Source organism: Eptatretus burgeri, chromosome 1, assembly GCF_056783735.1.
Source record: "Eptatretus burgeri isolate ZD-2024b chromosome 1, Ebu_testis_v1, whole genome shotgun sequence".
Lineage (NCBI taxonomy): Eukaryota > Metazoa > Chordata > Myxini > Myxiniformes > Myxinidae > Eptatretus > Eptatretus burgeri.
Genome location: NC_140961.1, coordinates 91,940,377 through 92,057,876, shown reverse-complemented (window position 1 = coordinate 92,057,876; position 117,500 = coordinate 91,940,377). Strand labels below are relative to the sequence as shown.

Sequence of the window (117,500 nt, the reverse complement as noted above, 5' to 3'; positions counted from 1 at the left end):
TCAAAGTTTGAAAATAGGAAAATAAAAATCTTACCTCAACAGATAAGAGGTTTGAATCCAGTTCATCAACTTGAAGGTTTAGTTCCATACAAGTCTGAGAGTTCCAGGCAAGCACACAGCACACCATTGCCAGCAAAAAAAATGTTTAAAATGGAGCCTGGGCATGAGGCTTTTATAGGGAAAGACTGTTGGGTGTGGTTTCCTGTGGAAATTCCCTGGGCAAGCTCACGCAGGCCTTCGTTGGGAAATTTTTCAAAACCATAACATGCTGGAATTTTCTAGTGATTGCTTTGTGAGTCAGAGATGAACTGGAAATGATGTAAGAGTAGGCGGGGCTTAGGAAAAGTGGGCGTGGCTTATAAAAACCTCATGAAAAGTGGGCGGGGCTTAACAAAAGTGGTCGGGGCTTAAAGTGGGCGGGGCCTATAAAATCCACAGAAAGTGGGCGGGGCTTAGAGGAAAGTGGGCGTGGCTTATTGAATACCTCGTGAAAAGTGGGCGGGGCTTAAAGAAAAGTGAGCAGGGGTTTAACAAAAATAACCTGTGGCTCAGGAGGTGGTCAAACAAGAGCATTAAGAGAAGTTTATCATTTCGTAATAGCACAAAAGGGGTATCTTAAAAAATATAAAGATTCAAATGTTTTGTTTGTCAATATTTTAGATGGGGATTATTGTGCAAAGAAAATTAAACTATTGAAGGAATTTGAGAATGAACAAATCTTTATAGGTTCAATGAGTGAGCTAAACAATATGCATCGGTTATTTGATAAAGAGTGTCCCGAGGCTTAGACGTTTCAGATATTTCTTTAGAATCACCTTTAACAAATCTTTATCTTGTTGTATGGGTTATTTGAATAGAGAGCCCCTAGGTTAAAAGGGGAGACAAATAAATATACCTTGGGATAAAAAGGGGGTTTATTTTTAGGGAAAAAAAAGGGAATCGCTGAAAATCCTCCATTCATTTACATAGGGAAAAGTGAGCCAGAATCAGTATTCTTACCCTACTTACAGTATATGGGGTCTTTTCAGAAGATTTCTGAAAAAGCGGAAATATATCATTTACTACATTGCTCATATTGACCCAAAAAGATATTTCATCAAAATAGTCTAAATTAGTTATACTCAATATGCCTTCGAGGTAGTCCCATCCACAGGTCGTGTTCAGAGGTAGTCCTAACAGCTGACTACTCCCCCCACAAAAACAGCTGACTACTCTGCAGATCAGAAGTACATAAATGTAAAACACACACACACAAATATACACACATACACGGCTTTTAGACCAATGGCTCACGGTACTGTGCATCTGCTCACATTTCCAACGGACTGCTTGAGAACCTGTACGATTTTTGTGCCGAGATGCTCAGAGTGGTTGCCACTGGTTTTGTGGACCATGGAGGGAAGAACAGGGTAAGCCTGGATCAATACGAGTTGCTGAATGTGTCATTGTTTGTATAGGCTGCAGTTTTGCTTCATTCACAGAACTTCATGCAGAGGTTTCAAGGAATATTTCAAGGAATTTTAAAATTGGTGATGAAGCGATTTAACTCAATTGCCTTGCATCACACAAAATAATGCACAAGATATTGGTAACATAAGCAGCTCACTTCGGCATCTTTCTTACCACTTCCCCTGTTTGAGCCCGTCAAAAACAGTCCCTGTACCTTGGTCTTACCGGAGGATAGGATGGAGGGATAAGCGGAAAGTGCTCTGGGAGTGAGGTGAGTGATGAGGAAGCAGGGGGGAGGCTCGCAGGGGGATGGAGACATGGATTTCCGTAAGGCGCTTGTGGATCTCAGTTTGACGCTTTATTGAGATGGCGTCCCACGGCTGATCATGCCTCCAGTGGAGAGCCTGGAGCCCGGGATGTCAGGGGAGTTGTAAAAGTGGTGGGGCTGGAGAGAGAAGACTCAGTGAGACGTGGGGAGGTGAATCATTAAGGGGTGCAAACAGGTTTAAGGCCTTCGGCTCACAGCACTGCATGGCTGCTCTTGTCTGCAAAGAACTGCCTGATGACCTGAATGAATCATAACCTTTTGTTTCATCCAACTCTGTTCATAATCTTTTGAGATATCATGTCATACAGATTCTGGCCCCATTTCTCAATGGTGAAGAATCACTTAAAGAATTTAAGATTCTCTGATCCGGATACCGGATCACATATTTACTACATTGCTCTTCACCAAAATCCGATCTTCACCAAAATCCAATCAATTCATCCTCATCACACAGCCAGCCTGTCTACCAAGTTTTATTTGAGTTTGTCCTTAACTTTTTGAGATATCCTGCTCACAGAAAGGCAAAAAGCCAGACAGAGAGACAGACAGACAGACAGACAAACGAGTGAAAGCATAACCTCTATCCACCTCCATTGGTGGAGATAATTATGTAACCCTACCCGTTGGGAGAGAACAAGTCCAACCTGCTAACCAAAGCCAGATTATACCTTCACAGCCAGAAGGGAGAGGAGCAGGAATGTCTGTTGTTGTTCATATGCATCTTTTGGCTGCTAGTTGCATCATTTCCTAGGGGCACGGCTGTGCTGATGATGCAATGCCTTCTGTTACCAGTGCACTGGTACTCATTTTGCTGATCTTGGAAGGATGACAGGCTGAGAAAACCCCACCTTGTGTTAAATAAATGACTGCAGGGGCTCAAACTCAAGACCCTTAGATCTTAAGCCAGCCACCTTAACCATGAATCCAGCTTAGCAATAATGGTATATGATGATGGTAGGGATAAAAGGGGAGAACAACTGAGTGGAAAAAAGCAAGAAGATAAGGATGACGATGAGCAGCAGAGACTGGAAGAAGAGTTGGGCAAGAAAATAGAGGAGATGAGATTGGTACCACTCAGGGAAAGACCACAAGTCTATGTTAAATATAAGCTCGGTTCCTATTTGTGTGTTGCAAGCAACACCCATTCTATAAGCCACGCCTTCCCCTTTTCCCCCAGTATCACAAGCACCACCCATTAAGGCGCTGACAAACCTTGACGTTTTAGTCAGCGTATGGCAAGGTATCACAATGTTTGTAAAACGCTGGGGTATGCTGAAATATTGATGTTTTTTTCCCCATTTTGGACGTATTCAGAAAGAGATGGACATATGCATCACGTATTAGTAACGTACAGAGAACGTTTCGATAATATATAGATAAGTATATCAACGAATGCTGAGCGTGTTGTCGGCGTTCACAACCTATGCCCAACAATAGTCTAACTTATGCATAGTGCGGCAGCGTATCGCCGACGATCACGTGGCATAAGCTATTAATATGCTGCGGCTCGACGATTCAAATCATAACCGCACGAGACATCGAAATGTCAAGCCGCTGTCACACCTTGACGTTTTAGCCAGCGTATGCCAACATATGAAAAATTTGCCGAATACTCTGGCACACGTCGAATACGTTATGGGTAAGTTTTGTACATGTTAAGGGCATGCTGAAGCACGCTGGCATACATCATAGTACACCGAGTACGTCGACAAATTTTCAGCATGTTGAAAATTTTTCGACGTACTCGGCATATGACACACATTCCGCATACGCTGGCCATAAGTTGTAGGCACATTACGCGATCGTTGACACACGTCGACACACGTAACTTGTAAGTTACTCATAAGTCGAAACACGTCAAGGTAATGGTTAGCTTCAGTGTTCTAGACTCCCTGGTTTTTTTTTTTCTTCGGTATGACGGTGATGTTGACACTTCGATTTCTCGTGCTATTATGATTTAAATTGTTGAGCGGCAGCCTATTAATTATATTATATTATAACCGCACTAGAAATTGAAGTGTCAACATCACGTCATACCGAAGAAGGAAAAAAAAAAAACCAGGGAGTCTGGAACACTGACGCCAACCATTACCTCGATGTGTTTCGACTTATGACTAACTTACAAGTAACATGTGTCGACGTCTGTCAAGGATCGCGTAACATGTGTCGACGTGTGTCAACGATCACGTAACGTGCCTACATGAAGGTTACTCATAGGTTAGAAATAAGTTTCGGGTATGCTAAATATTACCTCGATGTGTTTCGACTTATGAGTAACTTACAAGAAATGTGTGTCGACGTGTGTCAACGATTCCGTAACGTGCCTACAACTCATTGCCAGCTTATGCGGAACGTGTGAGTCATACGCTGGCATACATCGAAAAATTTCAAGCATGGAAAATTTGTCTAACAGCTCGGCATACTACAACGATTGCCAGCATACTACGACGTATGCCAGCGTACTACGACGTATGCCAGCGTGCTCTTAACACATACAAAACTTACCCATACGTATTCGACGTGTGCCAGCGTTTTAGACAAATTTTTCATACGTCGGCATACGCTGGCTAAATCGTGAAGGTGTGACAGGGCCTTAAACCAGGTTATGCCTTTTCCTCCAGCGGACCAGAAACGTATGCACAAAGTGAAATACACAGTCCGACTGTCTGTGAAGTCATGTGTCTCCTGTATATTATGTCTATTGATTACGTCCTGATTGAACGTCAGTTAATTACACGTACGGACGTGTAATCCTGATTTCACGTACTTCTATTAATTACATACCATTGGAATGTACCTTTTAAACCTTTCTAGCCTTTGGAATGCTGAGACCCCTTTGACCTTTTAAGACCCGTCAAGACCTCTGAGACCCCTAAACCCTATAAGACTCCAAAGACCCTTTAGATTCCAAAGACCTGCAAGTCCCCTGAGTCCCTTTAAACCTCAAAGACCCATAAGACCCTTATGACCCAGAAGACCCCCTTAAGACCCTGAAGGACCCAAAGACTCTTAAGGCCCCCTTGATCTTTAAGACCTTTTCGACAAGTTAGACACCTTTAGATCCCTTTGCCCTTTAAAAATTTTGTACCCTTTAGACCCGATAACCTTTAGACCTTTAAACACCTAAAGTCCCTCTTGACAGGTCAGGTATGGGAGCATGTGCTGGAGCAGCACGTTGCTGCATCCATTTGACTGTGTGTCGACCTTTCGATCGCTTAGACTTGAACATCATTTAGATGCCTTGCACCCTTCAGACAGATTAGACAGCAAGGCTCCTTGATCATTTAGAGCTTTAGACCACTTTGTACACTTTTAGACCCTTTTTACTTGCTTGAGAGATTAAACCTTTTTTTTTACCCTTTGGAGTTTCGACACAAAATACGATTGGAACTTACCCATTAGACCTTGAGACCAGAGAACCTTTTAAGTGCACACCACACAAACATCTATAGTCTTCTTGCAAAACACAAACTACTTTTTTTCAGCAAGTAATGCACAAACTCGATCCACCCAGAGGGTGGGTACTCTGCTATCTGTACTATAAGAGAGTCGTTTAGTGTGTGTGTGTCGCCATTTTCCTCATTAATGGCCAAACGGGTCTTTGTCAAACTTTCAGAGATTCATCAGTGAGGGGTGGGAAATGTATTTGAAAAACCGAAGTTTGAATTTTTTTTTAAATATAGATTTTTAAAAATTATTACTTGCTCTGTAGTACCTAAGCATTTTCTGCTCAATGAAAAGTAATATTAAACGATCCGCAAACTCATTGCTTCATGTGTTTAGGGAAGTGTTATAGGCACCCACAAAATAAAATAGAATTTTTTTTCTTCTTAAAAACAGCAACAGGATTCGAACAGCACCAGGCAACGCCAGGTACCCCTTCTCGTAGAATATAAAACAACAAATGGACAAATATATTCAGAAAGAGAACCAACAGAGGACTCAGAAGAATGATACCAAAATCATCCCCCTTGAAGGAAATCAATACCTTATGCTTTGCACCGACACTGCTCATTCTTCTATCGATAATTCCAGCAATCTCTGTGTGTCTGTCTGTGACTGCTGTTTCTCGACAACCACTGGTCCGATCTAATTGAAACTTGTCAGGTATATTTTGTTGGGGCCCTGTGGATGTGCCATTTCAAGGTTTGATATTAATTGGACAAGTGGTTCCCAAGTTATGGCCATTTATTTACCAAACCAATGACAGGACACGGTGCTATGACATCACAATTCTTCTTTTTTTTTTCTTTTTCTTTTTTCCACTTATGGCCACGCAGGTACGGGCATGCACTACTTCATTAAAATGTAACAGGCAAACAACGCTTTATGAAGAACAAACCAGGCTCTAAAGACAAAGAATAAGCACCACCATATATAAAGAGACTAATGACACAGGGACAACTGAGACCTGAAACGGAACAAATGCGGCCTTTCAGAATGGAAAACTGAAGCCCAAAGATAATTAAGAGAATCCAAACAACAATATATATATATATATATATATATATATATATATATATATATATATATATATATATATATATATTCAATATATATATATATATATATATTGAAGGACAAAGACCCAGAGGTAATGGTTGCCAAAAGCAAACAAAAAGTAGAAAAGCAAGGGGAAAAAAAAAGGACAAAGTCAACAATGGAAGAGTGGCTCACAGAAGGTAACACCTTCCTCATCCCAAAATTGTAAGAAACCCAACTGCCTCACAAATATAGAGTAGGCCAATACCACATCTACCAACAACATAAAAACTTTGAATGGGCATCATCACAGAAATGATGTACCACTACCGAACACAACAAGGAGGCCGAGAGGCAGAACAGAAGGGATGTAAGAGAGGATGCTAGGAACAATAGACCACCTAATATTAAACAATGCCATACTCGAAAATTGTAAAATGAAAAGAATCAAATTATCCAATGCCTGGATCGACTATAAAAAAAGGTTTTTATATTTTCTCACATTCATGGAAGATAAATGCATGCAAATGTTCAAGATCAATCCCCGATAATCAAACTGATTGAGAAAGCAATGGAGATCTGGAATACCGCATTAATATTGCATGGATGATATAAAACTATTTGCACCAAATGACAAAAAATTGGAAGAACAACTGAAATTAGTGAAACGTTGCTCCAAAACATTCAAATAGAATTTGGCTTGAAAGAAAATATTGAAATACCAAGAGTGAATATACATCACAGGATCTTAGAGGAGATAGCCTTTCACCCCTCCTGTTTTACCTGGCTGTGGACTCACTGAGCAACTTCATTAATGAGCAAGGACACAGATACACCCTAACATCCAAGAGAAGAATGTCCAAAGAAACAGGAAAGGTGAGACAATACTGTACAGGGATGATTTAAATCTTTGCACATAATGATGAAAAAATTGCCAGAGCAAAATAAGTTTATGAAACAGTACTCCGAAGCAGAGATGTTATGAAATTATTTGGGCCAGGTCCAAGTCAAGTCTCAAGAAATTGTGAGCAAGTCAAGTCTCAAGTCACCATAGTATTACTTCAACTTGTGTCAAGTCCAACATTTACTTATAAATCAGCTTGGAGTGCAAGCTATCATGGAATTAAGACACAGGCTTCATTTATTGCAACATATGTTATAAAAAGGTGATTAGCTCAAGTTTTTATTTGTCAATTTCATGCAGTGCATTTTTTTTTTCTTTTCTCTGAACAAAATATGTTAATGTTAAATTTTCATCTCATACAGATAGCGTACCTTCTTGAACATGTGTACATGAGACTAGTCAATAACCTCAGCTTATGTTTAAATGGTTTACATTTTGAACCAAAGCATACGATGTGGAACAAGTAAGGAGATTTTAATAACTTACTTGTGTATTTATTATGTATGTTAAAATGAAACATTCAACTTATTTACTTCAATTATTGTCTTATAAGATAGTGTACTGTTTTATGTTTTCCTTTTAAAAAGATAAGTCGTGATACAATTTACAAATATTGATGAAGTTGAAATAATCCAAGTCAACTGACATATTTGAATTGTCATAAAATAATTTTTATCAGGTTAGGACATGCATGGGGTTACAGATCAGAGGTCAAGTTTCCCCTGGCACAAATGTTCATTGTTTGAATAATGTTGCTTCCCACGTTGGTAAGATTGTTGCTTGCCGCTTGGATGTGGTGTGCTGTCTGGAGAATGGACACTTCCTTTTACCTTTGTGGCAAACGGTATACAACCCAGCAGCTGCGAGCGCTGGCGCACTGCACATGTACACGTACAAGTCGTCATTGACCGAACTGTGTATGGCCACAACTGAAAATAATTTCCCATTTATTTTTAGCCCCGCTTTAATATTCTTATCAAACGATTAGTTTTTGAACATTGTCAACAAGTCATTAAAAGCTCCAATCGTAAACGAAGTGGCAAGTCCACAGACACCAAGTTCCAAGTCTGATTCTCAAGTTAACTTCGACAATTCACAAAGTTTTGCGACTCATGTTCGAGTCGCCAACTCAAGTAGCCAACTCTGCTCCGAAGATATTCAAATGGAATTTGGCCTAGATAAGTGTGCCAAGTGCACATTCGTACAAGATTCACCAACCAAAATGGACAACATAAAAATCGACATAAATGAAATAATGCTTGAAAAAGAAGCATCAGACAAATACCTCGGAGTTTAAGAGGGCTACCAAATATGTCTCAAACAAATGGACAAAACAATTACCAAAACCTGCAGAGAACAAGGTAGTTCCTGAAAACATACTTCTCCCCAAGAAACAAAATGAAAGTCATAAACCAACTTGCAGAACGAGTGTTCCAATACAGTTGCAGAATAATAAACTGGCCACAATCGGAAATCAACAAACTATGTTGATCAAAACAAGAAAACTCTTCACCATCCACAAAATGTTCCACAAAAATCAGTGCATTCCAAGACATGAAGGCAGCAAGTCAGAAAAGGTATCTCTCACCCACCTTGCAAAATCAAAAACAGGTGCAAATAGAATATGTCATGCATGAAACAGAAAAAGCAATGAATACAGCCACATCAATTGCAACAAAAGAAAATAGGAGGCAAAATATCAACAGATGTATGGCGACAACTGGGAGAATAACAAACGAGCAGGGAGATATTAAAAAAACGCCTTGAACAGATTGGACATAGACAAAGAAGGCTCAATGGAATGGCGAAGAAGAGGTCAGTTCAACTGGGATACAGAACAAATCATATTAAATGCCCAAGACCAGGCACACTATAACAAATGCTTGAAAATGGTGTTACTGGGCCAGTAGGAAAGCTGTGGGTTCTGCAAGATAGAAACAGAAAGCATGTGTCACCTCTTTTCATTATGTTTAAAAAAAAACGTCAGAACAACTGGAAACAGAAAGATGCAGCAACATATGTAGAGTAATCCACTTGAACATCTACAAAAAATTCCCATATCCCAGTTCCCGAAAACTCATGGAAATGTGATCCAAAAGTGATGATTGAAAACAAGGACATAATGCTCACATACAACCTGATGATCCCATCATGTATGACTACAGAAAACAAAGCAATGCAACCAGATATAGTACTTAGATACAAAACAGAAAAGATGGCATTGGTAAATTTAGGTGTCAGCACCACGGGATTTTGGCCGAAACAACACACAAATCAAAAAAATGACAAATCCCAGGATCTCAAAAATTAATTCAAAATATCCTCGAAACTGAAGAGCACTGAAATTGCACCAGTGATAATTGTAGCTATGGAATAATAAAGAAGAACCATGAGGATATCTCAAAAGCCATCCCAGGGAATATTGCTACAAACAAACTACAGTTGGAAGCTGTCTGGGTCTCAGTGCCGATCCTGAAAAGAGCACTCCGAATAAAACTTTGAGAACAACAAAACTTCACAGCTTGGTGCAAGAATGGAGATATTTTACCCAAATGGAGAAAAATACGTCAGAGGACTCTGTACCACCTTCTGAAACCTGCATATGAAGATAACAACCAAGACCATACCTGGTGTTGGCTTAATGGTTTGGGTGGTCGGCTTGGGATCCAAAGATCCTGAGTTCAAATCATGTTCTTTAATACTAGGTGGGGTTGACTCTGCCTGTCTTGCTTCCAAGGTCAGCAAAATGAGTGCCAGCTTGCTGTTGTCCTGTGTCAGAGTGGCGACCCGTCCAAGATTGTGCCTAATAGCCAAGAAGACTGCTTAGGCAACACCAACGCTCTGCACAGAGTATGGTCCCAATGGATGGATGGATGGAACCAAGACTGACATCAACACCCACACACACACACACACACACACACACACACACACACACACACACACACACACACACACACACACACACACACACACACACACACATACACACACACATACACACACACACACACACACACACTTCCGAAACTGTAGTAAGGTTTCATCTTACTTTGCTATCATCATAGGCAGTGTATTTGTTTTCTCGACTGTTGAATCTAAATGGACTGGCTTATAATTTTCTTCTACTTTCCTTGATCCTTTCTTAAAATGTAATCCTCTAACTGGTCTTTTTTTCTCCAATCAAGAAAGCCAAATTTGCCTTTCGTCCCTTTTTTTTCAGGAAACAAATATTGTTTACCTATAAGCTATGAATGAATATATTTTCTCATCTCTGAACGTGTGATATTAATTAATGAAAACTCGGTTCAAATGCATTTATCAAATGGAGGGGAAGTGAGAAGCTGGAGAGAGAGGACCAATGCATATATGGTGGGTAAATAAAGGTATTAATTGGGAAGGAGCAGTCATTATTCTGACAAATTTGCACATGTAATAAATAGATGATCTCTTAGACAAGTGATGAAAGAAGAGGTTTAAATACATCAGTAGAATGCCATTGAAATTCAAGCATGAGTAAATTTAAGTTTGTGACTATGAAATGGTAATTAAAAACATGGAAAATGTTTAAACCTTGAAAGTTTACATGATAAATTGCATGATTTAGCATTGATGAATATATTGTTCTATTAATGTTTTCACTAATACATCATAAATTGATATTACACCTAGATATAGGCTTTCAACATTTTAATGCAAACTAAACTGCTTAATGATGCTCATAGTCCCATAAAAACTTACCAGGTACATGCGCGTTTTGGAGGAATATCTTTCAATGTTAGATCATTTTGAAACATTGAACTGTGAATAGGAAAAATGCCACCAAATATGATGTTCCCGTCCATTGAGATACTCCTCCTTTCATATTCAGTTGGAGATTTTTTTGTGCCATCACCGATGCAAGGAAGATTTGCAGATATCCACAGAGCAAGCAACATGTTGAGAAGCATTTATTACATAAATACGTTATCACAAAACTGAGCTCATCACTTTGTGCAAAAGAGTGAATGGTCATCAGTTTATTTTATGCAAGCTTCATAGTTGTATCTCTTTCGTGTCTGAAACGTCCTTAAATTTCCAAAAATCTGTAAATGTTGCTTAGATAATTATAATTGATGAGGAACTTGCGTCAATAACATTGGAAAATTTGAACCATATTTTGATTTATTTAATGTTATCATTATTTCAGGAAAATGCAATTAACATAATAAATGGTAATACATACCAGGTGTGGTAATTATTTGCCATTTGGGTATCATGCTGCTGCTTTGGAAACTGTAAGTGATCCTAAAATATAAAATTAAATAAAATGCATTCCTGATGTGAACAATCAATCCTCTTTGTTCTTTATTCCTTTCAAAACTCTTTCGACTTTTTCACATATCTCTTTATTCATTCTAATTCTTGCTTTTTCTTTTCGATTATCTCTTTTACTGCTTATTTCTCTCTTTCTTTATCTCTCAGAAGTGAATTCTTGCAGAAATGTTTCCGGAAGGCTCACTTGGCTGTACTTGGATGGGTTTGAGGGTTGTGGAGTCGCAGCTGAAATCTGAATCCTCTGCAGGATCCTCCTGATGACTCCACCTTTGATCTTTCTTTGTTCTCGTTTCGGCTGATTATTCCAATGCAGTATTTAGTCATCCATTCGATTTTATCTATTAAACTTATTGCTAACTCAAAGATGTTGCAATAATTAGTCTGGGAAGGAGGAGGAGATTGGGACCACACACTGTGCAGAGCGTTGGTGCTGCTTCAGCAGTTTCCTTAGCTATTGGGCACAATCCTGGACAGGTCGCCACTCCAAAACAGTATACCAGCATGCTGGCACTCATTTTGCCGACCTTGGAAGGATGACAGGCCGAGTTAACCCCACCTGGTATTAATTGAACAGCTGAGTGGGATTTGAACTCAGGACTCTCAGATCCAAAGCCCACCACCCTAACCATTAAGCCAACATCAGGCATAGGCTGTGAAGGACAGTAGCTTATGATTAATCCTGAGTTCACAATACACCCTAAAAATACCATGATTTTAACCAAAATCGAGTGAGCTGAGGATAGTGTTCCTCTCTGGTAAGTTTTATAGAGTTTTGTATCAATTGGGATATCCCTCTGTTTTTGAAAATGAAGGCACCGCCAACTAGTACAGCTGCCAAATATGGGTCCAGTCTGCTGTTTGCACTGCCGAGTCGTCTCTATCCTGGACTGCACCAGCATCATGTGTCTTGGGTTAAGTATCTTTGCAAGAGGGAGGAAACATCCATCACATTATTGAAACAAGCAGATGGCGAGACCTAATGTCGTTACACTGCACAATTCTGGGTAAAGACCCACACATTGGTCAAAATATCAGACATAAAACTTTCCCACTTGGCAGTAGTAGAAGTTTGTGGTGTTTTCCTGCTATGAAATATATATATATATATATATATATATATATATATATATATATATATATATATATATATATATATATATATATATATTGTAAACTGTGATGTATTGCTATGTTGCATCTGCGCATGTGTGGACAGGCCTGGTGTGCGATGGTCAGATTAAAAGCTTGTTGGACAATGGCGACATTCTGGTAGCCCGTGTTTCTCTTTGCCTCTTGACACGCCCTTCGGTTCTGGGAGAACTGAACATAAACCTTATTTAGAAAGGTTCAGAAAGCTTGAATTTAAGGCCTTACTACCATTTCTGTTTGTGTAATTTTTAAGACTTTTAACAAGTATTCAGGACACCTGACAATGAAAGAAAGCAGACAAAATGTACTAATGTTGGGTTTTGGAGCGTTGGCAGGTCTCCTTCAGGGCTCTCTGCTGACAATCTGAAAGTTAAGTTTCCGGTCGTTATCTGTCCCATTTTAACTGTTTATTTTCTCACCTGCATGTTACTGTATGTTCCTAGTTCGGTTTTGTTTCAAAAATCGTGGTATTTAATGAGTTTTCGTCGACCTTGCCTTACCGAGTGCTTGAGGCCAACCCATCATTCCCCTCGGTGTATGATCGTGTTTATTTGTATTGTCTCCCCATTACCTTCAATTTATATCTTCCACACTTTTCCAACATCCCCCATCCCTCCCAACTAAACACTCTATTTCTTGTCTTAAATCAAAAAAATAAAAATAACTACCTTTCTTCTTGCATACTCACAAGTCTCAATTCTTCTTCTTCTTCTTGTTCTTCTTCTTCTGAGTCCTCCTCTTCTTCCTCCAGCCGGCACACCATCTTTATTGTGCTGAGTTGACCCTCTCTCGCCATTACCTTCACGATTTCTTCCGATCTACAACCTTCCATTCCAGAATCATACCTGTTCTTTAAAAATACATCAAAAAACATAATCTTCCTTGTATCCTTTCGATCTCGACACCTGTAACCAGGTGTCTCTCTCTCGACTCTTCCTGGTACTTTTCATCGACCCAGCAGCTTCACATTGTGTTTACCGTCCAAATTCGCCACACACTTCCATGATTTCACGTCAACCTTCCCTTTTCCAAATGTTATGCAATCCTTATTTAAAATAAATAATTTCACTTCTGACAATACACCTCCCAGAGCCAAGTGCTTCTCCCATAACCACGTGATCTGTTTAAATCCCCTATGTTTACCATCCAATTTCACCATTCACCTCACAATTTTTTTCAACAACACTTCCATGAGCGAATCTGATGAAAACTCTCTCAAACAATAATAATAATAATAATAATAATAATAATAATAATAATAATAAAAACGATTTCTTATAATGCTTCATTTTCCTCTTTCACACATGTGGTACTCTTTACTGTATCACAATGCCCTACTCTTCTAGTATTTAAACAAACTGCTCTCAGTTCGACCTTTCCTTCATACCTTGCCTAAAAAAATCCAACTGTCACAGCGTTTCGTCTCTCCATTTTCTGAATTTGCCTTTATTGCATCCATCAAGATTTGTGTGAAATCACATCTCTAACCCAAAACTTGAAAAAAAACCCCAGTTTGACATGAATGTTCCCACTTACATCAACCATTCTTTTTTTCCAATTTCAGTGCCAACTCACCCCTCTCACCCCTCTCTCTCAAAGCAACCATCACACTCTTCTCCCTCCAAGCCTCCCTCTCACCTCTCTCAAAAACTCCCCCCTCACCTTTCTCCAACCATTCACCCCCCTCACTCATCCTTCTCAAAGGCCCCCCCCCCACTCTTCCACAAAGCTGCCTCTTTCCACTGCCCGCTCACTTCCATCTCTTTACTCAACCTCCTCAAATCCACAACTGCCTTCCTCCCCCTCAATGGTCCCTCCTCTCCCCCAGCACCACAAGCCTTTTCTCCTCCTCATCCAGCCCCCTCCCCGAGCTATTCTGCAATGCCCCACACTATTTTAACAAACCTCCTTACCTCCCCCCCTCGTCCCTTGTCCTATCCTCCCACTCCCCACCCACCCCCTGCACCCAAAGCCTCCTCCCCTCCCTCTTCATTAACAGTGTGGACCTGAAATATCCGGGGCCTTCGCTCAAACTGTTCAGATCTTTCCATACAGGTTGCCACTGACAAACCAGACATAATATGCCCAACAGAAACTTTCCTCCTCCACGACGTCTGACTCCCAAGTATCTCTCCCTGGTAACTCCATCCTTCGGTATGACAGACCTGAGGCTCATCCTGGTGGAGGAGTTGCTCTCTTCATCAAAGACTCTATTCCTCACTCTCCATGTACTGGCCTCACTCCCCCACACCCTCAGGAATACCTCTGGCTACGGCTTCCCCTCAACTCCCACCTCATGTTTATATGTGTACTGTACCATCCACCTAATAGTGAAGACTCCATCGACACCTCACTATCCGAAACCATGGACCAATTCTATCTTCTCATCCAAACTCTCTCTTCCTCACATGTGACGACTTCAGTTGTCATCATGCCAGTTGGCTAGGTGTGGGTACCTCTCTCACCTGTCATCGCACCTCAGCAAAAGCTTTCTGCGACTCATTGGGACTGACTCAATCGGTCAACTTCCCGACACGGATCTCAACCAATTGTACTCCATCTCTTCTGGATCTGATTTTGACAAATTTCCTTGACAATATCCACTGCTCTTCCTCCACTCCAATTGGTTCTTCTGACCACGTCCTTGTCAAAGTGGACATCTCTCTGGCTATTACCAGAGAACCACCTCACCGCCGTCGAGTCTGGCCTTTCACTCAAGCCGACTGGCAGGGTCTCAAAGCAGCCGTCAAACTTATAGACTGGTCTCCTATCGCTACTTTCTCCAACATCAACTCATCCTGGGAATTCTTTCAAAGAAACTTGCTCTCCCTCATGCACAGATTTATCCCCTCTGGTCTTCCGTTGTCCTACCCTTCCTCACGCCCTTGGTTTACTGAAGCTTGTGGTGAGGCAGGTGTCCTGAAACAACTTGCCTTTGCCTCATGGAAAGCAAACCCAACTTAGGGTAATCTCAGTTCCTTCCAAAAAGCTCGGAACAAGTGTGTATATACCCCCAGGAGAGCCAGAAAACAACATCTTTCGAAGCTCAAGTCTGAACTTTCAAACCTCCCTCCCTCCTCAAATCCTGGTGGCATCTAATCAAATCTGTTTTTGGTGTATGTTCCCCCTTCATCCCCTCCCTTACCTCAAATGGCCACACTGTTGATACTGCACGTGAAAAGGCTGAATGCCTAAACTTGGTGTTTTGCAGCTAAATCTTGTGTCGAAGACCCATTGCTTTTCGACCCACCTTACCCAGGTGCAACCAACTGTCCCTGGACTCTGTGTCCTTTTCTCCTGACAAGGTGGAGAGCTTGCTGTCAAAGGTCGACTCAGATTCTGCGACTGGTCCAGACGTCATCAGCCAACGTGTCCTAACAACCGGCTCTTCTGCCATTGATCACCCTCTCTCCGTTCTATTCACCCTCTCATTTGCTCAAGGTCATCTGCCATCTGCTTGGAAATCAGCAAACATCACTGCCCTGCATAAAAAGGTGCAAAAACAGATCCCTGCAACTACAGACCAATCAGCCTTCTCCCAATCATCAGCAAGGTTATGGAATCCATCATCGCTTCAGACATTAAATTCTTCCTCTTCTCCAATGGCTTGATTTCCGATCATTAATTTCTTTTCAGACCAGGTCACTCTACGCTGGATAAGCTGCTTCTGCTCTCCCAACAATGGATGGAGGTCCTCAATGCCAGACGTCAAATCCGAGCCGTATTGCTGGACATATCACTTGCTTTTGACATGGTCTTGCACCCGGCGCTGCTCACCAAACTCTCTTCCTATGGTATCCAAGGCCATCTCCACTCATGGCTCGCAGATTTTCTCTCCTGTCATAGTCAACGTGTGGCCATAAATGGAGTTCTTGCTCCTCTCTTCCTGTCCAGGCTGGAGTTCCTCAAGGTAACATTCTGAGCCCTGTTCTTTTTCTGGTTTTCATCATTGATCTCTCCGACTCTCTGGAAAATCCTCTATATATCTTTGCTGATGACTCCACCCTCTGCCGTACCATCGGTTATCCCTCAGACAGGCAAGCAGCAGCTTCTTCGCTCACTACAGATCTGAGTACAATCACAAACTGGTCCAACACATGGAACATGTCTTTCAATCCGGACAAATCTCACACCCTTACTTTGTCTCTCCGAAAAGACCGTTTTGAAACCTCCTCATCCACTTTCTCAACAATCCTCTGGAAGAAGTCCTTTCTTTCAAGCTTCTGGGTCTCTCTATCGGCCATGACCTTTCCTGGGAAAGCCACATTTCAAACCTGGCCTCCAAAGCAAGTCGCCGACTGGGAATCCTCCATCGTGCAAAGTCCTTTCTCGGCCCACCTGAGCTCCTGACCACTTACAAATCTTTTCTCCGCAGCCTGATGGATTACTGCTCTCTCCTCTGGGCTCCTGCTCCTGCCTCCCACCTTTCTCGGGTTCACGCTGTGGAAACCAAGGCATTTTGGATCATTGGCATCTCCTGCGATGAGGCTGAGTCTTTTGGCCTCTCACTCTTTCACTGCAGGCAGGTCGGTCTTTCTGTCTTCTGCCATCTCCTCTTCAATCTCGCACCCCTGCTTTGTTTGCGATATGTCCTCCCCCCCATATTTCCCCAGGACCCTCAAGGTCTGCCAGCAACCCCCTTCTGGTAAAACTATGGAAATCATGAATCACTGCTCACCTTCACTCTTTCATTCCTCTATTTCCTCACCTTTGGAATAAACTCCCACACTCTTCAATTCCACTCTTCCCTCCAGGTCTTCAAAACAGCTGTCCACCACGTTCTCTAACCTTCACTCATCCAAAACCACGATCTTTTCTACCACCGTTAATCCACACCGAACTCACTCTCTTCAAATTCCCTGCCTTCCTTCCTGAAAGTTCCCTGTCGTGTAAGGTCCTGAAAGTCCTGTGGTCTCCATCTTGTGTACCCCGTGTTCCACGCCCCATCCTTTTCCCTTCACCAGATCTCCTAATGTCTCTGATCCCCACTGTTTTGTCCTTCCCTCTCCCACTTCTTTTTTATCCTGCCCCCTCCCCCCACCTGTTTTGCGTTGTGTGTTCGTTCTCATACGAGCCTCGACAATGTATACAAAAAAAACAAAAACATATTTGCACTTTTCCACATGTGCAGGTGAAAATTGCATCATCTCCTCACCCTCATTATGGGGAGGGTTGGTGAATTTTTTTTTTGTGCTTTTCACCTGACATTGGGTATCCCTCCGACCACCCACCCCCACACCTCTTCCCTCAATATGTATGCAAATAGTTGGTGATCAGTTGTTTTTGTTTCCATAATGTTCAGACATAAATAAATAAATGTAGAGAATTAAATTGCCAACTTTTCAGTTGATCTTTTGAGAGCTCTAAGAACTGGAAGGGTTACAATCACTGAAAATATCAATACTGAACTGATTGTTCTTGCGACACTCTTTCAAAGTTACACCATGTCATTAATTTTTGTTGTATGCATGAATAAGGCTCATGGAAGAGCGACAGTAGAATGAAAGGGAACAAAATAGAAAGAAGAAAACACCAACAGCAGAAAAGAAATAAGAATGAGAGTAACATGAAGGAGAGGTGGAGATGTAGTGCCGGATTGAGGCATAAGCTAAACAAGCAACAGCTGAGGGCATCACATTCCGCAGGGGCCTCAAAAAATGTTTAGAAGACATGTAAAAATGTGTGAATGAGGCATAAAGAACTGCTAACTTGGTGCGGGAAACCATCATGATGAAAAATCTCCATTAAGCTGTTGTACTTCCCAGAGTTTTCAAAAGTAACCTGGGGGTTGCCTGACCATCTCTTCTTCTTCTTTCGGCTGCTCCCGTTAGGGGTCGCCACAGCGGATCATACATCTCCATTTCGCTCTATCCTCCACATCTTCCATTGACACTCCAACCACCCGCATGTCCACCCTCATCGCATCCATGAACCTCTGATTTGGCCTTCCTCTTCTCCTCCTACCTGGCGGCTCCACCCTCAGAATCCTTCTCCCGATATAATCCGCTTCCCTCCTGTGGACATGTCCAAACCATCTCAATCTCACCTCTCTTACTTTGTCTCCAAAACGTCCTTCCTGCGCTGTCCCTCTAATATACTCATTCCTTATCCTATCCATCCTCATCACTCCCAACGAGAATCGCAGCATCTTTAACTCTGCCACCTCCAGCTCCGCTTCCTGTCTTTTTGTCAGCGCCACCGCCTCCAAACCGTAAAACATAGCTGGTCTCACTACCGTCTTATATACTTTCCCTTTCACTCTTGCAGCTACCCTTCTGTCACAAATCACTCCTGCAACTCTTCTCCACTCACTCCGTCCTGCCTGCACTCTCTTTTTAACTTCTCTCCCACATTCTCCGTTACTTTGGACAGTTGATCCCAAGTATTTAACCCATCCACCTTCCCCACCTCAAGTGCTTGCAACCGCACCATACCACCACCCTCTCTCTCATTTACGCACATGAACTCCGTCTTACTCCTACTGACTATCATTCCCCTTCTCTCCAGTGCGTACCTCCACCTCTCGAGGCTCGCCTCAGCCTGCTCCCTACTCTCCCTACAGATTATGATGTCATTCGCAAACATCATAGTCCATGGTGACTCCACTCTGATCTCGTCTGTCAACCTGTCCATCACCATTGCAAACAGGAAAGGGCTCAGAGTCGATCCTTGGTGCAATCCCACTTTTAAGTTAAACCAGTCCGTCATTCCTACCGCACACCTCACCGCTGTCACACTGTCCTTATACATATCCTGCACCACCCTCACATACTTCTCTGCCACTCCCAAATTCCTCATACAATGCCACAACTCCTCTCTTGGCACCCTATCATAAGCTTTCTCTAAATCCACAAACACACAATGCAACTCCTTCTGGCCTTCCCTATACTTCTCCTTCAACATTCTCAAAGCAAACATTCCATCAGTGGTGCTCCTTCCTGGCATAAACCCATATTGCTGCTCACAGATCGTCACCTCTCCTCTCAACCTTGCTTCCACTACTCTTTCCCACAACTTCATGAGTTCATGGTGTGGCTTAACAACTTTATCCCTCTGTAATTACCACAGCTCTGCACATCACCCTTGTTGTTGAAAATCGGAACCAGTGCACTTAATCTCCACTCCTCCGGCATCCTCTCACTTTCCAAGATTTTATTGAACAATCTGGTTAACAACCCCACTGCCATCTCTCCAAAACACTTCCAAGCCTCCACTGGTATATCATCTGGGCCAACCAGCTTTCCACTTTTCATCCTCTTCATCGCAGTCCTCACTTCATCCTTACTGATCCACCCCACTTCCTGATTCACTATCTCCACCTCTTCCAACCTTCTCTCTCTCTCATTTTCTTCATTCATCAGCTCCTCAAAGTACTCCATCCACCTTCTCAACACACTCTCCTCGCTTCTCAGCACATTCCCATTTGCGTCCTTTATCACCCTGACCTGCAGCACATCCTTCCCAGCTCGGTGCCTCTGTCTGGCCAATCGGGACAAATCCTTTTCCCCTTCCTTTGTATCCAACTTCTCATACAGCTCGTCATATGCCTTTCCTTAGCCTTTGCCACCTCTCTCTTCGCCTTACGCCGCCACCCCTTGTACTCCTGTCAACTTTCTTCATCTCTCTGGCTATCCCACTTCTTTATCGCCAACCTCTTCTTCCTTATACTTTCCTGTGCTTCCTCGTTACACCACCAAGTCTCCTTATCTTCCTTCCTCTGTGAAGAAGTCACACCAAGTACCTTCCTAGCTATCTCCCTCACCACTTCTGCTGTAGTTGCCCAATCATCCCACCCATCTTTACCACCATCCAACGCCTGTCTCACCTCCTCCCTAAATTTCACGCAACTGTCTTCCTCATTCAGCTTCCACCATCTGGTCCTTGGTTCAGACCTCACTCTCTTCTTCAACCTCACCTCCAAAATCATCCTACAGACCACCAATCGATGCTGTCGAACTACACTCTCCCCTGCCACCACCTTACAGTCTCTAATCTCTTTCAGGTTGCATCTCCTGCTTAAGATGTAATCCACCTGTGAGCACTTTCCTCCACTCTTGTACATCACCCTGTGTTCCTCCTTCTTCTTGAAATACGAATTTAGAACTGCCATTTCCAATTTTTTTGAAAAATATACCACCATTTGCCCTTCCACATTCCTCTCATTGACACTATACCTCCCCATCACCTCCTCATCCGCTTTATTCCCTTCCCCAACATGCCCATTGAAATCTGCTCCAATAACAACTCTTTCCTCATTGGATACGCTCTCCACCACTTCATCGAACTCACTCCAGAAATCTTCTTTATACTCCATCTCACACCCCACTAGCGGGTCATATGCACTGATGACATTCATCATCACCCCTTCAATTTCCAACTTCATACTCATCACTCGGTCCAACACTCTCCTCACCTCCAATACCCTCTTGACATAATCCTCCTTCAGGATTACCCCGACACCATTTCTCCTCCCATCCACACCATGGTAGAACAGTTTGAAACCACCTCCAATGCTCCTAGCCTTACTCCCCATCCACTTGGTCTCTTGTACACACAGTATGTCCACCTTTCTTCTCTCCATCATATATTAGGGTTGCCTGACCATCTACCACCTAAAATCAATATATTATTCTATATAAATGAATATATATATATATATATATATATATATATATATATATATATATATATATATATATATATATATATATATATATATATATATACATACACATATATCTTTTAAATGGCTTTTGTAGCAAATTTTTATGTGTAGTTTTGAAATGGCTTTATATGTAATTAATTTAAATAATTTTTTAAGCATAAATTTTCTATGTTTCAGGCTTACAATGAAGAGAACATTTGAGAGTGGATACCAGAAAAGAAAAAGAAAGTAGCAGCTTGAAGAGCAACTCAAAAAAGTTCCAACACTTGACATATTTTTACTCGAGCACATCCAGCAGCAGCTCTGACTCCTCATTCTCCACCCTCCCTCCTCACCCCCCCACCTGTCCTCGCTCCACCCTCCCTTCTCTCTCCTCCTCCTCCCTCTCTCTCCCCCTCTGCCACCCTTTTCCACTCCCACCCCTCACTTTGTACTGCTGTCAGCAAAGCAACAGGTGATATTTGCTTGTCTGAAATAAACGTTGGTTCATGTGAATAATTTTAATTTCAATTGATTTTATTTGTAAAGCATTCAGAGGATATTAAATTATCATCATTCCCGATATAAACTTTGCATCATTATTTTTATTGTTATTATTATTGTTATTCTTATTATTATTTGACAAAACTGCATGGTCCAAAAATTACATATTGACATTTTTATTGGGATTATTATCACAAAAGTAAAACACAGCATCTCTTTATTAACTACACCTGTTGATATTACCATTTTCTTAACAATAATGCATAACATATGGGCAAAAATATGCAGCCAAGAAAGCCGTATGACATCGCAATGATAGCAAACACTTTTGTCGTAATATTATATCTGCCTTGCGTACTATTGTATGCTGGCACAAAAGCGATTACAACCATTACTTTGAAGATGAGAGCAAACTGTATAAACTTTTGCCCTTTATTTGCTGATAAGATTTTTCTGCTTTTACACCTCAGGTAGAAGCAGAAAACTACAAGAAGCACATCATAACTGAGAGCAGTTATCGACCAAATTGATGATTCTCCAGCACATTCCAAAAATATAGTTCCAACACGTACCATCAAATTACTCGTTACTCGAGGCTTTCCCACAAATGCCCATGCTGTGCAGAAAAGTGTTTGTGGAAGTGTAAAAATTATGACCAATGAAAGTTGTTTTATGGATTGAATAATGGCATGAAGGGGTCTCAGATCATCTGAAATGCAATAGTTTAATGTATTTCAGGAATTTGGTTGATAGACACATTCAAGGATAATTCACAATGAGAACTACCTTTTCTCAAAATATATTCAGAAATAGACATCTATCTATAATTCCAGCAATGTGTGTGTGTGTGTGTGTGTGTGTGTGTGTGTGTGTGTGTGTGTGTGTGTGTGTGTGTGTGTGTGTGTGTGTGTGTGTGTGTGTGTGTGTGTGTGTGTGTGTGTGTGTGTGTGTGTCTGTGACTGCTGTTTCTCGACAACCACTGGTCCGATCTAATTGAAACTTGCCAGGTATATTGTTGGGGACCTGAGTATGTGCCTTTTCAAGCTATGATATTAATTGGACAAGTGGTTCCCAAGTTATGGCCATTTGTTTACCAAATCAATGACAGGATACATTGCTGCGTAGGCGTGGCCGATGGGGAAAGGGTGCCATTTCGTTACCAATGACAGGACATGTTGCTGCGTAGGCGTGGCCGTTGGGGAAGAGATCCTCAGCCGCATTCCCCATTACGGGTTACAATGTACGGACTTCCGGATAGTGATGACTTACTGCATTCTAATATTTTCTCAATTTCTTATGCGCATTTATAGATAAACACAATGCCCCAATCCAGTTGTCGTTTACGAGAGCGAAGGAACGGCCTGTGTAGTTGTTTGAATTTTTTTTTTTTTGCACGTATGTCCACACACGTACAGGCACACAAGAGCGAAGGAACGGCCTGTGTGTTTGTTGTTTCTGGCACGCGGTTTGAAAGTTTTTTTTTTTTGCATGTACGGCCACGCACGTACGGCCACGCATGTATGGGCATGCGAGAGCAAAGGAACGGCCTGGGTGGTTGTTGTTTCTGGCACGCGGTTTGAAAGTTTTTTTTTTGCATGTACGGCCACGCACGTACGGCCACGCATGTATGGGTACGTGAGAGTGAAGGAACGGCCTGTGTGGTTGTTGTTTCTGGCACGCGGTTTGAAAGTTTTTTTTCCCCCACGTACAGCCACGCACATACGGCCACTCACGTATGGGCACGCACTAGTAGTTTAAAATAATGGTTAAAGTTTTTAAAGTTATACAGTACAAGATATAAAAAGCTGTAAAATAAAACTTGAAAAAATACAGTACAATACAATAAAATAGTATATAGGAGGTACACCTCATCCATAATAAATGGAGGAGAAGGAGGAGAAGAAGAAGAACATGGAAACTCAATGGTTTTTGCTTACTTTGTAAAAGTGTTTGCTTTTCAATGCTCATAACAAGAATGGATGAAACAGATGTTGTTCCAAGCAAAAATGTCAATGGTTCTTGTATTTGGCAAGCTAAATTTGTGGGCTTTCCAAAATAATAAAAGCATATCAAAAAGCTTCCTTTCAGTGTCATGAGCAAAATTACATTTAAGTCAAGTTTAATTGACTTTTTCATAAGAACATCGCGTTGTTGAATAAGTAATAGCATTGCAGCAAGTGTTATCACCAAGCCAGTCGATGCAAATACCAACATAGTAACTGCTAATGGATCTGAGAAGGCCAGAAACTCTTTTGACATCGTTACACAATCACTGTTGTGTGCATTTGACCACATATGTGTCGGACATCGATGACAGTGTTCAGAACCTTTGGGTAAGGTTTTGTATAAGAGAAACCTGTTTTTGTAATACTTGATTCATTGAATGGTAGTCTTTAGACATTAAAGTGTCATTATAGAAAACATACATTAATGATCTTGAAAATGTATTTTCAAAATTCTCTTAACAACACCACTGCACAGTACGACAAATATGTTGTCGCATCAGACGGGGTCTATTAACATTGACCATCTCGGCCGAAGTCCAAGACAATCCATGGATGCCAATGCCAAAATTATATTTTAAATGCACATCATTTGACATTAAAATATATTACAATTCCCCAAGGATTACCTGATAAAAACCAAAACTGACAGTGAAATGTGTGTGAAAGGCAAAAGATGGAAAAACGTTTCATATAATTAAAATGGATTAATGTGATGAATATGTGGATAAAGGTAGAGAAGACACTATAAATATATAGCATGGACCAAGCAGTCGACAGACACAAATAGGGATGATGGGACACGCAGTCTTATGCACAAAACTGGAACAGCACTTGAATGAGTGCATACCTCCACCACGCTGAACAGTTTACGTTTTGTATCCCACTGCTCAGTCAGATCGGGATCTGAACCTGAACCAATATTTAATTGGCTTGTTCTTGTCACCTAACCAACTCATCCACCTGGTTCTGTCATAACTTGTACACAATTTTTTGAGATACCATGTAATATATCATTGGTGGCCCCATCTGTCATGGTGAAGAATAACTTTTAAAATTCTAGGATCTGGATTTGGATCTACACCAAAATCAAAACAATTTGTCCTTGTCACATTGCCCAATCTGCTCACCAAGTTTTTTCCAAATCCGTCCACTACTTTTTGAGATATGATGCTAGATATTGTTTTTGGCCTGATCTCTCAATGGTCTAGAATCACTTAAAAATTCCATTATCCGGATCCGGATCCAGATCTTCACCAAAATCTAAGCAATTCATCCTTGTCACATGCACAGTCTGCCCACCAAATTTCGTCTGAATCCGTCAAAAATATTTTTGAAATATCCTGCTCACAGACAAACAAACAATCAGACAAGTAGACAGGTGTGAAAACATTCGGTTGCGGAGGAAATAACTACAGAAAATATAACCTCCTAATGCCACATAAGTACCAGACTCAGAGACAAAAAACAAAGAGGCAGGTGAGGACCTGTGCAACCATGAGTCGCTAGCGTGCAGGTTGCTGGTGCACAAGGCTGGCATGGCAGGATAGTGATGAGGAGAGATGAGGATGGCGATGGAAAGAGGTGTCCACATCTCTCAAGAATAGTCCTTCATGCTTCAACGAAGGAGAGAGAAGGAGAGAGAAGGAGAGAGAAGGAGAGAGAAGGAGAGAGAAGGAGAGAGAAGGAGAGAGAAGGAGAGAGAAGGAGAGAGAAGGAGAGAGAAGGAGAGAGAAGGAGAGAGAAGGAGAGAGAAGGAGAGAGAAGGAGAGAGAAGGAGAGAGAGAGAGAGAAAGAGAGAAAGAGAGAGAGAGAGAGAGAGAGAAAGAGAGAGAGAGAGAGAGAGAGAGAGAGAGAGAGAGAGAGAGAGAGAGAGAGAGAGAGAGAGAGAGAGAGAGAGAGAGAGAGAGAGAGAGAGAGAACATGCATAAGCATCCATGTTGCAGTTTTTATTGCCTCATGGGACCATCAACCTCTGGTCCCCATTGGCCATTCCCCAGGATAGGATGGCACTCTGACACAGACTTCAGGCCACCCACAACTGGTCCCCATTGGACATGCCATATGTTGAGGTGGCGCTCTGACACAGGGTCTGGACTGTTCTGTGGGACCACCCCCTTCCCGTTTTACTTCAGGCAAATATCCTGATGCAAGGGGAAATCTGAGTTACACATCACATTGTCCATACTATTCTTACCATAATCCAGATATGAATCCTAACCGCTCTACACCTCCCCCCCCCACTCGACCCTTTCACTACCACCCCCCTTTCTCCACATAACAATATGAATAAGTTAAAACATCCTGATTATATTAAAAATGACGTTTTTATTTATTTTTATTTTTTTTTTACAAACCTGTTATGTTGGAGAATTCTCCGGCAGTGCAGGGGATGCAGTCAAAGCAACAAATGGGTTCTCCCTTTCTGGATAATTTTCGAGTTCCTTTCAAGCAGGGTTCACTACATTTGGAAATTGGAACCTGAAAAACAAAATATGAAGCTTCAAATAATATTTAGTGTAATTGTTTCTTATCAACAGAAAGGTGAGATAGTATTATCATGGACATATTACAGCGAAATACAGGAGAAAGGTCGGACCTGTATAACTTAAACGACTCCCATAACAGTCAAGTTGTCAGGACAATTTCCTCCAGTATATAATGGAGTACGTTGGTACTCCAAATGTCGGGATGACATGGGAAAAATGGCCACTCCATCAAATGTGTACAAAATGAAATGCTGAAATGCTACTAAAGAGTGTCGATAAGCTTTTAAAAGCCATACCGTTTATTCGCTCGTATGTTTTCATAAGTAACAAGAATGAAAGAGATGCTGGAATACATCGATAAAGTAACAAATAGAGAGATCACAAAATGTCATGTCATCCAGCTGAGCATAATAATGGCTGAAGCAACTCCAATGATGCCAAAGGAAGGAAGCGACTATCTATTGGGTATTGTACCCGTACCGTTGCAATTTTTATTGGATAAAAAAAATTACAACCACAATATACTACTGGGATGTGTCACGATGCATGAATAATAAGTTCACCATGATTTGTCTGTGCATATGTGCAATGAAGTGGTTTTGGTAATGGCGGCATTTCTGGTGTATGTGTGTCTTCCTGTCTTTTGTAAGACACACATCTTGTTCTGGGTGAACTGAACATCAATAGTGTGTTCAGTTACCAAGTTTATTGTTCCAGGAGAGATTGGGGGGGGGGCATACAACCCATGTAGGCCCACAATCTGCTCAAGTCAGACCATGTTATCCAAATACAGTGGCCTGCAACAGTATTCACCCCACCTCCAAAGTTTTCACATCTTGTTGCAACCAGAGCTTATTACCTCCGACAACAAAGGTGGATTGAGGATATGCTTTCAACCGTGTCTGTCTGTTTGTTTGTGAACAAGATGTCTCAAAAAGCTGTGGACAAATTCAGACGATATTTGGTGGAGAGCTTTGGCATGTGACAAGGATAAAATAATTTCATTTTAGTGAAGATCCAAATCTGGATCTGGATCCGAGAGTTTTTAAAGTGATTTTACACCATTGATTGATTGGACTAAAACAATATAGCACAATATCTCAAAAAGTTAGGTACGGATTTGGACAAAACTTGGTTATCGAGGTGGTTAGGTGACAAGAACAAGCCGATTAAATTTTAGTTCAGCTCCGAATGCAGATCCGACCTATCAATGGGATACAAAACGTAAACTAATCAGACTGGTGGAGGTATGCACTCTAACGAGTCCCCTTCTAGTATGTAGAATCTTCATAAACTACTCCAAAGTGATAAAGTTTTAAAATGCAGATAAAATGTGAATATGTTAGATTCACAGAGAAAATCACATACTTCCCAGTTGCATAAGTATTCAAACCCTTTGCCTAATGTCATGTATTCGTGTATGAGATCAACCGGAAGCTTGGTCTTCGCGAGGCGGGAACGTATTGGCGCATGATAAAGCTGGGCTCACGGATGGTTCTGAGGTTTCTGTGTGTGGAGCACAATAAAAGATTGATGGTACATTCAAACTGCTTTCCCTGCCTGATACATTACAATTAACAGAGAAAATGTGGATAATTTCTAGTTGCATAAGTATTCAAAACCCTTTGCCTAATTAACCCGAAATATCTGCAGCAGCAAATTAATTGTTTGTAAGGTTACCAAATAAGTGTCAACGATTTACGTGTATGTAAGCGGTGGTTAAACTTAAAATTATGCTCCCCCACTTACATGAGGCATTTTAATCTGCAACTCACTTGGTCAACCAACGAGACAAACATGAAGACCAGGAGCCTTCCAAAGAAGTCAGACATAACATGGTGATGAAGCACCGTGCAGGATCGGGTTATATGAAGATTTGAAAGTTACTCATTGTCCCTCTGAATATGGTGCAATCCATCATTAAGAAGTAGAAGACATATTATACCACCCAGACTCTACCCAGATCAGGTCGCCCATCCAAACTCAGCAGCTGGGCAAGCAGGAAACTGGTTCGGGATGTCACTGTAGATCCATCAATGACATTGAAAGATCTCAAGGCTCAATGTCCGAGATAGGGGTCAGTATTCATTAATTAACAATATCCCTTTCCCTTCACAAAGCTGGCCTCGATGGACAGGATGCAAAAAAGAAGCCAATAATGAAAAAGACGCATCTAAAAGCTCATATGGAGTTTGCAAAAAGCATGCCAATGATATTGCAGGAATTACATGGGGACAAAAGTCTTGTGATCAAACGAGACAAAAATTTAACTTTTTGGTCTAAATACAAAGCATGACATCTGGCGCAAACCTAACACTTCACATCACCCAGCAATCAACATCCCAATTGTCAAGCATGGTGGTGTCAGCATCATGTTATGGGTCTGCTTTTCATCAGCAGGGACTGGCAATCTTGTTTGGATGGAAAGGACAATGGATGGTGCAAATGGTGCAAAATGGATGGTACAGAAGAATCCTTGATGAAAACATGCGTGAATCAGCCATGAATCTGAAACTGGGTCGGAGATTCACATTTCAGCAGGACAATGATCCAAAGCACAAACTAAAGACACACAAGAGTGCTGAATAAGAAGAAAATATATGTTCTTGAGTGGCTCAGTCAAAGTCCTGACTTGAACCCAATGTAATATTTATGGCAAGAATTTAAGATTGCAGTCCATCAGCGATCCCCATCAAACTCGGCAAAACTAGAGCATCAACTCAGCAAAAACAGCACTTTCACAAATGCACAAAGATTTCACTCTTACTGTGCAAAGTTAGTAGAGACCGACCCAAAAATACTCAGAGCAGTCATTGCTGCAAAAGATGTTTCCACCAAGTTCTGACCTAACGGAGCTGAATACTTTTGCAACCAATGAATTTTGATTTGTACATGGTTTTTTTTGCAAGTATTCCTGACGACTTTTCCTGGCATTTTCCTGACAAGTTCAGGTTATCTCCTTCAACGATAACAGTGTTTCGTTTGATGTGTTCAGTTCTGAATGAAAAAGTTCATTTGGAGAAATTGTTTCTACAAAATTTGTAATTCATCTAAATGTGGCATTATTTATAGGGGGATGAATACTTTTGCAGGCCAATGTGGTTTGGTGAATCTGTTGATAATGTGGGAGAATGCAGAGACATTGTAGCATATGGTAAACAAAATGCAGAGTTTAAATTGGCGGGTGAAAGGCTCAGGTCTGAGTCTCCTAGGACAGGATTGGCTCTCGGCAATCTGCTGGATGGGCATGATGTGAACAACCTCAATGCCAACGACCAATCGCAGAGACTCCTTGTGGAATATGGAGACCTCATAAATCATTTTGGGAAGTGGGGGGGGAGCATTGACGGCTGCTTTAAATATATTGTTTGATTGGTTTTGGCGCCATAAGATAAATTATTCTGGATTTTTGCAGATATTGATAAAAGTTGAACTGTCTGCATGTCTGTCTGTTTGTGTGTGTGTGTGTGTGTGTGTGTGTGTGTGTGTGTGTGTGTGTGTGTGTATGTGTGTGTGTGTGTGTGAATGTGTGTGTGTGTGAATGTGTGTGTGTATGTGTGTGTGTGTGTGAATGTGTGTGAATGTGTGTGAATGTGTGTGTGTGTGTGAATGTGTGTGAATGTGTGTGTGTGTGTGTGTGTGTGTGTGTGTGTGTCATTGTAGGGGTGATGCAACCCTCTCACGGGTAGTGTGATTGTTGTCATAAAAGCAGGATTTTTTTTGCTTGTTTTAATTCCACATTTAATTTGAAATGTGATTGCCACAAGAATACTTTGATTGATATGAGTAGTTAATCATGAATGAAATAACTGAAAAAAAATCTGCAGCAAATACTTTTTCTGTTGTTACTGAATTACTAGGTTCAGAGAGATTTATTAAATGTACTTTTACAGTTTTTACAGTTTATTTTACTTTTTACAGTTTATGTACTTTTACAGTTTATTCCTGCATATCAGCATTAACTAAATACAAAACTAGAAGGGCACTCTGTGAAGCGCATACCTCCGCCACGTAATGCGTGATCCACAAGAATATTTTGGGCCCATGACATTTTTGAAATATCATGCAATATATCGATATAAGATAAATTAAATATAAGAGAAATTATCCTTGATTTTTGCAGATATTGATAAAAGTTGAAGTGTGTGTGTGTGTGTGTGTGTGTGTGTGTGTGTGTGTGTGTGTGTGTGTGTGTGTGTGTGTGTGTGTGTGTGTGTGTGTGTGTGTGTGTGCATGTTTGTGTGTGCGTGCGTGCGTGCATGTGTGTTATATCCACTGCTAATGATAAAATATACCAAAAGTAAATAGTACAAACCCATCAACTCTCAATCAAGGATATTTCTCGTGTTCCTTGAGTCCGATTTGCTTTCGGGAACAAAACAATTATGGTTAACCATTTCGAAATATACACTATTTCATCTAAATGCTGAAAATTATGTTAAAAAAAGGATTCGAATTACAGATTTTGGGCAATCAATGGCAGAATAAAAGTGCCCCTTGAGCCGAATGGAATCGTTGTAAAAACACACACACACACACACACACACACACACACACACACACACACACACACACACACACACACACACACACACACACACACACACACACACTGCATGTGCCAAAGGCTTTATTTTTCATTCATATGTCAGTTTGCATATTTGATTATTGAATTCAATCACCAATTATTTTTGAGGTCAACATAGGCCAAAGGTCAACAACTTCGGTGAGATTTATAAAATCCTCAATTTTCATCCAATTGACTTGAATTTGAAGAGGATTTATATTTTAGGTCACTGAAATCAAACAGCTAATTACTTTTGAGGTCAAGATAGACCAAAATGTCAACATAGTCATTCACAAAGCTCAAATTTCATCCATTTGACTTGAAAGTTGAAGAGGATTTGTGTATTTTGTTATTGAAGTCAACGACCAATTTTTTTTTAAGATCAAATTTGATTTATGCATTTCACAAGTATGATGCTATGTATGACATCTTTAACCTCTGCCATCGAATATGGACGGAGGTTACTGTTTTCACCCCTGTCTGTTTGTTTGTTTGTTTGTGAACAGTATTCTGGAAAAACTCCTCGACGGATTTCGACGAAACTTGGTGGGGGGGATTAGGTATGGTCCAAGGATCATGCCATCAGATTTTGGACTTGGGTCAAAGTCCAATATGGCCGCTATGGCGGCCATTTTGAAAAAATATTTGAATTTTTGTTTTTGCATTGCTACATGTTTTAAGTGATTTCCCTCCCACCCCCCCCAAAAAAAAATTGTTTGAGAAAAAAAAACAGAAAATTTTGCAACCTTTTTTTCAACAAAATTTCGATTATTTTTTTTTTTGCATTTCTCCATGTTATAAGTTATTTCCAACAATAAAACATGCCAAAATTATAATTGTCGCTGATTTTGGAACTTCAGGTGGATATACCCACGTAAAATTAATTTTTTTCTCAAGGAATCTAGTTATGACAAATGAATTGAGTATGTAAAAGTTAAAAGTAAAAGGGAAAGTTGCAAACTATAACTCTGTGAGCACTGTTGACGTCAAATTGAATGAATAGCATATCAGGTTCACTTGAGTGACCTAGCAGTATTGGCGGCGGAGGTTTTGCACTCTACCGAGTTCTCCCCTTCTAGTTCTTGTTTGTGTGTTTGTCTACACAGAACATAAGTGTTTTTCTCTTCAACCTCTTGTCAGATTGAGACAAAATTTTCACCATAGGAGTGATGACTCATGTGGAATGTTATAATGATAATTATGATATCAGAGCTCACATGATGTGGCACTCATGTTGGAAAAAAGCAAAAACTTTGGACCTCTGTATCTCTGAAACTGCAGGAAGGAAAAATTTAAACTTGGCACATGGCAAGTTGTCCTCATGGGGAATAAGTGTGATTTTTTTTAACGATCTCAGGTGCCTTCGTTATGATGTCATAATTGCATAAATTGAACGCTACATCCGATCAGTATGAAAATTTGTGAGGGTCATCTCGGGATAAATTGGTCCACAGAAAAAAAAAAGGATGATGTCATTGGTGACATAGTTTGACAGCCATATGATATATAGATATATATATATATATATATATATATATATATATATATATATATATATATATATATATATATATATATATATATGGTAGATATATATATATATATATATATATATATATATATATATATATATATATATATATATGGTAGATATATATATATATATATATATATATATATATATATATATATATATATATATATATAGTAGATATATATATATATATATATATATATATATATATATATATATATATATATATATATATATATATATATATGGTAGATATATATATATATATATGGTAGATATATATATATATATATATATATATATATATATATATATATATATGGTAGATATATATATATATATATATATATATATATATATATATATATATATAAATAGTAGATATATATATATATATATATATATATATATATATATATATATATATATATATATATATATATATATATATATATATATATGGTAGATATATATATATATATATATATATGGTAGATATATATATATATATATATATATATATAGATATATATATATATATATATATATATATATATATATATGGTAGATATATATATATATATATATATATATATATATATATATATATATATATATATATATATATATATATATATATATATAAATAGTAGATATATATATATATATATATATATATATATATATATATATATAAATAGTAGATATATATATATATATATATATATATATATATATATATATATATATATATATATATATATATATATATATATATATATATATATATATATATATATATATAACGGAGTATATCGGGAGAAGGATGTTGAAGATGGAGCCGCCAGGCAGGAGGAGAAGAGGAAGGCCAAAGAAGAGGTTCATGGATGCGGTGAGGGCGGACATGCGGGTGGTTGGAGTGTCAATTGGAAGATGTGGAGGATAGAGCAAAATGGAGACAGTTGGTCCGCTGTGGCGACCCCTAGCGGGAGCAAGCCGAAAGAGGAAGAAGAAGAGATATATATATATATATATATATATATATATATATATATATATATATATATATATATATATATATATATATATATATATATATATATATATATATATATATAAATAGTAGATATATATATATATATATATATATATATACATATACATATATACATATATATATATATATATATATATATATATATATATATATATATATATATATATATATATATATATATACATATACAGTATATATACATATATGCATGGTGTCCCAAAAAATGCACTCACATTTTGGTTCCTCATAACTCATTGAATTTTTCATTTATTTTCAGATTAAATTGACCATAATAATGGCAGAAGTACGACTCGGTTTTGAAGAAAGAAAATTTATCATAAAATGCAACTGGAAGCATGAAAACATCATGGAAGTGCAAAGACAATTTAGAAGACATTTTCACAAAGATCCCCCAACGCGACGCACCATTGCTCACATCCGAGAAAAGTTTGAAACAGATGGAACTGTGCATGACGTCCATAAGGAGCGTTCAGGAAGACCACAGTCATTAACCACCCCCCCCCCCCCCCGCAAAGGAAAATCAATTGCTGGAAACCCTCCACCGATCTCCACGGAAATCTGTACGACAAATGGCTTGTGAGACAGGAATCCCAAAATCAAGCGCCCATTGCATTTTGAAGCGAATTAATTGGAAAAGTTACATTCCAAAATTAATCCACGCTCTAAATGAAGACGATCCTGACAGGAGAGCTGAATTTTGTGAGTGTTACCTGGGAAAATGCGAAGAAGATGCAGCATTTCCATCCAAAATTGTTTGGAGCAATGAGGTTTGTAGCAACCCTTAACCAATGCAATTGCACCGACTGGGCTCCTGAAAATCCGCATGTTACTATGGAACACCATTTAAACTTACCAGGGATTACTGTGTGGTGTGGGATATCAGCATTGGGCATCCTAGGGCCATTATTTTTTGATCAAACTGTCACTGGGGATGTTTACTTAAACTTGTTGCAGGAATCCGTCGGTCCACGTGTCGAAGAGATATTTGGTTATGAAGAGATTTACTTTCAGCAAGATGGAGCACCTCCCCACTACCACCGTTATGTAAGGGCCTATCTCGAAGCAACTTCTCCGAACAGATGGATTGGGCGAAGAGGTATTGTTGAATTCCCTGCGTGTTCCCCAGACCTCACTCCAAATGGACTTCTTTTTATGGGGATATCTCAAAGATAAGGTTTACGTCTCAAAACCAGCAACCGTCGATGAGCTGAAAGAGGAAAGTGAAAGACAATGTCTTGCAGTTCCAAATGAAATGATTCGTAACGCTGTTGAATCCATTGGTCCGCGTTATCGGCTGTGTTTGGAACGTGACGGTCATCAGTTTGAATATTTGTAAACATGCATGTATCTTATACAATTGACCATTAATCTTGTTTGTAAGTCAATAAACAACGCATTATATATATATATATATATATATATATATATATATATATATATATATATATATATATATATATATATATATATGTATAAATATTGTTCTCTGAAATAGCTCAACAGATAGAGGCGAAATTTTACGAGCATGACTGCCTATCCATGTGTAACAAAGTGTTCACACATATGATGTCATAGGTCACATGGTTTGGCAGCCATATTGGATTTACCCGAAAACCTATAAAAAAAATCTTCTCCAGAATGGCAGGACAGTTCAAGTAGAAACTTCACACAAATGTTCCCCAAGCCTTGGTGATAGCATGGTATTCATGAATAATTGATAGGTCACAAGGTCTGGCCATCATATTGGATTGAACAAAAAAATCTTTAAAAAAATAGTTCTCTTGAAAAGCTTCATCAATCGATGTGAAATTTCAAAATTTTCATGGAGTGCTGAAAGGGAATATAGGTTTTAAGTTTCAACCTGATCAGATGCATGATCTGGCTGCCAGAATTGTTTTAATTTTTTTGATCTGGGTTCTTTTTTATTTTTTTTGAACAAGGCTCACTTGGCTGCACGTGGACCTGGGTATAAGGGTAGGGAAGTAGCAGTTGAAACCAGAATCGTATCTGGGTTTTTCCTGATTACTTCATCTTTACTTATTGATTGTTTGGGTTCCTTCTGATGACTCGAATACAGGACTGTACATATTTAGTCTTCCATTTGATTTGAATTTAATTTATTTCAATCCCTTTCTGAATTCCATTGAATAATAATTAACGTCAAGGGTCAGGATCAAGTGTCCGATCAGAATGGGATGCCTTGGTACCCGATCATCACTACCAGTATTTATACAGTGGCAGTTCTAATTGTCTCTTAATAATTACATAACACACCACTACAGAAATACCACACAACATACACTCCAGAAAACTACACAAACACCACACAAAACAAGTCCTGGTGAAGGTCTGCAATCTCTGATTGCTCTTTTTCATTTTTTCCTTTTTTTGTGCAGTGCAGTGACATGCAGGTATGCTTCATATACCACTGTGCTCTATCATTTAAATAAACACATGTTTGGAGTAAACCTTCCTGCTGGTTGGACATTGATTAATTAGCCTGAGCATGCATCAGCAGGGTCCAATGGACCTAGCCGATTTTTTGTTGATGTGCTATAACCTTTTTATTTCACTTTTCTATTTAAATGACCTTTCATGTATCCCTGAAATCAAATTTTTGCAACATTTCTGTGGTATTTGTTTTTTTATTCCGTTCAGTTTTCACAGGAATAATTGATTTACCTTTAATAAAAAGCTACCCCTGGACTGCATGACTCTGGTACAGTAGACCCGTTGTTGCATTTTGCATTGTATACTTGATAATTTTCACATGACACATTCCATTCAAGATTTGTCAACTCCAGTGGAATGTAGTGAGTCATTTGGGAATTATTCAAGTAATTTTCAAAGCTTCTACAGTATGTGTTTTCAACATCTTGTTTACTCATGTACTTCCTGAGTTTTTTTTTTTTCAACTTCGTGTTTATTCTACGATCTTTCAAATCAGATCAGTGATTCGATTTATTGGACAATTATAAGTATTATATTTTTACATCACATGATTTTTTAATTTATGAATTATTTCCTTCCAACAAAATATCACGTGATCTGTGAGGTGCATCTTCTACCTTTTGAGAGCATTGCACAAACCTTTGCTGTATCCTTATTCATTGACATTGTTTTGTGGTTTATTATTGGTATTTTTCCATTTTGAAATTGTTTACCACCGTAATTCTTCCTTTGACAAAGGTGAGTTTCTCCTTAGTCTCATTATTTCCTAACTTATGAGGTTTACAAGGTTTATCTGTGTGTGCTTTTTCCTCTATGTGTTAGGTCCTGCGGGCAGGATAGCCGATTTTCCATTTTGTTTGTTCAATCTAATTTGTATTATTAGCTCACCTGGAACATAGTTCTGGAGAGCTTATTGCAGTTTTGTGTTGAATTAGGTCACAATGTAGTGGGGAGGCTGCACACGTGCACAATAAACCAGTCCTGCTGTGGCGTCCTTCCACGGTGTCTCTGTTCTTAACTCGGGCTGGCTCCTTTACTGAAATACGGATGTGAAGGCATTTGTTCAGCATTTACCAAAATGGTGACGAGGAGAGGATCTCCAAGGTGATCAGATCTGGGAAGGCGTATTCAAGATATGGTTGTGATCGGGAATTTTGGGCCTTTCAACGAAAAAGTGGAGTTGTTTTAGGACTACACGGACAAATGTGACATATTTTTGGAGGCAAACCAGATTGATGAAGAGCTGCAGGCTAGTTTATTTTTGGCTGTTGTGCGAGCAGATGCATTCAAGTTCGTGAAGAACTTGTGTCACCCAGCCACACCAAAATCGAAAACTTACGCTCAGCTGAAGGCATTGTGAACAGAGCATTATATGCCAAAATCAATCATGATTGCAAAATGCTATAAATTTTTGACCTCTTCGTAGGGAGAGAATGAGAATGTGGAGTGAATACATTGTGCGATTGAAGAAGCTTGTATCAATGTGCTCATTCGGGGCCTTTCTGAACGAAGCCCAAGGCGACGAACTGGTATCGGGACTGTACCCGAAAATTCTTGGACTTGTATAAATTTATTGTCCAATGTGGAATTATCGTTTGAGGAGGCCAGGGTGAAATTTCTGTCAGACAAGTTGGCCAGTAAAGCAAAGCAAGAGCACATGGGTCAGACGTCATCAGATGCGAACAGTGACGGTGCAGCAGAGGCAAACCGAGTCCAGCAGGGGAAGAGACACTTCATACAAGATGGGAGGAAAATCGGAGCACACACCAAGCTGGCAGCCGGAGTCTGCTGCAAATGTTGCGGTCGGACAAAACATCGCACACAAAACTGCCAACTCAGGAATGTGAACTGTCATACCTGCTATGAAAAGGTACATATTTCCAAAGTATGTCCAGGGAACAACAACCAACAGGATCAAAGACAGAAGAAAATCGGCTTAAAATCTGTGAATTCCACAAAGTATGTTGATTCAAACAGTGATAATGAATCAGACATGGAACCAGACAATGAAGGATTTGGTTTGAACCAAAATGGTGATGAATTTCACAATAAGTTTAAACATATCAAGATAAAGGTGATTGAAGGACATTGGACATTGTGATATCACCATGGATCTGGATACTGGAGCGTCACGCTCAACGATCTCAGAGACTTTATAGAAGTAATCTCTAAAAGTATCCTTTGATTGATACAAACATCACTTCATAGTTACACAGGACAATTAGTTCCTATATTGTGTCATGTAAAGGTACCAGTCAAATACTGGGTAACCTGGAGGTGTAATTAGAACTTGAGATGGAAAGGCGACACGTCCATGCCGATTGGGTAGAGATTGGTTGATTAAAATCAAACCAGATTGGGAAAATATTTTCTCAGTGAGAAAAATCTCCAAAACCAAGGTCCCAGAATCAAAAGATTACCCCCCAAAGTTCAATAGGTTGCTTGATCAGAACAAAGTACTATTCTCTACTACTGGTGCAGGGATAAAAGGGTACACAGCAACACTCAAATTATAGCCAAGTGCAAGACCAGTATTCCAGAAGGCAAGGCAAATTCCATACTCAATGGCAGACAATGTAGGCAAAGAGTATGATCGACTGATAAAAGCAGAAATACAGCAACCGGTAGTAATCATTGATTGGGCTTCACCAGCAGTACATGTTCCCAAACCAAATAAATCAGTCAGTCAGTGGTGACTATAAAGCTCGAAACGAGGCAACTGAGAATGATAATTACAAACAACCAAGTACTCAGGATTTGTTGGCCAACATAACACAGAATGGCATACAGCCAAAAGTATTTTCTAAGCTTGATTTAACAGGAGAATTCAATCAATTATTCCTTGGTGAAGATTCCTCTAAACCAGTGCGAAACACACAGAAAGGTCTTCTAGCTCCAAAATGGCTCAGTTTTGGTGTGAAAAACGGCACCGTCTCAGTTTCACGCAACCATGGACAAAATTCTGTGAGGAATAGAAAATGTCCATTGCTATATGGATGACATGGTGGTAGCCACTGAAACTGTGGATCAGCATGTGGAAGTGTTAAAAAATGGTGTAACAAACATTGAAGAAGTGCAATGTCCCAATGTCCCATAAAACTAAATGGTGTAAAATGTCAATTTTTCAAGGCAAGACTAGAATACCTAGGCCACTTTTTGAGTGCCAAAGGAATTCTTGCATTACAAACAAGTGGTGTCAGGCAAAACAAATCCCACCCATTTAAGGCATAAAGTTATTTTGGGGATCAAATTGAAATTTGATACATCCTTAACCTGATTGTTGATTATAAGGAATAGAATGAAGAATATTTTAGTCTTAGTTTGAAGTCAATTAAACCATTTTTGACGATGTTATGAGTGAAAAATGATTTTGACCTTTTCGTGACCTGACCTTGACCTTTGACCAAATTGGACCCAAAAGTTAATGGGGTCGTCCGAGGTTCATTACCCGCCTGTGGATACAATTTGACAGTGTTTGAGCCAGCCGTTTTCCCGTAAAGTTGTATTTTCGTAATCATGTTTTAGTTTTAATGGAAAATTGGTAATTCTGACCGATGACCATGACCCCCAAAACTTCGGACCCAATGTATCTTCACAAATATGCATTTTTCACCATAGGAATGGGTGGATTATAAGTGACAAATAGAATAAGGTTCACTATAAGCTTAGTTTGAAGTAAATCAGATCATTTTTGACGAAGTTATGAGCGAAAAACGATTTTGATCTTTTTGTGACCTTGACCTTGACCTTTGATCCAATTGGACCCAAAAGTTAATGGGGTCATCCAAGGTTCATTGCCCACCTGTGGATTAAATTTGATAGTGTTTGCTAAAGCCGTTTTGCCGTAAAGTTGCTAACAGACAGACAGACAAACAAACAAACAGACAAATGAAAAATCGTGCTTAGCACGACACTTGGCAAATTAGTTGACCTTTCCTTGTGGTGGTCCAAGCTGTAATGTCATGGAATGTGTGGTGTTTATTTGTTCGTACATTAATAAAATGACGCGACGTCACAAATAACAATTATCAGGTGCACGTTGTCATGGTAACGGCAGCAGATTGAAAATTTTCACAACTCATTTAAATCCACCATGTGACATTTAACAACTTATCATCAGTGCTTGTTGCGTTCATTCTGATCTTAGAAAATATTTGAACATACCTAGGAACATTGCTTTTCAACCAGCTTTACGATCCCGTTATCAGGTTTAAAATATGTTGTAAAACAAAATATGTCTTTTATATGTGTGTTTTTCATGTTTTGGGTGACCCTGACATTGACCTTGGGTCAATTTCGATCAAACTTTGTACACATGTTAATATTACATGCATAAATAGACAGTATAAGTTTCAATATAAGCGCAAAACTGTTTGAGAAATAGCCATGTGTAATTCACAAAATTCCCCATTGGTTTATAATGGGCGATAATATAAAGTGATGCAGAATCCAGATCCTGATCTTGAACATCACCAAAAGCCACACATCTTTTTGCACTGTGGATTTCTATCAGCTGTTAAAATTTCATCCAAATCGGTTAAGAATTGTGACCCGTAGAATGAATAGAATTTTTTTAAATCATGCCAATAGCTAAAAATTTTGACGTCATATGCTTGCGAAAACTGTACATAATTTGTACTAACATGCATTTTAAAACATTTAGATATTCCATTGAAGTTTGTTTTGGCGTCAACAGTAAGTCACAACGACTTCCGGTTACTGAGTTATGTTCAAAAGCTTGTTTTCACCTTTTTTGATGTAACGTCATGAAGTTAAGTGCGATTATGACCTGATTTGATCCCAGACTATTTTAGCAAGATTGTCTATCACCTGTTAAAATTTGAGAACGACTGCTTTAGTAGTTTCGGCTGCACACGAGCGTAAATATTTTTTCTTAAATGACGTCAATAGGCAAAACTTTGACGTCATATGCTTGCGAAAACTATACGTAATTTGTAATAAGATGCATTTAGTAATTATTCAGATATTTGATTGAAGTTTAATTTGGCATCAACCGGAAGTCGCTACGACTTCCGGTCACTGAGTTATGTCCAAAAATGTGTTTTCACGTTGTGTGACGTCACGTCGTGACGTTTAGTCCGATTAAGACGGGGTTTAGACGTGGACTGTCTCACGTGGATTGCCTATCAGGTATAAAAATTTGAGAACGACTGGTCCAGCCGTTTGGGCTGTAGACGACCGGAAAAACAAACAAACCAACAAATGGAACAGACCAACATACTTGACAAAATCAAAGATTTCGCCAAGTAACAAACTGGACGATTACAATATCCCGCTTCCTCCCTCCAGGGGGCAGGATAAAAAGGCAGAGGCAATTCAATAAGCAGAGAAACCAACAAAAGTGTCCGAATTAAAATCTCTGTTGGGGATGGTAAACTACTATGGAAAATTCATTCCCAATTTGTTCTCAAACATGACACCCCTCTATAATTGAACCATTCCATGCAGTGGATGTGGTCTCAGCAATGTGAGCAAGCGTTGAAGTATGCAAAAAATGGGAGAAAAAGTCTTTGTACATTACGATACTACAAAATCGCAAGTGTTAAGCGTGGAAGCTATATCAAAGGGGTTAGGGTCTTGTCTCAGCCACACATTCGTGGAAGGGACTGAATGCCCGATCACCTTAGCATCGTGTTCCCTATGTGCAGTACAAAAAAAAATTATGCACAAATTGAGGAAGAGTGATTATATCAATAGTGTATGGATTGAAGAGGTTAAATTTGTATTTGTGTGGCCGAAAGTTCAAATTGGTCTCGGATCACAAGCCACTGACCCGAATATTCAGTCCAAAGGTAGGGAGTAGAGGATAAATGGGGTTCTGAGACAGTCATTCAAATGAATGGGGGAAAAGGGAAAAAAAAACTTTCTGACTCAAGCCACAAAAGCCCAAAATAGGAGACTCATTTCCTCCCCCTCCCATACAAGCAAATGTTAAATTGAGACCGACTCAAGCCCCAAAAGTCCAAAATAGGAGATTCATTTGCTCTCCCTCCCATACAAGAAAATGCAGAATTGAGACTGACTCAAGCCTCAAAATCCCAAAATAGGACTCATTTCCTCCCCCTCCCATTCAAGCAAATGTTAAATTGAGACTGACTCAAGCCCCAAAAGCCCAAAATAGGACAGTCATTTCCTCCCCCTCCCATACAAGCAAATGCTAAATTGAGACTTACTGATTAAAGCACTTCTTTCCTTTTATATTTTCATTCCATTCAAAGAACAAACCAATGAATATTTGTCCATGTTTTACTTTAGGGAATAACTAAATTTTTCTATTATATTCACTTTATCTCTTCAAGCATGAAAGAAAGGGCTGTTAGGGTGAGTTTTCTAAAATGGAGAAGTGTTTTTAGAACACAGTCGTGCCGTGAAAATGAGGAAGTATTCTGTGCCCTTGTCTCTCGTGGTTATATTTTAAATCATCAGAACACGAACAGAACAAAGTTTAGCTAAAACAGCTTTTAAATGTAGGTTTTATCGAAATCATTTAAAGCAAGTTGTTTCATTTTTGTGTTAAAATGAGTCATTTTGGAGTCAAACAAGCTGCCTCACCAGATCCAAGTCCAGAAATTCCGAAGTCATTTCCAATGTGGGAACACACCCTGAAAAAACCATTGTTGTGAAATATTCCATTACATCATCAAGTTGCTCATTGAAACCAATTTGTGCCGAACGTGTTTTATTACCAAAATAGAGCGTTCAGATTATTACTACAACCTTGCAGATCAATCGTTTTCACAAGATGAAAGGTGAGATCTCAACCCAATTCATAATTTGTTGTTTAAAACAGAATTAAATCACTATACGACTAATAATTATTGTTTTTTTTTCTAACAGGTTGTCCCCAATAAGAACAATGTTCATAACTGATGTTGAAAATGAGTTATCTGAATTACACGACGAGTGGATAAAAATGAACGACTTTCTTAAAAACATTCAATCATTCAGAAGATATTTGAATGATTTTTTTCTTGAATGGCAAGAAATCCTCTCACGTCCTTTGATCTTGAAAGACCCGAGTCCAAGGTGAGGAATTATCACTCTGTCTCTGTCTCCGTGTGTGTGTGTGTGTATGCGTACATGTGTGCGTGTGTGTGTGTGTGTGTGTGTGTGTGTATGTGTGTGTGTCTCTCTCTCTGTCTCTCTATCTATCTCTCTCTGTTTGTCTCTGTCTCTCTATCTGTCTCTGTCTATCTGTCTCTGTCTATCTCTATCTGTCTCTGTCTTTCTATCTGTCTCTGTCTTTCTATCTGTCTCTTTCTATTCTCCTAATACACAACCTTTTATTTGACATGGTGGCAATTAATATTAAAGCAATACCAGAACTTCGTGGTAATTTATGATTACTTGCTTTTTATTTTCAGCATTAAAACTGAATCATACATGAGCTGTGAAATGAATGAATTTGGCAACCTTGAATGGGAAGATGTTGAAATTCCACGGGGTGATGATTCATTTACAACTTGTTCCAGTTTAAATGCTCATCTGGATGAAATGGACACAAAACTCGATCTCTGGAGGTAAATGTTATATTTATTATTGTATTAATATCATAATATAATCATCTTTATATACCCTAATTGTTCTTCACTCTTTGTTTTGAATAGAATATGTTGATCGAGTTTCAAAATCACAAGACATCTGAAGCAGACTGCTGGGAAAGATCGTCCATTCTCGCAGCTGAATATTTACCCAAAGAAAAATGTTTAATATTTTCAATCTTGATTAATTATATTTGCTTTGCTTTCAATTATTTAATTCTTAATTATAAAAAAGAATAAAGGAAGTGCAAAGGAGTGGGGGGGGGGGTAGGTGCGCTCCTCCAACGACCCACCACCCCCTCATCCCGCCCCCTCATCAAACCCCCTTCCCTCCCCGTGTTTGGGTGGAGCTTGTGTGTATGGCGTTTGTGTGGGTGGAGCATTTTTTTAAATTAAATAAACATGTTGTGTGGGGAACTAATGAACTAGTCACTAATTATGTGGATATGATGAATGTGGATGTGGCTTATGTGGGTTGGGTTTGAGTGGGTGGAGCTTGTGTGGGTGGGGCTTGTGTGGGTGTGTGTGTGTGTGTCTCACCACATCTCCAGCACCGCGAGAATGTGCGAGGTGGTGGGAGGGATGACCTTGGCATGTGCTGTGTTGGCTCTTCACGAACACAACCGATCGGCCAGCAGGAGTGAAGCCGTGCAACAGGTCAGTGGTCACCATGTGCTCAGTGCAAAAACTCATGAGACCATCACTGCCTGTCACCCACTGTACCCAGAACTCCATCGTTCCAAAGCTCCGTATGCTGCTAGATCTCTGAATCACCTACAAGATCACCACCAAATCGCATCTGCTTCTACTTCCTTCGATCTCTCTCATTTCTTTCCTTACCTTCTCCCAATTGCTCCTCACCTCACCTTTTTATGGCAAATGTGCAAGGTCAATCTTGCAGCAAGGCGACACTCTGTCTGAATCCAAAGATTGACTACAGCTGAACCATTGGCTGAGAGCATCGTTTTCACAGAGGGGTATTGCCACAATTTTTCGATTTAATTTCATGTTTTAAAGTGTTTGGTTTTACGTCGGTTTCTATATTTTATCAAGAAAACATCTAATCAATATGTATTTAGTTATTGCATTGACATTACTCCAGCAAATCGAAAGGTTTTGGTGTCCATTTAAAGATGGTTGTTTGGATGTAGGAAAAACATCTCAAAGGTTGATATGATATAATGTTAACATACAAGACGTCTCAAATGATTGAAATGTTAGAAATTCAGCAATGCAGGCTTATATATAGATTATTTTTCCATAGTATTTCACAAAGTTTTTCTCCAGTATTCCCCAGTATTTTACTTTGTTTCATTTCCTGGTCTATTGATGGAAAGCCCACTGACGGCAAGTCAAAAAAAATTGGTGAATCGACATTTTCTGAGCAAAATTTTTTTTGGAGCAAATACTCCAATACTAGCAGCAACTTTGTTTAGGAAAATAAAATTAAAATATAACAAAAAAAAACATGAAAAATATAAATAAACATTACTTTTTTGTTTTTTTTCAAATTATAACATCAAAGGAAATATTTCTTTTTCACAAATATCATCAAAAGGCCTAAACATTGTATATAGAAGTATAACAATAAGAACAAGATGGCTGACGAACCATGTGACCTATGACATCATAAATTTACATTCTGCCTCCAATCCTCCAGTGGAATACGTGTGTGAAGTTTCGTGTTAATCGGATGAGGTGTGTTTTTCTATCCAATATGGCCGCCAAACCATGTGACTTGTGACGTCATAATTTTTACTATGTATGCAGACATGATGGAAGATAATAGTTGCAAATTTTCGCTTCGTTAGGTTATGTGATTCCAGAGAAAACATTATTTAATATTTTCTTGAATCCAACATGGCTGTCAAAGCATGTGACCTATCAATTAGAAAATATCAAAAGGCACCAGCTCACCACTTGCTTGATATGTGTCCCAAATTTCGTAAATATATCTTGAGGGGATTTGTAGTTAAGCTCCGGAAACGAAATGTGACGGACGGACGGACGGACGGACGGACGGACGGAACCCATTTCTATATACCCCGCCAACTTCGTTGGTTGGCGGGAGATAAAAACAGAAATAACAATATATTTTGCGAGTTAACTTGTTTCAGTTCATGGCTCGATTGTCCCCATGTTATGCAGTCATCTCAATTTTTATCCATGAACACTTGGCTTAAAGAACCTTCGGTTTGTGACAAGTGTAGTCTATCCTTTGCAACTATTCAACAAGTTGAATAACCTTGACATATTTTGAAAGCCAAGCAGTATGTCTGATTTTCTTACATCTGTAGAGTTCTGTGATTGTATGATACGATTCAAATATGTATGGGTTTTGTTCAATGTTAACCTTGCCAAATTTCTACACAATTTTCCACTTCAATACATCTTAGCTCTTGTTAAACATTTTCAAATAACAGCAGTATTTTCAAAGAAATAGGCTTTGCGATAAACCATGTGAGTTCCATGTGGTGTACTCACCTCTTGTTTTTCATCATTCCACCAAATAATATTTTCGTTAATCTGTAACCCTCGATGATGTGGGGTATCAAAAGTACCAACAACTCTGAGAGTAATTGTATTACCAGAAGTCAACTGTGTATTCACAAGCTCAAAACTTGAAGGTGGATCTCCATTCTCATCAAACCATACTTCTTCACCCAGGTTATTTACAAATCGGACTCGTCTAAGATAGTAAAGTAACTGAAATACAAATGGATAAAACTAACGCTGAGTACAAAATGCACATCACATCATGCTGCATACACCAAACTAGAAATTGAAAAATGCAAGAAGTAATGATATTCATCTTGAATGGTATATTTAGAATTAAGTTAACATTTACATGGAGTCTAAAATACTTTCACTAATGAAGTAGCTTCTTCACATTTCGAAATAAAGTTAAAAAAAACTGCATGGAACTATTTTGGGTCAGTATGTATATGTATATCTATATCTATATATCTCTCTCTCTCCTTCTCTCTCCTTCTCTCTCCTTCTCTCTCCTTCTCTCTCCTTCTCTCTCCTTCTCTCTCCTTCTCTCTCCTTCTCTCTCCTTCTCTCTCCTTCTCTCTCCTTCTCTCTCCTTCTCTCTCTCTCTCTCTCTCTCTCTCTCTCTCTCTCTCTCTCTCTCTCTCTCTCTCTCTCTCTCTCTCTCTCTCTCTCTCTCTCTCTCTCTCTCTCTCTCTCTCTCTCTCTCTCTCTCTCTCTCTCTCTCACACTCACACTCACACTCACACTCACACACTCTCTCTCTTCCAACATACTCATTATCCTTGTGCTTTATCATTCTTCATGTGATATTTGCTCAACGTACAATGCCTTTAAACTCCCCGCATTCATTTCATATAAATTGGCTTTTCTTTTTTGAAAATTGTAGTGCAACAATTTTAGCTGTTGGATCAGATATCCAGCCAGAAACTGCAGTCGTGAAAACAGAAAAGTAAAACTGGTCTGATGCAGTCCGTCACCTTTTCAACCCACACTTCACTCACAAGGTCTCAATCCTTGCTTGATCAAGTGTTGCAGAAGTTTTTTGTATATGATTTATGAGGCCACGCGAGGAGGAGTGGTGTAAGCAACGTTTTTAATGATATGATGATGATAGGTTCGGATGATAGGGTAAGGGTTAAAATAGTGCTGGATGGCATTAACTCAAAAATGGCCGATGTGTCCCTTACATTACTCCTCCTCGTGGCGCCTCATATACAAAACTCGTATTAGCAAATGTTATCTTGTCTGCTTCCAATATTTTATTCATCATCTAATCAGTTAAAAAAATTGATATTAACTGAATCAAACTTGTCTTTCATATTCTCTACATTCAATATGGATTCCTCTTCAGACTAGGATCATGTGCACCTGTTTTCACTTAACAGAGACAATGTTCAGTTACCTGGGCTTTTTTTCTGTAAAAGGGAACCGAAAGGTAAGAAAATTGGAATGGAGAATATCATGACAAGAAATAACACCTCTTTTTTTCTTTTCTTCTTACCTCTGCCACCAACGGTGGCCGGAGGTTATGTTTTCACCCATGTCTGTTTTTCTCTGAACATGATATCTGAAAAAGTTGTGGAAGGATTTGGATAAAACTTGATGGACAGGTTGGGTGTGTTACACAGATGAAATAAGTCGATTTTGGTGAAGATCCAGATCCTGATTCATCCATGATATTAAAAAATTTTTTAAAGTGATTCTTTGCTGTTGAGAGATGGGAACAAAAACTATGTATAGCATGTTATTTCAAAAAAAATTGTGCACGAGTTTTGACAAATCTAGGTAGATGAGTTGGTTAGGTCACAATAACAAACCGATTTGATTTTGGTTTATGTCTGAATCCAGATTTGGCCTATCAGTGGGATACAAAACGTAAATTGTTCAGCCAAGTTGAGGTATGCACTCCACTGAGTGCCGTTATAGTTTTTTTTATTTTGTGTACAAAGTCGAGGCTCACGGAAGAGCCAGCATGAGTACAGTAAGCGGTTCAGAACACAATAGGACAAAAGGAAGAGCAGAGAGAGGGGGGAAACACTAACAGCAGAGCCAAAGGCTGAGAGGTGGACAAAAAATGGGAAAGTGGAGGAATTTGGGGTTGGGGGGGGGCAGGAGAGTATTTTTTTTTTGTATACCTTGGTCGAGGCTCGTATGAGAGCTAACACACAACTCACAGCAAGGAGGCATGAGACGAGGGGCGGGAGTGGAAGGGACAAAACAGCGGGGAACAGACACATTAGGTGAACTGTGGAAGGGAGAGGGATGGGGATGGGACGGGGAACATGGCGAAGAGAAGATGGACATTTCAGGGACTTTCAGGAAGGAAAGCAGGAGAAATGAAGGAAGTGGGCTTGGGTGGATTATCGGGGGTAGAAAAGATCGAGGATTTGGATGGGGGAAGATAAGAGGTGGTGGTGAACAGCTGTTTTGAAAGCCTGGAGGGAAGAATGGGAAAGAATAGAGTGAGGAAGTTTATTCCAAAGGTGGGAAAAAAGAGGAATGAAAGAGTGAAGATGAGCAGTGATTCGTGATTTTGGTAGTTTTACCAGAAGGGGGTTGTTGGCGGACCTTGAGCGCCCTGTGGAAATGTGGTGGGGACAAATCGCAGAGAGAGCAGGGGGGGGGCAAGGCTGGAGAGGAGTCGGTAGAAGACAGAAAGACCACCGACTAACCTGCGGTGATTGAGTGAGAGGCCCAAAGACTCAGCTTCATTGCGGGAGATGCCGATGATCTTAAATGCCCTGGTTTCGACAGCGTTAAGCCAAGAAAGGTGGGAGGCAGGAGCACCAGCCCAGAGGGGAGAGCAGTACTCCATCAGGCTACGGACAAAAGCTTTGTAAGTGGTCAGGAGCTCAAGAGGGCCGAGGAAGGACTTAGCACGACGGAGGATTCCCAGTCGGCGACTGGCTTTTGAGGCGAGGTTGGAAATGTGACTTTCCCAGGAAAGGTCATGGCAGATAGTGAGACCTAGAAGCTTGAAAGAAAAGACTTCTTCCAGAGGATTGTTGAGAAAGTGGATGGGGGGGGTTTGTAAACGGTCCTTTCGAAGAGACATAGTGAGAGTGTGAGATTTGTCTGGATTGAAAGACATGTTCCACGTGTTGGACCAGTTTGTGATTTTATCCAGATCTGCAGTGAGCGAAGAAGCTGCTGCTTGCCGGTCTGAGGGATGACAGATGGTACGGCAGAGGGTGGAGTCGTCGGCAAAGAGAAATAGAGGATTTTCCAGAGAGTCCGAGATATCATTGATGAAAACCAGAAAAAGAACAGGGCCCAGAACGCTACCTTGAGGAACTCCAGCCTGCACAGGAAGAGGGGATGAAAGAACTCCATTTAGGGCCACACGTTGACTGCGACAGGAGAGGAAGTCTGCGAGCCATGAGTGGAGATGGCCTTGAATACCATGGGAAGAGAGTTTGGTGAGTAGGGCAGGGTGCCAGACTGTGTCAAAAGCACGTGATATGTCCAGGGATACGGCTCGGATTTCCTGTCTGGCATTGAGGACCTCCATCCATTGATGGGAGAGCAGAAGCAGCATATCCAGGGTAGAGTGACCTGGTCTGAAACCAAATTGATGATTGGAAATCAAGCCATTGGAGAAGAGGAAGGATTTCATATCTGAAGCGATGATGGATTCCATCACCTTGCTGATGATTGGGAGAAGGCTGATTGGTCTGTAGTTACAGGGATCTGTTTTTGCACCTTTTTTATGCAGGGCAGTGATGTTAGCAGATTTCCAAGCAGATGGCAGATGACCTTGGGCAAATGAGAGGGTGAATAGAACAGAGAGAGGGTGAGCAAGAGCAGAAGAGCAGGCTTTGAGGACACGTGGGCTGATGCCGTCTGGACCGGTTGCAGAATCTGACTCGAGGTTTGAAAGCAAGCTCTCCACCTTGTCAGGAGAAAAGGACACAGAGTCCAGGGACAGTTGGGTGCGACTGGGTAAAGTTTGTAGAGATAGTGATTGGTTAAGGACACAAGATTTAGCTGCAAACACCGAGTTTAGACATTCAGCTTTATCACGTGTGGAATCAGCAGTGCGGCCATTTGAGGTAAGGGAGGGGATGGAGGGGGAACATACACCAGAAACAGATTTGATTAAACGCCACCAGGATTTTGAGGAGGGAGAGAGGTTTGAGAGTTCAGACTTGAGATGAGAAAGATGTTGTTTTCTGGCTCTCTTGAGGGTAGATACACACTTGTTCCGAGCTTTGTGGAAAGAACTGAGATTGCCCTCAGTTGGGTTTGCTTTCCATGAGGCAAAGGCAAGTTGTTTCAGGACAACTGCCTCGCCACAAGCTTCAGTAAACCAAGGGCGGGAGGAAGGGTAAGACAACTGAACACGAGAGGGGATAAATCTGTGCATGAGCGAGAGCAAGTTTCTTTGAAAGAATTCCCAGGATGAGTTGATGTTTGAGAAAGTAGTGATAGGAGACCAGTCTGTAAGTTTGATGGCTGCTCGGAGACCCTGCCAGTTGGCTTGAGTGAAATGCCAGACTCGACGGCGGTGAGGTGGTTCTCTGATAACACCCAGAGAGATGTCCACTTTGACAAGGACGTGGTCAGAAGAACCAATTGGAGCGAAGGAAGAGCAGCAGATATTGTCAGGGAAATTTGTCAAAACCAGATCCAGAAGAGATGGAGTACCATTGGTTGAGATCCGGGTCGGGAAGTTGACCGATTGAGTCAGTCCCAATGAGTCACAGAAAGCTTTTGCTGAGGTGCCATGGCAGGTGAGAGAGGTACCCACACCTAGCCAACTGGCGTGATGACAATTGAAGTCACCACATAAGAGGAAGAGAGAGTTTGGATGAGAAGATAGAAGATGGTCCATGTTTTCGGATAGTGAGGTGTAGATGGAATCATCACTGTTCGGTGGACGGTACAGTACACATATAAACATGAGGTGGGAGTGGAGGGGAAGCCGAAGCCAGAGGTATTCCTGGGGGTGTGGGGGAGTGAGAGCAGTGCATGGAGAGTGAGGAATAGAGTCTTTGATGAAGAGAGCAACACCTCCACCAGGACGAGGCTCAGGTCTGTCATACCGTAAGAGGGAGTAGCCAGGGAGAGATACTTGGGAGTCAGATACGTCTTGGGAGAGGAAAGTTTCTGTTAGGCAGATAATGTCTGGTTTGTCAGTGGCAACCTGTATGGAAAGATCTGAAAGGTTTGAGCGAAGGCCCCGGATATTTGAGGTCCACACTTTTAATGAAGAGGAAGGGGAGGAGGCTTTGGGTGCAGGAGGTGGAGGGGGAGGGGGAGGGTAGGACAAGGGACGAGCGGGGCAGGTAAGGAGGGTTGCTGAAGGAGTGTGGGGTATTGCAGAATAGCGAGGGGAGGGGGCCGAATGAGGAGGAGAAAAGGCTCTGTGGTGCTGGGGGAGAGGCGGGACAAGAGACAAGGAAGAAGGCAGTTGAGGATTTGAGGAGGTGGAGTGAAGAGATGGAGGTGAGAGGGCAGTGGAGGGAGGCAGGTTGGTGGATGAGAGAGGGGGCAACTTTGAGAAGGAAGAGTGAGGGGGATGAAAGGTGGGAGAAAGGTGAGGGGGGAATTTTTGAGAGAGGTGAGAGGGAGGCTTGGAGGGAGAAGAGTGGGATGCTTGCTTTGAGAGTGAGAGTGAGGGGTGAGGGGGGTGAGTTGGCACGGAAGTTGGAAAAAAAGAATGGTTGATGGAAAGCGAGCATCCATGGCAAACTGTGGTTTTTAAAAGTTTTAGGTCAGAGATGCTATTTAACACAATTCTTGATGGATGCAATGAAGGCGAATTCAGAGCATGGAGAGAAGAAGCGCTGTAATAGTTGGATTTTTTCGGCAAGGAATGAAGGAGAGGTCGAAATGAGAGCAGTCTGTTAAAATAGCAGAAGAGTAGTGCATTGTGAAACATTAAAGAGTACCACATGTGTGAGAGAGGAAGATGAAGCATTATAAGATCGTTTTTGCTGTTAAAAATAATGTATGAGAGAGTTCAACAGATTAGGTCATGGAAGTGAAAAAAAAAAAAAATCGAGGAAGAAGAATCGGGAGGTGAGCGTGTTGTTGTTGTTGGGTATATATATATATATATATATATATATATATATATATATATATATATATATATATATATATATATATATATATATATATATATATTTTTTTTTTTTTTTGTTGTTGTTAATATTAATGTATGAGAGAGTTCAACAGATTAGGTCATGGAAGTGTAAAAAAAAAAAAATCGAGGAAGAAGACGAGGAGGAAGTTAAGAGGAAGAAGAAGAAGCAAAATCGGGAGAAGGTGAGCGTGTTGTTGTTGTTGTAGGGGTTTTTTATTCTTATTTTTTGAGATAAGAAAGAGATTAGTTGGGAGAATGGGGGATGTTTGGAAAGTGGGGAGGATCAAAATTGAAGGTAATGGGGAGGATAGAAATTGAAGGTAATGGGGAGAAAAAACAAAAAAAACAAAAAAACGATCGATCACCGAGTGGAACCAGTAGGCCTCAAGTCTAGGCCTAGGCCTCAAGCACAGGTAAGAACGTCGACAAAAATACTCACAAAATAGCACGATTTTTGAAACAAAACCGAACTAGCAACACACAGTAACATGTAGGTGAGAAAATTAAACAGTTAAAACGGGACAAATAACAACCGGAAACTTAGCTTTGAGAACGTCAGCAGGGAGCCCCGAAGGAGACCTCTTGGTGCTCCAAAACCGGAACCGGAGATGCATGGGGTGGACAAGATATATACAGAAGGAAACTCTCAGGGGGGAAAATTGGAAATTTGGAAGGAGGATTGGGGTGGGTCAGGGAGGTATACAAGGGGAGAGATGATCATGGATTTGGATTGAGGACGATATGAGATGGTGGTGAACATCTGTTTTGAAGACCTGGAGAGATTAATGAGATTGAAGAGGATGTGGAAGTTGGTTCCACAGGTGGGAAAAAGAGGAATAAATGAGTGGAGATGAGAAGTGATCCTGGATTTAGGTAGTTTCACCAAATGGGGTTGATGGTGGATAGTGTGTGTCCTGCAAAAACCTGGAGACATGGGGGGGGGGGGGGGAGACATGGCATGGAAAAAGCAGATGGTGCAAGATCAGAAAGGAGATGGTAGAAGACAGAGAGAACACCGACATGTCTCCGATGGCAAAGTGATAGGCCCATTGACTAGGCATCATTGTGGGGGACTCCAATAATCTTAAAAGCCATATTTGTTATTCTAGAGCATTTCAAGAACCAACAAGACTGATAAAGATCCCAGAATACATCGCTAAAGTATAAAATTGGAAAATCCCAAAATTGCCAAAATTGTACTTCTGTTTTCTCTCATCCTCGAGCCAAATAATGGCTGAACCACTTACAATGATTCTAACTTGAGGAAGCGACATTGCCTTTTTGGTATATTGCTTTGCAGGATATCATTTTGTACACATTTGATGAGGTCGCAATTTTTCTCCTGTGCCATCCTGACATATGGAGTACTAACATATTCTATCATCTATATATTAAAGTAGCGGCAGTTTTCTGTCTGTCTGTCTGCCTGTCACACTACGTCATTATGGTGTAGGACGGCTGACTCCAACGACCACCGTTTATATTTTCATGCAGTTCAGGCCGAACACATCGTCAAACCTATCATATTTGCAATTGCTATGCACTACCTTTGCATTTTCCATTCAGTGTGAAACTCAAACAAAGTGATTGTTAAAATGATCATCAAATATCGACGGGATAGGCATGACAGACCTTCCAACAACAGTACATATCGGTATTAGGCTTTATTCCTCAGGCCCCACATTCAGGCCGCTTCAGGTTATTTATTGTTTTTTCTGGAGCGATTGATGCAGCATTCTGGACTTCCTGCCTATGTCCCCGCCCCCCCTCCCCTTGGAGAATTTAAGGCTTTTACCATGGGTGGAACGAATTCACTTAGGTTTGTTAATACATCCACTAATATCGTTTTCATGAAAATAATTACAACTTAATGTTCGTCATAATAATAGTAACCATAATCATAACACTGCAATCCCTTTGTCATGACTTCAAAGTTACTGGATTTAAGTGGTGCATTATCCATGACTCAATGAGAAGCAGTGTACTGATTGTCAAATTATTCCAGTGGTCCGACGAGGGAGGCCACCAAACATCATCAAAGCCTCCAGATAAACTCTCCATTGTGGCAACCTTGCATGACACTAACTTTAAAAACAAATATGCGCCTGCTCTATCGACTTGACGGTGCAGAGGAAGGCAGTCAAAAACGATTCAAGCATTATGATGATTGGTTGTTGCAACTGTGTGAGGGACACCTGCCTTCTGTGGAGGGTAACCTTAACAATGACGTAATTCCATTAGCACCTGCTCTTTGTGTGAACTCAGAAGATGATGTTATCAGCCATGATAAACTACTCCACATATGTGAATAAGCATTTTCCCTGACTTGAAGAACCGTCCAATCATACAAATTCTGAGTAGTTGGCTTCACCTGCGATTTTAACCACAACAAATAACATGGTTGATCTTCTCAACAGTAAAATCATTCACTGCCTGCCAGGTGACACTTTCTTCATCAAGTGTTGATTTGTTGGCCAATCACAACCTATATGCCTGATAAACACCTGGGTTTCTTAACTCAATAAATCGTTCAGGTGTACCACCACATGAGATGTCACTGAAGGTTAACACTCCCATCATGCTGTTGCGAAACCTCAATTCTTGCAATGGCCACTGTAACAGAACACATTACATCTTCATCAAGGTCACTGATTGTCTTCTTGAGGCACGGATGCTCTGTTTTGAGCGTGCCGGTTCTATTCTCCTTAATCCTTGAATTCTCCTCATTCTATCTGATATGGAGCCTCCTTTATAACTCCACTGCCAACAGTTTACAGTCAGGCTGGCCTTTGCAATGACTATCAACAAAAGCCAGTCAGAGTCTGCAGGTATGTAGAGTCCTGTTTCCCCCAGTGTTTTTACACATGGACATCTGTACGTTGCAATGAGTACAGTGGGAGACCCACTCGATCTGCGCATCTTTGCCAAAGAGAATGAATTCCAGATAAGGAGAGGGAGGGACTAATCATGCTGCAGGCTGACTAACCTGAAATGATGTTTGGAGCAGTGAGATCGTATAACCTCAGGGGCAGATCCAGAGTGACATTTGGAGGGTTAATAGCTCCCAAGAAAATGTTGCTTTTTTCAAACATAAAATGGACTAGTTCATACAACAAACGCAGTCTATATGTAAAAATGGAATTCACAGGGGCCCCATAACCTTGAGCTGCCACTCAAAAAAGAACTTTTTTTTTTTTACTCATTATCACTATTGTTAGACATGAGAAAGCATAACTAATGCCAATGAAAACAAAGGCAATGCTGTTTTCATGAGATGTATAAAACACCTTTTTCCTCATTGCCACTTTCATTCACCATCATAGACACTTTCATTTTGCAATTTATAATTTATTTTCACTTCACCCTCTGATTTCTGGGAGCATAAAACAAATTCATAACATTATTTTTGGAAATAAGTGTGTAGATGACTGAAATTCATGCTGGGTTGTTTGCAGTAAACATAAACTTTCGGGAGCATGTGAGTCAGCACTTCTTTGCCCATATACCGCCCAAATAAAGGGAGGCTTTTCCACAGAACTCTGTTCCATGGGTCCCTGATTGGGTCTCTTAAAACAAACTCAATTTGCTCTGGCACAAGCCTTAAAGCCTTTGTTGAAAATCATATATAAAGTGTAATAAGGATAGAAATAGATGCAATTCTCAAGTCCAATATAAATGCATGTATCCTCAATTTTCTAACAGTGCTATCTCAAAACAATGTTCAAAATGATATATGAATAAAGGAAAACAGTGTATCGGAAAACAACGAACTTACTTGCCAAGACACTAAATCATCTCTCCTTGCACATGTATGATTTTGTAATGGGCCATAGCCATTTTCGCATGCTTTGAGGTCCTTCAGTGCATGTGCAATAGCATAAATTGCTAAGTACACATTATAACCATAACGGTTCTCTGAAACATCTGTAAATTGCTTTTCAATATCACTCATTATTTTGGAAGCTGTGCATTTTTTCCTGTGTTTCTGCATTCCATTCAAAGTGCAGTTCAAAGTTTCTTCCCAAATGTCATTCATGAAGCTGGAGACTGGATTTAACTTTTCATTGGAATTATTTTCAGTTTTGTAATTTTTTTTAAAATGTTGAAGATGATTTAACTTTTGGTGATATTTGTTAGTAGTTTTAATGCATTCATTCAGTTTATTTTGAAGTCTCACTATCAAGTGTGTGTAATTCTTGATTTGAAGAGAATGTATTCCATGCATGTGAGTAATCATTTTTCCAGAATTCATGTTCTGTGTTTTATGGATAGAAAAATTTTCAAGAGGTGAAATATCAGAGTTAACTGTCATTGTGGAAGAGGGCACATGACTCTTCAAAAATGAATGCAGGCTTGGAATAAAACCTGTTCGCATCTCAAACCCAAAGGAACCTTGATATAGTTGTGAATATTTTGGGATTTTGATTAGAGGGGAAGCAATAAATCCCATCCATGTTTTATTTGTTATATTGTGTTTTATTAAATGCTCGCCAAAAATAACAATGTCTTTGTATTGCCAGAGCACAAAAATAATCCTTACTGATGTTGTTTTAAGAATGTCACCTGTTTTAAAATGTCATTAGAAACAAAGTGAGCAACATAATGTATAGTTAAAATCAAGAAATGCTGTGTGTGTGTGTGTGTGTGTGTGTGTGTGTGTGTGTGTGTGTGTGTGTGTGTGTGTGTGTGTGTGTGTGTGTGTGTGTGTGTGTGTGTGTGTGTTTGTTGTTCCTGTTAAGTTGCAACATCATTTGCAAGCACCAAATAATGCAATGTATGGGACCTTTTTTATTTTGTGGCTTTAAATAATTAAAATATATCGAGATAAAAGCAGCTTAGCAACATTTATAACAGAAGATTAGTGTGGAATCACACTTTTTTGATTGAGATTTTTAGCCTTCAATAACCCCATCATTTTCAAAATACAGGACAAGGTACAAACAAGAGATAAAGAATGATATGTGCTGTGGAGTTGGTGTAGTAGCAGCAGAAGTTATTGAAGGAAAGTAAATTGAATCATGAGTTTATGAATGCAGTTACAAATACAATAAATTTTCTTAGACAATAATTGAGAAGGCAGAAATAGATAAAATTTGACCAGACTCGGTGGTGTAATGTAATTGAGCATCTGCATTTATTCTATACGTCAATATTTTGTTGCTAAACATAGTCGAGTCAAATGAAATATTTTTTTAAATATTGCAGGTTGCTTGCTCACTTGATGCTTAGTGTATGAGCACAGACCAAGTATTGTGAAAACAATGGAAAAATATGACAGCTTTCTGGTTCCGTAAAGTCGTAGCAGACGTCTGGTGACATTGATCATCAGATTTCTCCAAACATCCCTATCCTGCACTGTATCCCAAAGCTCTGGCAGAGACAGCTTAGTTGCAGCATTTATTCTGTCCATCCAGCACATACAGGGTCTGCGTTTCCTCGTCTTCACTCAACCATACCCAATATGGTTGATTTCTCCAGACTTCATTTTCTGCATGCATGATGTGTCCAAAGCATGACAGTTTTTTGTTTTAGCGTCAGTGCTTCTAATGTACATGGTGGTCTAATTTGTTTGTTGACCTCGCAGTCAGGTCAGGTCAGGTATGGGAGCATGCACCGGAGAAGCTGCGTCCATTTTCCGTCAGTAATCCAGGGGCCTCCGTTTGGCCATACCCCAGGCAGATTACTGGCTCATCTCCATCTCTTTGAGATGCTGATCAACCTGCTGCAACGATGAGGCACATGGTCAGCCCATTGGCCTCCTCCAGTCATGAGGCTCAATCACTGAGAGAATCTGGTGAGCAGGACCAGCGTCAAGAAAACGAGCCACATGTCCATACAGCCCCAGCTAACGCTCACGGACTATGCAGGAAATAAATCTCATATGAGTCTGTCTAGCAACCAGTCACTGGACACAAAGTCCAACCAGTGATAGTTAAGGATTCTCTGAAGAGACCTGGTACCAAAGAAATTAAGTCTCCATCTCAGATCCCTGGTTAGATTCCAAGTCTCACATCTGTAGAGCAAAACTGGAAGCACCAAGGACGTGAAGACTTGGACTTTAATCATCCTGCACAGTGGGGCTGTCCTTATTTTATTTTTTTAGGAAATTTCAAGGGGCTAATGCAAATTTCGGTTATTTATGAGAAAAAAAAATGAACTCCCATAGAAATATTTTAGGGGTTGCTACCGTCCATCGAAATTTGAAAAAAAAAGAAATTCATTTCATATTTTTCTTTTTTAAAAACTTATGCAAAAATGACATTAACATGTAATGTATGATGTTTTCTGGTGCATTATAATCTCAAATACTGCAGAAAAATATTGTTGAACTTGGCAAGATTTTTCTTGGCAAGAACACCAAGCATTGAGTTCCAGAAGATGTTAAGAACCCACATTCCTGCCAGAGGTCATCAAAGTCATGCACAGCATCATAAGCATAGCGTGACTCAGGGTAGATAGTGGCAATTGTCCCTGGGCAAGACAGTAAGTTCTGGTTAGTGAAAAAATCTCTGCTTGTTGGGCTGAGCAATTTGGAGGAAATTTATTACTTTCAAATACTTCAAAATCAGAGAAAATTGCATATCCCAAAAGCAATGACCTGTCGAGCACCCTGAATGATGATTCGTCCACACAAACGACCAAATCATAATTTGGGAATGGAGTGAAGTCCAGGCCTGGCAAACAAACACTCGACGTGACTTCGTCACGATTGTGAAGCTTTCTGTCATCCGTAGTCGGAAAGAGAGTAGCAGAATTCAATGGTCAGCACTGCTGAATCATAATATATGCTGTGGCTATCAAAACAAATTCATACATAGTAGCCCATGAGGCTAACAATGGTGCATTTTAGCTTTCAGCAAAACAGAGGAGACAGCATGTGGCACAAGGAGCATCAAGGGTTTTCCCAAAACATTGGGGTCAGTAACCTGGACTGCATAAGATGCATCTGCCACGGCTCTGAAACATGGTAGAAACCCTGAAGCAACTGCATCCAACTTTGTGCTGTGATAGGCTATCGGTCGCATTTTCCTTCCATGTTCCTGCATCAGTACTGCCTGTGCACACCCTTGTGTCTCATGTGAACAAAAGTAGAAAGGCTCACTGTAATCTTGTAATCCTAGTGCTCGTGTGATGGAAAGAGCATGTTTGAGGGCGACAAAGGTTTCCTCGGCAAATGGCATCCATTCCAGAGGGTTCGGGCTGTCAGCTAATCAGATGTCCAGCATTGGTTGGGACAAAAGTGGAAAGTCAGCATTCCATTGTCTGCAATATCCTATCAATCCCAAAAAGGACTTCATTTGTTTTTGTTGTCATTGGTTGTTTGCTCATGCCATTAACACTACCAGAGTGTTTCTTTCACATGCCTCATTTGTTTTAGAGCAAATAAGCAAATTGTCTAATACTGTACCAATGCTGATCCGCCCAGGTAGGTGATGTTGCTTCAATCTTCTTGAAGTGCTCGTGAGAACAGGGTAGGGATTTCAGTTTATCCCTGAGGTAGCACAGTCCAGGTATACTGTCTGCCTCAATATGTGAATGCAAAAAAAATTGATAATCTGTGTAGATTGGTACAGAGAAAAATTCCAAACATAAATCAACAACAGAATAATGAGTGGTGTCACTTGGAATGCTTGAGAGGATCATAACAGCCTTAGGAACCATGGGGTATGCAGGTATGACACAATAATTTACTGCTCTCAAATCCTGAACAAAATGCCTAGTGTTCTTTCTTGGTTTCACCCTGAGCACCCTGCGGAAATATGGTGGGGACAAATCACAGACAGAGCAGGAGGGGGGGGGTGAGACCAGATAGGAGATGGTAGAAGACAGAAAGACTTCCAACCTGCCTGTCGTGAGAGTGTGAGAGGCCCAAAGACTCAGCCTCATCGTGGGAGATACCAATGATCGGAAATGCCTTGGTTTCCACAGCATGAAGCCATGAAAGGTGAGAGGCAGGAGCACCAGCCCAGAGGGGAGTGCAGTACTCCATCAGGATGCACATGAAAGCTTTGTATGTGGTCAGGAGCTCAGGTGGGCCGAGGAAGTATTGGTGAAACAGGAAGAAATTTAAAACAACGGCGAGATGAATATGATGGAGCAATTAGGCTTGGAAAGGGGACCCAATCAGCCAAATCACGTCAATGCCTGCAATCTGGCCATAAATTTGACTTTGATGGGACCCGTATCCTCGGCACGACATCTAACAAATGGCACAGGTTGATTTTGGAAACATGGCACTTGAAGAGCTGGGAGGGTGACCTAACTGGGGAGATGGTGGACATACCCACACAATACACACGTCTGATGCAAATGACGAAAACTGGATGGTGCAAACGGCTGTATAAGGTGAGCAACAAACACTCAATCCCAAACACCACCTCCACATGTGCACAACACCCAACGAGAACCCCAACACCTCATCATGTCCAATCCAGACACAAAACTAGCCGTGTTCGTGCCCTGGAAACGCAAAAACAACAACAAGCGCACACACGTGCTCTGGTCTGGTCATGCTACTGGTCAGCATACACGACTCACACACATACAGTAAGAGTGATTCAACTGTAGCTTTAAATAGCCGGATGTTGGTCCTTGGTTGCAGCGGGGCACACCATACCCTCTCCATCTTGTTTGCTGCTGCCCACGCCTCTCCAACGCAGCTGCTGACATCATAGGCAGTGTTCGTATATAGCCAAGGTATGTGAAGTCATGAACTGTCTCGAGCACTTCACTTGCTGCCCGAAAGGTTCGTTGTTCATTTGGTCAACGATGGATGTGCATGTTTTTGAGGCATTAGTAAGAAGACCGATTTTGCTCGCCGTTTCTTCGATTATTGAAAGGATGCCTCTACATCTTGTCGTGAATCAGAAGCTGCAGCAATGTCTTCAGCGTAGTCGAGGTCAGATAGTTTCTGAGCTGTGTGTCTTCTACTCATGCGACATTGCAGTGACACCATCTTCTTCAGTCAAGGCGGTACACATCACATAGTCAAGTATCATGATGAATGAGAAAGGTGCAAGAACGTCACCTTACAGCACTCTCGCAGTGATGTCAAATACCCGCATTGGCCCATCAAGTGTGAGGACAACAACTTAAGTGTGATTGTATATCTACTTGATTATGCTTATTTTCTTTCACAAGGATAACAAGAAAATTATGCGCATGAGGAGGCCATTCGGCCCATCACGCCTGTGGCACACCAATACCAGATTTAATAAATCCGTCAATACCCCTTTTCTTCGTGTGCAGCCTTTTGGTTGCTACACTGGAACTCATTTCGCCGACCTTTGAAGGATGACGGTCAACCCCCTGGTGTTAATTCAGCGGTAAAACGAGGCTTGAACTCAGGATCCTAATATCTCAAGCCACCACCCTAACCGCTAAGCCAACACCAGGTTAAAGCTAACATCTTGGGTGGTATACCATAGTCACAGTGTTTTTAACATAGCGTCTCTGTTTATCGAGTCCAACTCTTTTGTCAAGTCAACAAATAACAGCACGAGCTCCTGATCCAGCTTACTGTTTCTTACATCTTCAACCAGCCTTTGCAGTGCAAGAATCTGACCAGCCATAGATCGGCTTCATCTGAAGCCATTTTGGTTGAAGTGGAGCTTTTGTTTTTGGTTGAAGTGGGTCCATGATTGGTCAATGCGATTGAGCAACATTTTGTTGTAGATTTTGCCTGCGATTTGCGTCAAGCTGATACCATGATATTTTGTAGAAAATGCCAAATTACCTTTCTTGAGAATGGTAACTATTCCAGCTTCACCCCATTGAATAGGGCGTTTTCCATGAAATTTTCTGTTGCGAAGTGTAATAGTATGGGCTTCACATCAGGCATTTTCCAAGTTTGGACCCCGAGGCCATCCGTGTCTGGTAATTTATCGCTCTTCATTTGACCTGAAGCTGCATCCAGTTCTTCCATTGAGAAAGGATCCATCGAGATCTCTTGGTGTGTTTTGAAGACTTCAATTATGTTCAGTGTTTTTTCTGGAGCTGTTTCTTTAGCTGCTGCAGCAAGAAGGTTTAACAAATGCTCGTGTCATGCTGAGTTTTGTGTACATTTATTTGTTTGACGTAAAATAAATGTACAATGTGAATGTGTGAATTAAAGTGTGAATGAGAGGTCAGCACTTCCACCCGTAATTTGCATACACATAGGGGGTATTCAAAAATTCTGTAACTCCCGAGGGGGGAGGCGGCGTGAGGTTGTATGTATTTAGCATTATTTTTGTCCAAAATAATTTTCGAGGATGTTTACACGTATTTTTGGCTAATTTTAAAACTAGAAACACCCCCTACCATATGGGGGAAAGGGGGGGGTTGCTGTTCTGGGGTAATTAATGTGTCACAGGTTGTGACCACTGTGCAGTCATTCTTATTATTATGTGTCAAGTATGACTTCTCCCACCCTGAACACCCAAGACTATTATAAAATAAAATAATACGAGCTCTCTTAAAAAGATCTTCAATGCAGGAGGGGGGCATTAAGCCCATCTAAGCCTGCACAATGGTTACCTACATAAGATTGTTTGGCCGTGCTAAATCATTTTTAGCTCACTTGGCACGTAGTTCCCGGGAGCTTATGGGATGGTGCGTTGTCTGTCCGGCCATCCGGCCCTCCGTCCATAAATACTTGCAACCCCTTCTCTGAAACTACACAAGCAATTCTGATGAAACTTGACCATAACCTTCATTACCTGTGATGTATTAAAGAATGTTCACACATCGGGGTCGAAATGGATCGATGGGAGGAGGGTTGCCCCCCAAAAGAGGTATTTGCTTTCTTCTCCGAAACTACACACACAATTCCGAAGAAACTTGACCACCACCTTCATTACCCGTGATGTACCAAAGTTTGTTCATGACATTAAAAAAAATAAAACAGAGGTATTTGCTTTCTTTTCTGTTACATATTTTGTGGGTCATCCATGCCTCTCAGGGGTTCCCTAGTTTTCTTATCCAGCTGCTACCAGGCAAGCAGCCAGGGGTATAGCCAGGGGTATTGCCCCTATGTTTTAATTTTGTATGATCAGTCAGGTTTTCAACCACCAACCTCCTAGACTCAGAATAGACATGCTAATCATTACACCACTGAGTCTGGCATTACATCGTTAAATGAAAGCAAGAAAAACATTCAAGAGTGAGGCATTTTTATGTCTTTATGAATGTTATTTTACGTTTGTGTTTCCTACCAATCTTTTCGAAATGTTTCTCTTCATAGTGTTGAGGCAAAATTTCCTGGAAGGCAATGCAGATGCCTGCAGGTTCCACATCATTCATGAAATCAGCCATAGCATCCCCAATGTATGAATCTTCCACTGCTAGGATACCCACATACATCCAGCCAAAGTGTTTAACCAAGTGAGCAAATGCAGTTGCCCAATACTTTTCGCTATGATATGTCCGAATAAAAGAAGGAAATGTTTTCTTATCACTCATGCACCTGCAGCCAACTCCATAGCTCACCTGAAACGGAATAATATAATTACTCACCAAAGGCCGACTCCCCAAAATTGGCAGATCGAACTCTCCACAAGGTTGGGAACAATATTTTAGCCTTTGTCATGCTATGTCTTCATAAGCCAACTATTAATTTCCACTTCAGGTCAAGATGGTGAATAATTTATAAAAGAAGAAACACCATCAAGGGAAAACAAATCTTTACAATTCCATTAGACAAGTAATAAATTGCAATGTTTATTTACCTCCATCAATGTAGAACTTCAGATATATTGCTGTTTATTTTTTGTTAAAATATTATGTTCCTTGTTAATGGCTATTTTTTTAAAAAATTTTTTTGGGGGGAGGGGTGGTGGTGTCGAGGTTGGGGTGAGCTGAAAATTGAAATCCAGTTCCTGTTGGGAATACATTCCCAAACTAGAAAGGCACTCGGTGGAGCACATACCTTTCGACCTTTCATTGACTCCTCCTGCTCCAATTTAAAAGAGCTCTTAATTCAAGATGCCAAGAGTAAGTCTGACATTTTCTGCAAAACAGAATCCTTCCTCCTACAGGACGTCCCTGATTCCTAGGTGTCTCTCCCTGGGTATGTTGAAATTTCCTGTTTAACAGAACCACCTTGTTGAATTTGTCTGACATATGCTCCTGCTACATCCCTGCTCTCACTTTAAATGGCATCACAGCCGACTCTGCTCGAAATATGTCCGAATGTCTCATTTGTGTGTTTGCTTCCAAATCGTCTGTACTCAACCCCTCACTCCTGATACCTACACTTCACTGTAGTACCAAACTGCTCCTGAATACTATGTGTCTCTCACCTGAGAAGGTATTGAGGTTTCTTCAAACTTTGATTACAATTATGCGACAGGCCAAGACAGCATCAGTGTATGTGTCCTACAAACCTGCTCTGCTGCTCTTGCTCATCCGGCTTTGTTATGCTAACCCTATCATTCATATCATATATCTAAGTCAGTTAACATTTTTCTGGTAGTTAAGCAACATCACTGCAAGACACAAACGTGGTGCAAGTCTGAGTGTCTTCACTTCAGGCCTATTACCTTGCTTCCAATTATAAGTATGGTCATACAATCAATGATTGTAGTTGATATAATATAAAATCCTTACTTTTCTTCAATGGCCTTATCTCAGGTCATGAGTTTGGTTTCAAACTCGATTATTGGGCTGGGGGGGCGGGGGGAGGGAGTGGTAATCAAACTCGATTACCCCCCAATCCATACCAATGATCTCTTATATCCCGAATGATTCCATGACCAAGTACTCCTATTTTCCAAGTCATTGTGATTTTTTCCCCTCTGTACCTCACCTCTTTTTGTATTTTAGTTTGTTTGTTGATTTGTTGCCTTTTTGTTTCATCCTGGCTTTCCTTTTCTTACTTTGTTTCAGTTTTTGTACCGCTTGTCATTCTCCCACTCATTTTGATCCCAATCTCATCTCTGCTGTACTATTGGTTTTTCCCCCTTTCCATTTTATTCCATTCCATTCTGCTGAAGTGCTTTTATGAGCCTTGACAATGCCTACAAAAAAAAATCTCATTCATGTGTTGTCCACTGGCAAACGATGGCTTGGCAACCTTTGCATAAAAAAATGGATTTTCTTGATCTTGAAGCATTGAGGGAGAAACACGGAATAAAAATTTCTTTTGAAAATGCAAGTTTGTAAATTTACTCTTTGAAGTTAATTTTTTTACTGTCTCTGTCTCTGTCTCTGTCTCTGTCTCTGTCTCTGTCTCTGTCTCTGTCTCTGTCTCTGTCTCTGTCTCTGTCTCTGTCTCTGTCTCTCTCTCTGTCTCTGTCTCTGTCTCTGTCTCTGTCTCTGTCTCTGTCTTTCCCCCTGGTGGGAGTTCATTTTTTGGGTGTGGTGTCATGGTGGCTGTGTGTAGGTGCTTTGTGCTGTGGTGAGTTGTCAGTGTGTTTTTGTTCCTCCTGCCACCTCCCCACCCTCCTCCCTCTGTCTTTTTCTATCCCTGTGTGTTTTTGACGTTTTTCCTTTCACTTCTCTGCACCTTTGTCTTCGAAGAGAGAAAGATTGAGAGTGGGCCAACTCTGCGTGCGGCCTACCTGCTTTGACGATGCTTTGTAAGCCTGTTTGCTTATAATGCGTTTCTGTTGTTTGTTTTCGTTTGGACTTATTTCAGTGTGGCACCTTCTTTTCCGAACCAGAGAAGAAGGGAGTGATAACATCGCCGTCATGGCGAATGTACCCTCTCGTAGTGAGGAGTGCGAGGGATTAACCAGGAAGCATGCGTTTGTGTGAAGGAGTTGCCGTCGAGGATATTGTCCTCACAGTAGTGAATATAATCGGTGATGAAAATGTTCGTGCCTAATCGCGTATGAATCAGAAAGATGTTGTTTTTGTTTCTGATGTTTCACTCTTCCATGAGGTCGTGAGTACAGGAATAACTACGGAAAGTGGTCATTTTATAATGGCGTCTGTTGATAACTCCCGCGCCGAGAGGAGTAATATCTAATGCTCCACCTTTCATATCTCATGATAAGATAATGTCCGCGTTATCCTGTTATGGGAAAATGGTTTCCAGAATGTCTATGATTCCTCTCGGTTGCTGGAACGAACGTGTAAAGCATGTCATGAGTTTCCAAAGGCAGGTTTATATGGTGTTAGCAGACCGTGGGGAAGATACAGGACTCAACATCTCATTTAAAATTAATTTTGAGGACACAAATTATCAAATCTAGGCATCGTCCGCAACCTTAACGTGTTTCGAGTGCATAGCATTTGGACATTTAAAACGCTTTTGTCCCAAAGCCTCGTGCATTAGATGTGACAAAACAGGTCACACCAATGCAGGGTGTAGGGAGGTGATTACCGATCCTCAATTAGTTAATGTCCCTAAAGGCCCAGTCACACCTTGACGCTTTAGCCAGCTTATGCCGATTTTTAAAAAAAATTGTCTAAAACGCTGGCACATGTCGAATACGTTATGGGTAAGTTTTGGAAACATTGAGAGCACGCTGAAAAACACTGCCATACGTCGTAGTACGCTGGCTTTCATCATTGTACTTTGCGGTTTCCCTCAAATTTACCATGCTTGAAATTTGTTAGACTTATGTCAGCGTATGACTCACAAGTTCCGCTACGCTGGCCATAAGTTGCAGGCACGTTATGCGATCGTTGACACACGTCGACACACGTTAATTGTAAGTTAATCATAAGCCGAAACACGTCGAGGTAATGTTTAGCGTACCCGAAACCTATTTCTAACCTATGAGTAACGTTTTGTAAGCACGCTACACGAACGTTGTTCACACTTTGCAACACGTTACTTGAAAGTACTACTACTACTACTACTACTACTACTACTACTACTACTACTACTACTACTACTACTACTACTACCACTACTACTACTACTACTACTACTACTACTACTACTATTACTACTACTACTACTACTACCACAAACATCGACATCACTAAATTCTCTCGAACTACTACTACTACTACTACTACTACTACTACTACTACTACTACTACTGCTACTGCCACTGCTACTGACATTGACATCTACTCAACATGGAGTCTGGAACACTGATGGGTTCCTCTTGTGAAGCCCATTTGTATATACCAATTCCCCTAAATGCTGCCAATAAGCCATTATACGTTAGATGTAAGTTAGAAACACGTTCAGTAAGTTCTGTGGTCATCCGGAAGATGTCAATCAAATTCGTCTACATACGCCAATGTGCGTTTGAGATACGTTACACATAGGTTCAAAGCATGCTACTCATAGGTTCAAAGCACACTACTAATAGGTTCAAAGCACGTTACTCGTAGGTTAAAAAATTAAGTTTCGGGTATGCTAAACATTACCTTTACATGTTTCGACTTATGAGTAACTTACAAGTAACGTGTGGCCGACGTGTGTAAACGATTGCGGAGTGTGCCGAGAACTTATGCCAGCGTATGCGGAACTTGTGAGCCATACGTCGAGTACGTCATAAAATTTTCAGCATGCTTGAAATTTCACGACGTACTAGACGTACCACATAATATGCCAGCGTACTTCATTGTTTTTCATCGTGCTTCTAATGTATACACAACTTACCCATACCGTATTCGACGTGTCCCAGCGTTTTAGACACATTTTTCATAGGTCGGCATATGCTGGCTAAATCGTCAAGGTGTGACTGCGATGTTGACACTTCCAATTTTCAGGCGGTTATGATTTAAATCGGCGAGCGGCAGGTGTTAAACAGAGAACGCCACGAGTTCGTCGGCGATACGTGCAGCGCACTATGACTAAGTTAAACTATCGTTGGGCATCGGTTGTGAACGCCGACAACAGGCTAAGCATTCGTTGGTATAAGTTATCTTTAACACAACGAAACGTTCTGTGCCCGTTACTAATACGTTATGCATACGACCAACACGTTATGAATACGACCAAAACTTAAAAAAAAAACCTCAAAACTTCAGCGTACGCCAACGTTTTACATACATTTTTATACGTTGTCATTCCTGGCTAAAACGTCAAGGTGTGACTGGGCCTTTATTTGCATTGCTTCACAACCCTCCCCCTTCACGACTACTTCATAATGTATACTTTATTTCAACATAGCAATGCCCTGTGTTCATGTGATTCCTAAAAGGTTTACTACACAGCAAATTTGTTAATCAGCACTCATTAATTAGAATCAAGCATTCCTCCATCTCACTAGCCCAACCAAAGCAGCTTTATTTAATTTAACTTGCCAATCAAGTAAAATAAAGAAAAGATTATATTGTTGCACAGTTAACTTGCACACTATATCTATTCATTGTAAAACAACCATCAGTAAGTGATGCTCCATTATTTTTGTTTTCTGTTCAAAAAAAGATGGCATCATCAAGCAAATGCAATGTTTCTATTTTAAAAATGGTAACTGCTGCAGTTGGTCTTGTGACACAGAATAGGTTCAGCATTGTAGCTGAAGGAGAAGAAGACATTTCCGTTTGTGATTCCCGTGAACAGGAGCTGAGTAAAATGCCCCAAGATGTGCCGGTTACCATCCCCGTGGTTACCAACATGAAAATCAGGAACCACAAACCTGCTCTCGTCCCACACCCTGCTGATGGTGAAGTGTCTGAGGCAATGGAGGCAGAACAGGTAACAGCTGTGAATATAGATTGCAAAGCCTCTGTTGTGGAAACTTTAACTCCTGTCATTGTTTTTAAAACTCCCACTGTGGAAGCATCGATTACACCTCGAGTAGAACATAAAGTTCCCGTTATAGAAGCATCGGCTTTGGTGTGTAAGGAAATAAATGAGCACCACCCAGATTACGACTCGGATGGGGCCTCCTCTCTTGCCTCTTGTGCTGGTGGTGAGGTCTGGAATGACCTGGCGATAGCTCAATAACTAGAGGGTGATGATGAAGATATATCATCCATGGAAATTCATAGTTCCTTCAAGACACTTTTCGAAAGAAAAAGGTTTCATTTATTACTTTCTTTCTGAACCTTTGTGGCTTTATAACCTCTTCAAGGCATCTCCTGCTTCAGGCTGAACAACTTTGTGTGACTGAGTTGCAAGTATTCTGTCTTTAGAAGTGTGTAATTAAAGCTTGGAAAGAGTTGCAAGCACAGCCCAACTTCCCCACTACCCGAGGAACATACCTATATTCAACATGACCTTTTCTGTTGTAACTTTAAACATAAATGGGGGAGGTTCACCCCTGTCTAAGTCTCAGATGAATTTGCTTGTTGAGCAAAAACTTTTGGAAATTGTTCTTCTGCAGGAGACAAGATGTAGCTCTTCATGTATGAGTGAATGGACTCATAAAATGAAAGGACAGTGTTTTTTTAGTAGCTTGGCCTGTCCTAGTGCTGGGGTGGCAATTTATTCAAATCCTTCTTTCTGTGCACAAGGTGCTACTTTTAAAGGGGTTATTAAAGGGTATTTTGTTTCAGTTAATTTCTTTCATAATGGTTATAAACACATTATATTAAATGTAAATTCACCGAGTACTTGCACAGAAAGATTGGAATTTTTTCACAGTTAGAAATGTCCCTCACACACCTTGATTTTGATGGTCTTGTTTGTCTGAGTGGACACTTTAATTGCACACTTTACCCCCCTTGATCGTAATGGAGAAGAGCCCCACCCATCAGGTGCAGTGCCTTTAAAGAGAGCATTATCCAAATTTTCCCTTATGGATGTATGGAGGCTCCAAAACCCATTTGCATTGGATTTATATGCTGCCGGTGTGCAAATGGCCGGCTATCTCTTGCAAGGTGGACAGATTTTATTTTGACAACAGCACTTTGAATGTTGCAGACCATGTTGACATCATCCAAAGTGGTCTTTTGGACCAGCACATGGTTGTTCTTCACATTCTTTGCCCAGCCTGTAATCACTGTGCCACCCATTGGACCTTCAACGTGAGCCTTTTGAAAGACGATGCTTTTCCTGTTACCTTTTGAGCCTTTTGGAAAACTCAACTGCTGCAGAAGCCTTCCTTCCCCTGCCTCACACAATGGTGTGACAATGTGAAAACACATTCTAGAACCTTTTGCAAGCAATATAGCTCAATTTGTACAAACGAAGAATCTGCGCTGCAATCTCTTATTGCCAAAGAAATAGTCTTTCCAGTCAAGCCTTCCAACTCACAGTGATGAAAAAACTAGTTCTCCACTTGCAAAGAAAAAATCCCTCCTTGCTAAACTCTGCATAAAGCAAGCTCGGGGGACTCGAGTAAATTACGAATGGAGAACTTGAGCTTCATTGATACTCCTTCCAAGTTTTTCTTTGCTTTGAAAACGTGAACAAAGAGAAGGCAGCAGATAACCTCGCTACAGGCACAAGGAGGTTGAACAACTCATGATCCAAAAGACATCAGAAGCTTTTCAAAGCAATATTTCTCTGACTTGTATTGTGCCAGGAACACACAAAAAAGACATGATTTGTTCCTTTACCACTTCTTTACCCACCTTGTCTGAGTCTGCATGTCAACAACACAATGAGGAAGTGACTGGAGGAACTTTTTCCTGCTTTGCAAACTTTGTCCACAGGGAAAGGTTCTGGGTTTGATGGAATCCCTGCAGAGTTCTACAAGGCTTTCTGGGATATATTGGGAAATGCAATGCTTGACCTTTTAATTGATAGCCTACGATCAGGCTTGTTACCATTCAGCTGTCATATGGCTATACTTGCTCTCATACCAAAGAAAGGAGACCTCCAGAAACTTAACAATTGGCACCTCATTTCACTGCTCTGCATGGACTATAAAATATTTTCAAAAATCCTTGCCAACCACCTCAAACCCCTGAGAGGGGAGATTGTACACGCCAATCAATCCTATTGCATTCGTAAAAGGACAATACTTGATAGTTTTTATTGTATATGACATGATCGATATTTGTATTGCTGAACAAAGAAATATTGGTCTGGTGTTTTTAGACCAAGAAAAAGCTTTTGACGCAATTGATCATTCTTATCTCTTTTCTGTTTTATGGGGGTTTGGTTTTTGGGAATTTTTTTTGTCATATCCAATTATTGACAATTGATATGTCATATGATATGATATGTCATATCATGTCACTTCCGTTTCCGGGTTTAGAGCGACGAGAGGTCTTCTTAGGGGCTCTCGACTGAAGTTCTCAAAGTTAAGTTTCCGGTCGTTATTTGTCCCGTTTTAACTGTTTAATTTTCTCACCTACATGTTACTGTGTGTTCCTAGTTCGGTTTTGTTTCAAAAATTGTGCTATTTTGTGAGTATTTTTGTCAACGTTCTTACCGGGTGTTTGAGGCCTAGGCCTTGGCCTAGGCTTGAGGCCTACCGGTTCCACTCGGTGTTCGATCGTTTTTTTTTGTTTGTTTTTTTGTTTTTTCTCCCCATTACCTTCAATTTCTATCCTCCCCATTACCTTCAATTTTCATCTTCCCCACTTTCCTAACGTCCCCCGTTCTCCCAACTAATCTATTTCTTATCTCAGAAAAAAAAAATACCCAACAACAACAACAACACGCTGACCTTCTCCAGATTCTGCTTCTTCTTCTTCCTCTTATTTTCCTCCTCGTCTTCTTCCTCAATTTTTTTTCTACACTTCCATGACCTAATCTGTTGAAAACTCTCTCAAACATTAATATTAACAAAAAAAACGATCTTATAATGCTTCATTTTCCTCTCTCACACATGTGGTACTCTTTACTGTTTCATAATGCACTACTCTTCTGTTATTTTAACAGACTGCTCTCATTTCGAGCTCTCCTTCATTCTTTGCCTAAAAAATCCAACTATTACAGCACTTTTTCTATCCATTCTCTGAATTCGCCTTCATTGCATCCATCAAGAATTGTGTTAAATCGCACCTCTGACCTAAAACTTTTAAAAACCACAGTTTGCTATGAATGTTCGCTTTCCATCACCCATTCTTTTTTTCCAACTTCAGTGCCAACTCACCCCCCTCTACCCTCCCTCTCACTCTCAAAGCAACCATCCCACTCTTCTCCCTCCAAGCCTCCTTCTCACCTCTCTCAAAAATTCCCCCCTCACCTTTCTCCCAACTTTCATCCCCCTCAATCATCCTTCTCAAAGTTCCCCCCCCCTCTCATCCACCAAGCTGCCTCCCTCCACTGCCCGCTCACCTCCATCTCTTCACTCCACCTCCTCAAATGCTCAACTTCCTTCTTCCTTGTCTCTTGTCCCCCCCTCTCCCCTAGCACCACAGAGCCTTTTCTCCCACTCATTCGGGCCCTCCCCCAGCTACTCTGCAATTCCCCCCACTCTTTCAACAACCCCCCTCACCCCCCCCCCCTCGTCGCTTGTCCTACCCTCCCCTCCCCCTCCACCTCCTGCACCCAAAGCCTCCTCTCCTCCCTCTTCATTAAAAGTGTGGAACTCAAATATCTGGGGCCTTCGCTCAAACCTTTCAGATCTTTCCATATAGGTTGCCACTGACAAACCAGACATAATCTGCCGAACAGAAACTTTTCTCTCCCAAGACGTGTCTGACTCCCAAGTATCTCTCCCCGGTTACTCCCTACTCCGGTATGACAGACTTGAGCCTCGTCCTGGTGGAGGTGTTGCTCTCTTCATCAAAGACTCTATTCCTCACTCTCCATGCACTGTTCTCACTCCCCCACACCCCCAGGAATACCTCGGGCTTTGGCTTCCCCTCCACTCCCACCTCATGTATATATGTGTACTGTACCATCCACTGAACAGTGATGACTCCATTTACACCTCACTATCCGAAAACATGGACCATCTTCTATCTTCTCATCCAAACTCTCTCTCTTCCTCTTATGTGGTGACTTCAATTGTCATCAAGCCAGTTGGCTGGGTGTGGGTACCTCTCTCACCTGTCATAGCACCTCAGCAAAGGCATTCTGCGACTCATTAGGACTGACTCAATCGGTCAACTTCCCGACCCGGATCTCAACCAATGGTACTTCAACTCTTCTGGATCTGATTTTGACAAATTTCCCTGACAATATCTGCTGCTATTTTTTCCGCTCCAATCGGTTCTTTTGACCATGTCCTTGTCAAAGTGGACATATCTCTGGCTGTTATCAGAGAACCACCTCACCACCGTCGAGTCTGGCATTTCACTCAAGCTGACTGGCAGGGTCTCCGAGCAGCCATCAAACTGATAGACTGGTCTCCTATCATTACTTTCTCAAACATCAACTCATCCTGAGAATTTTTTCAAAGAAACTTGCTCTGCCTCATGCACAGATTTATCCCCTCTCGTTTTCAGTTGTCCTACCCTTCCTCCCGCCCTTGGTTTACTGAAGCTTGTGGCGATGCAGTTGTCCTGAAAAAACTTGCCTTTGCCTCATGGAAAGCAAACCCAACTGAGGGTAATCTCAGTTCCTTCCATAAAGCTCAGAACAAGTGTGTATCTACCCTCAGGAGAGCCAGAAAACAACATCTTTCTCATCTCAAGATTGAACTCTCAAACCTCTCTCCCTCCTCAAAATCCTGGTGGCGTTTAATCAAATCTGTTTCTGGTGTATGTTCCCCCTCCATCCCCTCCCTTACCTCAAATGGCCGCACTGCTGATACCGCACGTGATAAAGCTCAATGTCTAAACTCGGTTTTTGCAGCTAAATCTTGTGTGCTAAACCCATCACTTTCTCTACACACCTTACCCAGTCGCACCCAACTGTCCCTGGACTCTGTGTCCTTTTCTCCTGACAAGGTGGAGAGCTTACTTTCAAACCTCGACTCAGATTCTGCAACCGGTCCAGACGGCATCAGCCCACGTGTCCTCAAAGCCTGCTCTTCTGCTCTTGCTCACCCTCTCTCTGTTCTACTCACCTTCACATTTGTCCAAGGTCATCTGGCATCTGCTTGGAAATCTGCTAACATCACTGCCCTGCATAAAAAGTGCAAAAACAGATCCCTGTAACTACAGACCAATCAGCCTTCTCCCAATCATCAACAAGGTTATGGAATCCATCATCGCTTCAGACATGAAATCCTTCCTCTTCTCCAATGGCTTGATTTCCGATCATCAATTTGGTTTCAGACCAGGTCACTCTACCCTGGATATGCTGCTTCTGCTCTCCCATCAATGGATGGAGGTCCTCAATGCCAGACAGGAAATCCGAGCCATATCCCTGGATATGTCACGTGCTTTTGACACAGTCTGGCACCCTGCACTACTCACCAAACTCTCTTCCCATGGTATTCAAGGCCATCTCCACTCATGGCTTGCAGATTTCCTCTCCTGTCGCAGTCAACGTGTGGCCCTAAATGGAGTTCTTTCATCCCATCTTCCTGTGCAGGCTGGAGTTCCTCAAGGTAGCGTTCTGGGCCCTGTTCTTTTTCTGGTTTCCATCATTGATCTCTCCGACTCTCTGGAAAATCCTCTATTTCTCTTTGCCGATGACTCCACCCTCTGCCGTACCATCTGTCATCCCTCAGACCGGCAAGCAGCACTTTCTTCGCTCACTGCAGATCTGGATAAAATCACAAACTGGTCCAACACGTGGAACATGTCTTTCAATCCAGACAAATCTCACACTCTCACTATGTCTCTTCGAAAGGACCATTTCAAAAACCCCCCAGCCAGTTTCTCAACAATCCTCTGGAAGAAGTCTTTTCTTTCAAGCTTCTGGGTCTCACTATCTGCCATCACCTTTCCTGGGAAAGTCACATTTCCAACCTCGCCTCAAAAGCCAGTCGCCGACTGGGAATCCTCGGTCATGCAAAGTCATCCTCGGCCCTCTTGAGCTCCTGACCACTTACAAAGCTTATGTCTGTAGCCTGATGGAGTACTGCTCTCCCCTCTGGGCTGGTGCTCCTGCCTCCCACCTTTCTCGGCTTCATGCTGTCGAAACCAGGGCATTTAGGATCATCGGCATCTCCCGCAATGAAGCTAAGTCTTTGGGCCTCTCACTCAATCACCGCAGGTTGGTCGGTGGTCTTTCTGTCTTCTACCGACTCCGCTCCAGCCTTGCCCCCCCCCTCTGCGATTTGTCCTCACCACATTTCCACAGGGCGCTCAAGGTCCGCCAACAACCCCCTTCTGGTAAAACTACCAAAATCACGAATCACTGCTCATCTTCACTCTTTCATTCCTCTTTTTTCCCGCCTTTGGAATAAACTTCCTCACTCTATTCATTCCCATTCTTCCCTCCAGGCTTTCAAAACAGCTGTTCACCACCACCTCTTGTCATCCCCCATCCAAATCCTCGATCTTTTCTACCCCCGATAATCCACCCAAGCCCACTTCTTTCAATTCCCCTGCTTTCCTTCCTGAAAGTCCCTGTGATGTCCATCTTCTCTTCGCCATGTTCCCCGTCCCATCCCCATCCCTCTCCCTTCCACAGTTCACCGAATGTGTCTGTTCCCCACTGGTTTGTCCCTCCCACTCCCCTCCCTCTTGTCTCATGCCCCCTTGCTGTGAGTTGTGTGTTGGCTCTCATACGAGCCTCAACAAGGTATACAAAAAAAAAAATTGTATAATAATGTTTTTGGCTGTTCAAGGTGAATGATGTCTTAAGTCAGCCTTTCCCTGTTACCAGGGGTATTCATCAAGGGTGCCTCCTGTCTGGCCTTTTATAATCCCTTTCAATCGAACCTTTACTGAATCGTATGTGCACACTGCTACATGGGTTTTACCCCCTGCATTAAGGAAATCCCGTGAGGACCATTGCTTCCACGGATGATCTCTGCACAGTTGTGCACTCCGATGATGATGTTTGTGTGTTGGGTGAGTTCATCAATTAATTTAGCCTGGCTAGCATAACAAAAGTTAACTGGGAAAAGGGCAAGGGATAGGACTTGTGTCCATTCTCTTTTTACTAATGTCCACAGAATTAAATCCCCCCCCCCCCGACCTTGCAGGGCAGCTTGAGTGGACAAATAGAGGAATACACTGTCTTGGTGTCTTCCTTGGAACTCAGGATTTTATTTCAAAAAAACTGGGAATTGTTGATTACCAAAACTGAGCAAAGGTTGTTAAAATGGAGGGGACTATTGAAGCAGCTTTCCTACCGGGGTCATACTCTGGTCATTAATATCCTTGCGACATCATTGCTATGGCATAGTTTTAATGCATTACAGGCCCCAGGTTTTATCTTCAAAAAACTTCAGAACATTGTAATATATTTTTTCTGGGAGGAAGCATTGGCTCTGGCCCAGAATACTCATCCTGCCCATCGCTGAAGGTGTTCAAGGGCTAATAGATGTGACAAGTAAAGTGATGGCTTTTCACCTCCTTTCTGTATGAAGTCTTCCATACTCTGATGTCCCATGGAAAGCCTCTCCCCACTGCTTGCTTAGACAAGCTAGTAAACTTGGCAAAAGTGATGAGCTTTTTCTTCTTGACATGAAGCGAGTGGATATAACATTGGTCCCTCTGTTTTCAGAAGCATGCTGGAAAAATGGCAGGCTGTTTCTGTTTGCCATGATGCCAGTGCTTACTCCCTTCAGATGTTTTTAAATAAACCAATATTTACAATTCCTTTTTATAATGGTGTCTGTAGTGACCGTTCTTTTCTGCAAAAGTTTATGGACGTCACTGTTACCAGAGTTAAACACCTTCAGAATTCCCATATACATCGATGGAAGCCAGCTACTGACGTTGCCGAAGCCACCGGTGTGAGGTCCGTCAGAGTTCTTGGCAGAATTTTCTCTGTGATTTTACGAACTTTTAAGCAAACTGGGTTACACTGGGACTCAGCCATAGAAGTTGCCCTCCCTTTATCCCAATGTCCTTTTCCAAATCTTTTAATTTCGTTTCAAGCTTTTATATCTTTTAATCGAATAGAGAAATCCACTGTGTATGGTAAATGTGTTATTACCCTCTTTTTTCTAGCAAACCCACAGAGCCGCAAGCTCGTTGGCGAGTGCTGCTTCAAGCCAACCATTCTGCAACAATAAAATGGCATGTGCTATTTAAAGAACCCATTATCAAGCACTCAGGAGATCTACAATGGTGGCAAGCTCACAACATCTTACCATGCAACGTTTTGTCCCATCGCATGTGTCCTGCTAACTTGGAATTGTCCCTTTTTTGTGATACCCCTGAGACAATTTTTCATACTTTTGTTGAATGTTCAAGGTTGGCCCTGCTTTTTTACATTTTGTCACTCGTCATTCAGGAGTTCGGTTTGACTTTTACGTGTTGTGTCTTTATATTCGGTTTTATATCTTTCATCAGTGTAAAAATGAATGTCTTTTTAGCAAACTGCTTGTCTTCTATGGCAAAACTTGCCATTCATTTTTCAAGGAAACGAAAATTGCAGAGCATTGACATTTTAGCTGATGATGTTTGAATTGTTTCCAAAGCATTGGTCACATCTTGTGTCCATTTTGAGTTTGATCTCATGATCCTGTCTTGTTTGAAAAACGGTGGTGTGCAACACAATATTTATGTGACATCGCTGATAGTGCTCTAATAATTCATTTATAACCATTGCTAATTTGTTACCTCTTCCTCTTTCTTGTCTTTTTTGATTCCTGTGTGAACACGCTTCACCATGTAAAAGTTGAACTTTCTTTGTAATAACGGAAGCGAAATGTAAAATGTCAAATGTGTCTGTCTCTGTCTCTCTCGTCTTTTCCTGTTCTTTCATTCACTTGCTTATTGTGTCAAACTGTTGCCCTACTGTCACTATGTTGCCTTTTTACCTTCTGATCTTGCACAACCCTATATTTTATCTCCAAAAAAAGTAAACATCCACATCAAAGTACGGGTAAGAAAAACCTCCAAAAATCTGGGCATTCTCAGCAGAGAACTCGTGTAAGTTTCTGTTTCTTGCATTTGACCATACTTAATGTGCAATGCCAATAGGCCTGCTTTCTATACTGGACACGACTGGCACAAGTAATACAAATGGATAATTTAAATGAGGAGCTGGCAAAAAAATGTATTGTAGTGCAATAATTATTTTTCATTGCAAATAATAATGGAAAATAGATCAATATATTTGAATAATGTATTTGTAGTCATGGTCATATATCAATGCGAAGCACATGCACTAAGCACATTGCATTCACATGCACAAAATAACCTGATAGACATTATTTACCTGAGGGAAATGAAATAGGCCTAGTGTTGTACTCAGTAGAATTGTGAGCTTGGCCACAAAAGGTCCAACAATAGCTTTTGGTAGACAGAGTTTATTGGTGTCCTTATTTGAGTTGAATTCGTTTTCCAAGAACAGCAAACCATGTGCTGTAACTTTAGGAATCGCAAAACAAGAATCGTGCATATCATATCCCAAGGTAATGTTTGGGAGAAGTAAATCATTTTTATTTATTTCTTGAATCGCAAACACCATTGTCATTGCCCATTGTAGCCCTTCTGGGCGTAACCTTCAGAATGAAAAAATATTACTTTTTAGAACACCACATCAAAAGTAAATACTGCACTTTCACTGGCAAATAGATAACCAGTTGATAACCCGGAGGTAAACAGGAGTTTTTACCAGTATCCTTGAATAGGTTGTGGAACATTGGCCTTTGGCCCTTCCATTTTTTTTTCTTTTCTTCTGTAGTGTACTTTTCCATGGTACCAACTTGTTCATACTTTTACATCATGAGCTATGTTCCATTTACTTGTCCAACAAATGGAAGGAGTGTCGGCTTGGTTTTATTTTTAAATCTGGTTTCTAACCAACCATTTTGCCCCACACTACTATCGAGCTCTTGAATCTCCCCATCGGGGGACCGGTGTTGAGGAAAGCTTGAACGGATGTGTGACAATGCTTCCCTGCCTGGCAGCTCACTATTTACAGTATTGTGTGAATGACTCACAGGCTTGAGTGTCACTGGAATTAAACAAAATTTCAGAGGAGTTCATTGGAGTTAAACCGCATTTGCAGCCTTATCTTCAGCGATGCATTTACTCTCTTGACACACAGAGCTTTGTACCACATGCCATGTCATGCCCTATCTTCAGTGGGTTGCCACTCCTTTCAACCAGGGGAGGACTTGCATCAAATTCCTTTAGGTGAACAGCTTATTTCCATGGACACTGGCCATTTATGACACCGGAGTCACCGAGGGAATCATTATTTCATGGGAATGATGCCGAATTGGCCCAATGGCGATACACCATTTGTTGCTTCTTATTGAATGTATGACTATATTCACCCACACTTAAGCTCAACAGCTTATGGGACACTACTCATATGGGATGAAATCGTCAACCTTCAGTGGTGAGTGGAAGTCGATTGCTCAATTTTCAATATTGGCGACCCTTCCATGATTACTTGTTAGCATGTCTGTCAAAGCTATATCTGATGATGACATCCACTAAGGTGCATCTGCTGAGGTACCCCCATCACTGGTTGCTGCTGTTAGTTTAAAACTCCATCCCTTCTGGCCTACTCATCCCACATTGTGGTTTGTGCAAGTTGAGGTGCAGTTTCTGGCCAGGTATGTCACTACAAAGGATACATGTCACCTTTGTTGTTGGATCTCTCGAGTCAGAAATAGCGCAATAAATGAGGGATCTCCGAATTTCTCCTCCAGGCTCAGAGCGTTATACCAAACTCAAGGATGAGATCATTTGGCACACTTCAGCTTCAGAGTAAGAGCGACTACACCAACTACTAATTTCTAAAAAGTTTGGTGACAGAAAACCCTCTCAGCTTTTGCGAAGGATGAGAGCTGCTTCGGGACTATACATTGGAGAATAACATCTTGAAACAGCTGTTTCTCCAGAGACTTCCCATCAACGTCCAGCTGATCTTGGCCTCAACAAAAGAGGTTGTTGACGTTAAACAACTGGCGGACCTCACCAACAAGATCATGGAGGTCTCTTCTCCTTTGTCCTCTAGTATGCACATAGGAGCTGTTACAAAACCTCAACAGCAACTTGCACCTCAACCAGACCAAGTCTGCACCTTGTCCACCCAGGTTGAGAACTTGACCATACAGGTTCAAGCTCTTATGATGCAACTACAGGTGGAAAGAGAGAGGAGTACAAGCCATGGGCATTGTCCATCTACAAATTGATCAAGAAGACACAATCCCAGCTCAAGCACCCACCAACATGCCAAACAGATGAGCTGGTGTCATTGTCAGCTTGAACAAAAGGCTCATAAATGCATCAGCCCAGGATGCTCATACCAGTCCCACCCTTCAGAGCAGGGAAACTCCAATGCCAGCGACTAGTGACAACCAAGCCAGCCTGGCAGTGACACACTTAGTCACCTCTTCTACATAACAGACAAGGCAACGTGTACCAGGTATTTAATGGATACTAGTGCTAAAGTAAGTGCTTTACCATTTTTTTGACAAAAGCAAGGGCCAACCTACATCATTCCAACTGCAGTTAGTGAATCACTCGCCCATCACCATATTCGGGAAGATATCTTTAACGCTGGATCTAAGACTGCAACAAGTATTTTGATGGGTATTCACAGTTTCTGAGTTGCGTACACCTCTCATTGGGGCTGATTTTCTTTGCCAGTTTGGCCTGCAAGTGGAAGTAAAACATCACAAGCTCATTGACACCAAGACCAGCCTTACTTTGCGGGAGATCATCAAAATACCCTCCATCATCCCCAGCTTCATGAAAGCTACTGTATCTTCTTCACATTATGACAACCTCCTTCATGAATACACAGAGATTGCTCATCCCGAATACAGTGATTGAGAGATAAAGTATTCGACTACTCACCAAATAGTAACTCGTGGACTTCCATTTGCAGCACGACCATGGCGTCTTGCCCCAGATCATCTGAATATTGCCATGTCTGAGTTTGAGCACATGCTTGAACTCAGCATCATAAGACAATCTGACAGCGACTGGTCTTTACCCTTGCATATGGTACCGAATAAGTCACAGGGTGACTGGTGGCTCTGTGGTGACTACCGTACACTTAAGCAATGCACCATTCCTGATGGCTATCCAATTCCCCATTTGCAGAATTTTTCATCCTCCCTCAATGGTGCACTTGTTTTGTCTAAGAAAGACCTCATCAGAGCAGATAGCAGTAGACCTGACTGACATACACAAAACAGCTATCACAACACCTTTTGGACTTTACGAATTTGTTTGCATACCATTCAGCTTGTGTAATGCTGCGCAGACGTTTCAAGGTTTATCGATGATATAATCTCTGGTCTCCCTATCGTCTACACCAAACTTGGTGGTCTGCAAGTGGCAAACCCTACGGAAGAAGAACAGAAAGCACACCTCATTACTTTTTGATGCCTTGCTAAGTGTGGCAAGTAAGGCCTTGCTCTCACAAACACATGGAGAGACGTCACAGCTTGCAATATATTCAAGATGACGTCCCTTCCAACAAATTTCAACAGAGAAATAGACAATTTGACCGAACAACCAAAAACAAAATGCCAAATTAAGACCCTAGCGAGGTAACTGAGGTTGTGCATGATAAAGGATATAATTAAATGAGGTCGTTAATTATCTTCAAAAGGGGTGTTTTAATTAACCCAAATACCTAATTTTCATTTGTGCACTCCCTTGGCATACCCTCAGTATGCAAACAAAGTTTCAGGCTGCAAGGTTTGAGGGGGATGGGAGAGGGGTGTGTGAAGGAAAGGGGAGAGAGAGGGAAGGGGGATAGACAGGGAGGAGGATAGGCAGTGGAGTGGGAAAGACAGGGGAGGGAGAAGGAGGGGGAGAGGAGAGGAGAGGGAGAGGAGAGGAGAGGGGAGGGGATTCCTGCAGATGCGTCACCCAGCTTAACGTCCATCCGATAGTTGACACACACATTGATGAATGGGATGACATTCTTCTGGGATGACAGTATATACCTGGGTCAGGATTCAAACCCAGGTTAGGCAGCTTAGAGCGAGCATGTCTACATCTTGGCTATCCTGCTGTGATGTGGTGATTCATTGCTTTATCACACAACTTCAACATTTTTTACTCAGTGTCATCTAATTTATTTTGCCTTCCTAATTCCATTATTGAACCACGGTATTGCCATTGAAGCTTGAAGAGCACTCACCAAGTGTTTAACCAAGCAATCCAATGAAATGGTTGGATAATTTTTTTTTATAAATGACATGTTTAATTTTTAGGTGTATTTACCTATGCTGAAGTAACAGGTTGTAAAATGAAAGAAGATCAGAAAAAAAGGCAACATGGTGTAAAATGATATTGCACATTGTCAGTGAGCCAGCCAATGCCTGATACATCGCAGAACAATGCAGGGCCAAATGCGGGTGAGTGACCTCTGAACTTTGTTCAAGTCGATCGATATACAGTATTCAGTGACAGTGCGAATATTCTAGTACATTCGCCAAGTGACTGAAGAAATCAAGGAAGCACTCCAATGAAACAGTTGATGAGGAATGGCTGGCTCGGCAAGCGATTAAAGATCGCTGATCCTTCATGTAACTAAACACCTCCTGCAGATGCAGAAATGTCAAATACGTCTGAAATGGAGAAATGAACACTTTTGTAGCAGTCGGAACTGCTGGTAAATTTAATTCTGGAGCTTAAGTTTAATAATGTGGCTTAGTTTAAGAGATTCGTGAGGTTATGGCATGTGTGGAAATGAAATAAAGTCACGAATGGTGGCATCTATGGGCATTTATAAGCATTGCAATATATTCAGCGATTTGTAGGGATGGTAATCAGGCATTCGATTATATGAGTGAGGAAAGTGAAGAAATACGTTGTCGTTAAAAAACCGTTGTGGTCTGTTCCAACTCAAGGTATTGTTGAGCAGGCCAAACAAAATGGCCAATTAAAACCTCCAGCGAGGGAAAGCGAGGTGGCTGAGGAAGCGCCTGATAAAGGATATTATTAAATAAGGCCGTTAATTATCTTCAAAATGAGTGTTTTAATAAAACCAAACGCCCAATTTTCACTCATACCTCCAATGGAGTTTTCTTAATATGCATGCAAAGTGTCAGGCTTCGAGGTGTCATGGTTTTGGAGTTATGGAGGAGACACACTGACTGACTCACTGACTGACTGACTGACACACAGTAACATTTCATAGTATAGATAACTGCTGTGCATGATATGAAGCTCACCAGTGTGCTACAGAACCATTAAAGGCCCTTGGACTCCTCTGACTCCTTAGAGCCTGTAGACTCCTTAAAATCCTTAGACTCATTAGAACCCACAAACACATCTGTAATTTAATGATGATAGATAGCTGTGCTGTGCATGAAATTTGGCTCACCAGCAGGGCCAGTGAAAGGGTATTGGGTAAGCTGTGCTGTCCACGTGAACCTTCAGCTTTGCGACCCTCCCCCATCCCCCCTCCAAAAAAAACATTTTTTTTTTCATAAATTAATATGAATTAAATTCTGCATTGATAAATTACTGTACAGATATATTCTTACATAAAAAGGAAAATATGATACTGATTGTACATTCTCGGTGTTTGCCACTTTTCACAGGAGATGTACAAGAAGAAATACACATGTGCAATAATATGGCTCACTTGATGTCATACTGTGTCCCTGCAACAAAGTTGATCGTTACAAGTTAGAATTTCACTTTCCTTGCTTTCAGTTTGCCAAATATACAAACAAGTTCTTTCAAGTCAATGTTTTGTGCAATGTCATGTTATATTGACACGGTGGATCGCCAAACAAGTCTTGCTTGCATTATTGAGGAGCGAATTATGTTTTATAAACTCTAGCTTGGAAAAGCTTCGCTCACCACTGGCCACAAAAACAGGGAGTGTCAAGTGGATATGGAGAGCAATTAATGTGTTGGGGATATTAGCGGTGAGCATATTTTTGCAAACAAAGTTCAATACATCTTGTTGCCATGCGCCCATAGGAAGTCGTCTTGCAATGGCTCACATTTCACTGCACAAATTGAAAGCATCAACATCTTTGGAGTACCCATGTTGTAAAGCCTGCTCCAGCATCAAGGAATGTTCCATAATTTGCTTTGATGTTCTATTTATCCTATCTCGTCTTCAGTTGTCCTACCTTTCCTCCCACCCAATGTACATTGAAGCTTGTGGCGAGGCAGTTGTCTTGAAACAACTTTCCTTTGCCTCATAGAAGGCAAATCCAACAGAAGGCAATCTCAGTTTCTTTCACAAAGCTCGGAACAAGTGTAGGTCTACCACGAGGAGAGCCAGAAAACTACATCTTTCTAATCTCAAGTCTGAACTCTCAAACCTGTCCCCCCTCCAAATCCTGGTAGCTTCTATTTAAGTCTGTTTCTGGTGTATGTTCCTCCTCCATCCCCTCCCTTACCTCAAATGGCTGCACAGCTCAAACGGCACGTGAAAGGCTGAACACCTAAACTCTGTGTTTGCTTTGAAATATTGTGTCCCAAACCCATTGCTTTCTGCACCCACCTTACCCAGTTCCACCCAGCTGTTCCTGGACTCTGTGTCCTTTTCTCCTGACAAGGTGGAGAGCTTGCTGTCAAACCTCGATCCTGATTCTGCAACTGGTCCAGGTGGCATCAGCCCACGTGTCTTAAAAATCTGCTCTGCTGTTCTTGCTCACCCTCTCTCTGTTCTCTTCACTCTCTCATTTGCTCAAGGTCATCTGACTTCTGCTTGGAAATCAGCAAACATTACCATTCTGCAAAAAGGTGCAAAAACAGATCCCTGCAACTACAGAATAATCAGCTTTCTCCCAATCATTTTGCAAAGTTATGGTATCAAAGCAACTCTTCACTCGGCAGTGTAAAGGGCAACAGACCGCTCCAACCTAATTTTTTTTGCTCTTAATTAATATGCTGCGATATCTTCACTGTTAAGAAATATGATGATTTTTGGAATTTTGCAACACTAAACAGATATAATAGGCTAATGTGAATATGGAGCCCAGAACGAGAAGTCTGACGCACATGCACACAGTTTGTGATTACATGTCTGCTCATTTTGTTTAAAACTTGAACAAACTAGATGCAGAAAAATGGACTTGTCTTTGTCTGTTTTGCAAAGAATGACAGGAGAAGCTTTTGATATAATTTGCTGAACCAACAAACTGATTTTCGATGGACGATGTGAGATGAAACAGAATAGGAATTGACTCCGGAGACTTGAACTGTTAGGAATGGGTAATTGGCTGTGGAGAATTGAAGGTTTGATTCCCGGTTCAGATGGAGGGAAGTACTTCCAACTGGGTAATCGGTTCTTTTGCCCAAGCCGAGAATTCTTGCAGAGAATTGACGTACTGTAATTTTATTAAATTATTACTTGTAACACCCACTCCCACAAGGGATAGCAGGAAAAGATACACATTTACATCGTGAATTTGTTCACTACTCAAGCCGAAACAAGTGGGGCGAATGATTTTTTTCACCACCTAAATTATTACCAGGTACACCCCGAGTACAACTATGAAGTTTCAACTCTTTCCATCTAGTGGTTTGGGAGTGTAGACAAGACAGACAGAGGTGGCTGTATCTAATATATAAATCTCATTCTATCCACTCACTGACTTACTCACTCTGAGTGACTGACTGATATTGAAGTTCGATACCTTCCTGATGACGTCTGAAGCTGAAATTGCGTGTACCAACGGACTTCGAAGCCATTGCACTGGGGAAAATCACAGAACTGTCAGACAGCATCCATAAATGAATAAGTGCATGTGAGCAACGCTATATAATGAGGGAGGCAAGGTAATTTTGCTTGCCTATGGACATCAAAGCCAATACACCAGGAAAAATCACAGAACCATCAGAAAGTGTCCCAAAATGAAAATATAAATAAGTGAAAATAAATAAATGAATAAACTATTTAAAAAAAATTCAGGTGAGCGACAGGAGACAGTGGGGAAGCATGGTGAATTATTGCTTACAATATTTAAGCATACCATGTTGGTATATATATATATATATATATATATATATATATATATATATATATATATATATATATATATATATATATACATACAAATACATATACTGTGTGTGAAAAATATAATTCTTACGTCGTGCAGGCAAGTTCAGTATGATATTGACTGAATGAAGAACTTTTAACGGCTGAGTTATGGATGGGAAATATTCCCCCAATGATGACATCCCCTATTGAGGGCAAGTTCTTGTTTTTTTGACTGATAAGCGGGCTACAGGCTCCTTCACAAATATCCAGAATGGAAGCACATAGCAGAAGAAATAGATTCATTGGTGAACTAACTCTGTAACTCTGTAGACATAACTCTGCAACAATGCAACTACAGTAATATTTCAATTCCATTCCAGGTTGAGAATAAGAAATCTGCAACCTTCTCTTTTCACTCACTTCTCCATAAAAATGAGAATCTGGCAATTTTAAATGGTATTATATTTTTTCAGCTTAGTTCAAATATCAGTCAGTGATTATGTAGTTGCCTTTGCCGATGGTTTCTTTATTAGTCAAAAATTGTGGTGATTGTTGTGAAATTATAATTTAAATGTTGCTTTATTATGAAATTGTGATTGACTTTTAAATGTTACTTTATAAGGAATTTATTATATTCTTGGGATTACTCATTCACAAAACAGAAATGGTCTTTCAGAATTTCGATTAAATGAACTCTTGCTTTTGAAATTAACCAAGCAAAAAAAGTCGACAAAATATGTGTATTGAAATATATCAAATACATGTTGGTGTCTGTCACTGACCCATTCTTTAGGTTACTGACTTGGCTTGTAACAGGCTGGAAAAACAACACTACAGTATGAAGATGGAACAGAAAAATCACATCATCCATTTCTTCAGTTCCACTGCTGTGGGGCACGAATTGTTTTCTCAAACAGGAAAGCATGTTGAAATTGCTGGATGCAGGGCCCAGGGGTGGGAAAATAGGCTAATAGTGCTCATAATAGTCATATTTTCCCACTTAAACCTGCGGGTGAAGAATTATAAGGACACACAACTTGATCAAAACGAATTTTAACCCAACCAGTATATTTTATCTGCGATATTCTCAATCCATAAGTATTCTCGAATAGTAACTGCAGGCCTACCAACAGGAGTCTTTTTGAACCCCAGGCGTACATTTTGAGGATATTTCTGTATTAGTTTAACAATGTATTTCATGTTTACTTACTTGGCAATTTTTTTTTTTTGACAAGTATGTTGATCGCCTCCGATTGTTTGTGTGTTTGTTTGTGTTTGTCTGTCCGCTCGACTCCAGCCCAAACTGCTCAACCGATCGTTCTTAAATTTTCAGAGATTAATGTCACTGACCCTGCAATGGTTCAGTATTGAAGTTTCGTGAAATTCAGTTGAGCGAAAAGGTCTACATAGGCCAAGAGGCCAATTTGAGCCAAATTTTCTAAAATCCTCAATTTTAATCCAATTAACTTGAAATTTGAAGAGCATTTGCATTTCAGGTCACTGAATTCAACCACCAATTACTTTTGAGATTATTATCGGGAATAAGGTCAACATAGGCCATAAGGTCAATCCAAAATAGGCCGGATTTTTAAATTGTTTCTAAATTTGTCACTTTTCATCCGATTGACATGAAAATTGAAGAAAATTTGCATATTAGATCACAGAAGTCAACCACCTATTATTTTTGAGGAGAGCATAGGCCAAAAGGTCAACATAGACCAAAAGGTCAATATTGGCCAATTTTCTGAAATCCTCAATTTCAATCCAATGAACTTGAAATTTGAAGTGCTTTTGCAAATCGGGTCCCTGAATTCAACCACCTACTAATTTTGAGCTAAATATAGTCCAAAAGGTCTACATAGGCCAATTTGGGCCAAATTTTCTAAAATCCACAATTTCCATCAGATTGACTTGAAATTTGAAGAGGATTTGCATATCAGGTCATTTAGTTCAAGCACTGATTAATTTTGAGGTAAACATAGGCCAAAAGATCTGCATTGGCCAATTTGGGCCAAATTTTCTAAAATCTTCAATTTTCATCCAATTGACTTGAAATTTGAAGAGAATTTTCATGTCATGTCACTGAATTCAAACACCTATTAAGTTGAGATAAATATAGGCCAAAATGTCAAAATAGGCCAAAAGGCCAATTTGGGCCAAATTTTCTGAATCTTCAATTTTCATCCGACGGAGATGAAATTTGAAATGGATTTACATATCAAGTGACTGAATTCATGCAACTATTACTTTTGTGGTCACCATAGGCGAAAACGTAAACATAGACCAAAAGGTCAACAATGGGCAAATTTCAAAATTAAAAAATTCCTCAATTTTAATCCAATTAACTTGAAATTTGAAGAGCATTTGCATTTCAGGTCACTGAATTCAACCACCTATAAATTTTAAGGTCAAAAGGTCAACACAGGAGTAATTTCTATAATTGATAGATAGGGCCAAAAACTAAATATATCACTGTATCTGAAAAAAATCATTGTGGATAAGTTATGACAATACAAGATGGATGAGTTGTGTAGGTAACAAGAACAAGTGGATTGGATTTTGGTTTGGATCCAGCCCATCAGTGGGATACAAAATGTGAACTGTTCCACCTGGCAGCCATATATGCTCTCGTGAGTGCCATTGTACTTTGTGCTGTTTTGCCAAGTTGTCACTCTATGAGTGATTTTTCATTAATTTGTTTTCCGATGACTCGATCATCAATATATGTGATGTTTTAAGATTCCACCTTGCTGCACAGTGTTACAATGAAATCCTTTCTCGGGTCCAAAAAGACCGCAGTTATTTTCTTTAAAAAAATTTACATACATTAATACTTCATATGGTATTTGAATTAAGCAAGTCCTCCAATTATCTTTTTTAATCTTTTTAACATTTTAGTTAAATCCAATGTGGTTGGTTGAGTAACATCAGTGTAAAGCCAATCTTTCATTGAAAATACGCCATTCTTATGTTGTAGAACATATTTCTTAAAATACCGAATACCCTTTCTTGTAGGTATGCTTGGACACAGAAATGATAATTTTCTTGAATCCTTCTTGCTGTCATTTATGTATCAGAAATATATGACAGATTAATGTGATGGCAGGTAATTCCTCCCCATCTTCCCACAGTTAAATCAGTTTGTATTGCCTTAGTTACTAGATATAAACGTGTTCCCTGTGTTTTCATGATATAAACTAGGGCAAAGCTGTTATTGATTTTCATGTTATTAGATTATTATATTTGTTGTTTGCTAATCGTGCTCCCAAAAATCTCATTATTGACACCAAGTGGATAATATTCCTCCTTACGAGACTGATTTAATTCTCTCAGGTCTTCTAGGTTTATTTTAAATGACCAAATATACCCTAAATCATTCATATCATATGCCCAATGTTGTGTTCTCATTCAAACGATATGCCCTTCTTTATAAAATTTTATTTTAATTGGAACAGTGAATTCTGCATGACCTGGGGATAAAATCAACACTTCTGTATCTTTGGAATACACAGCCATTTTATTTGAGGATATATATTGTGAGTAATCACTTCATCTCACCAAGTCATTCGCATCAGTCAGGCTTGGATAGTATATTAATTTATAAGCATTTTCCATTTTAATATTTTTTGCTATACCAATATTTCTGTCATTCAGCCTGTGCCTTTTTGTAATAATTTGAGAAATAAATATGCAGTTATTAGGATACACCAAAGGTAGAACCATCTTTTCCAACACAAGTCATTCATATTAGATTAAAAATAACATGATAATATTTTTTTTTATTTTTGTTGAGTTTAAATAACACAGAGAGACATAATTGACTACAACACTTGGAGTTTAATTCTTGGACTTGAAATGTTTGATAAACATCATTCTGTAAGAATTTCATGACTTCATCAGGTGGTGGAAGACCATAACTATCAAAATAATATTTTACCTGAATATTAAAAATACAAACCCAATGAGAACCGTTTCCATTATGATCTTCTAAATTAATAATAATATTCTTCATATGTTTAGACAAGTTTGTTTATTCATCTCTCATACAAATAACCACGTTATCAATTTTTAATTTTTCAAACATTTGGCAAGTTCTATATTTGATGTTGATTCTTTCCAAATTCTTCAAACCACTCATCAATGCTGATTTATATATGAGAAAGATATAAACCATTACCCCCTTTGAGTAATTTTAACACCTGCTTGTGCGAAAGAAGAAAGCATTTCTCCAACTAATAATCTCACTTTATCCGTAAGGCTTTCAAGTCTTTCAGCAAAATCTGCAATTACACCACTTGCACTAATTTGTTTTTCCAACTGTTTCTTATGTCTTTCCAACTCTTTTTAATCCTATATTTGAGCCTTCCTTTCGTTGGTGGTTTCAACCGCTGCTGAAATACCACCCATGAATGCTCCAGCCGCATTTAAACCAGCAAATAAAGTAATTAGAAATGGGAGAAATCCTCCAGTCGACTCTCGTTGAATATTTCTTCAACATTGGTTTTGACATTTTAATTTTAAGTGAGCCAGATTCATTCAAGATTTTCACCTGTTCTCTTGTGAGCAAAACATCAATTCTTTCTGCTCCTTTTCTCTGAATTGTATGAAAGTTAAGCATACAAGGCTTTTGATATTGAATACAAGATTGACTGGATTAACATATACCCCAGATGGCAGTTTACAACTCATTTATTTATAAAAAAATCATGTGAGACTTATCATAACACTATTATCTGTATTAATCTGTAATTCTGCTTCTTCCAAAAGCAAACAATATGAATCAACTTCTTCACTCTCTCCTCTTTCAATGGAAAGGGAAGTATCCACTCCATTAGACTTTATAGTTTCCTTTTGAGCATTCAGGTCAATCACATAGATTGTATATAGGCTTTTAAATGCAACCATATCCAAAATGGGTTCTTTATTACCATTGCTTTCACACACCTATGGTAAGATTTGTATGCTTCGGCGTTGTCACTTTTTTCTCCCATCAATTTCCAATCTATCTCATGGATAAAATGTTCCATCCAAAGAAAAGCAAAGTTGTTAAATTTTAGCATTATCACTCAACGCATTATTCTTATAAGAAGCAATATCTCCATCTGGTTTCTTAAAAATGAGAAAAAGGTATCGTGGTTTTCCTTTCAGAACACCCAACTTCCACCTGTAAGTGGTTTGGTTCAGTTTAACGTGTTGACATCTTCTTTTATGATATGATACATTGAGTGGTTTCTTTGATTTGTCTTCTAGTCAAAATCTCTTCCATTTTAAGATTAGGAGTAATTTCACTAATATACCAACTAATTTCATCAAAAACAAATTTATTCTGTACACCAAAAGCATTAGTAGCACCCAAAAGCAATCTATTTTCATTATCATTCCTTTGCAGTTGAAATCGAATTTTAAGTCCATGCAGAACTTCATCATAATCACAAAATCCAAATATACCTTTAAGAGGAACTGCCACAGTAAAACTATTACCTGCTTTGTATCATCATTAGACATTCCTTCTCTTTGAGTCTAACTGGTGTCTGTGTTTGTTCCCATTGTCATATCAGGAATAAATCCTTCAATAGCGCACTGACACATTCAATCACAAAAAGAATATAGTGTAAATTTTATCATTTCAGATGTAGCAGAGACATAATCAACTGCTTCAACTTCTTGTGTTCGAATATACAAATGGACGCGATCAAAAATTTTCCAGAAGAAATAATTTATGAGTGGAGCATTTCTGCTATTCGCAGCCTAAGTGAATGTAAATTTACACAAGAAACTTTCGGCTCCATTCAAATAAGTTTGTTGATTATTTATTTCAAAACTTTTTGTTCGATTTGTATTCCAGTCATTTCCAGTGATAGCATTTACCTTGAAGTAGTCTTCTTTTTTAGTATAGTTTGAGATGACAATGGTATTATGCAAATCATAGATAATATCACTTGCTCCCATACTTGTATTTATTTAATAAAAAAAGATGTTTAAACTTTTGAAACCCTGACCCAAGTATTTTAAATATTTTCTGTCGTTGTTGGGCAGACAACTGAGTTTTGCCTTTCTTAATTTATTTTATTGCTTGCAATTTATGGGATTCCTTTTGGGCATATTTTATATTCTTTATCTCACGCACTACATTTCCCACAGCAGAAGCTGTTGAACCAATTAGGTCTTTATGGTTAAGAATAGTTGAACCTATTCCCATTAGAGTATCAATTATTCCATCTCTTTTATTTCTAAATTGATGTCCGACACCTCATTGTCTCATTTATTTATTGTAACGTCTACCAAGACACATACCTTCCCACTTATAGTATGGGGAAAGACATATCCCCTCCCCTGTAATTATTTTATATATTCCCAACCTATGTTTCCTCACAATAACCATCATATATATTTGTTGGAAAACTTCATGTAGGTGAATTCTGATGGATATAATTTCTCCATTAAAAGAAATCATGTGATTATCTTGGTCGGTTATCCTAAAATTTACTCTGTATGTGGTTTTTCCAGACAGGAGAAGGTAAACCAGATTTATTGGTTCCATATTGAATTGATAACCAATTTGTGTTGAGTTTGCACTGAATGAAAATATTGCATTTGTTATTACTCCATCATTATAAGCACCATCAATCAAATCACAGTGAATTAACACCGAATTTATGCCTGAGGATATTTGAATGATGTTATCACTTTAAAATGTCCTATTAATTTAAATCTTTTTTGAGGAGAAACGCAATAACTCTCTAAATGAGTTATTAATTGTGAAATAAACCTTGTAGTTATTTTTAAGTTTAATCGTTGATTTTGAAGTATGTTTTTGAATATCTATAACAATATTTTTTGGTTCATCACCCTGTTCTTTCCAAAGGCGAGCAATTTCAGAAGAGATTTGAGAAATCTGGTATGCTCTGGGTGAAACTGTTAGAGTTTTGTAACTGCTTCCTGGATTATAACTAAACATGTCATTATTCTCTGTGATATTAAACAAGGTATTATAAGTTTCTAAAGACAATAAAGACACCTCAAATTCTTTTGTTGGGTCCAGTTGTAGTGGGTATGGGAACGAAGATGTGTGATCACTCATTGTGAAATTAAAACTGAGGATTGTGCTTCTCATTTATAAATTTTAAAAAGTTTTTATTTTCTTAAACATTCATATGTTTTTATTTTCTGAAATACCATACTTGCTAAATAGTCTTGAAAAGAAAACTTGTTAAATAGTCTTCCAACATTCAGTGGCAATAATTTCACCATTATCTTATCCAAAACAATATACTTCTTTATTATCTTTCAACAATAAAAAATAATTCTAAGTAGCATCGACAATTGATGATATTTTTTCATTTTCATCATGATTGGGAAGTAAACTCATTTAACATGGGACAAAATGCCTTTGTATTCATATTTATTAATTATTTTCATGTTCATTAACTGGTCTAAATTGGCTGATGCTTCATGATAATTGTTATTTCCAGCCTTCTTACTACCGAACAACAATAACAGTCCATTAACTAATTGTGATCAAATGTGATTATTTGGAAGCAAACTCACACCTGAACCAAGCCTACTTAAAGCCTCAATAATGTGTTTCTCCTTTTCATTTTTGCTTCCTTAATCCATAATCCATAATCCATAATAGAAAATCCATAATCAAGTGAGTTTTTTCAAATCAACATAGGCTCCATCATCCTCATTTTTTATATTCAATGGTTTATCAAAATAACTTGATTCGCACCTCACAGTTGAACCTTGTCTTCCATCTTTTGTAAGAAGAAACATTAATCTTGGAGTTAATTTAACATGTGGTTGAACAGAACTCAAGAATCTTAATTCATCATTAAATATCAATACCTTTTACTGAACAAGATGAAATTTTGCTGGTTATTCTGTTGGAATGAGTCCTGCTTTGGTTTTTGAATCCGCTGAATATGGAGAGCATTCGCAACATATTCAGGGGGTTGATTTATCTCTTCCAGTTGTTGAAATAACACTTCATTATCATATTCCAATTCTCCTATGTCTTCCAGTTATTCATCCATCATTTAACTGAAATATTTTATCATTGGAAGTTTTTTTAGGGGTGTTTCTATCATTGGAACTGCAGCCATTTGTTGGGGAGTTTTTTTAAAAAGCGGTTCAAAAAATTTCCCTTGTTTTCTTTAAAGCGCTTCTTCACCCGTTAGTTTCTGTCTGCATTTTTTCTTTATGTCTTCCTGTTGTTTTACAACTTTTGAAACCAACTCTTGATGTGCCTTAAACATTCCTGCTCATTCTTTGCATCCATTTATTTCTTGGAAAATATAATTTATTGAATTGTAAAGGTCTAGAAGGAAATTTTCCTTTTCTTCATCATTAAAGGAGATGTGTTCAAATAAATTATTTTCTTAAAATATTTCATCAAATAATTTATTGGAATTATTTTGAGTTGTAATTTCTTCTTCACTAATAATTGTATCTCTGTTTTTCATATGTTTGCTTTGAGTTTCTTCATCAACATCAAAACTGAATGATAAAATCTTAACTCCATCACTATTCAGATATTTAATTATTTGTCTCATTCCTTCTGGATTAGTTTCTAATAACCCAAGACCACCAGATTTTAGTTTATTTAACTCTTACAATGTGAATATTTTGTTGCACCAAGAGAGACATCCTCAAATATTTGTGCTTCGTTCCTCAATCACATATGTTCCTCTATTGAAATGTAGTAATAATGTTCACCTTCTACTTCTCCTGTTCACATCACTATGGTGGTTGTAGATACAATACGTATCACAGGGTGTTTATAAAAAAAACATATAATCTTTTCATTTTCACTATTCAAGAACCTCGATTTATGAAAGTTTTTTTTTTTTCCAGAAGAAGGTTTACCCACAATATTGATAATAACAACTTCTATTTATGTTTGTGAATGTTTACAAAATAAAAATTATATCCTTCAGTATCTCCTCTTGTTTCACAAAAATGTATTTATATTTTCCAGCCTTGTGTTTCATATACTCCATAAATTCTTTTTTACGACACAACGTAGAACAATTTTCTCTCCAAAAATTGTTTATATCTATTGAATTTACTTGAACAAAATAAAAGTATTAGCATTATTTTTTTTCGAGCGACCAGGGAGTTGAAAGTGTGATTGACTTGACTGTGATTGTATAGTATAGGGGAGACTTGACTATGACTTGAGTATGATTGACTAAGATAAATACAATTACAAGAAGACTGCCTCCATCTTGTGAAATAACTATCAATAACCATTTGGTTTCTCTCATCAACACAATCACCAAGATGACAAGATTCATTTTTTATATAGCCAAATCTTTGGGTGAAGGTATATCATCTGTATTATCACTAAGAATACAAGTTATAGGTTTTGATTTCTTTTTATATTTCTGTGTATGACAAAATAGTTGAATCATATCTTCAATGTTACAATCATTTAGTTCGTTTTGAAGTTTAAATAAACCAATTATGTCTTATTTTTGAAGACAAGCATTAAAACCTTTTGAGAGTAGTTGATACTCCAGTTGAAAACTTGACTTTGTGAAAATTATTAAATTATAAACATCTCAAAAGTTGGGAGTAAGGAGCATCTTCAAAAGTAGGCAAGTTATTCCACATCTGCTTGAAACAACTATTAGACATATTGATGAAGTTGAAAGATTTTTATGGTTATTAAATTTTATCTTATTTTCTCAAATGGATAAAAAAATTCATTTATATATTTAGAAAAAAAAATATTTAATTTTTTATTGGCTTTTTTGGAAACTCGATGTTTTATCCTTAGTTCAGGTATTATTTCAAGGTAATCCATTATTTTATTGATACAATATCTTGTGTTGATATTTCCCTGAAAATGGCAATTGTGAATAATATACATAATCAATACATGAAACATTGCTGGCATTTGTTCAGGCTCTCCTCTTATGAGAAAAGGTGCATTATTACCCTTGTACTTAACATTCATTTCTCTTATTAATCTTGTAAAGTAATTCATTTTTAGTGTAATTTTAAACAGTTGTGTTGCTTTTTATATTGTTAATTTTCATTAACTAGAAGATAATCACAGACTATAAATTGTTTATGGGCTTTTGACACTTTGTTTAATCCCACTCGATCACATGCAGGACAATTCTCAAAATTGTCATTTGGAGAATCAGGGAATTCAAGAGGCTCAAGATCTCATATATTATTCATATTTATAAAGTAAAACTTCACCTCAAACAAAATTCATCTTCGCTATCATCTTCAGTACTTTCATTGGTGCTTTCACAATCATCTGTATAACTAGTTTCATAACTATCGTTTGAACACAAACTCTCGGTATCATAACTGTCTTCTATTCCAACAGAGATGCTATTATCACTCTCATCATCTTCAAAATCTTAATCTCAATAATGACTCATACTTACTTCAAAGAAAATACATTACAGTCTACATCTATACACTTTTTTTCATGAACAGATTCAACTACTACATTTATTATATTAAACATAATTTAAAAACTACTGAATAAAATGGCAAAATGAGAAATCCTGATATATTAAAATCCTTTATTTCATCAAGATTTAGATCTTTATGGTTGTTGAAAAAAATACAAATTTCTCCTTGCATATTGCTGATGGTCTTATCTTTCCTTTCAGAAGCTTCATCCAAAAGATACTTTTATTGATGTTCTCCCAGATAAACTAAAAACCCTTCCACTGAAGGAAATTAAAGAACTCATATTATTAACCATATTTGTTTTTATCCAATAGTTGTGATATTTATCTTTATTCATTTTACATCCTCGACATTTTTCTCAGTATCTTTTACAAATGCAGAGATTGAGTGAAACTTGTCTTTTGTGTCTTGATACATTGTATTTATTAAGTGAAAAAAGTTGGTGGGTATAATGGTTTTCAGCAGATTCAGCGATAAAGTAAACAGAATTTTCAACAAGAAAATTTTAGTTAAATCAAAGTTTTTCTTTTTAAAGATTGTGAATGCAACGTACTGCGATGTTTGGAATCATGAATATAAATATTATAAAAAACACATTCAAACCTACAAACACACATTCAATCTTTTCAGACAAATATATCCATTTGAACGAGAAACAAAACATTGTGATGTTTGTTCTAAGTATATCTTAAAAGAGAGTTATAAAAAACACTTTCAATCACAAAAAACATGTCCACAACATTAAGAGAAACTTGAAGAGAAATAAGAAGAAAATTGGATTACATGGAGATGTCATTCAGACAACACCATTTGAAATAACAACCATTCAAATATGTTTAAAAAATCGGATCGAGGTAAAACATATAAGATATATATATATATTAGCGTAAGATCCATTTGGGAAGCCATTCATATCTCAAAGGATTCAATTGTCAAGGTTGTCAGTAAAATGTTAAAAAAGCAAAAATCATTCAAAATATATACGTGGTGTGTTCAAAAAGTATCCAACCTTAATTTTTCGTCCGTAAACAAATGAAGCTAGGGAGGCATGGTTTGGTGCACATATGTAGGTAATCCTAATCCATATGCGTGAATATTTTCCCACCTGCAGAAGCTGTCAGTCGCCGACAGACCGCCGATGAGTGAGGATGTGTAAGTGAGCGCCGTCGGATTTTCATTTTTGACAAAATGACGGATCATTGTGGTCTCATTGCCAGTGATCACTGTGTTGAAGAAGTTGGGCTCGCTGTTCACAGTCTCCAGCATGTCATGTGTGATCTTGAAACGGAGTTGCTTCTGCTCGATTGTTCGCAGCTTTGGCATGAACTTCGCTGAGATTCTCTTTAAGCCCAAATCCTCAGTTACAATGGAATGAACAGATCCAATGCTGACGCCCGCCTCGCCTGCAAGTTCTCTGATCGTGATTCGACGATCCTGCATCAACAGGGTCCTCACTTGGTCAATGACGATCTCATTTCGGGATGTTGAGGGCCTACCAGAACGTGCTTCACTTTCCACTGATTTCGACCATCTTTGAAGCGGTTGTACCACTCTTTTATCTGTGTGGTGCCCATTGCTCCGTTCGTGAAGGCCTGTTGAATCTTGCGGATCGTTTCTACTTGGGAATCGCCAAGCTTTACACAAAATTTGATGCAGTAGCGTTGTTCAAATTTTTCCGTCATTTTGTCAAAAACGAAAATCCGACGGCGCTCACTTACACTTCCTCACTCATCAGCGGTCTTTCGGCGACTGACAGCTTCTGCAGGCGGGAAAATATTCACGCATGCGAATTAGGATCGCCTACATATGTGCACCAAACCACACCTCCCTAGCTTCATTTGTTTACGCACTAAAAATTAAGGTTGGATACTTTTTGAACACACCTCATATATTAGAGCCTCCTTTACCTTCTCAAGAGAAGATAATGTTATTGAAAAAAAATTATGAGAACGAATTCCCCACACCTTGTTACATCAATTGATAGCTTCCTTAAATCTCCTGTCTTTGGAGAGCTTATTAGAGTTGAATTCGAAGAACAACAACAATGTAGTGGGTTCAACATTGGGAATGTTTCATATATCGATCTTCATATTCTTAAATCCACTCTGCTCAAGGCTTCTTCTTGTATTTTTATTCTGAAGGATATAAAGAACAAAAAGGAAATAATTAATATTAAAATTATTGACAATAAATGCTTTCTCTGGAGTGTCTTAGCACATCTTTATCCATAGGAAAGGGACTGTGAAAGAGTTTCAAAGTGTAAGAAATATGACAATATATTAGAAATTCGGGATCGAGCCATCTCCAGCAGAGAATCCATGAGCTTAAACGATATAACAACGTTTGAGAATATGAATAACCGATCAATAAATGTTTGTGGTTTAACTGATAAAAACAAAGTCCAAATTCTCAGTTAGTCATACCATATCCAATGATAATTGGTCAAATGACCGGCATGTAGATCTCTTTATTTCACTAATAAAGAAACCGCTCATTATGCTTGTATCAAAAGCTTTTCTGGATTGGTAAGTAATCAAGTTTATATTGATACGGATAGCTTCATACTGGAGATAAATACAGATGATGTTTATAAGGATGTGAAAGAAGATGGAGTTATTTATGAAACAATTAATTCTGATCCTAATCGGCCACTCTTTTCAAATAAGAATACAAAGGTTATTGTTAAATTTAAAGATTAATTCGGTGAAAAGATAGCAAATGAATTTGTGGAATTTCAATCAAAGGAATATGCTTTTAAATACTTAATGAGAGGGTTAAATGAATTCAAAAGTGAAAAGAAACTTAAAGGTCTAAAGAAGAGTGTATTAAAAGAGACCATGAAATTTCAACATTACCTTGAATGTATCTGAAAGAGAAAGGATGTTTTTTAAGAGATGAAGCTTCTTAGAAATTATAAACAAAAAATATTTTCAGAGACTACATAAGAAAGCTCAAACAGCATTTGATGATAAAAGATAGATAATGAGTGATGGAATATATTTATGGGGTTAAAGTATAAGTAATATAAAAAAATGAGGTTGGGGATTCTAACGGGCTACCGCCGCCTTTTTTTTACTGGTATACTTGGCAGTATGCCTTGTATTGGCTTAATTTTTAGGGTGGTGAGCTTGGGATCCTGAAATCCTGAGTTCAAATTCCACTTGGCTGTTGAATTAATATCAGGTTGGGTTGACTCTGCCTGTCATCTTTCCAAGGTCAAGAAAATGAGTGTCAGCTTGCTGGTATAGTGTGTTGGAGTAGTGACCTGTCCAGGATTGTACCCAATAGCCAAGGAGACTGCTTCGGCAGCACCAATGCTCTGCACAGAGTATGGTCCCGATGGATGGATGGAGATTATATATTTGTATAAAGAGGGGAGAAAATAAGAAAGCAATGGGGTTGGGTGGGGGGGGGTTAACGGGCAACTGCTGCATTATTTTTAATTGATGAAAATTAAGTTATTCCTGAAAATAAAACATACTCTTATTATGACTACTCAATTTGACTAAATAAATGATCCTATGAAAGGGGGCAAAGCCCAGCTCCTGGCAGGGGGAGTAGCATCAAAAGGGAGCACTATGACAAAGTAATGTGTCCCAGTTTGAAAAGGAGAAATATGAAAAAATTCCTTTTAAAAATTCAGAAGAATTTTTATTGGTTTTCTGTTGAAATTTTTTTCTTTTGTATACAGAAATATCCCAAAATCCAGATGAATATATGTATGATATTCTCTCGGTAGATGGTTCAAGGGTAGTAAGGGATCAGGAAGGAGTTGATGAAAGAAAATGAGGCAAGGGAGAAGGAGAGGGGGAAGATATATATATATATATATATATATATATATATATATATATATATATATATATATATATATATATATGTATATATATATATATATATATATATATATATATATATATATATATATATATATATATATATATATATATATATATATATATATATATATATATATGGAAACCAGTGAGATTCAAAAAAGATTGGAGTATTTCAGAAAATAAATCAATCTCAATGCACTGATGAGGAAAAGAAGGAATTAACAAGTCGATTAAAAATATGTGGGTCAAGAATATTAACATCAGTTTGAGGAAGTACATTTAAATGAGAAAGTGGAGATAAAAAAGAGGAAGAAGGAAAATATTATATTATTAATGATGTTGGTGTTATTGACATTGGTTAAAGTTTTACATTTTTCCATAAATAAATGGAGGAGAGTGTGAAGGCATTTTTAAGGATTCTTTATGTTTTAAAAATTAAGTCACATGTGTGTGTTGGAAACGAAAAAGGTGTGTTTCTCATGAAGCAATACAATGACAATAATTTATTATCTCAAACATAAAAATAACACCAATACTAAACATATCTCATATGTTAAAAGTAAAAATAATAGGGTTATACAAAAAGGGATTTGATTGGTGTGTGGTTCTAAAAAGAGTAAATTTATCTTCAAACAAAAATTTTTATCGGTGAGAAAATATACAACTGGAATGCCGGGGGAATTACATCCTTCCGGGGTATTCTTTCTGTGTTCCGGGCACAAACTTGCATTAAGGATTAGATAAGGCTAACAATGCTAAACCTTGGTCTAAACCTCTAAATTGGGTTGATGTAGTGTGTATGAAGCACAGTATTGATTATGGAAATAGCACAACATTGGAAGAAAAACACAAAGCCGATAGAGAAATGTTGTGTAATTTGTATTTAATGCGAAATCCAACAATGAGAGAATAATTTCACAGGTTCATTGTGAAGAGGATAATAAGTGCTAAATTAAGACTTGGGTTTGGAAATTCAAAAAACTTTTAGGTTCAAATGATGATAAGCCTGAAGAGCTTTAGCTGATGACTTACATAAATCAATAATCACAAAGTTTAAAAGAAGGAAGGTTTATTCCATAGGAGTTGATTACATCTGGTCCACTGACTTCATTGAACTCAATAATGATAAGGGATAAAAGAATGTTTTTATTATTATTGATTTGAGGAGTAGATATGTGTGGGTTGTTCATTTGAAAAACAAAAGAGGTAATACTCTTATGTCAGCTTTCCAACAGATATTCAATAAAAACAAGAGAAAACTTCATAAATTGTGGAGTAATGAGGGCACAGAGATCTACAACAAACCATTTATGAATTTTCTTCAAGATAATGTTATTACATAATACAATACCTTTAATGAAGGAAAGGCAGTGAATCAATCAGCAGCAGGTCTTCATTCACACTTTGAAAGAGAGACTCAAATTTTTTTTACAAAACTCAGACATCAGAAATGGGTATCTTTAATTCAGGACATTGTAGATAATTACATCAACACAGTTCATTCCTTAATAAAATCAAAATCATCAGAAGCAATTTCAAAATTATCACATGAAAAGGAGATTAATCTGAAAAATCCTAAGTTTAAGGTTCGTCATATTGTAAGAATTTATCAGTGGAAAAGTCATTTTGAAAAGGGTTATACAAAAAGATGGATTAATTTACCATTTATAAAATCATTGCTGTAATGAATACAGTACCTTGGAGTTACATTGATGTTTATGATTTATAGGGAGAAGAAATCTTGGGTTCATTTTATTCACAAGGATTACAAAAGACAAAACAAAGCAAATAATTCCCTTGAAAGCAATAGATTATCAATTCACAATCCTCTCCTTGTACACCTCAGTGGAGTATAGCAGGGGGCATCTGCTGAGGTGTAAAAAATAATGAATAAACGATACTCCATGTAATGGGGGACATTCTTAGATCTGTGAACCCAAAACACAAAATCCTCAACTGAATCGTCTGTCAAGGCTTAACTTTTGTTTGTTGGTGTGTGCGAGTGAGTAATAAGATATCACGGAGCATAATCAACATTAACCCTTACATAAATCCAAAATCCTAACCCTCACATTCAAAATCCCATCCCCAACCCATCCCTAACTATCCCTAACCCAACCCTAACCCAACATTATATATTATATTATAATAAAAAAAAAAAAAAAATATATATATATATATATATATATATATATATATATATATATATATATATATATATATATATATACATACATACAGGGTATGGTCCCAATGGATATATATATATATATATATATATATATATATATATATATATATATATATATATACATACATACAGGGTATGGTCCCAATGGATATATATATATATATATATATATATATATATATATATATATATATATATATATATATATATATATATATATATATATATATATATATATATATATATATATATATATATATATATATATATATATATATATATATATATATATATATATATATATATACATACATATATATACATATATATATATATATATATATATATATATATATATATATATATATATACATATATACATATATATATATATATATATATATATATATATATATATATATATATATATATATATATATATATATATATATATATATATATATATATATATATATATATATATATATATATATATATATATATATATATATATATATATATATATATATATATATATATATATATATATATATATATATATATATATATATATACACATACAAACATATAAAAAGTTTTTATTTTTATTTTTGTTTTTTTTATTTTTCTCTTCTTCCAATTCTGTGTTTCAAGAATTTAATGTTTGAAGAAGTAGAAATGGGGAGGAAGAATTTGCCAGCACTTTTTCCCCAGAACTTTCTTGATATTGCTGAAAAATAAGTTAAATAAATATATTACTTATCAAATATTGAATCAAACAAGATATAATTTAATTTATTTCTAATCAACTGAACTTACCTTACCTCTCATCAAGCATTATCCAACAAAGAACCACATTGATAGGTTTAGAACCCCGAGAGTTTGGTAGAAACCACATTTCAAGTCTCCAAAATATAACCAACTTTCAAAGTCTCCAAGGTATAACCACATTCCTGTTGAGGCTCCAAGATAGGAATCACATTGTGAGATATCAAGTCAAAACCCACATTCCAATTGTTCAAAATATATCCATTTTTACAAGTCTCCAAGGGATAACCCATTTACTATTTTTTTTCAGAATTTGTGAGGTCTGTGCGGTAGGTTACATATTTAAAACCACCAAGGATAACTCATTCACTGCTTTTTTCAAACTTTGTGAGGTCTTCAATGTAGATTTTATATTTAAAACTACCAAGGACAACTGATGTACTGATTTTTTTTTCAAAATTAGAGTCTCCAAGGTAGGTTCCACATTTGGAACCATCTTTGCAGAACCCTTTTCCTGACCGTCCAATAGGGTGGTTCACAATATAATGGTATAAGTAAAAGTTTTCCAAATTTTGCCAGATCGCATTTTGCCTTGTTCCTATTGACATTTTGAACATCTGTACCAAAAATTGAGCCAACAGGATACCAGTAAAGGGTGGCACACTTTTTCATAATTTTTATTGCTCAACCTAAGCTCTATGGACAGTTGTGGAACTTACTGAGTAATTGCTAACATCATGTCCCAAGCTCTTTGCTGTCACTATGAAGGATGCAACAGCCTGACGATTGGATAGACCCTCTCTGTCCCATGTTGTTGTCAATGAAGCAACAAGTACTTCAGATGAGCCTCGCTTCTTTAATCCTGCATGTGAGATATGGCTGGACTTGGCAGGCGTTGCCCTGTAAGTGAAATCTTCGTCTGTACCATCTTCAGAGGCTGTTGATGAATCTTGTCCAACTTCTTCCCTCAATTGAGATAGCATGTGAGTACTTCGGATACACTTGTGTTTTGCCATTGTTTCTGTACTGTGTTCAGCTCTTGTGTTTCTCTCAGCTTCTCTTGCCCTCTTTCTCTTATCCTTCCCTTGCTGAACCTTGTCCACACATCCAAAAGAGCATGACATCCGTTCTTCTCTTTGGCGCCTTAGAAATTCTTTGTCTTCTTCGGGGATCTTCAGGTCGAATATGTTTGCTGCAGCAATATCGAAGAGGTCCTGAAGATCCCCTAGCCAAGTTTCACGACGTAAAAGAGCTCCATCTGTCTCTCTGTTTTTCTCTTTTATTAGTTTCTTGTACTCCGCATACAGCTTCTTGATCTTTTTTCGAAGATTGGTATCCGTCATTGTCGTTAAACTGGCTCTCTCCCATTTCTTCTTTACTTCATCCATTGTTGCTGTTGTGGCCTTTGATAATGCCTTCCCCTCTTCAATATGATAGAGGAGGTGGAGTAGCACTTGCTCCTTTGAGGGAAGGCAAGCTCCTAAAATGGAAGGTAGAGGGGGCTTCTCGAGCAAGTTACATTTATTTCTTGATGCCATTATTCCTGAAAATAGAAAAAAACGTCAACATTGTTGAAAAGTGTGCCACCCCTAAATGTGCAGCAATTGACTCCATTTTTGGTATAGATGCTTACAATGCCAACTGGAACAAGACAAAAAGCGATCTGGCAAAATTTTATGAAAATTAATTTTGTGAAACACCCTACCCTCCAAGGTAGGCAATGAAACCATCAAGCCATAACTCATGATGTTTTCCCAAAATTTAGTGAGCCTCTGAGGTAAAACTTATATTCTGGCTCATCAAGGCTGAACTTGTTCAGTGGGTTTTGTCTTGAAAACTCACAATGAGTATCATCAATATAGAACTCTTTTTCAGAATTTTGTGCATCCCCAAGATATAACTCTTTGGTTGTGTCATCATGTTCAAGCTCATTCTGTGGGTCTTGGTCACTCACAAGGTCTTCAACCAAATAAACAATTTCACCCCAAGTTGTGTCAAAAGCAGTATTTTCTTTTTGTATTTCTGATGCAATTTCCTGTGAGAGAAAATAATAACATTAATTAAGTGATTTAATTATTAAATTATTATATGTTTAAATCAAACTCTCTAAATATGAAAAGAAAATCTTACCTTAAGAGATGAGAGGTTTGAGTCCAGTTCGTCAATTTGAAGTTTTAGTTCCACACAGGTAGTAGGACTCCAAGGAACTCCAAAGTCATTCCATTCAAGATCACTGAAGTCATCCATTCTCAATAAAAGTAAAAATATCTTTGAATTCCGCCTGTTACAATCCTTTACATATGAATGGTGGATGTGGTTTCCTTTGGAAATTCCCAAGCCTTTTGGGGCAGGGCTTAACCGAAAGGGACGTAATTGTGGGTGGGGCTTATATAAGTGGACGTGGTCAAGTGGAATGAGGGTATACTGGGCGGGGCTTGTGAAAAGTGGGCGGGGGTTGGGGAAATTGGGCGTGGTTGAGGTAAAAGTGGGTGTGATTCAGGAGGGGATCAAACAAGAGCATTGAGAGGTTTGTCATTTCATCTCTGCTCAACAAGGATACTTAAATCAAGAACCAAGTTCTGGTCTATTGTTTGTTAATGTTCACGATGGTAACGAGTGTTATAAGAAAATTAAGTTATTCCTTAAAATAGAACATGAATAAATATTCGTTGCTTCGCTGTTTGAGTATAATGAGAAATATGATGATTTTTGGTGAAAAAATGGGGCTGGCTAAAAGTGGTGTAAAGTGGGGTTTTTGGTGAAAATATTGTGAAGAAGGGAGGAAGATTTTTGGAAACTGTTGAAGAAAAGTCTCGAAAGTAGGGTCAAAAGGAAGTAAAATAAGGAAAATTGGGAGGATTTGGGTGTCAGTCAATGAATAAGTTTCCATAATTTTTCCCATTCACTTACAAGTAATGTCCCAGAAGCCCCATAAACCCCACCACTGCCATTTCGAACAATCAATTTTTCAAAATTTCCTGTGGCAGGAACCCCAAACCACCCCACTCCTCCCTGGTCTTGAAATTCCTGGATCCACCTCTATATACTATATACAATAGTTTGGGATGTGCCTGTAAAAATAGCACATGTGTAAAAAATGATTTTGGATGGTGCTGCACTTTGGAAAGCATTTTATGATTTGCCAAAAGCTTAATTAATAATTGGTTGTTATTGCAAAGCAAGAAACAAGATATTTGGAGTGATTTTGAACTTTGAGCTCTTGTTATAATTAATAACATAAAATGTGACGATTTTTATACAGCAATAATTTTTCGTTTTGGAGAGTTCTCCAGTTTTGAGTACTTACAAGCTGGGGAGGGGGGGTTGAAAGGTATTCGGGAATATAAAGTCGCCCATTAGTTCCTTTAAACACAAGCAATACATGGTATGAGATACTATTAGCCACCATTGGAGTTAGTTTGAAACGGGGGCTTATGGAGTTGATCTCAATTTGTGTGTGTGTGTGTGTGTGTGTGTGTGTGTGTGTGTGTGTGTGTGTGTGTGTGTGTGTGTGTGTGTGTGTGTGTGTGTGTGTGTGTGCATGCAGGCATCCTCAACGACACCTCAGACATGTATCGACTGATTTTGTTTGTACTTGGCACAAAGACAACACATGATTGTATACATATGCACATCATTTTGTTTTGTGATGCAATTAGAGATGGCCAACTGGCGGCCATTTTAGTTGTAAACCCCCCCCCCCCCAAAAAAAAAAAACACCCCTGCTGTCGAACATGTCCTCAAGCATTTCTCGGAAATTCATTTATAAGCTTGTCATTTTGTTTCAATATCAGATCCAAGATGGCTGACTGATGGCAATTTTTTGTTTTAAAAAAAACCCAATGTTGAACATGTCCTCAACCATTTCTCAGACATGCATTTGATGATGTTGTTCAAACTTGGAACACAGATAGTGAATGATGGCTTACATTTGCACGTCATTTGTTTTCGGAATGAGATCCAAGATGGCCGAATGGTGGCCATTTTAGTTGTAAAAATCCCGATGTTGAACACATCCTCAACCATTTCTTGGACATGCATTTACCGAATTTACCGATGTTATTCAAACTTGGTACACAGATAAAGAATGATGGCATACATAAGCATGTCATTGTTTTTCGAAATCAGATCCAAGATGGCAACTGGCGGCCATTTTAGTTGTAAAAAAACAACAACCCAATGTTGAACATGTCCGAAACCATTTCTCTGACATCCATTTACCAATGTTATTGAAACTTGGCACCCAGATCAGTAATGATTGCCTACATAAGTGCATCATTGTTTCTTGAAGTCAGATCCAAGATGGCCGACTGGCAGCCATTTTGTTACTTAAATTTGGCCCCAACCATTTCTCAGACATACATGGTCAGATTTTGTTCGAACTTGGCACAATCACATTAGATTATGATGTACACGTGCAGCTCACTTTAGTTTGCGATCTGATCAAAAATGGCAGACTGGTAGACTGGCAGCCATTTTAGTTGTTCATCAATATGGGCTCGCCCTTTAACTCCGTATAGCAAAATTACGAAAACAACGCGGAATATGACATTTTATTTCCTTTTTGCTTGATTGACGAGTATAAAACCCCATCAGAAATGATGGGTTTGATCTATTTTATTCAAAATATTCAAGATATACTGGAAGATATGATTTTTCCTTGCAAGAAAACGCGTTATTTTAAAACATGACATGTACAAATGTGACCCTATTTATTTTTCTTCTGGGAAGTTTTGTTTCAATGGTCCAGCCTCATGAGCATGCCAATGTCTTTAGCCTCGGCTAAGGATCAGGTGTGCTTACTGTATATCTTTATTTATTAGACAACCTACGTACATAAATAAACTCACATTTTACTCGACGTACTTTTCACATCATGTGCAGCAAATTTCACTTAGCTGCACCTTATATTTATTGTTATTTTAAAAAACTTTTCTGTACACTTCCCTTGAGGCTTGGTTTGAAAGTCAGTTTTACACCTCCCTTGAGGCTTGCTTTGCAAATTCGTTTTACCCCTCCCTTGAGTCACCATCAGGGTGAGTTTCACTTTTGTTTGCAGGAGGCCACAATTTCTTTAACATTCATACAATGTAAGTATGTTGGACAATTTTGGTGATTCCCAAGTGTCAATTCAAAGTTAACCTGTTTAGCATTCACATCTTAGCATGCAGATACGAGTGTTCATATCCCACACATAATGTATGGGATTTGAAACTGGAGTTCCAACAATGATGTTGAAACCCCTGGTTAATATCCCATTCATGATGCAAATGTATCCATTGTCCACCATTGACCCTCATCCCCAACTGAACTGAGAGATTTTTAGCTCTCCCTGAATGGGGTGAGGGGTGGGAGGGGCTACTTTTCCCCTTCCTCTCAGATCTCATCCATAGATTATCCGATGAACTTAAAATTTGCATGCATGTAGATTATCATGTACTGAACACGATGCTGTAATTAATGTCTTCATAATTAATGGGTTTTTTTCCTATTACTACTTCATTAATTATGCATATGGTGATTTAATGCATTTTCAGAGAAATCTAGAATTCTGGTCATTGCATACATGAGATTACATACAAAGTGTATGATAGGCCACAAAAAAACATTTCTCAAGCTGGAAATCAAAATGTTCAATGATTATTTTGGGTGGAACATGTTTCCTATTTATCTTATAAATATTTTCAAGTGTTTGTGTGTTTTTGCATTTGTGTGTTTGATTGTACATTTGTGTGTTTGTGCATTTTATGGAAATTGTGTTACATGCAATTTGTAATCTCTGTTATAAGACCAAGCTTGCACACTAAAAACTCGGCTCGCCATCACACGATCCCTCTGAAATTTCTGTGGCACTTAGCGGACATGCCGACAATGTTTGGGAAGTCTGGGCGTTCCATAGTACCACTTGCATTTTGCACAATGCGGATTTTTGTCATTCCCCGTGTACGGTCTGTCGTCTGCTACCAGCTATGTTGTACTGCTATCCCGTGCATGTGCACGGGTATTGCTCGTATGTTGTATATTCGTCAATACTGTTGTAAATTTACAATACTGTTGTTTGTTACTAATATTGCTGCATAGATGTATGTACAGTGAGAAGGCTGTTTGTGAATAAGAATTTCATTGTTTCTTAACGTTGGCATTTAAACACATAACAATAAAGTTATTGATTTAACTTGACTTGATATCTGTAAAAGTGAGTCAAATATCCATGTAAGTGTTGCTGCTAGCGGTCCACAAAGTGCAAAAGTCTCAATCCAGACTTGTGATCCTCATTTTGAAAGGATGGAGAAAGCCCTTAATGTTTGGATTGAGGACCAAACACAAAAAAGTGCCTTTGAGTGGATCAGTGATACGAGAGAAATCATTGCACATTCATCAATGTTTCCACAAGGCGCCCAGGGCCGAAGACTCCAGTTCAACCATGGCTACCCACATGCTTCATGCCAGCAAGTGCTGGTTTGAGGAATTCAAAAGAATATTCAGCCCCCATCATGTAAAATTAGTCGGGGAAGCAGCATCGGCAGACCAGGATGCTGCGAAAAACTACCCAACACAGCTCTTGGAACTAATCGAGGAAAGGGATTTATGCCGGAGCAGGTATTTAATGTTGATGAGATGGCGAAAATTTTGTCAGAGGATGCCATGTTGAAACCTTCCTTTCCAAGCAGGAACGATCTGCTGCATTGTTCAAGGTGGCTAAGGATCAGCTTGCCAGCTCCCAGTGATCCAACAGCCATCATTAGTTCTACATCCACATCTTTCTAACCTCCAGTCCTCACTCCTACTGTCACAGCATCATTATCATTCTGAGCTAAGTGTTGTGGTTTATATTTGTGTCAGAGTACATAATATTATAACCCTCACCCGCCTCGCTGTTTTGGAAATAAAATTAAAAGGCATGTCTTGAGTTTTTGTTTATTTTATACTGCATTTATTTTATTTACATGTTTATTTCAATGTTAACATGCTTTATATATTTTTACGTGCTGATTTCAATTGTGATGCATTTATTTCTGGCTGCCGCCAAACTACCTCTATATTTCATCGAAGCCTTGGAATCAAACCACCATTTTACCTTTGGCCCCTGGTTTTAGCTCTTGCAGTTTTAACTGTCATAGCATTTTCCACAAAATTAACCCCCGTGATATTTGAGGGTTGATTGTACAACGGTTTATAAAAAGCCAATTTTTTTTTCGGATTTCAACTGATATAATTGATGAGATGGTGATCTCTGATCGTCAAATATGGTAGCAGATGTGAAAAACAATTGTTAATTAGGACGTCACAACGATTGGTAAAATTGGAGGAGTCACTTGACCTTTCAAATGCGCTAATAGCTAATTATTCAAAAACCGAAAATAGTGCAAGCACAACCTACACATTGATTTAAAGGTAATGTTACTGATAATCTAACAACGTGGCTCTCAATGGTGAAAGAAGTGTATCTAGAAAAAAGATTACCACCTTAGCTAACTATATATATATATATATATATGTGTGTGTGTGTGTGTGTGTGTGTGTGTGTGTGTGTGTGTGTGTGTGTGTGTGTGTGTGTGTGTGTGTGTGTGTGTGTGTGTGTGTGTGTGTGTGTGTGTGTGTGTGTGTTTGTGTGTGTGTATACCCAGCAAAAATTGAAAACAAGCGATTTTAATCCTTGTCCATATTCTGGCCATTGATGGGAAACCATTCAAGTCTTACAGAAAAGCATCACAATAATATATTCAATTTTGTTGATACTTCTGTTCAACATTTTAAAGCTTCATAAATGAAATGTTTGGCTCTAAATTTGTGGTTAACTGTTGTAGTCCAAGAGATGTACTTCAGAAATCTTTGTGAGAGGAGACAGTGGAAGGTGTTGGAAGGAGGAAGGGAAATGGGTGAGACGAGGTACCCAGCATTCCCTGGCAACGCAGTGTCATTGCGAATTACTGATAAAATGCTAACTTTTGATGAAAATACGGATGCTGTGTACAATAAATCAGTGCAAAGATTGTATCTTCAAAAGGAAGTTGAATAAATTTGATGTTTGGTCACAAATTATATGAAAGTAATTACTTGATGATCAGTGTCTTGTCATTTCATTTAGTTTCTTGATATAGTTATCTAAATGTCCAGAATAAGTCTAGACAGTGAAAGGTCATTACTGGAGTATTTAAAGTGGGTGGACCTTCAATCTGAATGGAGTCTATATTTGCGAGTGTTGAAAAGGAATACGATGCATGGTACGTACTGATGAAAGTCATTTCTTGAACAATCTTTTTGAAAAACTGCCAGCAACGAGATGCTTTCGTTCTATGCTTGAGAATAATGTTTTCAAAAAGTCATTCATACCATGTACAATTTAAATGTTTCATTCAAATTCAAAGCGATTTTGCTGTTTCATCCATATTACATATTTTACTTCTTATCCTTATCTATATATTCATACTGAAGGACCAATTTTGTGCTCCTCCTCGAGGCCGCGTCACGTTTTTCTCGGTACTGTGACCTGGACTGAAAGAAACTTCGTACCTGTAAGAGTGCATCGCACATTGTGGCAATAGTCAACCTTCAACTCTGAAGCATATACATATATATATATATATATATATATATATATATATATATATATATATATATTCATATACTGAAGGACCAATTTTGTGCTCCTTGCGGTCGCGTCATGTTTTTCTCGGTTCTGTGACCTGAGAAGTTTTGACACGGTGTACGTCAAAGTAGACACGTGCACAAATCAGGGGACTTCTTCACAAGGAGTAGTGTACACCAAAAATGTCGTGTACAAGAACGTTTTGTAGGCCTCACTAAGTAAGGCCATGGACTACATCGACTGGGATGCGGCTCTTACAAGAGCTGCCACTGGTTGTCATATTGGGCTCATGGAACGGAATCCGTCCGTGATGGGGTTTCGGCGAGTTCCTTTTCTTCCTTTAATTCATTTTACTGTTTTGTGTTTATACATGATGTTTTGAATTTATTGTGTTACAGAATAGGAATTTCCCCAGATATGGGACGATATATATATATATATATATATATATATATATATATATATATATATATATATATATATATATATATATATATATATATATATATATGTTGTTACGGTTGTGGAAATTTGCAACCACCATTCAGGTCCCATAGGTGAGCTATCTCTGTAAGTACATGTGGAGTTAGCCCCAAACCCGTTGTTTAGAGGGAATAAATGTGATTCATTCGGGCTGCGATGCTTTGAGATAGCCATTTTTCTGTTGTATCTTTATTTTGAACCAATCGCCATCACACAACAACCACCAACCACAACTCTGCTTCACAACAACAACAACAACAACGCCAACAGCCACGAACTTTACCTTCACAACTCGCTCCCACATCATCGCATCATGCCATTCTCAAACGCACCATGACCATCAAACCACCACCATAAACCCTCCACCACCCTCACCTCCCTCCTTCTACCGCCATTCCCGCACCACCTGTGAGCACCGAGCGTTGGGCTGTCCTGGGCTCGTACAAGATACGCGCTGAGCCGCGAGTGCAAAATGCGGCCTTTCCAAGGAGAATTCGGATCAGGAATGCTACACGCCCACTTCTGATCCATCCAATCAGCAAGCGTGGGGCAGCTTGGCCCCGCCTCCAGGCGCGTCTGTGTGGAATCGAGATATGCAAATTCTAGGATCAGGGGAGATTCACGCCCCTTTTTCTCCGTCCAATGGGCGAGCGTGGCTCCACCCCCAAGCTCATCCTCATCCGGAAAATTGCATATGGGTTCTCCTGCCGGCCTATAAAACGCTGAGCAGAAAAGCAGAGTTGAGTGGCAGAAAAGCGAAGTGAGTTTTGGGGCAGAGAGAAAGAAGAGTTGTTGCGCAAGAGTTGTTGTTGCGAGGCAGTCAAGTCGGGTTGGAGCGCGGAGTGGAGTCTGTAGGCGAGGGCGTCCAGGTAGTTTTCTGCAGTCGGCTGAGGAGAATTGGGGGAAGAGTCCGAGGAGCTCGGGTCCGAGGCAAGGAAGACGGAGGTCGGCGACGAGGTCGCAGTGGAATCGCTCGTCACGGGACCCAAGCAAGCCAGCTATACTCCTTCCCCAGAGCATCAACAATTCCCCCTTTCCCCCGCGCTGAGATAGTGTGAAAAGGGGGCCCCGTTCCCACCCCACTCCAAGCGGTGCCAACGAAACCCGCGAAGGAGCACGAAGTCGGGGCACCGCCGCGCTGCCACATTTGCGGCTCATCACGAAGACGTGGGTAGGACCCCCCCCCGGTCTCACGGACCTGGTCGCTCCTCCAGGTCCCGCGCACACATTGGCCTGCGGGCCTGTCTGCCCCCTTGCCTATGAGGGTGGCTTTCTTTTCCTTTGCTTTTAAGTAAATGTGTGTCGGCGCCGTCTGTGAAGTAAAACTGTTTAAGTGTTGCCGTGTGTTGGTCTTAGTCGGTAGTATCTCTGCGTCATTGTTTCTTTTGTTGCATTTGCTATATGTGTGCTCTCCGTGTGCCACGGAATAAATGTGCATTATGTTGAACTGTTTTCCCGTTTCGCTTCGTCTTTTCTTTAATTGAATCTCCATCTTGCTTCACGTAACGGGCTCGTCGTGGGCTTAATATGCCCGATAATTAATCGGAACCGTCGAAGCCGACGATAACACCGCTCAGTTATCCCGATAGTACGGAACGGATTGCTTAAGCGGCCCGTGTCCGGAGTCGACATGCGGCGAGGTGCGATCGCCTAGTTTACCATCTGCGTGGGTACTTAGGTAGGTCGAGTTTGGCGAGCGACCCTATCCCACGCGGGTGGCCGATTGGCACGATCGTGATGAAGCCGAAAGGCCCACCCGTGACTAGCTCTCGGCGTTAGTCCGAGAGAGTCACGACAGAATTGTCCGTCCGGCGGGCGACGTGCCGCAATTCGAGTCACATGGCCGTTCGCAGGCCGGCGGGCGCGAATTCGCAACAATATATATATATATATATATATATATATATATATATATATATATATATATATATATATATATATATATATATATATATATATATATATATATTTATATGTATATATATGTATATATATATATATATATATATATATATATATATATATATATACATATATATATATATATATATATATATATATATATATATATATATATATATATATATATATATATATATATATATATATATATATATATATATATATATATATATATTGAACAGTATTTTTGAAAATGTGGTACCCTTCTTGCGGATCAAGTCCAAATGGCTGCCTCGTGGCTGTTTTGTAACTTATTTTTTACTCGTCTTACCTGAATATGATGTGATATCCAACAAGAACCGTGTGTGTGTGTGTGTGTGTGTGTGTGTGTGTGTGTGTGTGTGTGTGTGTGTGTGTGTGTGTGTGTGTGTGTATTGTTATGAATTTCTGAATCCGATCCGATGAATGCATACCAACATCCAGGTCCTCAGATAGTTATTTCCTTAAATGCATGTCCAGGATAGACCCATCCCCATGTCTGGTGGGATTCTAAATGTGATCCATTGAGAAGGGTAAAGAATAGATCCCCTATCTAATGGGAAGCTTTTTCTCTTTACAACAGACACATTTATGCACGCGAGATACCCGTTTTTTCACGGAAGCTGAGACCCGCCGTTTTCCAGCGACTTTGATACCCATTTCTTTCACCGACGCTGACGCCCACCTTTTTCCATCAACGTTGACCTCCGTTTCTTTCACTGACGCGGAGACCCGACTTTTTCCATCGACATTCGACACCCCATTCCGCTGCTTTATGGACGCTGACTGGCTCCTGTTCATGTTGGGCTGAACAGTGAGGTAACAATTATTTTTGACAATTTTATGAGTGCTTTACGTTTGTGCTCGGTAATTCTGACAAATGGCTGCTTTTTGCTTGCCCAGCACCACAGGCATGGCCTCATAAGCGAAGAATAACCACGGGACGTGCGGGTTGTCACGGTCATGGCGCGCAAGTGGGGTGGGGTGAATTTGGGAAGAGTCTGTGCAGCTGAGGCAGGCCACCTATAAGAAGAGGGAGAGGATCGTTCTTGGCGGGTTGTGGGCGGCACGCGTGCGGGTCAGTCGACAAATCAGTTTGTGTGTCAGTTGGTGATAGCTGGTTGCAGTTCTGACAGCTTCATCAGTTCCAGTCAGACAGTCGCTTCGTCAGTTTCCGTCAGACGTTTGCTTTGTCGGTGCCTGTGAGATGGACGCTTCATCATTTCCAGTGATACGGACGCTTCATCAATTCTAGTCAGATGGCTGCTTCATCATTTCCCATCAGACGGCTGCTTCATCATTTCCCATCAGATGGTTGCTTTGTCAATGCCAGTCAGACGGCTGCTTCGTCGTTTCCAGTCAGACGGTTGTGTGCGCCGTTCCAGTTAGACGGACACTTCATCGGTTCTAGTCAGACAGATGCTTCATCGTTCCAGTCAGACGGCTGCTTCATCGTTCCAGTGAGATGGTCACTTCATTGTTCCATTCAGATGGTTGCTTCGTCGGTTCCAGTCAGACGGTCGCTCTTGGCATACCTTTTTCTTGGGGGTGATGCTGGCAACGGACAAGGCACGCTCACACATTTCAGGACGCTTTTGTTTGACGGCTGACCGCTTTGGTGAGCGAGACGGTTTCTCCCCACCCCCCAAATGATCTGCTTGGTATCCTTGTCTGTGTTTAGTTGTTAAGAATTCAATCCCCAATAAGCATCTGCTCTTTGTCTCATTTCCAATCATTTTGATTGATTTTTGCCTGATTAATTATTTATTTGCTTGCGATTATTTTGATTGATTTGGAATTTATTTATTTTTACCTCACGTAAATAAAATGTTCTTTTTATTTATTTATTTTCCTGTTAATAAATTATTTGTTTATGTTCCAACCTGTCCGTGCTTGTCCTTTCCTTCCATTGATCCAGCAATGTCCGAACCTATAAAGACTTGCAGGTAATTACCACACGACTTGACCAATAGTGGTTAAACGCTTGGCCGCCCGAATGAGATCAAATCAAGATAAGATTGGGGCTTTGACGAGGGTGCGCTCCCTGTTCAGGTAACCACGTGACCTTTAGTTAAACGGAATAATTAGACGGTGGACACTGGAACTCATGGTTAACTGGATGGCTTTCGTGGTTCAAAAGCAACCCACCATACCACAAAGTTAATTTTGAGCGGTGGCCTCAGGTCCAGCTCTTCCGAGGACAAACGGGAATTGAACCCCCTGAGTAACAAACTGGTGTCTCGGTACCCCTGGCCATAACTATATATATATATATATATATATATATATATATATATATATATATATATATATATATATATATATATATATATATATATTGTACATGTTGAAAGATTTGCAGCTCAGGATTCATATGTGCCAAAGAAAGTAGCCCACTGAACCAATAAAATAATTCAAATTCTTTATTTAATGCCTGACGTTTCGAGAACAAACTAGTTATCTTCCTCAGATATTACTGCAGCATTGCAAACCAATTGTTCGACTTTTCATAAAAGCACCAAAATTGGTACCTATGTTGACTTATGTATTCTGAAAAAATTCTGGATATGGAGCCACTCGAGATTTTGCCTTGGTCAACTTTGGCAGCCATTTTCAAAAATGGCCGCTATTCGACTTTAACAACATGGGATATCTGTCATTGTTATTCTCTTTGTAGGTTTCTCGGAGGTGACAAATACTCCATGTGATGTGCATTTACAAAGGAAAACAATACAAATGTCATTTGTGTTGATTTATTATATTTCCAACCATTGTATTGGGGAAAAATGGTCATTTTTATAGGACAATCCATTTTTGCTCACAGCATCAGTGACAGGTTCAGAAGTATTTTGTTGTGGTGGTGGTAGTGGTAGAAGTAGTGTTGTAATTGGTAATATTGGTGTAGTAGTGTTAGTGTGGTAACAAGGTGTTTTGTGTCTTTGCAGAATATGGAGTGATAATCATCAGGAGCGGAGTCAACACGAGTGGGAGTGAGCATGTCAAAGAAGTTCCAGCAAGTGCATTCTTCCTTGGACCGTGCGTCTGTTGGCACATCCAACACAAACTGGGAACTGTGTGCCATATGCCAGGAGGACAGAGCAGAGTCCCTTGTTTGCCCAGAAAATACGAAACGCCCAATCACAGGGAGTGGGTACAAGACACTGGCTGAAAATACAGGCTCATAATATTTGAATATGCCTTTTCATGGTCAATTTACTGAATTTTGCACTTTCCTTATATCTACCACCAATACAATAAGAAAATAAGAGCATATAGCCAATTTTGCTAAAGTAGAATGGCGGCCATTTTGGAAAATGGTCGCCGAAGCTGACCAAAGCACAATCTAGGGTGGCTCCATATCTAAAATTATTCTACATGTGTACCAATTTTGGTGCTTTTATGCAAATTTGAACAATTGATCTGAAATATCAGACTACGCTGCTGGACAAAGAGGGGTTGAGAGTGTTGTGGTGATAACACCAATCAGTTCCGTTGAGGATGGTTCGCCTCATGGATTG

The 117,500-nt window shown here is 39.4% G+C and overlaps 3 protein-coding genes and 1 long non-coding RNA gene across 8 annotated transcripts in view; 1 reads left to right on the top strand and 3 right to left on the bottom strand.

Moving 5' to 3' along the window:
• LOC147034951 (extracellular calcium-sensing receptor-like) overlaps positions 1–11,183 on the bottom strand; it is a 30,305-nt gene extending 19,122 nt beyond the window's left edge. The window contains exon 1 of the mRNA XM_085860143.1: positions 10,905–11,183. Coding sequence (XP_085716269.1) covers positions 10,905–11,113 — 209 coding nt within the window. The 5' untranslated portion in view covers positions 11,114–11,183. The remainder of the gene's footprint in view (positions 1–10,904) is intronic.
• Positions 11,184–25,729: 14,546 nt separating this feature from the next.
• LOC147034949 (uncharacterized) lies at positions 25,730–78,871 on the bottom strand. Its single transcript, XM_085860026.1, has 6 exons — positions 78,862–78,871; positions 78,605–78,758; positions 78,018–78,303; positions 45,946–46,167; positions 26,138–26,261; positions 25,730–25,821 (listed from the first exon to the last, which is right to left on the bottom strand). The coding sequence occupies exons 1-6, from the start codon at positions 78,869–78,871 to the stop codon at positions 25,730–25,732; spliced, it is 888 nt and encodes a 295-aa protein (XP_085716152.1).
• LOC147034950 (uncharacterized) lies at positions 65,375–77,660 on the top strand. 5 transcript variants are annotated; one of them, XR_015060846.1, is made up of 3 exons: positions 65,375–65,426; positions 68,502–68,636; positions 76,802–77,660. It is a non-coding gene; the product is annotated as an uncharacterized LOC147034950 (long non-coding RNA). The 5 variants fall into 5 exon arrangements; XR_015060845.1 differs by lacking the exon at positions 65,375–65,426 and adding an exon at positions 65,448–65,607; XR_015060847.1 differs by lacking the exon at positions 65,375–65,426 and adding an exon at positions 65,703–65,832.
• A 38,021-nt stretch (positions 78,872–116,892) lies between the features above and the next one.
• LOC147034948 (vomeronasal type-2 receptor 1-like) overlaps positions 116,893–117,500 on the bottom strand; it is a 134,863-nt gene continuing 134,255 nt past the window's right edge. Inside the window, exon 7 of the mRNA XM_085859897.1 lies at positions 116,893–117,024. Within this exon, the coding sequence (XP_085716023.1) occupies positions 116,893–117,024 (132 nt within the window). The remainder of the gene's footprint in view (positions 117,025–117,500) is intronic.

What these genes read in the sequence shown, in the direction of transcription:
- LOC147034949 (XM_085860026.1), bottom strand. An exon ending in GGAATGATGAAAAACAAGAG is followed by an intron (nt 26,262 to 45,945) that starts GTGAGTACACCA and finishes TTTGTTTTTCAG; the next exon opens with GTTCCAATTTCCAAATGTAG. An exon ending in AGAATTCTCCAACATAACAG is followed by an intron (nt 25,822 to 26,137) that starts GTTTGTAAAAAA and finishes AATGGGGACCAG; the next exon opens with TTGTGGGTGGCCTGAAGTCT.